We start from the raw sequence: 144179 nt of genomic DNA on the forward strand, positions 1-144179 counted from the left end.
TTGGCAGCTTCTGAAAAAACATAGGGACCTTTGTTACCTGTTGCATTACTGTTTTATTATTTTGCTGTAAACATTACTGACCCATGAAATGCAGATTCATGAATGCAACAATATTCATATATAAAGAAAAGTATTCTTGGAAATTGCATGAAGATGGCATAATTTTTGATAAAACTTGAACATTTTAATCTTGAATACTCTATAAGGTCTTGAATATTTTTTAAGCATTAATGATAAAATCTATTAAAACTCAGAGTTATCAGGTATTCATTGACTGGAAGTTACATTGGATTTTTTTATCATGATACTGTAAAAATTAAGCCCACAGAAGATATTACTAGCAGATATATAGCAAGCATGAAGGTGAAACCAAAATAACGTGTACAAGTCACTTCCTTTTTTGGACTTCCTCTTTTATGATATTTGACATAATTAACCTGTCATCTGGCAACTATCTGATCCTTTGTAATATAGTTCCACAACGCTAATTTGGAAAAATAAGCAGGTTGGTTTTGATTAAGGAGGTGCAAGTTGTTTGCTCAGTCATAGGATCTATCCCTTTCACCATAACCTCATTTTTCATTGACCCATGGCAAAGTCTTAAGCTAATTTGACCATCATTTATAGAGTAGGCCATCTATCTAATTATTAAGAATACCTTCTGAAATAGATGTCTTTTGTTGAGCAAATATATAAGGTATGAATATTCTCATGCTCTAGTCCTATTTTTAGAATACATTCTATGTATGGATTTGAAGATCCAGCCAGAGTATTATTCACTAGCCAGGAATTTCCACAAATCTTAACCTGAGATTATCCTTTCTTTCTTTTAAAGAGAGGAAATAATGAGGCTTTATTACCCCCCATAGCAGGATTTTCAAGATGGCAGAAAAGAGAAGATTGCTTTCTTGGCTCCTTGGTGGTGTGAAACCAGGAAAGCAGATAGGGAGCTTCTCAGCAAGATGGGTGAAAAAACAAAACAAAACAAACAAACAAACAAAAAAGAGGAGGGCTGACTTTACTGGGAATACTGGGCATTCAAAGCAGATTGGGGACTCAGAAGGTTAGATAAAATAAGGATGAAATCCCCAGTGCTACTGCCAGTGCCACTGCTGAAATTGCTAGCCTGAGCAGTCTCTCCACCAGCAAAGTGAAGGGATAAGAGAATTAACAACCCAGCTGAACTGAGCTGCACAATATCCTTTGGTAAGAAAGAGGCCACATCTCTCCTGGCAGCAGGTGGAGGACAGAGGAAGGAACTATTTCTCAGCTATGGTGTGGGGCCTGGTAGCTGGGGGAGCCAATTCCTGGCAAACCTGAATTTGGCTCAAAATACAGACCTGGCAAACACACACTGCATGACATTGAGTGGGCCTAAGTGATCAGGAGAAAATCACCTGTAGAGAGAGGTTTACCTAGGGAAATACTGGTCATGGAAACCCACTTGGCTCCCCTTTTCCCCTTCTTTTCTGCTGCTTACAGGACTAGCTGGAAATTCAAAAGGACAGGGGTGGGAATGATTGAGTTTGGAGGCTGAACATGAGAGACCAGGAAATACTGTGGGTCTGAGGGGACTAAGAATTGTGCCCTCTACCACATAAGTGGAACCCAGGGGAGATCCGTGGGATGCAGTCTTCCAGCATGGATCCACAACTGCTGGGCCCTGGTAATGTGCTGATTTAAAATCTTCAGACCAATCACCATTCAGCAAAGAACCTGGAGCCTACCTAAACCTCAACCCTGCCTCCAGGAGCTCTGCTGATGGGATTTCTTCTGACACTCCAACAACCCCACCCTGGGGATGGAGCTGCCATCACACTCCAACCCACCTCACCTAACACTGCTGAGAAGGGAAGCTGAGAATCTTTTGAACTCCAACGGAAACAATTCTTTAACTTTTCATTGAGTTTTTTTGTTTGTTTGTTTTAAATGTTTTTCTTTTTTCTTCTGTTTAATTGTGACCTAAATGGTTCATAGACATGTGTACAAAATCATATTTTTTTTCTCATGTCTAACATTTTTTGAAGGTAGCTATTTCTTGTGGATTAGAATTTGAGGACTAGGATGTTTGATTAGTATATTTTGGTTTTGTTTTGTATTTTTATTTTTTAATGATTTTATTATGTATAGTATTTTTCTCTCATTACCTGTTCTCTTTGATTATCTTTCTCTCTTTTCTTCTGTTAATAGCTAATCTCTCTTGTTCTCTCTTTCCCTCTACCTTTAATTTTTCACATCTATTTTCTGTCTTCATCCCTCATAATCATTGCATCCTCCATCATCTGTTCTCTCCCAGCAACTATTTGAAATCATAAACCCTCTTGCAAATTTATTATTTTCACTTCGGGCAATAACTATTCACATCATTTCTGTTTATTGTGACAATTAACATTGTAGATGTCATAGTAGGAACTATTTGGTTTAATGCTGTATATTTGCATTGATTATTGTTATTATTTGTCTCCTCCTAAAGAGTGAAGTACTAGAAACCTTCAGAGCCATGATAAGTCCACAGTGTAGAAACTCTACTGCCTCAGATCCATACTGTTAGATGGGTAGACACACAAACAAAAAACAAGGCAAGAGGTTGCCCCAAACAAAGCAAAATACTTCAATAACAGAATCCATTGTTACCACAGTGGAAGAAATGACACAGAACAAGTTTTGAATGTTCATATTTAAACTGATCTGCAAGGTAAAGGATGATGTAAGGAGTGAAATCAGAGAAAATACAAAGTAAAAGACCACTTCAATAAAGAGAAAGAGACTCTGAAAAAATCAAGCAGAAATCCTTGAGATGAAGGAATCAATAAGCCAAATTAAAAATTCAATGGAAAGCATCACCAACAGACTAAACCACTTGGAAGACAGTGTTTCAGTCAATGAAGACAAAATACCATAGCAGCCCACTGTAACCTGTGTTAATGTATCAATAAATGTCAAACCAGGCTTGATATGTTCTTAAGTGCTACTCAGCTTACCATAGCAAACTCACCATAAAGCTAGAGGAACCAAGGAAGGGGAAGCAGCATAACACTAGAAAAGCTGAGGGTGTGAGTCATTGGCTTATGCAACTAACTGTGCCTTCTGGTTCTGCTCATGACTGTTTCCATAGACACTATTCCCCTTCAACTCCTGATTTTTTTTTTGTGTGTGTGTGTGTGCAACTTTATAGTCAGAAGGTAATAATAAGATGAATAACACTTAATACTTAATAAGGCAATATTTAGTTCATGAAGGCAACTTGTCAATAAGTTGGAAGGAGCTAAGATTTTACCCTGGTTACCAAGGTTAGCAATTAGCTTGCCACAGATGCATACATGCTGGAAGAAGATATAAGACTCCTGGATATGAAACAAAGAACTTTATTACTCATGGCATAGCAGAAAGCTTAAACTTCATGCTTCTATCAATTCCCTTTGCTCCACAGTCTTATAGAAACAATGTGATGGTAGACCCAGATGGATAGTGAATCCACAGTGGGTTTGGATTTTACAGAAGTAAGCAAATTAATGCCCAGCTTACAGAAAGCAAGTACAATCCCTGAGGAAACACATAGCACTCCTGGACCATGGAAGGGAAATGTTATATGTGTCAGGGCACTCAGTGATAAATATCAGTTGGTGACTCTGGCTCACAGTGCCACCGTGCGACCTCTTATCTAGCTGGTAACCTTGGGATTTCTAGTTTTGTTTGAATCTTTGGGTCTACACTTATTGGAGGAACTGCCTGATAGGTGTCACCTTAATCTGTCCTATTCATTCATGACACCAGCAAGGTGCATTCATCTACTCCATTAAATGAGGAGTGGGGCAACATTCACAGGCTATGGTACGTATTTTGTGTGGGAGATGCAGGAACTCTGGCCATCCCTGCTGTCTCTGATAAACTTCATGGTAAGGTTAAGGGGGAGAGTTAATCAATTCATGGTCATAGCCATCTGGTGAGAGACGGCAGACCTAGCAGTCAGTTAATTTTAAGGCACTTGCGACTGTTTGGGAAAGCTGCACCAGGGTGTTGTCCTTCCAGAGGAAGATGACAAGATCATTAATATCCCTCCATCTCCCAGGGTATAATGAGGAACCTAGGTTCCAAATTGTACTTCCTCTCTCACTATAAAATCAGTGTGTCCCATTTCAGCAGCTATAACGTCAACTTTTCCCCAATTATCCTTTTCTTATACCCAGACTTCTTGTCTGGAAGAGTCAGGTATACGACATACAAGGGAATTTTTATACAACTTAACCAAAATTAAGCTCGACTTCCCTAGGTCTCCTTCTGGACAGGTTGTTGCCTAGAAAATGGGTCAAGCAGATTAGCCCGGGGTTTACTGTTAGGGAAGAGAAAGACAAAAGTATTTTCAAGATGGAATCCTGGAGTTTCCAAATAAATTTATGTTCAAAATAGATTCAGGTAGCCACTGAAAAGAAGGATCCCTTTCTAAGGACAACGACCTGTAATGACCAAACTGCACTACTAAGGTATATGAACCAGGAGAACAGAGCTAATAAAGGTAACGTTTGTGATAAAAGCTACATCATTGTGAGATGGCAAATGGTCTAAAAAGCCAAAGACATGACACAGATTTGTTTTGTGGGCTACAATGGAATCACTTGATCAGTAGCCTGAAAAAAATGTCAACATTGGTAAACCAGACCCAAGCGCATAGGAGAATCTCTGAGAATCAAAGGCCTCATTGAGCCAGAAGCTTGGTTTCATGTGGAGGAGTAGGGAAGTAAAGCAGTTGCTTTTTCATGTTAAACTAACGTGCTGCTGGGGCCAGGCAGGGTGCTTTCTTGAATACACCATTCCCACTTGACAAGCAATGCCTTTGAGGCCTTTCCACCTTGTTAGTATTTGAGCGTAAATTAACCCATCCAAATAGAATGTCAAGCCAGAGAATCACAAGGCTTCCACGGGCCAGGCATTAAGTTTTGACAAGAGCTCAGTAGTGAGCTAGTAGCTGCATTTCAAAAAGTGTGCACCTGGTGGACATGAGTCTCAGTCCTTTTTCTCTGGAAATAACAAAATACCCAAGGCTAGGTCTTTAGGTCTTTTTTTTTTTTTTTAATAAAAAACAAAGCCTGGTTTTGGCTTATGATTTTGAAGTCCAAAAGCATGGTGCTAGCATCTAGTTAGCTCCTAGTGAGAATCTTGTTCTTTGTCATAGCACAATGGAGAAGAAAAAAGAGGAGGAGGGGCACATGGGGAAGGAACACGTATGAGAGAGCGAGTGAGGGGAGGTGCCAAGCTCACTGTTTTAGTGACTTGCTCTTTTGATTACTAATCCGTTGGAACTATATGGAACTATACCTGTGGGTGGAGATATGACATCCTAATCAGAACTTTGGAAGTGAAGAATTCGGACTTGTCAAACAAAATGACATGATTTCTGTATGACCAACTCTGGATACCAGAGGGAAGGGATAATATTCATGTTAATTCCTGAAGCCCCACCCCCCATGGCAAGTGGCAACGAAACTTGTCCCTTTAGCATTTTTCTATCTGTACTCTTTCCAGATTGGGATAATTTCCTTCGGCTCTAATAGGGCAAAGAAGTATAAGCATATAACCCATCAAATAGTACAAGCCACAAAAACAATACCCTGAATTGAAAAAGGGCCAAACCAAACCAAACCCTACTGTTGAAATCTGGGAACGCTTCTTCCCTGGGTCTGTGTAGAGTGTTCCCTGACATATTCAGGAAGGAGACACCATGGTTAGGGTAGAATGAGATTGAGGGAATGAGGGAGGGAGGAAGGAAGGGAAAGGGAGAGAGACAGATAGATAGCCAGACACTGACTCTAGGCTCTAAGAGCAAGGTACTTCCGATTTTGAGTGATGGGTCATGGTTCAACTCGATGAACTGGTAATGCTTTTGTTCCATCTAAAACCCTACATAAGCTTTAGAGACACCTTGATTTTTCCTCCTTTCTTCCTGTTTGGATAAGAATGAACAATAAACGTGAAATTCACCAGCTCATTTCTGGCCTGCATCCTGGCCCTCAGTCTCAGTGAGGGTAAAGCAGTATAGAACCCTTGCTCCCTCATCTCACCCATCCTTTGGGATTCACTAACAGACAGGGAGAAAAGCAGCTCTTATCCATAACCGAGCCCACAAATATCCCTTGTCCTTTTCTGTTTCAGAAAACTATGTCTCTGTCAGCATTTCATCCTTGTCCCCAAAACTGTCAAGAACTTTAAAGAATCTGAGATTTTTACCCTTCAGGCAAACTAACACATTAGCTTACCATAGTTTCATAGATGCTGGCAAAAGACACACGATTCTTGAGTTAGAAACTAAGTTTTTTACTCATGGCAGAGGCGGGAGGCAAAGTTTCATATCTATATTGTTTTCCCCTGTCTCCAAAGTCCCACATGACCCATGTGGATGCTGCACACACACGGTATATCAACAGCTGAGGAGCCCTGCTGTTAGGAAAGCCCAGGCTCCTACAAGGGATGCTAGCAAACATGCACAATTTTGGCATTAGAAAGACACCTAGGTACCTTCCAAGATGACTTGCAATGCAAACATCCTTCAAAATATAGTCTAACCTGGCACAGTGGTACACACCTGCAATCCCAGCAACTTTGGGGGCTGAGGCAGGATGATGGAAAGTTCAAGGTTAATTTTAGCACTTAGTCATACCCTAAGCAACTGTCTTAAAATAAAAAATAAAAAAGGCTGAGGAAGTAGCTTAGTGGGAAAGTGCCCCTGAGTTCAATCTCTAGTACTAAATACATAAAGTATAAAAAACATAGACCTGAAAACAAGATATGCAGAAACATGAAATACCTGGAGACAGAAACACCTAATGTTCTGTGGTGAAGAATTTAGCCTCCATCCAAGGTCAGTGACAAGCCAAGCCACCAGCAGACTTCCAAATTAGAAATAGGCACTTGACAAAGAAGAAATGACTTTGTTCAAAATCCCGAAGAATTCTATTGTGATTCTTCCACATAGGCCTGTTATAAGCCCTGATGTAACCTGCCTTGGAACTTGGAGTAGGCCCCCAAATGCCACCTTCCTTCCCAAAGAGGGCTACCTCCTAATTCCTGAAACCTGTGAATATGTAACTTTACATGGCAAAGGACAATTAAGTTTTCAGATGGCATTGAGGTTGCTGATAGTCTGACAGTTACACCTGCATTTACTACTTTTTCACTGATGCTGTAATGTGAAAGAAAAAGCATGAGCTTTGGATGAGATAAGCAAGGATTTGGAAGGTGGAACAAATTGTTTAACTGACACTCCATTTACTTTGTGTATGTAACAAAGAGAAGGAGAGCTACAACACAGGACTTTGTGAGTTAAATGAAATAGTATTACCAGGGTAGATGCTCAAGACATGTTAATTTCCATCTTCCTACCCTTATATTTAGCAAGGGGGGGGACCAGATATTTTCTAAAATACATTTTAACTCAAATAACTTAAGATTTATTTTAGTTTGCTAAGACTGATGTGTAAGTCCCAGAAACTAATGGCATTTATAAGCAAAAGAAATTTATTGTCTTCCTTTCTTGGGGTAAAAGTCTGAGATCAAAATGGCAGCAGCAGGACTGGTTCCTTTTGAGGACTATGGGAGAGAAATATGGTTCATATCTCCCTCTTATCTCTGATTATTTGCTGGAAATCTCAGGTTCCATGGATTTTAAAGCATTACTCTGATCGTTGCTTCATCGCCACATGATATTTTCTCTATATGCATGTCTGTGTCCAAATTTCCTTTTTAAAATAAGGATACCAGTTATATTGGATTAGGGGCCCACCCTACTCCAGGATAGACTCATATAGTTAATTACATCTGGAAAAGCCCTATTTCCAAACAAGGTCACATTCTGAGGTACTGGACATTAGGACTCCAAGGTATGAATTTGGGGAGGACACAATCCAACCCATAATGATATTCTAAGCCATCTCCACTGTGACAGATTTTTGTAAAACTGAAGATTTAATGTTAATATTTGTTAATTTGATATCATTTTCTCCTACTAAAGAGTGCAGGTTTGTCAGATTGTCAGGTAATAATGTCTTGTATAATAACCTACATGAGATGTTTAATGAAAGCAATTACTGAAACATTTCTTTAGTTAAACATCATATAATTGTCTTCCTACAACATGGCAGCATAACCAGAGGAGGTCAAATCATTATCAATGAAAGAAACTCTATAATTCAGGGAGCTTCAGTACTCATTATTATCAGACTAAGTCAAACTGCATTGTTTGATTTTCACATTATAATATCATATTTTTTGTGGGCTCTGATTAATAGTGATAAATAATACATGTGCTGTGTATTGATTTCCATTAGTTAAGTGACTCTGTAGGCAGCCTTGCCTTAAAGTTAGTACTGAAGAGATTTTAGCTTCAGCAATAACTGTGCTATGGGGATTCCAATATAAGATTTAGGATCTATTTAATTATACGTCTCTCACTTTCTCTTCACTCTTCTTTTGCTGCAGTCATTTAATTTTTTAAAATATTGAGAATCTATTATGTATAAAACATAATACGGTACTAGGTGTTAGAAATATATTGAAAACTTCATAGTTTAGTAAGGAGGAAACACAGTGTGTCTTAGCCTACTTGGACTGCTATAACAAAAATATCATATCCTGGGTAGCTTGGAAATTTATTTCTCACAGTTATAGAGGCTGGGAAGTTCAAAACAAAGATGCAGTCAAATTCAATATCTGGTGAAGACATGCTTTCGGCTTCACCAATGGCCATCTTTTGTTGTGTCCCAACATAGCAAAGGAGTGAGGGAATTTTCTTGGGTCTCATTTACAAGAGAACTGATCCCATCCAAAAGGCTCCTCTGTCATGACATAATTATTTCCTAAAGTTCCCACTTCCTAATACTGTTACTTCAGGGGATAGGGTTTCAACATATGAATTATGGAGGGACACAAGTATACAAATGATAGCACAGTCATAAATAAATAATTATACAGCACTTCTGCTTCTGACCAAGATGAAGTAACATGAATTTACCCTTCTTCTAAAGCAACTAAAAATAAACATAATAATTCTTAAGACATTGGACATCTAGCAATAAAGGACAATGTTTTCTGAGACATAAGAAATAAATAATGTGAACTGTATATTTGTTTCAGAGTACTGCCTGGAGAGTTTCCAGGTCAGAGAGCAGAGAGGAGGAAACTCATCAAAGCCCAGTGAAGCCCCTGAGTTTAGGGGTCAGAGCTAGGATTCTGGGAGAGCAAGTGCTGGGATTCTCATGATGGACAGCAGGAAAGAAGAGCACTACATGGAAAAAAGGGTCCCAGAGAGCCAGAAAAGTCCCCCTCCAATCTTTATGGAGTACTAATCAGCACATGTGTGTGAGGGAACCATCCAAAGTCAAGTAAAAAACCACCTGAGGAGATTAGAAGAAATAATACCTGAACTCACATAAGGTTGAGAATGATTCATTTCTTCACCAGCCAGAGGAAGAAATCATATGATTCATGAAGCATCAGGAAGACTACTCAGTTAGTGAGTCAAAATTAGCCCTAAACTAAAGACTGGTCTGGTCCAGCTTCATAGAAATTAAAACTAGTACTTGAAAGACTCAAACTATTTCCAAGTACCATAACTGTATCCTAGAAAAAAAAGGTCAGGAATATTTACAGGAATACACACATATCATATTCAACAAGATGAAATTCCACAATGCCTGTCACCTAATTTAATATTGTCAGGCATATGAAGAAGCTGCAATGTATGACCCAGAATGAGAAAAATAATATAATATGACTTGTTGTAATATTAGTTATTATTGCTATGATCTGAATGTCTGTGCCCATCCCCCACATTCATATATTGAAACATAATCCCCCTGAGGAATTAAGGTGGGACCTTGGAAGGTAATTAGTGGTCTTCTAAAAGAGGTCAAAGACAGCTGTCTTTCCCCCTTCCACCATGTGAGGCAGCATCCATAAGGAACATCTCTTCATCAGACATCCAACCTGCTAAGCCATCTCTACACACATGAAGCATGCGGAAGCCATGAGGGCTTTGCTTAGGTTTCCAAGGATACCCCAGAAAGACTTGGGGCCTCAGCAGAGAACTAGCACAGAGGTCAGACCACGGCAGAGAGGCTCCTAGAGCAATTCCTAGTTGTGTTAGTCTTTCATCACTGTGACCAAAGTATCTTGATGAGAATGACTTAAAGTAGGAAAAGTTTAATTTTGGCTCAGAGTTTCAGAGGTCTCAGTTCTTAATTGGCCAAATCCATTGATCTGGGCCTCAGATAAGGTAGAACATTGTTGTAGAAGTGTGGCAGAGAAAAGCTGCTCTGCTCATGACAGCTGAGAAGCAGGGGGGGGGGGGCGGGGAAGGGGCCAGGGACAGATAGAATCAAGGGTCATATCCCCTGTGACCTTCCTCCTCTCCACACACCCTACCTGTGCACAGTAATCAGCCAATAATCCATTCAGTGACCTCTAATGAGGTCAGAACTCTAGTCATTACCTGCAGTCCCCACCTCCAAATCCTGCTGTATCGGAGACCATGCTTCCAACACATAAACTTTTTAGAGGATGCTCTGAATCCCAACCATAACAAGGGGAGAAGGTTACTCCTGAATCCCAGGCTAATAGAGCTGCTATGTGGGTCCAGCCTGGAAGAGCTGAAGGCAAATGACTCTAAATGCATGAGAGCTGAGTCCAGCAAAGCCTTGGGAGTGGGACTGCTTAGAACACTGGGAGCCAAATCCCTGTTGTGTCTGGAAAGCAGGCATCTGCTTAAAGATCATTCTCATGTCTTTAATATTGTTTGTCCTGTTGTGTTTTAGACTTGCTTGGGAACTGTTGTTATTTATTTTTTCCTATTTCAATCTTTTGGAATCTAAAAGTTTATGCTGTATGTGCACCACCATTGTATTTCAAGAGCACACAACATGTTCGATTGTATGGGTTCTCAGTTGGAGAACAACTTGCTTCAGGATGAAGTGCACCTTGAGTCTCACTGATTCAGATGATATTTAGATGAGACCCTGATAATACACTGTGGAGTGGCTGCTGAAATGAATTAAGACTTTGGGGGCTATTCTGATGGAGGACATGGATTTAGCAGTGGTGGCAGAGGTCCAGGGATGGGAGTAAGGAATGTCATGATCTAAATACTTGTGTCCCCTCAAAATTTGCATTTTGAAACCTAATCCCTAATGCAGTTGTATTAAGAGATAGTACCTTTGGAAGTGATTAGGACATAAGGGCAGAGTCCTCGTGAATGAGATCAGTGTCTTTATAAAATAGAACCAAAGGAGGCTGTCCCTTCCACCATGTGAGGACACAGCAAGAAGGTGCCATCTTGGAAAAAGCAGGCCCTCACCTGACACTGAATCTGTTCATGCCTTGATCTTGGACTTCCCAGTCTCTAAAACTGTGAGAAATTGATGTTGTTTATAAGCTACTCAGTTTATGGTATTTTTGTTATAGCAACTGGACGGAACTAATAGATACTCATAAGAAATTATAGGTTGGCAGAGGAAATGACCTTTAACTCTGCTTGGTGAGCATGGGTGAGGTAGGTATTCAAGGAAGAATTTCTGGAGTAGGTGGGAGCCAGTATTAAAATCAAAGAATGATTAAGTATTAAGTGAAGGAAGATAAGAGGAAAGAACATGTGCGACAGACACCACAGGATGTACCATAGCACAAAAACATGAACATATAGATTCTGTATGACTAAACAATATATCAATGGTTCAGTGTGAAATAAAGAGAAGAGAAAAATCAGTAAATTCTTATGAATCAAGACTCAGCGTGTGCCGTGTTGGCAAACACTTTCTGTGGATGTCCAGATAATAAATATTTTCGGCTTCACAGACCACTACCATCTTGTTGTACATTCTTTTTTGTGGCCCTTGGGCCACAAATTGCAGATCCCTGCTGTAGGTGATGGGGCATGATGGAATGTTTTTAGAAATGGAAGGACCATTTGGATTTGGATTTTAGATTGATCACTTTGCCAAATGTGTAGAGAATGCATTTGAGGGGTTATGACAGAGACTGTTCCGGGAACTATTGAGTGAAACCAGTTGAGAGATAATGGGGTTTTATGAACCTGAAACTCTGGAGAGAAGTCAAGGTTGGAATTATAGATTTGGAAGTTATTAGCATATATCTTAATTTAAACCTCATTCATGAATAAAATCATGTAAGAAGGGTATGCTAAGGGGGAAGAGTATTAAAAGACAAGGGTGTGCTAGGTACATTTACTTGTTAGCTTATTCATCTTTAATATGACTGTATAGATAAGTTTATTGGCCCCATTTTACAGATAATGAAACTACAGCTCTGAGAGATTAAGCAGCTTATCCAGAGCTACCAATTACAAAGAGAGAGTATCAGGAGGTAAAACTTGATTATTTGGTTGTAAAGATCTTGCTCTCCTCTCCGTAGCATACTGCTCTCAGCTATCTGTCTGTCACACATAGCTGTGTCCCTCAGTTGCCCCAGTTATAAGCTTTCCTCTGACTCAATGTATCTCATCTTCCATTCTCCAATAGTCCAGACACCCAAAGCCATCCCAGATGCTCACAAAGGAGGCTCTGTGTTGCTGCTAAATGCCTATCATATTCCATTTCCAGAGTACACCATCGCTCTTTGCAATCACGTTGGCCTCTAAGTGCTTGTGTTTAAACTGACCCAATTGCTCTGTTACTAATCCTCCAAAACTTAAAAATTCATGTAGTTCATACACACAAATTCAAATGATCCCTGAGACACTATCCTGTAGTGAGGAATTTCTAAAAGTCAGTCCTCACGCTGCAACTGTTCGCAAAGAGAAACTGGCCAATATTCATAATTCTTCAGACATATGGTAAGGCAGAGCATATTTTAAATATCAAGAACATTTACTCAAGACCTTCCCAAATGGTTTCAAAACTTTATTTGGGGTTTGGACATGCATCAAAATATGTATTTACCTGACAGATCTCGGCCTGCCCAAGCCTTGGCGGTGCATACGTTTTTCATGCTATGATATTGAATAGACATATTAATTAAATTTTACATCTAGTTTTGCACCAAAACTGGGAATGACTTTGATAGATATGCAGTACCTTGCTAAAGTAACTCTAACATAACTTCTCTTAACACAAATTTCCCCTTTTTATTTGTTCAGTACAAAAAAACAAACATGGAACATATGGAGGGATAACAGGGAGCGCTGAAAAGTTTGAAAAATATTTTGTGTAGGTTTAATTTTGGTTACACAGGACTTAATGTTTTGAAGGATTTAGTGCAAATTTTTCTTCATTCCTAGGGAATTGGCCAATATGAGAAAAGTAGAATTGTGTTTGTCCTTGAACAAACAGAGCTTTGGGAAGAAAGCAGTACTGTGGACTTGAGGTCCGTTTTACTAACGGGAAGTTGGAGGACAGAGAGGAATTTCCCAGAATTACCCCAGTGCTCTTGCAAAACTAGAGAAAATCCCCAATCTTGGCTTTCCCCAATATTTTACTCTACTTCTAGCTGATCTGTTTTTTTTTTTTCTTTTTTAAACTAGAAGTTGAATAAAGAGAAGTGCTTTGTGAGTTTGTTAGATCTGAGTCTCTCTAAAAATCAGGATCTTTAGCAACATCAATCATCAAATAATGGAATCAGAGAAATGTGATGGGAATATCATGTCAGTTTAACAATACATTATTTGTAATGCCATAGATTTCTTTAAAAGTGCTGAATTTCAATTTTCTGAATTCCTGACTTCCCCATTTCTTCCCCCACCTATATAATGTCTTTCATATCATCCCTGCATATCCACAAAGCTCTTTCCCTGTCCAAAGTATCTAAAATTTCACTTTTTTCAAGAAATCTACTTTGATGACAGGGCAGGAGGAGATATACAGAGATGGAAAGATGAATATATTCTTTTTCTCTAACAGTCACAAACATATGACCATTCTTTGACTTTAATTTAAATAAAATTAAATGTAAACTATCCTTCCACAAATACCTTATACCTGGTTATGCCTCTTTATACTTTTCTAGGAATGTGGCTTATTGGTAAATATTCCTATAAAATTAAACCCATAAACAAATTCATTCCTTTTCAATAAAGTATCTAAAAGTAGGTGATCTTTTCTTTTCTATAAAATTAAACTGTGTTTGATACCTGTGGATAAATACAACACACACACACACACACACACACACACACACACACTTATTATTTTCCTATTTTTAAATGTTGAATTTAAAAATTCCTTCTTTTAATAGCAAACATAATAGCATACTTTGTCTTTAGAACTGTGTGTTTCCATGAAACATGAGATCTCTTGTGAATTTATAAGCTTTGAGAAATATGAATATAATAAAAGGGGCCAGTGTCCCTGACATCTTGTGAACACCCACCACTTGTTTTTTAAATAGTAAATGCAAAACACATTCTAATTAATAGCTATAATCCCATTACTTGAACGATTTATCATGTTGACTCTATTGCAAATGTACCACCTTATAGATCAGAAATTTCTAGTGGAGTGAGGATTTTTTTCTCTACAAATAAAAGGAGATATAGCTGCATATAAATCTGGATGTGTGCATAATTGAAAAAAGCTATAGAACCAAAAATGGGGAGGGAATGAGCGATTCCTGGAATTGATGCCCATTGAATCTCTGCCCATTTCTAAAAAAGAACCTTGAAAAAAACATACCCTGGCAAAATATTGGTTTCCATTACTTTTCATTTTCTCTTGCCAGGATCAGAACCAGATGTTCTGTAATATAGCAAAGTCTGTTCTATTGGCATTTTTGGTTGTATTAACTTCAGGAACTACTGGAAATTTTATGTGAGAAGATTCACAGGTGATTATCATCCAAATTTCCTGAGACTTCAGAGGTTTCAATGGGGTTGGAGAAGAGAGGGCGTGCAGTGAAAGTGTCCAAATATCTTATATTCTATTCTTGATACACTCATATTCGTAATGAAACACATATGCTCATGTAACTTATCTTACAACATATGGGGCAATATAATTGAAGAAAGTCTATGCAATTATTTCACCCCTCCTAAAAATAAAATAGTTCTGTATTATTAATAAAAATGAGTCAGGGTGTAGGGTGTGTGCTTGAGATACAGATTTTAAATACAGCTTACCAAAATACCCTATCAGTTTGGAAATAAAAATGACACATTGTATAACCAGGTCGCAGTTTGGGTGGGCAACATTTTCTCATCCTTCCCCTCTTAGTCTAACCTGATCATAAATAAGCAATTTCAAAACTAACAACTCAAACATGTAGTACTGGAATTTGGGTGGGGACTCATGTTATGATGATCAGAAAAACTTATGCTCTGTGGGTTTAAAATAAAAGCTGCCCAGTTTCTATAGGTGTGAACCCTGCAAAGGGAAGAGTTGGTGGTTCTGATGCAGAAAGAGCAAATACTGGAAGAAATCACATGATGCTGACTTGGTACCCTTGGGGACAGATGGGTTTGACATTCAAAAGGTGGAACACTATTGTTGTGACCTTAGAGTTACCCATGGAGACTCAAGTGAGAATAATTAGTCTTCTTCCTGGTATATATATATCTAAGGCAAAAGGGACTGCTATGTGGATCTGAGTAGGTCATCACTGGGTGCCATGTCATGTGGCAAAGGTGTCAGATACCATGTGGCAGGGCAAAGCAATTGCAGCAAGCAGCAGATAATTTTAAGACTAATGTTCTCCACTTTTTACTGCATTATCCCCAAGATTAACAGAAAACTTGGAGAGAAAAAGGAGCAGATATTCTAGTTAATATGACACCTGGAGTATTAGATTAATTAATTGGAAAAAATAAAGTACTTCCAACTGTATTTACTACTTAAGTTTGTGACAAAATTTGTACTGATTATATTCACTAAAAAGTCCTCTTAGCATTCATACTTCAGAAGGGATATCTTAGGTTGAGGAAAACTCAATAGTGGGGGACAGTGTTGATCAAGAATTACACAGTGAGTTCCATGCCAGGAACAAGAATCCAGTTTCGATGTCTCATTCAGTGCTGTATTGATTAACCTAGACAGAACTTCCTAAAGTCTAGTAGCCTTCGTATTGCCCTTCGATGACTCTTGATGTCATTCATTTATAATTCAGTCAGAAACTATTCACTGAGCTACTATTATTTGTCAAGCATTCTCCTAAATGCCAGGGATAGGGAAGGGAAAAATATAATTCTTTATCATGGTAGAGCTTTGGATTTAATACAAATTTCCCCTTTAGAACTTTATTATTATTTTTTTTCTATTTGCAGACTCAGGTTTAGAGGAATAAGAAAAGAAAGTTAAAGTCATGTTGAAAGCTGTGGCAAGTAGAATATTTTGAAATCTCAAAAATCATACTTTACCATTGGGCATGGTCAATGAATGACCATTGTTTGATCAAACACTGTCTCCACATAGGACATTGTCAGTATAGTCACATCATGATTGCAAGTGGGGAGCAGATCATTTGCTAACTGACAGGGCGTTAGGTATATGTTGGCTCTAAGCATAACTGCAATATGGGCAAAGCTTACTTTCAGTACTCAACTTTTGTCTTCTAGAGGCTCTGATTTTTTTGTTTTGTTTTTTATTTTTGATTTTGTTTTTTTTTTCTGTAATAGTTGCCTCATTTATTCATCTTGATGATAAACTCTCACTCAATCATTTTGCTTTTCCTAGCTCTGAAATCTACATTCCCTTCCGAAGGAGATATAAATGTATGGTGAGAGTTTTAAGTGCTTTAACCCAAGTGCTTTGGCAGAAGTCCTAGTTGTAGGATGAGCAAACCTCAAACCCCAGTTGTACTAAAGCTGGAGTGGCAAGCATGATACTGAAAGAGATATCTCTTTCAGAACAGGGAAGCACTGAAATGGTGTTCCCAGCCTCTGTGAGCTCCTGAGTTTGGGACCACAATTACAGATGTCATTTTGGATATTATTATAGTGCTTTTTAATTATATTGATATTAAATTATGAAATGTAAATTTACTTTAGGAAATTGTGGATGTTTTAAGGTAGTCTGTGTGCATGTATGTGTGTGTGCTGCTGAGGATCAACTCAGGGTCTTTTACATGCTAGGTAAATATCCTACCGCTAAGCTATATCCACAGCCCTATGTCTTATTTTGTTACTTCTTGTTGGTAAACTAGTTGATATTGTCCACAGGTTTAGAAACTGTCAATAATACAGTCATGTAATTTTTGTGTTAGTCATGTAATTTTGCATAGTTTAAATATATAGGTCTCATACATTGCATTTTTCTAAAAATAGCAAAGTGTGGACATATTTTAATTCACCTCAACTTTAAACCTAGATACAGGTCTTCACAAATTCCACCTTAAAAAAAAGTGTAGATATAGGAATAAAAACTCACCCACCCAAAATAAAGTCATTAATACTGAAGAAAGACACAAACATATGCTAGAATAGTACAGATATACACCAAGTATAGGTAGATGAAATTTGATTTGGAAAAAAATTTTACCCAGGCTCTGCCACTGAATGGATCCTTCTTGGGAAAAAATGTAAAACAAAAGTACATTGTGTTTCTCACTAAATCAGAGGCCCACAGTCTATTCTAACTAAACTGTGCTCAAAAGGTGCTGCTTCGGGGAAAAGATGGAAGACTGTTCGTGTCTTGGTTTTGCAGTCTTAGCTATTCATGTCCACTCAGATTTAGCAAATTGCAGAAGCCAAGAAAGCAGTAAACTGGGGTTGGAGGGAAGCCTGCTTTGAAGCTTGGGAGGCATAGTTTCTTCAAGTAAAATATACTACTTCAAACAGAGATTTTTTTAAAAGCAGGGGAGGAGCAGGGCAGAGCAGTGCCCGTTTAGTAGTGTAGCCTTTCACATGCTGTACTGCTTATTAAACAATATATTAATGCCTGCCAAAAATAGAAATTATGTTGGTTCTTTGCTCTTCAACTAGAATTCCAACTTTTAAAAAAATGATAGGAGCATCCTGACAGTATCAGGTAACACAGACTCATATTAGTGAATATGAGTTCTGAAAATATCTTCCCTCATTTGACTAAAATCAAAGAATTTCCCTAAATAGATCTGCTCTAAAAGACAGAAAGTTGCAGAAAACATATTGTCACAATTGATAAAATTTAAGAAGATAAACTATTATCCTGTTCAACTATTAAGAGAAAAGAACTCAAGAAAAAAAGAAAAGAAAAAAGTTAATAGAATGGACTATAAAAATATAAAAATTAAAAAAAATACTTTGAGGAAGCAAATATGAATCTTCTGGTAGTAAAATACAGAAATAAGAAACCAGAAAATTTAGTCATTTGATGTATAGAATTTCAAATTGCCTTATAGTTTAGAGTGAAAAGACAAAGACATTAAAAACATGCACTAATAAAGTTAGATACAATAGCTAAGCTATGAGACCAACCTAGTGCCGTTCAACAGATGAATGGTTAAAGAAAATGTGATATATATACACAATAGAATATTATTCAGCCATAAAGAAGAATGGAATTATGGTATTTGCTGGTAAATGGATGGAACTGGAGATTATTATGCTAAGTGAAATAAGCCAACACCAAAAAATCAAAGGCCAAATATTTTCTCTGATTTAATGGATGCTAACACACAATAAGTGGGGGTGGGTAGGAAAAAATAGACAAAGGGGAATGAAGGGAAGGTAGTGGGAATGGGAATAGGAAAGACGGTAGAATGAATCACACCTAACTTTCATGTGTTCATATATGAATATGCCACTAGTGTAATTCCACATCGTGTTCCTATTTGGATCTAATTAGGATCCTAATTAGAATAAGTCATATATCATATAACATATATCAAAATACATTTTGCTGTCATGTATATCTAAAAGAGACAAATTTAAAAGTGAGATATTTGGATAATAAAAAATAAAAATTAAAATGTAAGTACAAAATGTACATCTGAAGATATAGCAAGGATACAAGTGTAAAAAATATTCTCAACCAAAAGATTCATATTAGCAAATGTACAGATACATAAGAATCTTCTTTAGTCAAGAACATTTTTTTAGTTATGTATAATATGAAATTAACGACATAAATAAACCAGAAAAAGGTAAAACAGAAAATGGGAAATTTAAGGACAGTAATAAGCAATTTAAAAAGTTAAACATAGGTTTATTTGAAATAATTAATTTATATATGATATTAAAATTATGTGTTACAGCTAGGCAGTGTGGCACACACATTTAATTTTAGCTACTTTGGAGGCTGAGGCAGGAGGATCACAAGCTAAAGGCCAGTCTTGGAAACTTAGAGAGTCCCTCTCTCAAAATAAAAATTAAAAATGGCTAAGATTATAATAAGCACCACTAGGTTCAATCCCCAGTATTGAAAAAAAATCAAATGCTACAAAATTATGTTGGAAAAAGAAATACGTAATTTTTAAAAATGACAATCTTATTATAATAGTGGTATACATAAAGAGAAATTCATGCCTTTGAGTCAGATTATGTTAAGTGAAATAAGCCAACACCAAAAAATCAAAGGCCAAATATTTTCTCTGATTTAATGGATGCTAACACACAATAAGTGGGAGTGGGTAGGAAAATGAAGTTATATTTTCTGTTTATGCTGAATGGAGAATTATAGTTAATACATTTTGAATAACAAAAATAAGCAATAATATACAAGGAATTTATACCTTCTAAGATAAGATAAACATAGAAAGATATAAGATAAATATAGGAAATATGTAATAAACATAGAAATAAATTAATCAGCAAAGAAAAATAAGAAATAAAATGTATAAGGTGATGTAACAAAGATAAATATGTCAGTAATAACAATAAATACAAGTGGATCATATTTTTATGAAACAAAAAATAATTTTCAGATTGTTGGCTTGACAAATAAGATAATATTGCATGAGTTTTGAAGATATATGTTTATTCCTAGTAAAATAGCAAGATTAAAAGTTAAAGATCAGCAAAATCTAACAAAAATATAAAATAAGAGGGAATCATAAAAAGTAATTCAAAGAAAACACTGGAACAAGGATCAGTTCATACTGATGAATGTGCACAGTGAAATAGAAATGCTAAATATATGACTATATTCAGTAAATATAGATAGGCATATGAAAAGAGTATAAAATTACTAGTAGGGTGTGGTGGCATGTACCTGTAATCCTAGCTACTCAGGAGCCTGAATCAGGAGGATTGCAATTTCGAGGCCAGTATGGGCATCTTAACAAGACCTCTATCTCAAAAAAATGTATATGAATAAATAATATACTAAAGATCATGAAAAGACTTCATTGGAAAACTGTGTTGTGTTTGGGAAGGAAGACTCAGTAAGATACAAAATATCAAATCTCTTAAAGTTAATTTACATATGCAATAAAATATCAAATTTAGGTTGGCAATTTTGAAACTTAAAATCTCTATCATTGACCAATAAGTAGAAAAGAATATTCTAAAAATTCTTAGAAAAGATGACTAATAAAACAAGATTGACTCTCTTAAATATTACAATATTCTACAAACATTTACATAAAAATTAGAATAACAATGAGACATATAGAGCAGAAAAATGAACAGAAATCCCATAAAAGTCACATCAGGAGTAGACTATATGTACAAAATATACATTAAATAAAGTAGCATTTTTAGCCAGTTTATAATGAATGGATTATGTGACTAAGGAATCTAAGATAATTCATTTACTATTAGAACAAAACATATATTAGACTCATGCCACAAAAACAAATCCCAGATTAATTATGATTAAATGATAAGGTGGAAAAACATATTAGATAAAAATGGATCTAATTACAGCAAGAGAAAGACTTTATTAAACATAAAAGCAATGAAATAAAATGAAAGGAAATGTTGCTAGGGAATGAAAAGACTGCTACTTGCTGTATCAAATATGAAAATGCATTTATTTCAAAATCATAAACAAAACAAACAGGCAAATGAAAAGAAGTGACATTTGTTGCATAAGATAACCAATGGGTTTCTGTCACCTAATATAAAGAAAATTATCAAAACTTAATATGAAACAGAAAAGAAGCTTCCACAGTAGGTAAAGAATGTTTAGAAATTATTCACAAAGAGTTAATACAAATAATAAAAGCATTTGAACTTACAGGTAATGAAGTAAATATTTTCAGATGATCAGGAAGACATCACTTTTGTCTATTCAACCAATAATTTTTTAAAAGTGAAAGTTTTCAGGATTGAAGATAGAGTATATGTTGTGGTAGACTACAGATATAATTGGCATGGCCATTCATAGGGTTGTTTTAGGTATATGAGTATATTCATGCCCATCAAATACCATTCCATTTGTAGGGTTAAATTTTAAGGAAATAATGAGAATTTTCCCTAAATATCAATGTAAAAAAAAAGTTAGAGTAGCAACAATATACTGGTTACCCAAATTATCATGAGCTCATAAGATGAATGTAATGCAATTATGAAAAATATTTACTAGTACATGACAATATTAATGAAAAAAATGAGGACACCAGGTGATCTGAATGTATTCTTAAATTGCATATATCATTCATGTTTAATTATATAATTATGTGCATATTCATTAAGTAACCTAAGACATTTTAAGCAGCTGCTACCAAGTAGGAGATGATTTAGGCACTGAAAATGCAGCAATAAACAAAACTAAACAAGACAAAAATCACTACCCTATGGAATATACGGACATAATGTAAGTTATAATATAGAAAGTGATAGAGGCAAATATGAAGTTATTTCTGCATGGTATGATTATGGATGGTTTTCAAAAATCTTTTTTTATATTTTCATTATCTCCCACAATCATGTATTACTTTTATGCTAAAAAACACATTTAAAAATGACTTCACAATTAAATTCCTTATTAAAAAATGTACTTCAACAGACACTTCTCAGAAGAGGATATACAATCAATCAACAAATATATGAAAAAGTGCTCATCATCTCTAGCAATCAGGGAAATGCAAATCAAAACCACTCTAAGATATCATCTCACTCCAGTCAGAATGGTAGTTATTATGAACACAAACTATAATAAGTGTTGGCGAGGATGTGGGGAAAAAGGCACACATACATTGCTGGTGGGACTGCAAATAGTGCAGCCAATATGGAAAGCAGTATGGAGATTCCTTGGAAAACTAGAAATGGAACCACATTTGACCCAGCAATTCCTCTCCTTGGACTATACCCAAAGGACTTAAAAACAGCAAACTACGGGCTGGAGATGTGGCTCAGCGGTAGCGCGCTCCCCTGGCATGCGTGCGGCCCGGGTTCGATCCTCAGCACCACATACCAACAAAGATGTTGTGTCCGCCGAGAACTAAAAACTAAATATTAAAAAATTCTCTCTCTCTCTCTCTCTCCTCTCTCACTCTCTCTTTAAAAAAAAAAAAAAAAAAAAAACAGCAAACTACAGGGACACAGCCAAATCAATGTTTATAGCAGCACAATTCACAATAGCTAAACTGTGGAGCCAACCTAGATGTCCTCCAGTGGATAAATGGATAAAAAACAATATGGCATATATACACAATGGAATTTTACTCAGCATTAAAAAGAACAAAATCATGGCATTTGCAGGTAAATGGATGGTGTTGGAGAAGATAATGCTAAGTGAAGTTAGCCAACCCCCCAAAACCAAATGCTTAATGTTTTTCTCTGATATAAGGAGGCTGACTCATAGTGGGATACAGAGGGAGAGCATGGAAGGAATAGATGAATTCTAGATAGGGAAGAGGGGTGGGAGGGAAAAGGAGGGGGTAGGCGATTAGCAAGGATGGTAGAATGTAATGGACATCATTATACAAAGTACATGTATGAAGACTTGAATTGGGTGTCAACATACTTTATATACAAACAGAAATATGAAAAATTGTGGTATATATGTGTATGAAGAGTTGTAATGCAAAAAAATGAATGTGAGATTTCTCAATAACTAAATTGTGGAACCAACCTAGATGCCCTTCAGTAGATGAATGGGTAAAAAATAATGTGGTATATATACACAATGGAATATTACTCAGCAATAAAAGAGAATAAAATCATGGCATTTTCAGGTAAATGGATGGAGTTGGAGAAGATAATGCTAAGTGAAATTAGCCAATCCCAAAAAAACAAATGCCAATGTTTTCTCTGATATAAGGAGGCTGATTTATAGTGGGGTAGGGAGGAGGAGCATGGGAGGAATAGATGAACTCTAGACAGGGCAGAGGGGTGGGAGGGGAAGCGAGGGGGCAGGGAGTTAGAAATGATGGTGGAATGAGATGGACATCATTATCCAAAGTACATGTATGAAGACATGAATTGTGTGAATATACTTTGTATACAACCAGAGATATGAAAAATTGTGCTCTATATGTGTAATATGAATTGTAATGTATTGCACTATCTTATATAACAAATTAGAATAAAAAATTTTAAAAAATAAAAAATGTACTTCAATATAACTTTTCAATATTGATACAGTATTAAATTAAACATTTTTTTTAGAAATATATACTTGCATTCATGATCCAAACTTCAAATCAGAAGCATTATTTTAATTCTGGTTGACTAATTAAAATTCCCAAAGGGGCATTTCTCTAGTCCACTGTTCCAAGAAATAACAACCCTATGTGCCCCAGTAGAATTTACCAGCATGCCAGGTGTTTCCTAGGTGGCCCTGATACCCTCACTCCAATAATCTATTTTCAATGATTTTATTTTGTTTGTATTGCATCCCTCTCCTCTTGCATTGAGCTTCTGTCTGACACTAGCAGAAACAAATTGCTAAACAACACAACAAAGGTTTTCCTCACAGCTGCTTCAGCCAGATGGTAGATTCGAGCTTCTGGAAACATATTAGAAAAGCCTATTCCCATACACAGTCTATCTCAGGCTCAGGCATCCCTCAGTCCCTTGCAAGACACAGGACTGTTAAGTTGGAGGCATTTTTCTATACGATTTCTATATTTGGGCTATTCAACCATCATAAACATAATTACAGGCTCTTTTTGGCTCTCACCATCATATGCACACTGTATAACATCACAAACTGAGTGCATTTATGAAGTGTTTTATCCTTTTCCATATCCAGACTCCTTGTATTTTATGATGATTTTTCAGAGAACCATTATCATCTGACAATCCTTTTCCTCAGTGAGATGCTCTCTTTTTGAGAAGGTATTATGAAGATACTGTTGAAAGTAGCTGATGTCTAAATGCTACTGCAAGTGGTCTTAGAAACAATCAAGGGATGTAAATAAGTTGTCCCTCTCTTTTGGACATGCATCTCTCGATGCGTGGACACCAAGAAAGAGAAGAATCTATTCACCTATATATAGGATGACTTCTATCACTATAATGCAGCAGTGGTAATACAAGATTTTTTAACATGTTTTTAGTTTAAATACATGTAATTTGTGTTCTTTTTTTGGTGGGGGGTGGGTTGAACTCAGGGGTACTTGACCACTGAGCCACATCCCCAGCCCTATTTTGCATTTTATTTAGAGACAGGGTCTCACTGAGTTGCTTAGCTCCTCATTTTTGCTGAGGCTGGCTTTGAACTCTCAATTCTCCTGCCTCAGCCTCCTGAACCTCTGGGATTATGAGCACTGTGTCGCCTTGCTAATTTGTATTCTTGAACTTGCAGTTGACCATACCTAAGCCAGTGAGCTGAAGCATTGCTGTATTTGTGTTGCACATCCAGAAAGCAAGCTCAGAAACTAAGTTCTTTACCTTCTGTGCAAGAATCTGAGTAAGCAACCATCTAAATTGTCACCCAAAAGAACAACTTCAATCATGTAATTTCATTGCACTGAGATTTTAATGACTCTCTACAGCCTACAGAATGAGGTATAAACTCTTTGGCCTATCATTTAAGAAGCTATAAATGGTGTGTAGCAAGTTTCCAGTTTTATTTATTTTTTGACACTGAGTCCAAAAATATGTGTAATGCACATTTGACAATGGCTTGATTATTTCAGAACTTGATATATACTTGATCAGATTATCATTCAAAGTCCCAGTTTCCTCTCCAAATTTTATTTTACATTATTCCCTCTTTTATTTTCCTCAAGATTCCGTAATAATGCTCATTATTTACTGAGGTTTTTCTTACTGAAGCCAGGAAGGATTGTTTTCCAGATAATTCTACATGGATGTTACATGGATTTGGTATTTAGAAACTACTAGCATAATTTGAACAAATCTCCTAACTCTCCACAAACCTCCATATCCTTATCTGTGAAATGGGCCATTTACCTTGCAATATTTTATTGACTTTTTCTGTCCAATAAGCACTTAGGGAAAATTACATAAATGACTACCCTAGATTGCCACAGTAAATCTGAGGCTTCCTGACTTTGAGGAATTAAAGCATTTTTCCGGGAGGGGGGTACCAGGGGTTGAACCCAGTGGTGCCTAACCACTGAGCCACATCCCCAGATCTTTTTAATATTTTATTTAGGGAAAGGGTCTTGCTAAATTGCTTAGGACCTTGCTAAATTACTGAGACTAGCTTTGAACTTGTGATCCTCCTGCCTCAGTCTCACAAACTCTTAGGAATGAAGGACATGGTTTTGAGAAAAAGGAAAAAGATGCTTCATTGCTTTGCTACCAAAGGAGAAACACAGGGGACTCCTGTCCCAGAGGCAGTGATTCTGCCCATCAGGGGGAATAGGGTGTTTTAAAGAGGTGAATCAAAGGCTACACTCCAGGTATTGTCTGTGCAGAGTTGTAATTCACTTGCTAATTTGGAGAAGAATACTTAGATCTTCTTTCTTCTGGTGCTATCCCTAAACCTGAATTATTTCTGTGGTTCATTTGTGCTCCAGGACAGATAAATCTGCCTAGGAAGGGGAAGAAAGGTAATCCTGTTTCCCAGAGATTAGGCCCTGGGGGAGATTAGGGAGGGGTAGGGAAAGGGAAAGAGAAAGAAACATGTCTTTTAAACTAAGTTGCAGTGTCAGAACAGCAAGAGCAATATTCAAAGCATAAAATGGACCACTTTAACAGTCACAGTCTTATAAATTTTCCAGTGGTATTTGATTGGTATTATATTTAATTTATGAATCAATTTGGAGAAAATTGAGATTTTCATATTAAAATTTTTGATATAAAAGAAAATAATACCTCTCATTTTATTCAGTTTTCCTTAATAGGGTTTCTAATCCCAACCATAGAGATCTAGTTCACTTTTTCTTGTGTAAAATTCATAGATATTTTATACATTGTTGCTATTGTGAATAACTTTCTGTTTGTCATTTCTTTGGATGATACTTGTCATAGGATAAAGATATGTAATAGTTAATATTCTGCTTTTCTCTTTCAGATGTTGGTGATCACATAATAAATGTGGAATGTTTAACATCTTTGTTATTATTCTTAGTAGATTTTCATGTCTTATACTAGTGGTCCACTCTCTAGAACTGTATTAAACACTAGAGGTGTCATTATCATCCTATTTCCTCTTTTAAAGGACATATACCTAAATTTTACATAAAGACCATAATTTCAGGGTTTTTAATTTTCATCTTAAAAGATATACACCAGGCTGGGGAGATGGCTCAAGCGGTAGCGCGCTTGCCTGGCATGCGTGAGGCCCGGGTTCGATCCTCAGCACCACATACCAACAAAGATGTTGTGTCCGCCGAGAACTGGAAAATAAATATTAAAAAAAATCTCTCTCTCTCTCTCTCTCTTTAAAAAAAAAAAAAAATATATATATATATATATATATATATATATATATATATATATATACCTACCTAGGTATGGTGGCACATGCTTGTAATCCCAGCAGTTCAGGAGGCTGAGGCAGGAGTATTTCAAGTTCAAAGCCAGCCTTAGCAAAAGCAAGACGCTAAGCAACTCAGTGAGACCTTGTCTCTAAATAAAATACAAAATAGAGCTTTAGATGTGGCTCAGAGGATGAGCATCTCTGAGTTCAATCCCTGGTACCCACCCCAAAAAAGAAAAACATATATAAAATGCTGAGGGCCATTGCCAAGTAGGAATGACGCATCGATATTTCCTTGCCAGCGTACCCCATGTTAAATGGACTTGCCTTGGAAATTTGCTGTGACCTTGCATGTGTGTTTGAGAAAGGTGACCCTGCTCAATGACCAGGGTGGATCCAGGATTAGGGTGTATCCTGCAGGTTTTAGGAAGTATCCGGGTTTAAGATAATTTGGGTTTAGGGCGTTCCCTGTTTAAGACAATAGGTGTTTTAGGGAAGTTGGAGGTTGAAGATTATTGCTGCTGGGATTAGGGTGTTCCTGCTGCTTGTTCCCGTTGAGTTCTTGTGAGATTCAAATGGGATTTGGAAAAAAGCCTCGTGGAGTAGGTGAATTGTGCGGGAGATTTTAGATTGCCCCTGAACCTGTGTGGAGGCCGGTGTGAGTTCGGGAATAAAGAATTGCTGTTTGAATCCACAAGTGTGTGGTGGCTTGTGATTCAGTGCCAAGCCAAGACTTTGGCAATAAAATATAAAATTTCTACAATAAACTTTATGTATGTTATTCCTTTTGAACCTAATATTCTACTATATGGATACAGCCTATTACTCTTTGGGGTTTTTCCCCCTTTGGCAGTGCTGGGGATGGAACAGGGTTCATGCAGAGTAGGCAGGCATTCTACCACTGAGCTATACTTCCACTCCCAATATACCACATTACTTTTATCCATTTATCAACTGATAGACAAAGATCGTTTTGAATTCCTGGCTATTCCAAATAATGCTGCTGTAAACACTTACATATAGGTATATATACATATATTCTTTTGAGTACATATCAAGAAGAAAAATGATTGAATTCCACAGTAAGTCTATGAATTCAGTTTGACCTGACCATAACCAACTTAAGTTGTAGCCTCATGACTGTCTCTGAGTAACCCTAGTAGATTTTCCCATAAGAGCTTCCCAGCATGCTCTAAATACATAAAGCCATTATAGTGGCTCTACAACTTGACCTTGGCACAGTTAGCACCAGGAACACACCTGTCCTTTATATTAGCTTGAGACAAAGCAGGTATATTGTGGTTGGGATGAAGTCACTTTTGTCCTATTATATAAGCCCCCCGCCCCCGCCCCCGCCCCCGCCTTGTTATCCAAATTATGGAGATTTATTTGTCTTCCTACTGCCCAAGAAATTATTTTCTTTGTAAGTCCTCACAAAATCCTGGATCTGCATGCCTCTTTGAGGCCAGTTCCCATAGATTGGAACCAGGTTTGTCCAGAACTATGAGGCTCATAATTCTTTTCTCCCAACACTTGCCATTATTTGTTTTGTTCATAATAAACATTTTTGTATGTATGAAATGGTATCTTATTGTGGTCTTGATTATATTCCCCTTGTGATTATTGATGAGCATCTTATCATATACTAGTTGACTATTTTCATTTCTCCTTTGGAGAACTATTATTCAAGTTCTGGAATCATGTGTTAGTCTTCCAATATTATTCTTTTCAAAGTTGTTTTTAGCAATTCTAAGTACTTTCTACATTCATATACATTTCAGAATTTGTCAACTTCTACAAATAAACCATCTGCTGTTTTTTAAAAATATATATTTATTTTAGTAGTAAATGGCCATTTATTTTAATTATTTATATGTGATTCTGAGAATTGAATTCAGGGCTTCACACATGCTAAGCAAGTGCTCTACCACTAAGCCACAATCCTAGCCCCTATGTGCTGGAATTTTGATTGAGATGATATTGAATCATTGATCCAATTTGACATTGTAACAATCTTGAATTTACCAACCCATGATACACTATATCTCTGTATTTATTTAGACATTCTCTCAAAAACAATTTATTTTAAGGTATAACTTGTGTATACTTCTGACAAACTTATGACTTATACCTGAATATTTCAAAAATTTTCATACTATCATAAATAATTACTATTTTAAATTTCAAGCTACAATTGTTTTTTTAAATTTTTCTTTGAGTTATAGATGGATAGCATGCCTTTATTTTATTGGTTTATTTTATGTCATGCTAAGGATCAAACCGAGTGCCTTACATGTGCTAGGCAAGTGCTCTGCCAGTGAGCTACAGCCCTTGCCCCTACAATTAGCTTTGATTTGTTACTATTTCATCCTAAAACTTTGCTTAAGCTCCTTATTAGTGTTAATAGATTTGGGTGGTTGTTGTTGTTGTTTGCAGATTTTGTAATAGCCTTTTCTTCTTCTTTTTGTTTTTCAATGAAATGTTTGTTCTTCTCTATGTAATGTGACCACCACCCCCCTGACTGCTTAAATGATTCTTTTTCTTTTTTATTCTTTTAAAGCAATTTGATAAAGGATGAAGGTATAACCTGGTATGTGTGTGCATGTGTGTGCATGCATGAGTATGTATATTTTAATATTTATTCTATTTTTGGTATCCTCTTGTATCTGTTGCTTATGATTATCATCGAATTTAGAATTTTTTGAAATATAGTTTTCAGTTATCTTTTCCTCTTCCCCACCACGTCCTTTCTTTCCTTCTAGGATTTCAATTGCTGATGCTAATTTTCTTGAGTTTTCTTGCTTTCTTGCTATTGGCCCACAGGTATCTGATTATGTTTTGAGATTCCTTTTGGCTATGTGCTTCTGTTGTTACATCTTCAAAAAGTTCACCAAGATGAACTGCTCTGTCTGTTTTGCTATTAATCCCATTCCACCTACACACTTTAAAAATTACGTATCTTCCATTTTATTCTTACATACTTATGCTTTCCTCTATGTTCTTGAATTTATGGACATATTAATAAGAGTTGTATTCATGCCTTATCTACTGCTTTCTTATCTGGACTTATTTCTATTCATGGAGATTTTTTTCCTGGCTATGGGTCATATATTTTTGCTTTTCTGCATATCTGATAATTTTGTTGTAAATAATACAGTACCAGGAGCTAGATATTATTGTATCCTTCAAAAGAGTAGTGGATTATATTCTAGCCCATGGAGTATTTTCAGATTGAAACATCAACTATTCCAGTCCTTTCTCAACCCTGGATGTTATTTAGTCTACTGAGTTATAGTAGTTATCTTTTAAGTCTTTTTGAAGTTCCTCCTTTCACATGCTCAGTTATTATTAAACAAAAGATTACAAGAGACGCCTATCTGCGTCTCTAGAGCTCTCTCTTTGTGCAGCTTTCTGCTCTCTGGTTTGTTCTACTCACCCAAACCAGGTCAGCCTCCCTGGACATTGACCTTCATCTTAACAACTCACAGACACCATCAGACTCTGGGGTTTTTCTCTTGTGTGCACTCTGGAATCTGCCTCCAGGAGTAAGTAGAAACAAGTGTTCATTTCCTTTATCTCAGCTACCATCATCCTGGACCACCTGATCTTCAATAGGCAAAACAATTCTATCAGGTGTTTTCCTGTCTTCTGGTCTAGGTGGGAAGGAGATTAAATCCTATATCCTCGATTCTAAGACTAGAAGTCATGTCTTCTTTCTGGGTGTACTTTCCTTCCTATTGAGCTGAGGTGTCATCACCCACCATTATAGTCACTTTTTATAAGATCTCTCAGTCAGTTATAATCATCTGGCACAACCTCAGCTTCGATCCCAGCAAAATTACCCTCTCTTTTATGTCTGTATCTAATTTTATTAATGTTAGTAAATAGACACACAATGTTGCACAACCTGGCAAACCAACTTCGCATTAAATTTGTAATCACAAATCTTAACTCTGCCCAACAATTTTACCAATTTCCTCAATTCTGTCTTGGTGAATAAGGCACCAAGATGACCATTTTATACATTCTCTTTTTTCTTTGGAAACTCTTCTGCCCTCCAGCATCCCTTCTCCACTAAGGTTAGCTGACATCCTCACCTGAACACATTATACGTCAGAAATGATCTGACAGAAAATCTACTTAGTTTTTTTTTCTCACTCAATTTAAAATTCAGCCTATATTTCCCTCCATATTATGAGTGATGATGGGGTTCTCATCTTTTCAAGGGTGATCTTTTCACTAGAGTCATCTGCTCTTGTCTTTTCAGCAACATTAAATATCTCCTCACTTTTCTGAATCTTACCAGTCCCTCCAGCTCAGTTCTTACCTATGAGAAGTCAACAAATCTACTTCTATCTCCCATCTTTTAAAAAAAAAAAAATCCTCTTGGCCCCATGAATCTTTTCACAATTATTTCTCTATCTTTTTCTTGCTCTTTTACACAGTAAGGTATCTTGAAGGTTTGATCTACTGCCACGTTCCACACAACTTAAACACTCACGGGTAACTCCAGGGGAATTGGGCTGCGTGAAATAACCACACAAGAGACAGAAATACCTTTTTCTTTGGGGGTTCTGTGACAGCTCCTCTGACCTTAAGGGTCCAAAGAAAGAGAGAGTGCTTGCCAGCATATGCTGATCCCTTTTATTGAGGAGAAGCCATTCAAATGAGGCAAGGGGTCAGGTTTCAAGGGGCTGAGTCTAGCTTCATGATGTCTGCTGTCAGCCGGTTGATATATTTTATCTTTATAAATCAGTAGCCATAGGTGTTTCATTATTACAACTGAAAATTAGCTAATGCTTTACCCCATTGTTATTTGCTATCACAGCTGTCCATTTATTTCCGTCACAGTAACAGTTTCCATATTCATCTTCATTCCACTCTTATCTCCTTCTTCTTCCCTGTATTGTATTTTCCTTAAGATCAGGGATATTGTTTTAGCAAAGTGCTTAGATATAACATGTACTCAGGAAATGTAAGTTAAATGATTGAATTAAAGATCTTGACATATAATCATGCCAGCTACAAATGCTTCACAAGATTATTGTAAAAAAAAAAAAAAAACTTTGTAAGCTATGAAGGGGGAGGGGAGACCAGAATTGTTATTGATCTACTGAGTGAAGAAAATTATTAAACACTGTCCCTATGTTTTCTTAATTACTTTTAGCTCTGCAGCTACCCTTATGTATTATCCCATTTATGTTAAGCATTTTTATCCCACAGTCAGATGAAACCAAGGCTTAGATGAGTCTGTTGCCTTGTGTACTTTCATACAGTATGTGACCAAACCTGGATTCAACTACAAGTCTAGGCTCTTTATTTTAACCACCGTAAGTCATAGTGCAAGTATTTCCTCTGTGTTCTTAATAAACTTCAATATTTTTAATATTCTAAATATTTGAGCAAATTATTATTTGCCCCAAATTATAAACAATTTAAATAGTGGTTTACATTTTCTTTTAAATCCTGCAGTTCAAGGACATTGTTGATGTATGGAAAATAATCTATAACATTTTATGATCTTAAGTGAACTGAAGGCAGAATTTTCCCGTTAACCTTTGTACAAAGTGCTTATACTATTTTTTAGTCTGGTGTTTGCCTAAGGGTAATGTTCTTGTTAAGAAACTGACCAAGTACAAAGGATTGATGTATTTTACTGTCGTATTTATTATGTTTCTCAGCACTGGAGATTATCTAAGTGAAATCACTTGAAAAATACACTTCAAAAGAAACTCCACACTTGGATATGCTTTACAGAAGATCAAGGAAAATAAGAGTTTGGTCTCTCATGGCATAAAGAAAATCAAGAAGTTGTTGGTTGTATGGTTAGCAGCATCTGGTAAAAAGTGAAGTATCTATTTCCATTAACTTAAAGAGAATAGGTGAACTTTTTTTAACCTTAGGAATCTGATAAATATCCAATGCACAAGACAATAAGACTACCTCCTAGTATGGTAACATCTTGTTTTTAACTGTGACCTGTGATTTAGGAAGACTTGAATCCATACTTTAACCTAACAATATTACTGTTAAAAACATTAGAATAACTTAAATCCTAAGAGGTTAAATATCCTATAATGCATTCCATTTCTAGTGGTTCATAATGGATTTTATTAAAACTCATACAAAATGTCTTTCTGATAACTTCAAAACTAATCAACTATTAAAAAAAAAGTCTCAAAAAGCAAACTCCAACTCTCCAAACTCACCCTTGCTTGCCCAACATGAAGACCTTCCCTGTATTTATCTCACTGTATGATTTTATCAGCAGGTTTATACACTTCCTGTTGTATTACTTCATTATAAGGGTGTATTAAGAGCAATAAAAGTATAAAAATATCAGAAAATTAAAGAAGTGTAGCTGAATGATGTAGTAAAAGTGTAGCTCAACTTTTAAAAGTTGAGTTGAAATGAATTCATCTCACAGAAATACTCTCATTCATCCCACAATTCAAGCAATTCCACAATTCTATTGAGAGATCTCTTTTCCTGGATGAACATCTTAAATCAATAGCAGTTGCTTATAATTAAATTCAATATTATTATGATAGAGATAATATCAAATATAAAAATGTTAGCTGCTATGTAATTTACAATTTTTACTGCGTCACTAGCTCAGTAGACTTTTTGTTGTTGTTGTTAGACTTTCTCGATAAAGGAAGCAATATGTTAAGAGTCACTTCTGATATAAGTTCCTTAATCTGCTTAATAACTCCAAAATGTTTTCCTTTCATTACAGCTGTGCTATCAGAACATGTTCTGGCCCAGAAATTAAACCCAAATCACATTTGCTGATGATGCAACCCTTCACAGAATTAGAAGATAATTGCTGATCCATAACAAAGCTGCAAAAAACTTGTCCTTCATCATACCATCATGTTCAAATTGCACATATACTAAAAGAATTGTCATGTTAGAAGTATGCATGTATTTGTCAAATCACAATAAAAAATACTTTCTAGCTTTATTTGTTCTGAGTTGATTTTCCCCATCATTAGCTAAATCCTCAATGTTCTGGGATATGATATCATGGCAGAGTGATATTTGAGCTACCTTACATGCTGCAGATCTGCCCAGCAATTCTGAATAAATACAGTTAATGCAGACTTTTACTAATGCTTTTACATTTATTTCTTTTTTACTTTCAGTCACCTAAAGTCCTTCTTTAAAAGTAGCTTGAGATATGCTATAAAATAGTGACAACTGCTTCTTCTGACTTTTTAAATCAATAGTCTTTTCTTTGAAGAATTCTTTTGGTTTTAGAATAATTTCTTTTTAAAATGTAAATACTGTTTATGTTAATATGGTTTTAGTAGCCAATGTGCCTATACAAATAACACACTAGGTTCTAGCACTTCAATATGTACTATGGCTATGAAGTTGAATTCAATGTGTGACTGTTGGTACTTTCAAGTGAAAAGAATATAAACTCTATTGGTCCTCATGCATTTGAAATCACTTCCATAATTTTCATTTAGTTTATCACTAGGTTTATTCCTACTCATACAAATGTGTTTTATTTTTTAACAAGAAATTTCCAGGGAGATCTATTTGCCATCTGAAAATTAGAGTTGAAAATAAATAATATAAACTATACATCCTTACTTTTGCAAATAAAACTGGACTATAAGTTGAAATACAGACTTGGCTAAAAATTAAGAGTGATTGCTAAAATAGCAAGTTATGAGAACAAATGAATACTCTGTTGTCTTTTTTATACTTCAGGGGTTATACTTTATAAAAACACACCTTAATGCAATAGTATTGTAATAGAGTGCTACTGTGCATGAACAATACACATCTGCAGAAAGTTGGTAACAATTTACACTAAATTTCAAGCTTATACTTTTTTGGGACATGTAGATAATTCTGGATTTCTAGGCATATGAAGCAGTGCTGTGTGATGGAAAGTCTCCTGTATCACCTCTGGAAGAGGTGGGTTTCAAAGTCTGTTTTTTAGCTTGCTTATTAACCTAACCATACCTGGTTAATCTCCTGACATCTTTGTTTCTTTAAATTTGAAAATTCTCTTATGTTTGATTTTCTGTCAGTCAGGTAAAAGGAACTCTGTGGTTCCTTCCAGCATTAAAAGTCTTGCTTTGGTTTTTATTTCTAGTGGGAAACACCTCCCTCTTATTTAGAGAGTTTCTGATAAGATGTTCGTTTTCCTAGTATTTATAAATTTCCTTTTTCCTTCCTATGTGCAAAATTGCTAACACTAAATTATCTTAACATGTTTCTTTTTCAATGGGCGATTCCCCTCACTTACCTTTCTTAAAAAACAAAATTTACACATCTGTTCTTCTATCGGGTATTTGATTTAAACTAATAGCTGTCAATTGTGCACAGACCTTAGAAGTGGCTGGAGAATTTTCTAAAATATTGGTGGCTAGGACTCATTCAAAGCCAGTTACTGTAGATTGGAGGTCAGACCTGGGTATGAGTATATTTTAAGCTCTATGAATGATTCTAATTTTAGCTGAGAATGAAAATGTTACCTTAACTTACTCTGGTCTCCTTAAAAAAAAAAAAAAAACAGATTACTCATCAACTGTTTTTTAAAATATACTCTTCTACTAACTTCTACTAATTTTTTAGCTAAATGTATAGAGCTTAAGTCATAAGTTTAAAGAAGCATGTTTAAAGAAAAAAAAGAAAAACCAAATATGTAAGGTATTTCAGCCATAGTAAATGCTTATGGAATAATATCCAGGATAAATAAATGAATATTAGAGAAAGATTATCCAAAGTTTTTCCTGAGATAAGTAAAAAACAATGTGTTTCTTGGGTATTGGATAAAATAACTAAAAGATTAGACAGAATCAATAAAAAGTAAAAATGGATTTCTAAAGGCTAGGGCTGGAGTTCAGTGGTAGAGTACTTGCCTAGCATATGCCAGGCCCTGGGTTAAATTCCCACCACCAAAAAAAAAAGGGGGGGGAGTGGGATTTCCTAAGGTGGGATTTCCTAACACTACTTCATTAAAGATCATAACAATTTTTATTTCAGAATTTCTTCTTTTCAAATTTTTTTCTAGGTGGCTTTTTCTTAAAATGTTATGACAGTGATTGTTAACACCTCCTTTTTTTCCTGTGCTTTATAACATGCAACATAACATAAATTCAAATGAAAAATAGGTCTTTCAGGCTGGGGCTGTAGCTCAGTGTAGAATGCTTCCCTAGCTTGCATGAGGCCCTAGAAGCATAAGGCCCCGAGTTCAATCCCCAGCATCACAAAAAAATAAAATAAAATAATACAATTTTTAGAAAACCAGGGGTTCTTTAGCAGTATATACAGAAAGGACAATGCCTGGCTCTTGAACAAAATCTCCATCAAGGTGATACATTCAAAGTAGATATGGCATCATTAGTGTCTGTAGGTATAGAAAGATCTTAAACTAAGTTCCTAAACTAAGATTCTGTCTTCAGTATTAGGTTAGTCAATCTGTTTCTTACTTTTAATTAACCCACAAAAGAACCTCAATATATAAATGTTTGGTGCTTGGCCATCTAGTGAATTGCTTCTGAACCAAGGATGCTTTTTTTCCCATTTTATACAATAACTTCTCAAACCGAAGACACTTAAATTTTCTTTCAATTTCTAAAGGACCCCTGACTACTTAGTCAAATGGAATTTTCATGTTAGAAAATCTAGATATTCTTATGGAAAGTTTGGCTTGGGTATGATTAGTACTTTGGGAATACACTATTGTGGAAAATACAGCAGTGCTAAGTGAGCGTGACTATAAATTCAGATCAATATGTAACGGTGATAGAAAATGCAGAGCATACCTAATCCAGCTAACTATGCCCCTGACAAATGCAGTGTGAGCACTGTGTCATTGGTGCCTTTCCTTTCTTTATTTGCATTATCCATCAGGACAGCCCATAAGGGAATGCCTGGGAACTGCAGAGCTCTCTGTAATAAGCCACAGCACTAATGAGGCATAACAAATTTAGCAAGTATCATGTATAATCTTGATCTCTCATTGACACTATTACCCATATAGATTACACGTTGCCATTTGTTATCTGCCTAATGCAGATGAAAACAGAAGGGTGTAGATGAGTTACTCTTTCTATAGTTAAACATTTTGTAACAAATTGTCATCCTCCAAGACAAAAACTCAATAGTCCTGCCCTGTGTTTTTGCTGCTGCTGCCTCTCAGCAGGGTTGCCTGGCTGTTTTTGCAGAAGGTCAGCCAGATTTTGTCTTTCTCACAGTTTCAGTTTCCCCTTGGGACTGAGGGTCTAATATATTTCTGTAACACACCAACTGAACCCAAGATAAACAAATGCCCAGAGAAACATGGCCCTAGTACACTCCTCTTTAGTTCAACGATTTAGAAATCAGATGTCTGCAGTTATCCTTTCTGTAGGAATTGTTGAGCCTTGGCCAAGAGGAGGAGGTTGTGTTGAGGCCATGTGTCTAATGATGAGTCTCTAAGATTAAAGAATTTGCAATAAAAGTTTACAAAGAACCTATGCATATGACTATTTCACTGGAGTTTTAAAGAGGCAGATTCATACCCTTCAGATGCCCTCTTGGGAGCAAAGGTTAGTTCAATTTTACAGATGAAAGCATTTTCTACACAGGAAAGTCATTACAGGAACAGAGGAGAAATGGGCACATCCTGATATTTATTTATTTATTTATTTATTTTTAATTAGTTACACATGACAGTACAATGATCTTGATATTTCATAAATTTGAATCAAATGGGGTATAATTTCTCATTTTTCTGATTGTACAGGTTGCAGAATCACATTGGTCATACAGTCATGTATATATATATACAGCAATAATAATGTCTATTTTATTGTGCTGCCGTTCCTATCCCCTCTTCCCCTCCCCTCCTCTCCCATACACCCTGATATTTAGCTTTGAAATTTTCTGTAAAAAAAAAAAAAGACAAGTAGACATACATACAAAATACACTTGAGAAAAAGGGATCATGAAAATATGCAATTCCTAACTTTCTTTTTGTCTAATGAAGTCTTTGAAATAAATTTTACATTTATCTCTACTAAGTTATTTACAAAGAAATCTGTACTAAATTGTACATGAAAGTCTAAATTTCAACTCAGGAATGACCAAATAGTAACTCATATTTTTATTCCCTCCACATTCTAAAATTTATAAATAAAAAAGTATTGTAATGAAATTCAGATTAGGTCTACTTGATCATATTAAGCAAACTGAAAGTGGTTAGACTAGGACAGGGTACCAAAGGAATGAAATGGATAGTATTAAACTTTCCCATGATGGGTAGTGTCTCTATACCTAAAAAAATACCTATAACACAAAACTTGCTATCTCATCACCTATTGAGCACTGATTTGCTTCAGTAAACATTTTTATTTGTGAGTCGTAGGTGTTTGGGAAAGGGTGAAAGGAAGAAAAGACAGATGGTTATAGGCATAATATTGCCCAGTTCTCCATTCTACCTAGTACTAGTCCCAATTTCACTGCTAAAATTTCCACTTTCATTATATTACTGGTACATGATCTCTGCATACTCGTTCCTTAACACACTCTTGGTATCATTTATTTATTTCTTCTCTATCACTTCTATGTTTACTTCTCTTTAAATTTACACTGTTGTTTATTGTGGCATTTTGTATCACAAATCTTTTTCTCCTCGCTTAACAATGTTATGGAGAAAAGCAAAGTATGTTGAAAATTACTTTTTATAAATATTCTTAGGTCTGAGTTGATAGATTAGTAGTATTACTAATTTTTCTGTGGTTCTGTAATGTAAATTGTTAAAAATTGAAACAGGTCAATTGAAATTAAGGTGGTTTGTCAAGTATTGGCATTACATATTATCATTACATACTGCCTGGAGAGAAATTTGAGAGCTGCCCTCCATATTTAGTGTTGAATAGTTAGAATGGTTTGATTTTAAGGTCAAAATTGTTATCAGGTTTAGTTTTATTGCAAAAGAATAAATAAAGAAAACAAAAATTTTTAGTGTCTTGAAATCAAATGGTGGATGGAGTTACTTTTACAGAAACAAAGATTAAACCATATGTAATTACTGCTACCTCCAAAGAAGGACTCCCTGTCCTTCAATCAATGAATTGGCCAATAATTTTTTTGGGGGGGGGCCTGCTATCTGTAAGGGTATGGAATAGTTATTGTAATGAATTCAGAGTAAGATAAAATGCATGTGCATCTAGTAGCAGAAGCTGGTGTAAGTGAAAATTTAAAAGTAAGTTTGAGAAAAAGATGAACTAACTGAAAAAAGGAAAAAAAAATACTCATACTGTTTCTCTTTTTCCTGAACTACAGTGTTTAGGGCTTAGGGTAGTTTGTTAAGAAGCACTTGTGTACGACATATGTGTGTATTCCTAGGGAGAAAGCAGATTAAATTAACAAAGTAAACAAATATATGCAAAATTTTGAAAGCCTCAAATAAAGTAAATTAAGTCAAGTCTGACCTTTATTTAAGGCTTATCACCTACTTCCTATTTGTTTTAATATGTCTATTAAGCAATAGTTCTTTGAATATTTTATCACTGAGACTTATCAGAATAATTTGTTCACTGCTTACCAACAGATAAACTTGAATATCTAATTGCTTTGCTATTAACAAAATATTATTATATTTTAATTGAGAAATATGCTTACTCCACCAATTTATGTGATAAGCTTTTAGTTTCAACATTTGTAGGTTTAACTTGGGGATTTAAAAAAACGAATTAATGGGAAATCAGTTTAAGTTGTTTCAATAAGCTTAAATTCTTTAAAAATTTTACATTCCAAATGTTTATCAGAACCCCCATTAAGACTTAATTAGATCTAGGAGCCTTCCATTCTATAAATTGAATGAATTTACTTTTCATGAAACTAATAGCCACATGATTTAAAATGTAGCAGTTTACTATAATTAAATATATTAATTCTTTTGAAATGAAAGTGCTTGTTTTTTTTAAGAGCACACTACTCTTTGGAAAAAAGTTTATTGGATTAGAAAAAGGGAAATGAAGGGAAGGGAGAGGGACTGGAATAGGAAAGACAGTAGAATTAATTGGACATAACTTTCATATTTTCATATATGAATACATGACCAATATAACTCCACATCATGTACAACTGCAAGAATGGACACTAATTAGAATGAGTTGTACTCCATGTATGTATGTCAAAATATACTCTGTCATGTATATCTAAAAATAATATATATATATATATATATAAAACTAATATATATATATCTTTTGAAATAGATATTTGCAGAGGTAATAGTAAAAATATTAATTAGTAACAGGCAATTCTCAGGTTTTAGATTTATATTCAGTGGAAATCAATTTCATGCTAATTCTTAATGATCTAAGCAATAACATGTAAATTAAGTCAAGTGTGACCTTTATTTCAGATATTCTCAAGAATTATTAAAACAAACTACTAGAGAATTTACTTAAACATAGATTTGAATTTTGCTGAAATTCTGATTTAAACATTCACAATAGTTCGAACACACTAAAACAATTGTCAGTTTATATTCTAAAAATGCATGATGAATTATTTTAGCTCAATTCCACAAGCAACCATTGGGTATGCACTACTTTATGAAGGTTTATAAGAGGGCTCATTTTAGAACTTTAAAAATATTTTACATTCCTTTGTATTAATTAGTGGAAAGGCTGTTTATTCATGTCTGGGAGTACAAGAACAACAGTGATATTGTTAAAAGTAATATCTCAATATAGTCAATAGATTTATAATTCCCAATTCACTTATTTTAAGCAGTATTCAGGTAAATAAAACTCTGGTATACTTATAAAATTTTGTCACTCTTTTGTGCTTTAGTGGGAGAAAGCATTTGACTTGGCATCAGAAATGCTGGAATCCTGACCAGATTCTATAACTGAGTCATTCTATAACTGCAGGATGTGCCCTTTGGCTGGTCTAAATCCCATTAAGTTCTATGGGGCTGGGGGAGAGAAGGTGATCAGGGCTGTGTCCAGGCCTGAGCATTCTCTACCATGCTGTTCTCTACAGACACACTGGATGCTGGATGATCCCGTGCTAGTGAGATATTCGTAAGTAGGATGATAGGTCTCTAGCATGTTTTCTATAGCAGGGTCCCACAAATATAAAGCTGAGATTGAAGGAGAAATTTTCAGTTTCTAGAAGCCTGACGTGATTCCACTCATGCTGTGACTTCTCCTGAATGTGGTCTATTCATGAGGCTGGTTTGGAAAGAATGCTAATATTATACCCTCCCCACCTCTAGTCTCTGGAAACTGATTTATCCATCTATCAGAACTGTCCTTCTGTATTCTTTAATGATAGAAGTCTTTCTTGGATTCACCCCACCTCCACTGTTTGTGTGTATGTATCTTTATCAGTCTGAAGTTGGTGTTACTGAAGTTTGTCAAAGCTGTGATTGTACAATGACCCTTGAATTTCTCTTTTACTTTCCATAAGCCTAGCATCTGGCCTGTTCCCCTTTGTAAAATTAAAATGATTGGAAGTTATGACTTCTGGGTTGTGCTTAAACTCTAATATTATACTGTTCTCCAAGTGAAAACCCCATATTTATGGAATAATAAGTATCATTTTTTATAATCTTAATTCAGACTTCAGGTTGTATCTCTCTTGAGATAGAAAATTCTAGACTGCTGTAGATTTCTAGAAAAGTCTGACTGTTCATAATATATCATGATAGGATCTCAGAGCACCTTGGACAGGTACCAAGTACTTCTCTTGTCAGGGAATGAAACAGACATTCTGACCTCTGCTTTCTCTCATAGTTCCTGTTATTAGATAGATATTCATTCTAGAGAAAAGAGTATCAGCTTCTAGGAACCTTTCAAAATGGAATAACTGTGTTATAAAATAGAGTTCTTTTTAGCATAGCAGGGGTTTCTGGCCTGATATACAAAAGACCCCCATGTCTTACTTGCACTCTGTGTTTTTCTCTGATCACTGGCCAGAGGAAATATTCTGAGGAAGAACAGGTACACTGTCATTGTAGACAAAGCTGAAACAGAACACAGAGAATTGGTTTGAGTCTAAAGGAAAAAAAAAAAAAGAAAAGCCTCCTGATATTTACACGGAAGAGATGTGGTACAGTAAGCTAGTTACATGGGTGTTGTTACACTGGAAGAGCAAAACATGGGAGATGAGGTAATCAACATAAGTACCCATTTCTAGGTGGAGAAAAAAGAAGAGATGGTGTTCCCAGAAGTTGGGAGTATGTCAATGCTCTGGCACAGAACCCTGAAGGAGGGCTGTTAGGAACAGGAACCTGGAAGTGGGGAGAAACCTCAGGAACTGAAAAGGTAGAATGGATCCAACCCCTCCTAGGGAACACCAGAAAAGAGAAAAAAGAGAGGTAAGAAATAAGGATGAAAGCTGTTCTCACAACTTCTCATTTCCACCAATGGCTTCCAGTAGCAAAACTTAGCAGAAGGTGAATCAGCAAAGGAATCTGTAGGTGCAATTTTCAAGTTTCAGACCCAGCATTACAGAGTATAGAAGGGTGAACAAGGGATCAAGGAAAATCAGATGAACAATGGCCACACCTCACTATTGGTTATAATTTTATACATTCTCTTTTTCTCTCTGATGGGGCAGGGGGAGATTGAAGTGTTCTTAAGAGAAAATGAAGGAAAGAATAAATAAATGTGATTGTGAAAGTCTTTGCACATGTTCATTCTGTATCTTAACAAGGGATTAAAGGGATTAAAGTGAAAGGCCAGGATTCTTTCCATGGACTTATTGGGGCTGACCCTGGAAGTTTATGTGAAATGATCCCAAGTACTTTTTTTGGCGGGGGGGGGGGGAGTGGGGGCAGTGTACTGGGAACTGAACTCAGGGGCACTCAACCACTGGAGTCACATCCCCAGCCCTTTTCTGTATTATACTTAGAGACAGGGTCTCAATGAGTTGCTTAGCACCTTGCCGTTGCTGAGACTGGCTCTGAACTCATGATCCTCCTTCCTCAACTTCCTGAGCCACTGGGATTACAGGTGTGTGCCACAACTCAGCTTCTTGTGAAGTGTCCACAACTGTCCATGACTATCTCCAAGCTGAGGGCTAGAAGATTGTGGTCAACATCTATTCACCAAATATATAACAGACAAGGCTGTAGTTGTCACTCTTACTTGACACTACAGTTTATATTTATAAAAGTAGTGTTGGCTAAGCTATGACTTGGGGTCACTCTAAATTCATTTTTAAAACTTGTCTTCTTTATAGTCATTCTTTATAATGAGTTTATACCTTATGAAAACAGATTAAAACTTGATGCTATTCTCAGAAGGTCTTGAATATAAATGCACACAAATCCCTATGTAAAGATACAGAGTGAGCTATGTAATCTGAATATAATACACAATTGAGAAAGGACCTTAAAATATGTTGATGATATAAATTTGTCTCCAAATATAGAGTATAATAAATGTAGTTTTGGAAGACTTAAGTGATGAGTCCCACAAATTTCTCTAAAATGAGAATAATAATAGTATATATCCCATTAAGTTGCAGTGAACTTTAAATAAGTTTATAAATAGAAAGTGTTTATTCCAAAGTCCTCATCCAGGTTGGAGGTTATCTCCAGTGCAGAAATCAGTGTGATGAAATAGGTATTTCTGGCTGTCATTAACTGCTTGTCCACAGCTGAGTCCACAGAGTTGCTTAAGAAGACCTGCAAAAGCTTCATTGATTTCAGACAGAATCTCTGGGACTATTAAATACTCACCTTGTTGTTCCCATCTTCCTGCCCTGGAATGAGGGATATAGGCTTTCTTCACTCTGCTTCTCATTATCTGAATGAGCAACGACTTCTGATTGGTCTGATCCTTGCCTGAGTCACATATGAGATGGGAAACATCACACTAATAAATGCCCTTATTAGGCCAATCCCCCACCCCTCATCTTTTTTTTTCTTTCCCAGTGAAAACTGTGTATATGTGTATGTGTGTGTTCTCCTTGATCTCCACCCATCACAGAATTCCTGAGCATCTCCACACAACATTTAGAATGTCTTTGTCCTTGTCTCTTGCAAAGTCACAAATAACAGAATTTCAAAGCAAGACTATACAGGGGTTTCTTAATATCCCCAATCTCTATCCAGTACATGTTTATACTAAAACAACTTGTAATTACAATCAATCCCCAGCCACTTTATTGTATCTTAACTAGTAGGAAAGGTTAAATTTTTATTTCAGGGGGAGAAAAAAGGTCAACAAAATTACTTCTGGAAAATATTGTGGACATTAAAGTTGACATTCCATCCTTATTCGTTGTGGTTGTGGTTGTTGAAGAGACTCATGTTTATAGGCCTTAGTTTCTTCATTTTTGTAACATTACTTTTGTATTAGATTTTGAATAAAAAGAAAACCACACAGTCTAGATAAAATCATCAAGTACTAATTTTATTCATAAGAATATATTCATGGAAGGAAAGTTGCTGCAATAGCCTCAGTTTAAGGACCATTTTGGAATTTCATTTCCTTCCCTGCTGCCCTGTTTGGATCTCTGGCCAGTTTCTCACTCTCTCCCCAGGTGGACCCTCCAGTGGACAGACATTTCCTGCCAGGACATTAGATGGACTTTGGTGTTCCTACCCCATGGTGACACTGACTCAGCCTGACCTTCTAGATTCCTGGCTGAGGTTCACTTGACCTCAAGAACCTACTTGCTCACTCCTGCCTTGAGCAATAACTTGGCTCCTAGATTCTCAACTTGCCCTGACTCACTTCTAGCTGCAAAATCCCTAGAGCTCTGCCAGGTTTCCAGGCACTGACCTTTGGCAGATCTGGGGTGTTTAACCATCAGCCTTTCCGACTTTGCTTTAAACTCCATCGGATGCCTGACTCCATCGGATTTCTCCAAAGATGTTTTAATCTAGTATACAAATGCCAAAGAATGGGACAAACACATTGATGCAAATGACCAATACTAGTTGTTGGCTGCCTGGTCAGGAAACAGACTTCACAAGTTGACTTTGCTGGATGACTTCTCTGAGGTCCAGGGCAACTCAAGAGATGTGTCATTTACCATGAGAAGTCATGCCTTTATTCTAATTCTATATGCACCTCTCTCTATTCTCTCATTGTTAGTTTTAACTTTCTTTAGATTTTCCTTATTTAGGCTAATTATCTCTTTTATTAGCCTTTTAAATAACTGTTATAATATTTACTCATCTGCTTTTTCTGTTTTTATTAATTTTATTAATTTAACCTTTCTCTCTTTGTAACTTAGTGACTTCCTATTTCTCTTAGTTACTAGGACAGTTATTTTATAACCAGACTACCCAGCTTGATTCCACTGGCTACTAGGTATATACCTATAATGAGTTATAAAATCCTTTATACCTCCCTCAATTTCTTCATCCAGAAAAAGGAAAAATAATAAACTTATCTCAAGTTGATGTTAACATTCATCAACACTTTGAAATTGGTCCACAACCAGAATTTACATCCTCAGTCATCACTTTATCATAATTTTTAATAAATATGTTGATAAGCACAATTCAATCTAATTGATTTTATAATTCTTTGTAATTTATATTCTGTACCTATAGAATTTATTTTGAGATGGCTTTATAGGTTGCAGCATTCATGAAGCTCATGAAGACCTGCTATACAGAGCTGTAGAAGAGCAGATAGGTTGGAACCTGGGATTAGCCCACAAAATACCTTTAATCACTTTCATTTTTCTGGACTATTTCGTGAGAGAAGAAAAAAATTACTCTTTTGGATTCCTGCATTTGGATAGCATCAAAAACATCTATTTAACCAGTAATCTTACTCTAAAACTTCCTATGCATGAACTACTCTGGAGTAAATGCAGTTTGAGTGAGGAACTCTTACCTTACAGTTCTCCTGAACCCCATCCTGCAAAATCAGCACTTTTGTAGATGATGATCTATCACCTTCTAACAGCTAATGTTTCCAATGTAAAGTATAATGCCAGTCTGATATTTTTTCCTTTGTAATTTCTTTATTTTGTCTAGAATCTTGTAATAATTTTCTCTTAGTGTTTAGACTCTAAAAATTTTACACTTGAATATATTTTTCCATCTAACCCTCCTGAAATACAAAGAGCCTTTCTATAAACATGTCACATGCATTTTATCTGCTTTGGGTAATTTTCTCTTATTGTTTTTTTTTTTTAACTATTGACTCTTTTTTATCTTTGTCTTAGAAATTCAATAATCATTACATTATATTTCCTGAAACTTTTATTTACCTAAGTTATTTTCTTCAGTGATGATTTCAATTTTTGAGACATTTCTTTTACTTATTTGAATCTTAAAATTGACCTTCTTCTACTTTAGTTTATCTGGCTGGCTTTTTAGCTTGAATATAATTATTTCTTTTTCCCTTTTTCCTGTATGAAATATGGTATGGTATATGATTAAAAAATGGTAAAATATATAGTAAAAATGTGTTATAGATGAGAGATTTCAGCAGAAAGAAACCATTTTATAAAAAGAAAGAGAAATAGACATGCTAGAAAGGAGAATACAATATCAAAGATAAAAAATTCTATCTGTGTAGATCAGCAGAATGGACACAGCAAAAAAAGAGAATAAATAGACTGAAAGTTAGGTTAATAGAAATTATTTACACTGAAATACAATGAAGACAAAGAAAATGTACCTAGTAGGGAAATAACTGTCAAATTATAACTTTAAACTTACACTATGATAAACAAAGTTTGTATCCATAAAGGACATACATCAGATAAAATTTTGATTCTAAAGAAAGGAACATAAAAACTCAGAAAGAAAAGATAAGCCAATAAACATATAATACCTTTTTAAAAACATTTCTGCATACATATGTATATATTTATACATGTAGTTACATATCTACATATTAACATTAAATGTTAATTAAATATTAATGCATGTATGTAATTAAATCTGCTTTAAAAACTACTGGTTACTTAAAGTAAAAAAAAATTAAAGTGTGAGTGTGAGTTTTAAGGTGAACAGAATTAAAATATCAAATCACAAATGATTGTAGTTATTTTAGGCTAAACATCTATTGGAAGATGCTACATGAATTCTAACATTGTTTTATTTGTTCTAAATGAAAAAAGGCAGATAAAGGGGGAGAAAAGAACAAATGACAAATAAAAAATTGAATGTCAAAATAATAAACCTAAATAAAGATATAGCAATAATCTTAGCAAATGTAAAGGAACTAAATATTTAAAAGAAAGAAATTATCTGAATGAGAAAGCAAGGCCAAACTATATCTGTTTGTGAGAAAATCACTTAACATAAAAACATAAACAGGTTAAAAGTGGAATGATGAAAAATTATTCAGCATTTAGAACTTGACCCACTTAAGTATCAGGGAAAATAAACTGTAAGATTGAGTGTAACCAAAGATGAAAAGAATTTCATAATGATAAAAGGGCAGTTAATTAAAGCACAATATTATAAAATAAATGTGTCCTAAAATAAAGATCCCAAATATTTAAGGAAATTATATATGGGGGGAAAAACTTAGGGAATGTAGATGAATTCTTAATCATAATTGAAAAGTTATCTGGCAACCTCTGTAATAGAAGAAGCAAATAAACAAGATTTAGTAAAGATACAAAATATTTAAATTACACTATCACCCAACATGACCTGATTGATATTTGTGAAATAATATACTCAACAAAAGCAGAATACAAATTTTCTAAAGTAAAAATGAAATACTGGCCCAGATAGATCCCATGCTGTGCTATAAAACAAGTTTCAAGACATTTCAAAAGACTAAAATTATACAGAGTACGTGTAAACTATAATATGTTAAATAAGAAACCAGTAACTATTAGATAAATAATGCCTAGTAAATAATCCGTGGGTCATAGAAAAAAATTTTAAGTTCGCTAGCAGAAAATGATCAAGAAAAATAAGGATATCAAAAATAAATTATAAAGCATTACCACATATCCTGAAGATGTTAAAATGATAATAATGGCATACTATGAACAACTTAAGGTGAATAAGTGCTATTGTTTAGGAAAAATAGACACATTCCTTGAAATACAAATCACAAAAGCTGATTAAGATGGAACAGAAAATCTAAACTGCACTGTATTATTGAAATAGAATGTGTATGAAATAATTTCCCACAAAGAAAATTCTAAGTTTATATGGTTTCCTTGGTTATTTTATTGTTTGAGAAGAAATTATACCAGTTGGAAACAAATTTCATTAGAAAATAGTGGAGGCAAGAACAATTCTAATACATTTTTGAAATCACAACAATCAAAAACCCTACTTGAAAAATCAGACAATAATTTGATTAAAAAAGAAAATTATAGACCAATATCTCCCATGAACAAAGATGAAAATAATTAACAAAATTTTAGCAAATTTAATCTATCATCATAAATGTATGTATATAGATAGATAAATTGAAGTTTTTACATGTATACATGTAGTTACATATCTACATATAAACATTAAATGTTAATTAAACATTAATGTATGTATGTAATTAAATCTGCTTTAAAAACCACTGGTTTAACATTTGAAAACCAATGTATTTAATTATGTAAAAAACTTAAAAAATAATATTCCATATGATTATTTGATAAAAATATAAGAAAAAAAATTACAAAGTTAAATATCTGTTCATAGATTTCTCAGCAAATTTCACTGTATTTAGAATAGGTAATTCAGTAACAAAATGGCAAAACCCTCAATTAAAAATCAGTAGACTTATTCACTTTGGAAAAGAATGTGTGCCAATAGATAATAAGCACATGAATAGATGGTATACATCTTTAATCATCACAATGAACATTAAAGGTACTGTGTAATACCTACTCACACTCCTATCATAATAGCAAGTCATCAGATCAAAAATAGTGACATACTAAATTTTGCTGAGGATATATCTTATGGTTCGATCTAGAATATTCCCTAAAGCTCACGTGTTGAATTTCAGTGCGGCAATGTCCAGAGACATAACTTTTGAGAAGTGATTGGATCATGAGGGCCCTGACCTCAGCCGTGGATTAACCCACTGGGAGAAGGTAGAAAGTATAGGCAAGAGGACACCTTTGGAGGAAGCAGGTCACTAAGGACATGCCCTTGGGGGCTATATTTTGCCCATGGTCCCTTTTATCTCTGATTCCAGTCTCCATCATCAGAACAGCTTTCCTCTGCTACACCATTCTACCAGGGTATTTCTGCCTCAGATCCAGCTGATCATGGACTGAAACTTCTGAAATTGTAAGCAAAAGTAAAACTTAATTTCTCAAAGTTATTTTTCGTAGGTATTTGTCACAGAAACAAAAGCCAACTAATACAATATATAACAACAAGAACCTTAATCCAGTGATAGTGGAAATGTAAAATAGCATTACCACTTTGGAAAATTGTCGTTTTCTTAAAAAGATAAGCATATTTATCTTTATTTAGCAAATTTACTCCTAAGAATAAATTCAAGGGAAATGAAATATTTTTTCACAATAAATTTTGTGCACAGAAGTTTACATCAGTTTTATTCTTTAGAGCCCACAAAGTAGAAACAATCTTCATTTCCATTGATAAATTGATAAATGAATTATTAAAAATCGTGATACTCAATGATATAAACTATCTGACATGTGCATAAATATTGATAAAACTAAAATCATTCAGTGATAGAAATTAAACCAGAATATGCATCCCATATTACTGCATTTATATGAAATTCTAAAATAAGCAAAGCTGTTCAATAATGATATAAATCATAATGTTTGTTTTTTTCATAGGAAATTGATGCAAAGGAATAAGATTTTCTGTGATAATGGAAATATTGTCTATGTTAGATATATATCTTAGGTTGTTTTCTGCTGCTATAACAGAACACCACACCTGGTCATTTACAACGAACAGAAATTTATTTTTCACCATTTTGGAGGCTGAAAAGTCCAAGATTAAGGAGGCCAGCATATTGCTAGGAAATTCTTGCTATGACATCCCTGGTGTTAAGGAAGAGACAGACAGAAAAGGAGAAGAGAATAGCCAAGACTAGTCTTTTATGAACACAGAGCAGTAGTAATGGCTTTAATCCTTTCACAAGGGTGGAGACGCCATGGCCTAATCACCTCTTAAAGGTCCCACCTCTTAATGCTAGTGCTTTGGGGTTTAGTTTTCAACGCATGCTATTGCGGGGGCATGTTCAGACCAGAGCAATATGTATATTAATGAAAAAAGATTTAAAAAATGAATATTCACTATATGTAATCCACACATCAACTTAAAAAATGGCAACACGGATTATCTACAATATCATAGGCACTGTTCTGAGTGCTGCTGGATAAATACTGTTACGAACAACAAATCCTTTGTTTTAATAAACAAACCAATGAAAACATTCCTGCTGGATTTAAGAAATGAAATAAGTGGGGGTAGTATTTATTTTGTTAAAATGGACACTTGGGGAATATTATATGGAACAGTAACATTTGAAATGAATCCTGAATGACAAGAAGTAATCAAGAGGATGTGCTAGATGAAGCACATTCTGTGTAGCAGTGTTGAAATGCTTGGGGTATTTCAGATACAAGAAAGAGATCAACAACACATTGAAACAAAGCAAGAGTGGCATGAAATTGTAGAGATTTAGGCAAGTACAGATCAGCTGGACCTTTCAGGCCATGATAAAAAGTGTAGATTTTAATCAACACAGCACTGCTGCTTCTGTGATGGTGAACACCAGATTACTTTGTCACTTTAAACACTTGCATAACCAAGCAACACATATGAAACGATTTTTTTCAGCATTGGGTAATAGGCCTTACAGGACTATGCTTTCTGAAAACTGGAAAAAAGAAGTGAGCCCTATGATTTTCCCAGCCTATTATCTAAAACGTTTTCCAATGCAAGAAACTGAAACTAAAACAGATCTTGTCAGTCTTATCACAAAAGAGATAGAAATTGGAATTTGGGAAGACCAAAGTGGGTAGAATATGTCTGGCACAAAATATCTAAAAGGAGAGGGTTATATTAAAAGAAACCACCATAGATTAGCAGAGAGACTGCTTCTGATCTTTGTGTACTCATCTCTGCATGGTGATGAGTCTTAGGTCAAGAAAAAAACCACTAGAGTGGTAGTCCAAACAACTTCTGGAACTCACAAGGGGACGGGAAGAATTTGTGCCAGCTTGGAAATAACTCAATGTAGACTGGAGGCAAAGTCTTCTGAAGGATAACAACCTAGTCAAAGTTCCTAAATTAGTCTAACAGTAAGACTGCTCTGGAATTACTTTAACAAAGTCAGAAAGCAAGTCTCAAAATCATCAAACTTATTCCAAGTAAATTAAATGAATTCTATGAAAAGTTCCAATCTATGTAAAAAAAATCTGATATGCATTAAATAAAATGCATCATTTAGCACATAAATTAATTAATAAAATGAATAAATTAATAAAAAATTATTAAACATGCAGAGACCAGAAATTGTAAACTCAGAAAAGACAGAAACAAAGAGATTTATGAAAAATTACATTGAAACACTTATCAATGTACTTAATGCACTCAAGAGAGTAGAGAAAAATAAATGAATTTGATGAGGGAAATGTAAAATATGTTACAAAAAATGGAATTTCTTAAATTAAAATAATGTATTGAGAGAATTAATAGTGGATTGGGTATTGCAGAAATTATCTATGAATTTGAAAACATAAGAATGAAAACTTGCCAAAAAGAACAGAGAGATAAAATACTCAGTAAATGAAAAGGTCATCAGTGACCTATAGAATAATGACAGAAGGGTGGGGCAGAGAAAAACTTCTCAGTTCAGGACAGTTGGGAAGCAGAAAGCTTGAGTGTAAGAAGCAAGGGATAAAAACATCCAAGGACACTTGCTCAGTGACCAGCTTCCTCCAACCATGCCCTCCCTGCCTACAGCTACACTAATCCATTCAAATTATCAATCCAACAAATGGATCAAGCCATTGATTAGGTTATAATTCATCATCTAATCATTTCACCTCTGAAAATTCCTGCATTGTCTTACAAATGAGCTTTTGGGAGACACTTTATATTCAAACCATTAATGGGGGGAGACCTCATATCCAAACCATAACACTCAGATAAAAAAAAATCAATTAAAAGAAGCACAATAAAATGGCTGAAAATCAGAGACTGAGTAAATCAACAAGATGAAACCTTTAAGCAACCAAATGAAATAAAGTGACATACTACATACAAATAAACAAAGTTAAGAATGACAGATCTCTTGTCAGATTTTATGAAAGTTAGAAGGAAGCAACATTTTTAAAGATTTGAAAAAAAAATTTAATCTACTGCTCTCTATCTACTGAAATATCTGTCATAAATTAAAAGAACATAGTGGCTTCTAGTACAAAGAAACTGAGATAGTTTATTGCCAGCAGATTATAATTAGAAATATATTAAAGTAAGTTCTTTATGCAAAATAAAAATAATAACAGATAAAAATTTTATTTCACAAAGAAATTAAAGACACCTTAATAGAAAATATGGAGGAAAAATATGAAGCAAGATCCCCCTCTTTGATAATTTATTGTTTAAAACAAAATTAATAGCAGCATGTGTGGGAATGATAACAGTTTCAATCCGCACCCCGACACACACAGACACACAACCAAAAGGGAGAAAATAAAAGTATACATGAAATTATATATATTTGAAAGTAGATTTATAATAAAAATATTAATTCTAAACCTTCCAGCAATAATTAAAGAATAAATAAAATAAATAATTTATGTAGTAAATCAAAGCTAGACATAAAAATGGGATCAGTAAAAATATTCTTTTCAATTGAAGTCAGAAAAAGAGGAAAAGGGGAATGAAGAACAGATGGTACAAGTAGAAAACAACAAGATGATATATTTATACCCAGGAATATAATGAAACAAATCATATTTAGTAATTATACTACTAAAACTATAGATGGTCAGTTTGGATTTTTAAAAAAGGACCCAAATATATGAAAACATTGATAGACAAGAAGTAATAATATGAAAAAATATATACTATGCTAACGATAATCAAAACAAAGTCAAAGTGGCTATATTACTAACAATGTATATTGAAAGACAAAGGTTATTTCCAGGAATAAACAGGAATATTCTATTAGGTTTAAGAAGTCATTCTTTAAGAGCAAAAAAAAGAGATCCTAAATATGTATCTACCAAAATACAGATTTCGACATATAGAAAATTAAAACTAATAGAATTAGAAGAAAACTAACTCTAATTTAGAATTTGAAAATTATTCTTTCAACATGTGATAGAACAATTATACAGAATATCAATAATAAAAAGATGATCTGAGTAATACTTTAAGCTCCTCTAAAATAACTTATTTTTATTGAACAATCCATCCAAAAACAACAGAATACACATTTCTTTCAATTGCATGTTCACTATTCCCTAAAATAGACAACAACATGGTAAATATAACATGTCCTAATACATTTAAAAGCATATTCAATGAGCACAACAGAATTAAACTAGAAAAAGCAATAAGAAGTTATCTCTAAAGTCTCTAAATATTTGGAATTTTACAAAAGTCTTAAAAAATAACTCAAAAATGAAATTAGAAATATTGTACTAAATAAAAATTAAAGCAAAATAACCTTTTTATATTTAGCATAGGAGGGTTTTATAACATTAAATGCATATATTTGAAAATTAGTTATACAAATTAGGATCAAGAAAGACAGAAACAAATTAAAAATAAAGTAAGAAGAATTAAGGAAATAATATAGGTAAGAACAAACATCAAGGAAATATAAAATGGAAAAACTAAGGAAATCAAATAAATCATTTAAAACAAAAAAATCCATGGATGCAACTCTAGCCCTACTGATTTGGACATCATGGAGGGATCACATGGTGGAAGAGGCCTGTTCATCTCATGGTGTCTGTGAAGGAGCGAGATGAGATAGAGAGAGAGAGAGAGAGAGAGAGAGAGAGAGAGAGAGAGAGAGAGAGATCTCAGCATTCCCTTCAAGGGCATTATCCCATGACCTAACTTTCCCCACAATGGCCCCACCTCTTATTAAGGGTTCCACCATCCCCTCGATAGTGCCACAAGCTGGCAGCTAAGCCTTCAACACATGGGCCTTTGAGAATGTTCAAGATTCAAACAATAGCAAAAGCGTGGAGACATAAATTACCAGTAACAGAAATGTAAGAGGGGACAGGACTGTAGAGCCTACAGATACTACAAGATAATAAACATTATGAATAATGTCTTGCCATTAAGTTAGAAAACTTAAGGCAGACACCTGGAAACACATAACAACCCAAGCTCACTTAAGAAGAATCAGATCGCCTAAACAGTCCTGCATCTCTTGAATTTGTAATTAGAAAGCGCACAAAATATTACAGGTTCAGAGGTGTTTACTGTTAAATTCTACCAGATGTTTAAGGAAGAGGCAAGACCAATTGTATGCAAATTTTTCAAAAAATACAGGAGCAGAAATCATGGCACATATATTTTATGATGCCAGAATTACCCTAATACAATAACCAGGATGAAAAAATAATAGGAAAATAGCTTTATAGAATAGACACAAAATCTGTTAACACTTTGTCCAACTAAATGTAGCAATATATATTAATGGATTATAAAACATGATTAAGTTGAGTTTGACTCAAGAATGGAAGATTGATTTAGCATTTGGAAATCACTCAATATACCTCACCTATTATCAAACTAAAACAAAACAAAAACATGTAAATAAATAAAAATTAAGAAAGAAAAGAAACCCCACAAAAGTTGCAGAAAATACATTAGATAAATCACAGTATCCAGTCCCATTAGATATTCTCTGTATAGTAGAAATAGAAGAAAATTTTCTTGACCTGAGAAAGGGCATCTAAGGAAACATAAGTGATCATTGTTTCAGTCTGCTTTTTCATTTTCACTACTGGGATTAAAAGACCTGACCAGAACAATGGTAGAGAAGGAAAAGTTTATTTCAGGGCTCACAGTTTCAGAGGTCTCAGTCCAAAGATAGCTGGCTTCATTCCCCTGGGGGGCTCAAGGTGAGGCTGAACATCATGGCAGAAGAGTGTGGCAAAAGAAGCAGATCACTTGCCAGATACAAATATAGAAGCTAAAGACACAATCCCAATGCCCCACCTTCTCCAGCCATACCCCACATGCCTTCAGTTACCACTCAATTAATCCCATAAGGTGATTAATTCACTGATTGGATTAAGGCTCTCAGAACCCAATCATTTCTTCTCTGAACCTTCTTCAATTGTCTCACACATGAGCTTTTGGAGGACACTTCACATCCAAACTATAACAATCCTGCTTTTTTAGGAAAGATTTAATATTATTCCCTTAAAATAGAAAACAATGACAAGAAAAAAAATTACCACCTAGAAGAGGCTTAGAAATGAGAAAATAGCTTTATTTTTAAATCCAGCAAGTTTGTGACTCATTTATATTGTATTGAACAGTGGTGGTATTTTTTGTATTGTTTTTGTTTAACTCGTTTCTTTCCTTTAATTTTATCAGCTACAAAAACTGGAAGGCATCTTCAAACTTCTACCTAGAAATCTCTTTAATGAAATATCCTCCAGCTCAGTGGATACACTTTTGTTTTTCCCATTACTGCAATAAGAATGTTGCTAAACTTCTGCTGCCACATATCAGGTATCTTTCCACTAGCTTCCAATAGGCTTTGCTTACTTTCCTTTAAACACTCAACTACCAGCCACCGTTAAGACCCTTCTAGCATCTGAGTGCATTTCAGTCCCAAAGCCAATGCTGCAGACTTCGGTTATCATAACAAAAGCAGCCCAGTTTTAGATACCAAATTCTTTAAATTAGGTACTGCTGTGTAGCAAACTACCCAAGCTTAGTGGTATAAAACAGTTACTTATCATCATTATCATCATCATTATTTTATGTCTTAAGGTTAACTGAAGTAAGCTGTGTACGTCTCGATAATATCTTGCATGTGATAGAAATCAGATAGTGGTAAGAGTCAAGGACTCCTTCAGGCATGTCTTACCATTGATGTCAGCTGGGACCTCAGTTGGGTCTATTAAAATAACTACATGTGACCTCATGATGTGACTTGGCCTTCATAGCAAAGGACAGTTTACAAGAAGAAGGGTTCCTTGAGAGAGACCAAGTCTGCATGGTCTTTTCTGGAGTAACATGGACAATGCTGCAGATCACTTTTTCTTGCATTCCATTCTTCAGAAGCAACTCTCCAAGCCACCCATATTCAACAGGGGAGGAGTGAGACTCCACCTTTTTATAGAAGAAATATGAAGGAGTTAGAAGATGCGTTTTAAAACAACTACTCTCCAGCATGAATTTGAAAAGAACCAAATTGAAACAGTACTTGGAATCTAAACATCCAGCATCCTTTCTAGCTAGTTCCTGAGCACTCCACTGAATGTACTGCTTCAAACCTGGGATCTCAAAGGGCGGAGGATACCTGCAATGAATGAAATCTGTAAAGACTCCCTCAAGGCGCTAGTTCCTGTCTCTGCTCCAGTGGAAAGCTCTGGGTACTATCTGGCTCCCTACGTCCTGCATTTTCCACCTGTGTCCAAGGCTACTTACTACTTTTTTTTTTCCAATCCTCACTGCCGTAAGTCCTCACAACCAGAAGATCCCCTTGGGCCTTGGATATGAGATAGCCAAGCATCCCCAGTGCTGAGCTGTACATCACGTTAGCTTTCTTTCTGGATTGGCTCTGATCCTGAATATTTATTTCTCCTTGTTTGCAGGTGTCTAGGGCCAGCATTGGGCCTGGGCTACAGAAATCAGGTCCTTGTCTTCCTTGCCTGCTTTCCTGCCTGCCAGCCTCAAGTGTTTTAAAGACAAAAGTTTCCACCTGAGCCCTGTTCTTCATGGCTGGGGGACTCCTTTCAGTACTGCCAACATTCTCTCATCCCACCTTCTACCAACCTGCCAGGGTATTGCTCACCTCTGGCCCTTTTATATGCCAGCCACCTGCCTACCTGGACCTCCAGCTTCAACCTGTTGCCAAAGCCCCTGGACAGCAGATTCTGCCACCTTTTTGGACTTCCCAGCTGCTCGGACCTTCTCCAAAAGACTGTTTATTCTCCAGGTCTGGCCCTCTCCCACTGTATCTAGTTCCTATTTCTGACACGTACCAAAAAGCATTTGACTTTCTCTCTGGCTGCCACTTCCTCCTTTTCACTCCTATGATCCATGCCCAGTGAGACCCATGGAATCAATTATTAAAAAAAAAAAAGTTCACTATGCTAGGAAGTGTTAACTTTGCTGCTTCAGTTAAAAACTGACATGGTAATTGGCTGGATTTTGCCATTACACAATGTAGACATATTTAGAAACATCATGTTATGCATGATAAATATGCACAATTTTTATTTGTCAACTACAAATTTCATTGATTAATTTAAAAATTTGTTTGGCTTCTAACTCCTTTAACTTCTGTATTGCTTAAACTCTAAGAAACCCATTTGCTCCAGCCTTCCTGGTGTTCCTCTCCTTTGGCTTTTCTCTTGGCTACCAAGACCTGCTAACTCCATGCATATGGCCCAGAGCCCTGGATTTCAAATCCTGGCTTCTCTCACAATTTTGCAGTTATCTGCCCCTCAACACTCAGACTTCATCTTGCACACTCAGCTTTCTGGCCCTGCCTAACCAGCTTCACAAGCTGCCACCTACATCTGGTTGGGTTTTCTTTTTACATCTGGAGAAGAGGGGAACAAGATAAATTAATCTGCTTCTGTAGTATAAACTCCCTTTATGCTCTTTATACATAATGCAAAATTTTAAATGCATAGCAGACAATAAACCATTTGCTAGATTTTTCTTGACCTCCACTCCGCTTAATGGAAGCTCAAGAATTTGATTCTAAAATTTTGAGATTTTTTTTCCCTAAGCCTACTTAAAACTGGCATAAATTTTTGATGGGGAGAATAATATGGTTAGCATGTTTATAAATTAACAGTCAAGGAGATGTACAAACCCAGAATTATTCCCACAGGAAGCAAGTTGCTGGCTCTGACAACCCTTCTCTTTCTTAGCGTGCCAGAAACAGATGTTGACAGTTCCCTCATTTGGGGAATATATCCAGAAGGATGAATATTACCCTTGAGAAACACAATATACTGTACATGACTTCTTATAAGCAAAGAAGTAGTTTATTTAAGCTTAGAGAAAGTACATACTGACAACCTGTACAAAGAAAGGAAAGAATGCCATAAAGCAATATAAAAGCTTAGCCAGGCCTCAGCTTCATGGAAGTTTTCTAGGCTAGTTGAAAGGGGCAATTGATATAGTGCTTAGAGGGCTGTAGATGGACTCAGACCTGAGACCAAAGTCCTTTCCACACAAAGCCAGCAGTCTCTGAAAAGTGAAAAATATCAGTCACCCAGCTGGCTATTTTGCCCACATTTTACAAAGAAGTCCAACTTCTTTTAACACATAAAAATGATAATTAATCCATTTTCACTAAAATCTAAAGGTATCTACAAGGAGCCTCTCATCTACTCGACACTGTATGTGCTATGTTTGCATATGTGCATAAAAATGGTATCTGACAGTTTCTATTTTCAAAGACTTCAAAATAAAAATTGTTAGATTCTGAAAATAAGAAGTCTGGTGAAAAGAAATGAAACTAGTTTGGCTAATGTGTCTACTGGTACATAGAAAACAGCTTACATTTTAATTATAAGGCATTCTTAGAATAGATATCTTTTTTTTTTCTTTCGTTAGTACAACATCCTGATTTTGTTGGGGGGTCCCATAACTGACATGTAGCTCATAGAAATGTGTGTATGTATTGTTGAATGAATGGAGCCAGATATTGGGAAAGAAATGGGAATAGTTTGGAGATTCCAATAGATGGGAACAGAGTTGAAGCTGTCAGAGCCCAGTGGTATGCAGCAATCAGAGCTGGGATGACACCCTTTGAACAAAAATGTCATGCTGACCTGTTGGAGAAGATGGCAGGATATAAACCCCGCAAGTGGTATCTGGCAGCCACTATCAAAAGGACAGAGTCAATATATAATCAGGATGACCTGAAACCGCCAATCACACACCACTGTCTTCAGGGACACAAGATTCCAGCATTTTTAAATATGCAAGATTTCCCTTCTTTCTCATCAAGCAGGAGATTTTTGGGCATCCTGGTGCCAGCTGGCCACTCATATACCCAGTTCAGGGACACTGAGCTGCTGGTCTGTGTGGCTTTGATGCCTGTGGACAAAGCCCTACCTGGTATTTGGTCTTGACATTTGAGAGTCATTATGACATGAGTCATATTTGTTTAAAATATATCATATGTTGAAAGATCAAGACCCTTTTGTGACTAGAAGTTTTGATAACTTTATTGCTTTACAGAGAATGGACTGAATACGTTCTGCCTAATATTCTCAGCTGCCAATGTTCAGGGTCACCAGAGAGTCAATTTTGTTGATTGTGCTGTTAAAATATGAGCATAAAGGAAAGCCATATCTTATAAAATTCTGCATAAAATTTATACCAGTAATCATTTTCATGAATCTCTTGTGAGAAAATAATAGTGCAGCAAACTTTTATGCAAGGTTTGTGAAGACATGACAACAGAAAAAAAATTACATAAAATATAAGTGACTATATAAATGAGAGAAAAAAAATTTTTAAAGGATTTTAATTTCAGAAAGAATCTCATAATATAATGTTAAGTGATAAAATCAGATCATAAAGTTGTGTTCATTCAATGAATATTTACTGAGTGCCAACCATGTGACATCATTCTAAGTCTAGAAGTATTATGGGGTGTGGGGGAAAGTTCTTCCCACATGGAACTAACATTCCGATGGTTTACAAATGTTCTTTTGACTATGTAAACAAGTAAACAAGAAACAGATAAACCAAGTAAGCATAGATAAGAAAACAGAAGGGGACTGGAGTAGACACTCCATGAACATTCCTCTCAGATTCTTTTCCATTTTTGGGCACACTATCCCTATTTGTTTTCCTTTCAAAAGCAGCACTTGTATCTCTGTTGAAATGCTCCTTTCTGTCTGAATAAGAGCCTGTCTTTCCAGAAGTGTCTGGAAGGTACTTACCCCAGGGGTAGTTTTCACCTGCAAGTGAAGGAGGCATGGTGTGAATACTCATCTCCCTTGCCCATATTGGTATGTCCCTCTGTCCCCTGTGAATTAAGCTAGAGTTACCTCTGTTCACTATCATACCTTTGGTTTGGGGGAGCCAAAGTGACACTAATATAGAAATAAGGATGGCGCACTATTAGCATAGCTTCCATTTATGGAGTTCCTGTTATGTTTCAGCTTTTATTTATTTACTTTTGCTGTGCTGGGAATCAAACTCAGGGCCTTATGCAAGCTAAGCAAACACTCTACTGCTGAGCTATACCCCCATCTCCTATGTTTCTTTAACATGAATCATCCCTTAATTTTCATAGCAATATTTGAGATAAGCACTATTAACTTTATAGTATAGATTAATATGAGGCTATGGATTTCTTTTTTATTCCTTATTCTTCTAAGTCTTTTCAAAATTTCTACCAAGATATGTATAACTTTTATAAACATAGGGCCCAGAAGCACGTGTGTTTGGGATGCTGACTTTAGTAGTCACTGCAAAGATGCATTCTGGTAGCTTTAGAGCATTCATAGCTACCAGAATTATATTTGAATGTCATTCTTATGTGTGTGTGTGGTGCTGGGGATTGAACCCAGGGCCTTGTGCATGCGGGGCAAGCCCTCTACCAACTGAGCTGTATCCCCAGCTCTTGAATGTCATTCTTTCTCAATCAACAAAGGACAAAATGATTACACTGACACCAAGGATATCTCTTAATCTCCATCAATAAATTTGCTATGAAAGGGAGCAAAAGCATTCAACTAGATTTCGGCTATTGCCTCTGATACTTGTATCATTCTCTGGACTTTTTGTTCAACATAATTTAATCCTCCTAAGCCACCTCAATTTTAAAATACTATCCTTTTACTTATATTTCTTATTTCTCTTCCAATGTCTAAATTCAGGTATAATAATTAATGTCTCTGTACTCCATGCCACATTTCTATTAGGTTTAAAGTTTTCTAAGATTATGGCATTTTTATGAGAAGTTTATGGACCCGACCTTCCCTTGTCACAGTTTACTACAAAGCCAGAAGGAGAAAAGGCCTACACCTGAAGTGGAACAACTTCCACGTTCATGTACACAGCTTTTCTGCACTAACTTAAGAAGATAGTCAACTCAGAAAGTGGCTCTCTATAATATTTCAGTCAGGAGCGGTGAACTTATACCGGAAGCAGCTCTCTACTCCCTTCTTGTTAGTGCCATAACCAGAAGTTCAGAAAACTAACTTTAAACAGCTTAGGCAAAAGGAACAATTAAAGCCTGGTGAAATGTAAGGCAATTTTAAATTACCAAGCCAGAGGAACGGAAGGGATGCATTGGCCTCACAAAGGCACCTTGAGCAAAGGGAAATCTATAGTATTTTGCAGCATTTCTAAGAGGACAGGTTGTTGGTATGTGCTATTTTCTTTGAACATATCTCTTTCTTTATTTTTTAAAGTGTACATATTATAGACCATGTATAGCTTGGCCTTACTTTATTATCCATCAAGACATTTTCTTTTAATTTTAGAATTTACACCATTTATATTAAACCCAGTAGCAATTTTTTTGTTGATTTTAATCTTCCATCCTGATATTTATTTTCTCTTTTCCCATCTGTTTGTTTGGTTTTTTTTGCATATAGCCCTTCATTTGAAAATTAGTGTTAGTGTTCCACTAATGTGTGTTATATTATTTGCAATATCATTTTGTTTTATTTTCCATGATTTCTTAAGCATTTATAATCTGTATCTTCAACTTATCACCACTTACCTTTGAAGAATATTATGCCGTCATAGATAATATGATAACCTCAAGTATTTTTGTCTTCTTCCTCTTCGGGGCTACTGCAGTCCTATAGTTTATATCTATGAGGGTTACAATCCCTCAAATGCATTACTATTACTTTATATCATTTTGTCATCTTATTTTAAAGTAATTTAAATTGAGAAAAATCTCTTTATATTTACCAATATATTTATCAATTCCAGTCTTCTTCATATCTTTCTGTTGATTTAAAATTCCATCTGGTTTCATTTTCCTCCAGCATAAAGAATTTCCTTTAACATTTCTTTTAGCGTAGAACTGCTGGCAATGGATTCTCGCAACTTTTTTTGAGAGAAAAATCCATATATTTTATTTTCACTTTTGAAAGTTTTTTTTTTTACTGAATATATAATTTCAGGTTGATGTTTATTTCTTTCTACATGCTATAATTGTCATTCATGGTTCTCTGGCTTGCTTTGTTTTCAAGATTACATCAATAATTCTTGGTTGCTCTGTATGTATGTACCTTTTTTTCCTCTGAAGCGTACTTCTCATTATCATTAGTTTACACAAATTTGATTCTGACATAACTTGGGATGTTTTTCTTCATGTTTATCCTGATTGATATTTGCTGGATGTCTAGAATCTGTGTAGAGTTCTCATCAAAATTGGAAGCTTTCCAGTTATTATTTCTTCAAATATTTTATAGGCTCTACTATTCCTTTTGAAAATACAGTTACATGTATCGTAGGCTATTTACTATTATCCCACAGTGCTCTCTGAGTGTGATGCACCTCTCCCCCACCACTTGGACAGTTTCAAATGCTATTGTTCAAGTTCTTTGTTCTTTTCCTCTTCAGTGTTCAATTAGCTAATTCCATTCAGCAGGTCTTTAACTCCCAATATTGTATATTTCAACTCCAAAATTTGCACTTGGCAATTGTTTTTGCTTTACTTTAACCTCTTCTATTTTTAATCCAAATTCTTAAACATATTTATATTGCTATTTTAAAATTCATGTCTCCTGATCCCATTATTTTTGCCTCATCTCTGACATTTCTGTATCTATTTCTGTTGATTGATTTTTGTTTGTTAAGAGCCACATTTCCCTACTTCCTCATATGTCTAGAAATTTTACAATTTTGTGTAGTGGGTGAATTTTTTTTTCTTTAAAAGATATGGGAGTTTATCTTGGCAAAATATATTTAGATCAGCTTAATCATCTGAAGCTTGTGTGTAAACTTTGCTAGGATGAGGCCAGAGTAGTCTTTACTGTGAGGATAGTTCAGCCATATGATTGAAGAGTGACATTCTTGTGTCTGCCAAAGTCCTTAAATGGTCTCTTCACTTTGGCTTGTCAGGAGGTCAAGTTGTCATTCTTTGCTTAGGTTCTACCTCCTTTTATCATGTACTTTGTTTAGAAGTTTCTTCCAAACAACATTGATCACTTTATTTGTCTGCCTGCTCTCAAGAATCTTGTTTTGTCTTTTCCCTAGTTTCTGCAAAGTGATATTTTTTGAATACTCCTCAATTTTCTAGCTATATTGGATGAGAAGATGTCTGGTATCAGTTTCTCCAATGTAGTTCGAAGCAAAAGTCTCACTATAAGGTTTTTAAGCAAGGAAAGAATATGACTAAAGTACAATAGCATTATTCAGAAAGGTCAGTATAGAAGAGATTTAGGTTGAAAGGGGTTAGAATGAGGAAGGAACGATAATTAAGAAATACTATTAAAGGAAAAAGATACTAAAGCAACAAAAACCAACAAGTTGAAAATAAGGAGTTCAAAGTCAGAAATGCTCCAGGTAATTCTTCAACTAATTCCTCTATTAATAGACATTTACTAATTGCCTTCTATATAAAATGCATTTGCTTATTTATGTATTCAATAGTCACCGTCTCTTAGGCCAGCACTTTTCAATAGAACCTTCTTCAGTGATGAGAGAGGAGTCACTATTCACAAATGGATAGTGCCACTGAGGACTTTTGTTTTGAATTTTATTTAAGTTTAATAAAGTAAGACTTAAATTCAATCACACTGTCATTGCAACCACATTGGACATTGCAGTTCTTCAGTTACACACACACACACACACACACACACAGTTAAATCTATTAGTACTAAATGCAGATCTTCTTATGTTACTATGAGAACCCAACAAAGTGCACCTTACCCTTTAGAGGTTATGAAGGGAAGGGAGAAACATGTGGAAGTTATTTACGTTTTAGCTGAGTTCTGAAGGAAGGCAATAAATATGTAAGAATAGGGAAAGACATTGGTCTTTTCAGAATTAGTCTTTTTCAGACCAGAGCATGAGTAATTTATAGAGAAGTAATAAAATAGAAAATTGTAAGTACATAGGAAGAATATTACCAATATTGGTTATGCTAGAATGTTTGTATTTTTTGAAGGATGCTATTAATCAAAGTAAGTCAACTTTTAAAAATACTTTATATTTAGCTTTGTAGATAGGGATATTCAAGAGACTATCAAAAGAATCTCTGGAGCTCAGAAGAGACTTGAGTAGAGAATATCTTAAAGAGAATGGGTATAAAAGGGAAAAAATGAGGCCAGAACAATCTCTCTGAGTTGATTTTACTATCAAATGACCTAAGAAATTATTTTCTTGGACAAGAATCTTTGAAAGACCTAGACCTCATGTGCTACAGCTCAGAAAATCTAAGAAGTATAAACCAAAGTAACCTAATAGATGCCAGACTTCTTCAGGTAGGGGTCTTGGCTCCTGGGGAAGAGGGTAGGGGGGCCCCCCTTTCTGACATTTGAGTCCTTCTGTCAGTGCTCACTACTCTCTGGGTGCAGGTCATCAGGACTGGCATGTGGACTTGTGAACACTTCATGTCTTTCTTCAAATAACAAATGGTTAGTGCAACTGAGGACTTTTGTTTTTAAGGAGATCCTAAAACTCCATATTATTTGAATTTCAGTGACACATAACAGAAAACTAATTTGATGTAGACTGACAGGTAACATCTTCCCCATAAACTGTGGCAGGGGCGATGTGCTTCAAGTGGGAACTCAGATTCAAAGTCCTTAGTCCAAAGGTGGATTCTCCCCATCTTTGACACTTTTATACTAGTTCACTTTCATTGGGTTTATAAAGTAACTTTATATAGGTCATCCAGGAGAAGTGAGTTTTCAGAGTGTTGTCTTAGAGGCTAAAAATAAAATTAGATTAGCAGTAATTAGTGAAGTGGGTGTAATTTCATACCTTTGGCTGTAATCATTTCCCAAAGAGGGTTTCTCTTGCTTTGACTTTCCAATGGGTTATATTCCCTTGTTGAAAGAAAATATGCATTCTGTACCCCCTGCAAGAGCAATTTTAAGGAAAATACAGTAAACATGAACTAATGTAATGATGGGCTGCATAGAATGATGTTTTCATGAAATAAACCACTAAAAATACTCCTCACAGTAACAATGCGAAAGTAGTAATATTGTAGTTCTAAACAATTCCAAGCTATTATTTTATTTTGCAAGATGCTGTTGGCAGAATCTAGTCTCAATAATTACTTTTTTAAGAAGAAAGAAAAACAATTTAATGCTCTCCAATGCAGACTCTAAAAATATCAGAGAACCAAGTATACAGGGATCAGGCTATTAATAGCTTGAAATACTGTCAGTTGGTGGGATGGGACACATTTTTTTAAGAATGTGAGCCAAAATCTAGATTTTACTGCTGAGATATGTACTTTGAATCTGTAGCACGTTTTAAAGGTGAGAAAAGGCTTTAAGTGATTAAAACCCCTTGTTTCTCAACACTCCACAGGAGACATTAATTCTTCTAAGAGATGCTCCAAATACTCAGAAATCCTCAGATGCGAGTTGATTCTATAATAATTAACTTAAAATGAGACATGCCATGCAGCACTTTTACACTATGGTAAGAATTGTATGCAAATTAAATTATGATTTTACAATTACAAAGACTTATGTGTCCTTAGCACCTGTTTGTCTCAATGTGACAGGGAATGGGATAAAAGCTCTGCAATTATGCCACACTCCTGAGATAGCCTACCTTCAGCTGCTGCAGACACTGATTCAGCAGCACGTCTATATGTTATTTAGATTCACCATGCATTCTGAGTAACTATGTAACATTGTTTTTTATTGTACAATCAAAAAACTCCAAACCCTACAAATTTGACATTATTTGTAAGACTTTAGAAGGTCTTTATTTATGTCTCTAAGGAGAAGACAGTTGTTTTGGTCAGCTTTCTTCGCTGCTGTGACTAAAGGACACGACCAAAACAATTGTAGAGGAGGAAAAGTTTATTTAGAGACTTACGGTTTCAGAGGTCCCAATCCATTGACAGCAGGCTCCATTCCTAGAGGCTCAAGGTGAGGTAGATCAGCATGTTGGAAGAGTGTGGCAGAGGGAAACAGCTCAGAGGTGCTCAGGAAACAGAGAGAGAGAGACTCCACCCTCCAGATACAAAATATACACCCTATAGCCACGCCCCTCCATGAACCACTTTGTGGGGCCACACCCCACCTGCCTCCAGTTACCACTCAGTTAATCACATCAGGGATTAATTCACTGATTAGATTAAAGCTAGAACCCAATTATTTCTCCTCCAAACCTTCTTGTATTGTCTCACATGTGAGATTTTGGGGGACACCTCACAGCCAAATAATAACAACAGGTGACAATGGAAGAGTAGGAGAGAGTCATGTGGAAGCTCTAGAAAGGGAGGCCACTTAGCAAATCTGTGCATGGGTGATGTGAGGAAAAGGTATTGAAGTATGTAATAACTCAGCAAGTAGCTATAAAACAATCCCATAGCAACTGCAAATCCATGTGTTCATTTCCTTTAACTTCTGAGAGCATGTATTTTTTTGTTCTCTTTTATTGAGATGTGGCTTATGTATTGAGATACAATAAGGTATAAGCATCTTAATTGAACAGTTTAATGAAGTTTTTACAGATGTATGTATTTATATACTACCACTCAAGTCAAGATATCGAACATGCCCGGAATCTTACATAACTTCCACAGGCCACTTCTCAGTCAACTCCATTATTCTGATATGTAGGACCCTGAATTTGTTTAATCTGCTTTTGAATTTAAATACATGACATAATGCATGATATTTTGTTTAGTAGTATGGGTTTTTTCACATAATATAAAGTCTATGTTATTTACCTTGTGGTGTATATTCATTATTTTTCACTGTTGTATAGTTTTACATTGTATAAATGTTATTTTAATGGATATTAGCATCATTGCTAGAATTTTTTTATTGTTACTAATGTTGCTATAAACTTTTTTCTCAATACATTTTGCTAAACATAAGCACTGATTTTGGGGGTATATACCTACTATAAAATGACTGGGATATAGAGTACCATGTATCTAATTTTAGTAGTTACTGGCAATCACTTTTTTACATGTCTATACCAATTTTGTATACTATATTCTTCCAAAGTGGCTTATACTCCCTCTGGTAATGGGTAAGGATCCCATTTGTTTCACATTGTCTCACCAATATTGTTGCTGTTAGTTTTAATTCTTAAATCTTAAACCTGTCTGAAGTGAAGTGTATCTTACTATAATTTTAATTTTCATTCCTCTGCTTTTAATAATGCTGAATATTTTTACAAGTGCTTATTGTCTATTTACGTATCTTCTTTTACAAAAGTCCCTGTAAAAATGAACAACACTAAGAAAACAATATGATAACATATCTCTCATAAAATGGTGACAGTCACTTTATTAAAGACAATGTTGAGAGAGTGAAAGTTGAATAAGAGAAGGACTGCATGTATTTAAATTTGCTTAGGGCTAAACACTTTTTTTTCATTTTTCATGAATGCTGAAGACAAGTTCTGAGTGTTACTTTGCCAGGGCTACCCAAGTACGGTGCTTGCTGTAGGGTGTGTGCTGAGCAAGTGAACGAATGCATGAGTGTTAGAGTGAATGGAAAAGGCTGGGCCCTATTTAAGGGTACGAAAATTAACACTCTCTGATGCACTGTTTTTTCCAAGTGCTACAATTTGAGGGTTTCCTCCAAAAACTTCCTGTGCTGGAAGCCCCTGTACCCAGTGTGTCCTTTAACAGGTGAGGCCTAGTGGAAAGCGTTTACATCCTGAGAGCACTGTTCTTATGAAAGTATTATTGCAGGTCTCCTGGGACTGAATTTGTTCCTATGAGAAAGTGTTCCTATAAAGTAAGTTTGGCTGTCTTGGCTCAGTCTCTTGCTTTTTGTCACACCATGTGACCTCTCCTTCTTGCCCTTGCTCCCACCATAATGTCATCGGCTATATTGTGATGTAGCATAAGCCCCCCCCCCCCCCCCCCCCCCGGTACAGCTAAAAAGATAAAGACACCTGATCTTGGATTTTTAGCTTGAAAACTGTGAGCAAAAAAAAATCTGTTATGTATACAAAGGATCCAACATTAAGTATTCTGTTACAGCAATGCAAACTGGGTTAATGAAACTAAGCCCTGTCCTGGAGTTGCAGAATGGCAGACCAGGCGTGGATCGTGAGCAAAGACCACAGCCACATGGAGCTCTTTATGCCTGCGTGAGTCTGAGACCCTGTAAGCCAGCACCAAGACAAAACAAGGTGTGTTGACCTATCCCACCATGGCAGCTTGGGCCAGGCCTGGTGTGGACAGTTACTGCACACAGTGCTGCACCCCCAAATCCTGAGCACACATGAGCTGCTAACCTCAACCTCTTACTTCCCAACAGAAGTAAGGCAAACCTGAATGGGCTGGTAGGGCTACTTTTCGAAACCCTGATTAGAATAAATTTGTGTCAATAGCTTGGACCCAATTGCTGTATAAACCCCTAGACTAAGATACTCAGGCATTAATCCTTATTAGGTCCCCTCTTACCCTGTATAAGCTATCATTTTTTTTTCCTTCATGCTTGAATAAATCCTACTGTTTTTCATTTGGCTCTTCCTCATCTGTGAGTTTTGTTCTTTGGATTCATGAGACAAGAGCACAGAACCTAGAAAGAAGAAATTGGTGGTGAGATGCTGGGGTCTGTTGCAACACGGGAGAGCGTAGCCTACCTTCCATTAAGAGCTGCCTCACACCACTTGATGGTAATGGAAAAGAATCAGACTTTGACAGCTGTAACCATCAGAAGTGACTCCAGCAGGTGTCCCCTGCCTTGATTAACTGCTCACACTACAACAGGCTTTCTTGGTTGCAGAGGTCTGCAGCTGACACAGACCCCGACCTGCTTGTAGAAGTGGAGAAACCTCAGTTTCATTAACACAGTAAGATTAAGAGAAAGTTCAATCTTAGGCTGAATATGACTCGATACCAATTGGATAGCCAGCCCAAATGAAAACCAGTCACTAAAGCGGATGTACAAAGTCTTGTTGAGTGATGTTTATCTTACCAGTCGTCTTTTATTGATGCCATGGGTCGGAATAGAAACCCAATCAAAGATATACCTCAGCCTCAGCCCTATGGCAGAGAGTGGAAACCTTCCTGGTCTACTGCAAAAGAACACTAATGAAGAATGGATAATAATGCTTGGCCAGTGCCACAAATGGACCACAAATAAATAACTTCCCATTTGGGGTTTCAGTTTCACCAGTTGTAAAAGAAAAAGATCATCTATAGGCTCTCTGGCCCTACTTGCTCGGACACTCTGTCACTGGAGAACCAGGGAAAACAGCTCTCTTGGGGAGGCACAGTTCTTCTCATCCCAGAGGTCAACGTGACCGGAGCAATGTACCCTGCTCAGGTCCCAGAAGGCTCACATTCCCTCTATACTTGATCCAAACAGGCTTTTAAGTCGTCCCAGCACCTAATCCTGTCTTCTGTAGACTGAAATGAAAAAGCTTCCAGGCTTCTTTGGAAAGAGAGCCCAGACCCGAAACAACAATGCTCCTTGGATACAAGTAACATTTTATTCTAGAAATAGAAAATGTCCTCTAGCTTAGTTATAATTTCTACAATCTGTTCTGCCAATTTTTTTTTTGGTTTATAGAACTGCTATTTAGAGTTCTTTTGGCCAAAATGAAAATCTAGCTTATTTCTAATATCCTGATAATTTTCATAGGGTGTCCATTTAAGAATCGATGCAAGGGTCACCCTAGAAGTCTTGTGGTAAAGACTTTAACCCTAATGATTTATTTTTGAAAAAAAAACTGTCTATGGACTGTCTTAAATTTAAAAGAAAATATTCAAAAAACATCATATTCATTAACTCATTATTTTCCTTTTTTTTAATTGAAAACAAGTCTTTATTTTCATCTTCAAAAGCAGTTATCCTAAAACATTTGATGTTTAATAGAACATGTTGATTATCTTGCTTCTTAAAAAATAACTTTTCTAATATCAATCACCAAATTTAATAGCAAAAGAAATCCACTGGCCTGCATGATACACCAATTTGGTTTCCTGGCAAGAAAACACAAAATTCATATGAATGACATGTCAGTAACCAATCAAAAACAAGATATTAAATGCTGCACTATGGAAAAAGCATGTGTGTAACTGATTTAAGATCTAGCTGAGAGAATGAAAGTAGCTTCATTATGAAAGGGAAGTGGAGAAGTTGATTCCCTGTTCTTAAAATGAAAAAAGCAGTAACAAGTTCTGCTATGCTCTGCAAATAGTCTCATATAAAAACAACAACAACAACAACAACTTTGTACCTGTTTGTGTAAGCCACATGGGAGAGATGCAACCATCAAATACACCAGTATTACAATAAGATCTTTAATCCCAGATAATGATAATAATGATAGGTATGAACCAGGAACTGAATCAAGCAATTTTAATGCTTTACTGTTAAATATAAACAATCTTGTAATAAGCTGAGGACTATATTTCAGGTTATGTGTTCTAAATCGAAAGCTCCCAAAAGCTTCAATGTCAAAAACTTCTGAAGTGCCATTAGTGAACTCCACAAGTGGGAAAATCCCCAAACTGACCTCATGTGACACATCAGTGTCAAAATACAGGCACACTAAAAATACTGCATAAGGTTTTACTTTCAGTTTTTATGGGATAAAGTGTATATGAAATATAAATGAATACCATTTTTAGCCTGAGGTCCCATCCCCAATATATCTCATAACACATATGCAAATATTCCAAAATACAAAAAAATCAGAAATACTTATTTTTTATTTTATTTTTTGCAATAGTATTGTTTGTTTTATTTAATTGCAAATTTAAACTGCATGGTACATTTTTGTGAAGTGTTCTAGGAACTTTATGTTTACTTATAACATTGTTACTATAGGGAGATGTGTTCTGAGTTTCAACTAGTCAATTGATAAGTATTCCTTTAAAATACAATACTATTGCAAAACTAGTAATTATGAGACAACAAAGAATACGTGGTACTAAAGAATATATACATTAAATGTGTGTTTAAGAGAAAGAATATTTTACTACAAGAGAAATGACACTCTTTGGAGCTTCTGATGGGTAAGTTTCAAGAACTTTGTAAGTTAATGACATCTCACTTCGTAAACCCAATCCATGTACATTATTCATAACTTTTTCGAACCTATATCAAGCCTAGTTAGGGTTGTAAAAGTGACTGTGCAGTACAAGTAAGAAGAGACAAAAGGGGATTGTTGTCATTGCTCAATTCAATGGTAGACAAAGGATGAGAGTGAGCAGCAAGGAAATAGAGTAGAGAGTGGTGTCTGTCACACGGCATTCAATTGCCTTTTCCCAGAAAAGACAACCCTGGTTTTCCTCTGGGAATCCTCTTTGCCTCTACTCTAAGCCCACATCACTCACATTTGCCTTCTGGGGACCTGCCTGGATGAGTAAGTCAACTAACAGAGGAGCAGCAAAAGTGGCCAAGTCAAAGTGGGACAGTTCAGACCCCAGCCCAGCACAAAAATGTGTCAGCAGTAAGATCGTGATTCTGGAGCTGCTGCCTACATCATGTAACAGAGGAGGAGAGCCTCAGAAAACCAGAATCACAAAGAGGAGAGTAGGACCTAAGCAAGCTGAGATACAGTGAGGATCATGACTTGATGACAGCAAGATTCTGCATCCAGCTGCGCCTAGAAGATTGTCCTAACCACAGACTTTCTGCTGTAGTTTGGATCTTGAATGTCCCCCAAGGCCTCTGTGTTAAAGGCTTGGTCCCCAGCCTCTGGTGCTATTGGGAGGTGATAGAACCTTTCAGAGATGGGGCCTGGTAGAAGGAAGTTAGGTCACTGGGGGTGTGCCTTCAAAGGGTTCACTGAGACCCTGGTTTCTTCCTGTCTCTCTCTTTGCTTCTTCTGTTAAGATGAGATTAAAACATGTTTCTTCCACCAGTCACTCCCACTATGATTCACAATGCTACATACATCAGGACCAAAGCAACAGGGCCAAGTGAACACAGACTGAAACCTCTGAAACTGTGAGCCAGTTTTGCCTCCTTTTAACCTAATCATCGGGTATTTTCCCACAGCAATGGAAAGCTGACTAACACACTTTCCATTATGTCAGTTCGTAAATTAATTTGATCTTAATCCATTTCAGGTTAGACTGTGACAGGAGCACCTGAACAATGCCAGCTGATTCAAGAGAAAACTCTCTCAAAATTCACTGGCTTTACTGTAAACATTTCCTTGTCATTTTTATCTCAGTCTGGTGCCAGTTGGGGGAAGACTCCACTCCACTCCACTGTGTCCTCTAGAGGTGTGGTTTCTTATGTCTTCTGGAGATCCTTTCCCAGCTCCCTTTAATTTTCTCCGCTTCTGTACTAGACAAATAAAGAGAGAAAGGTTTGACTGTGGGCATCTTTATGGACCAGACCTGGGAGTATTGCCTATCATTCTCTCTCATTTTGAGTGTCCAGAACACAGTATCACCAAATTGTAGAAAAGTCTAGAAGCCATAATCTTCAGTTGTGTGCTAGGACTTGGAGAAAAAGTAAAAAAAAAAAAAAAAAAAACTGATATTTATGGCAATAACAATCTCTGTCACAATCTGCCCTTCTGGTCACTAAATACTTTTTTGCTTCTTTCCACTCATGCACTAAATACAGCCCTGCCCCTGAGATAGGAGAGAGCCCCTCTTTTAGTCTAGGACTTGTTGGTGACAGTGAGTTTCCTCTGTCAAGCCTGAATATGTCTTGCTACTTTGAAAACTAAAAAGGCAGGTGATCGAGATTTTCCTCCTCCATATAAACCCAGTGTACACTGAAAAGGCAGATTGGAAAACAACAATGAAGAGAGTGAAACAGAGCACAAGAATGAGAAACACTTGTAATCCTCCTGGGCACATAGTTGAAGGTTCCAGCCTTAAAGAAAGAGAAATGTCTTTGCTAAGACTTGTCTTATTCTCTAAGATGAACTTCCTTGTCAGTTTTTGTTTTCCCCCATGGCCGCTGGATCTACCTTCCATGAAGTTGTTACCTGTCTGTCATCCTCCATGGTCACATCTAGAGACGATTTTGAGTAGTGTACCATGGGGACCATCGACCAGTCAGAATCTCACCAGAAAATAGAGAACCTGCTCAAATCAGGATAACTTATGAGGAATTTACTTCTAAAAGAACAGAGGTGTGGGAAGGGAAAGGACAAGGTGACCCCAGGAAATGTAGCGATCAGGGCATTTTGTACCCCCTAGGTCCTATGGTATGGAAGAAGGTGATTACCAGAATCCGGAAAAAGAGTTTTATAGAAAAGGTCATTCTGAATGACGTGGTAGCCTTTGAAACAGACACACATCCAGTCTTGGACAACCTCACAGGTAGAAAACTAGGGAACAAGCATCTGACCTCTCCTTCTTCCCTCAGGCCACCCTCGGGTGGGAGGTATTAAATCTGTGCTTTAAAAAGCAAAAAAGAGGCAGAGTATGAAGATGAAGTTTTTAGTGATCTTAGTTTAATTCTGAAAATTTTTATAGATTAATTTTAGAATAAAGAGATTAGGTCAATATAAAATGTAAAGAAACACGAGTTAAAAGGGAAAAACACATGAAATATTCCAGAATTGACTAAGTGATGAAAATACACTCTGATGTTAGGTGTTCAAAGAGAGAAGCCGGGATTTTATAGGTAAGGTGTCTTTTTGAGAATCATTGAATGGACCACCAACTAATTGTTTTAATCATGCTTCTCTTTTGTTAACTACACATAGTTCAGGTCACGTCTAACCTCTCACAAAAAAAGACACAGATTATGATTCATCTACTTCCAATTAGCATATTTATTTCTGCTAGCTGAAACACTTCTGACACGCTGTGAAAAGAAAATTCTTGAAAACTCTTTGCACATAGCAAGTCTGTCCACATGGAAACACATTTGTGTACTTATATTTTTATGTGTTTTTCAATTTAAAGTGCTTTACACATATAATTTCAATTAATTTTCCCAGCTCCGTAATGTTGTTAGTGTTATTTCCATTTGTACCAAAATGAAAGTGAGGCTTAGTGGATAAATTACCAACCCAAGGAATCAGAGAGGAGCGGGTTGCAGACCCAGGCCCCCTATGCATTTTATTTCATGATATCAAGCTTCACTTATAAGCAGAGTAGACCTCAGTCCCATTATCCAGAATGCATGATACCTTGTAAGGTCCAAATGTGTCCCTAGGATTAGGACATCAGGCTGCCTCAGACTATGCTATTAGTATTAGACTTGCTCAAATTCACTTTCTTAGTTCTTATCTTTGTGGATGGTGCTAGACATGCTTCTAGGTCTTCCTATCAACCGGAATAGAAACAAATCACATTGTAACTCCTTTAGTGCCATGCACATGGTATTCTTTCAGTATAAGGTATTAAATTGAACTTAACATTCCCACCAAAAGTTAGCATAGGGCAAAACATTTCTGCAAAGAGCATCTCTCCTCCCCACCCATATGCTTACCCTAAACATTGAACACCTCAGAAATTTTTAGGCTATTTTTGGTATTAAAGATAGTCCAAAATTTTGGGCTATATATTCAACATTCTGCAAAATCCCATTCAAACCTCTCTTTTCAATTTTAATTTTGATCATCTCTAGTAACATCTTCTACTCTAGCCAATTGACTTCCAATCATGCCATATATATCCTTGACTCTCAGATTTTGCTCTTTGCATATATTCTGGAGGAATAGACTCCACCTCTAAATTCTACCAGGATGATTTCATCTTTCTGGACTAGTCAGAGTTCAGACCTGGAAACAGAAATCACCCCAGGTTCTTTGAGCAAAAATTGTTTCAATGTAGGAAAATAGTTGGAAGAACAAGAAGATTAGGAGATTGTCATTCATCTCATTGATTTTTAAGGGCACACCACCACATTGCAATCCAGCAGTGAGGAAATTGCTACTAGAATAGTTCCCTTACAGTCACCAAACTGGTGACTACACACCCAAATGCAAATTTCAGCCACCCAAAATTCATACCTCTCTAAGGTTGCTTGGTAGCAGCAGGAGTATAATCTCCTTCCTATTTTGGATTTACTAATCTCATGAGTGCACCCAAATTGGCAGAGTATAATTTGAATCCACAATTCTAGTTGAAAAGATACTTTAAAAATTCTTCCTATCTTGTCAAATAGAAATAGTTTGGTAAAAGTGGAGGTTGAGTGTACTGATCCCAACCATCTGTCATAGTTTTTCTGTTGTTTAGTTGGTGGTTAAGTGCCTTTGATCTGTTATAGGTCTTACCTTTTATTTATAAGAATGTAAACTATATATATATTTTTTTTTCTAATGCGTACTCCTAGTGCTTACTACGTGTTCCACATACTTTGCAAATATTTACTGACTTAATTTTAATAATAGTAAAAAGTGGTAGGTATTTTGATTATCTCTTTAATAAAGATGATAAACCTGAGGTTTGGAGGGGTTAACCAACTCCCCAAGGTCACATAGCTGAAAACTTTAGGGGTAACAATGTGGTCATGAGCAATCTCTCTCAAAATTCCTTCTTCTCATCCATGTTTTTGTTTCCTACAGTGCCTAGCCCAAGAGTGAACTGAATAATTGTGTTAGTCTTGAACATGCAGAAATGATATAAAGCTGTTTTAATTAATTCAATAAATAAATGGCATAACCTTGCAGATCAGTTATGTGCCCATGGATTTGAGATAACAGCTCACTTTCACTTAATTCTTTATGTTTAAAATATTTTAATAACAAGAGTTAAGCACTGCAAGTTGAGAAAATATCCAAGCAATATAAAAATTCATAACTTAAGGTCCCGCTCCTCTGAAGCCTACATTACAGAGGTAACTACTGTGCACAATTTGTAGCCAACTTTCAAACCTTCTTATTTGAATCTCACACACACAGAGACACACACAGACACACACACAGACACACACACACACACACCCCTACACATGAACAGTACTTTTCCCCTAAAATGGGATCATATTATAAATATAATATTGACAACTGGTGTTTTCACTTATTATATATGACTTCTGTTTCCGTATAGATTCTAAGAGCAGTATAGTATTCCATTTTATGTGGTACTTTTTATTCCATTTCTCACTTTTGTGTCATAATTTACAGTTTGCAAACCATCTTCATATTCATAATCTGATGGCCAAGAAACCTTGGATAAACAGATCTATTTAATACAAATGAGATCAACAGTCATTTTTCACATTAGTACTCTATGTGAATATGACCTAAAAGTACTGAGGGGCCTTACTAGTGTGGTCTGAATTGGTTGGCATTTAAAAATGTTTTAGTAGTGACTCAATCAGTGAGACAGCAAATGGAAACCAGGATTCAATTTGGTTCTACTTCCGCTGGGATCCCAGTGAGTTCCTGAGCACCAGCGCTGAAGGGTAGGCTGAATTAAGCAGCCCACGTTTGACCAGAGGACTGAATTTCCCCTGCTGACTTCATCTGGGCTCTGACACTTTCCCTGATTTCATAGGGATCTCCTTGGGGACTGGGAGTGAGTTGAAAAGCCAGCTCAGTGTTCACTGAAAGTAAATCTACTTTATGAGACAGCCCTATGGGGGAGGGGAATGTTATTTTAACACCTCTCCTCCAGTTCCAGCAGAGTGGACTGCCCAAGGTCCCAGCTTCTTTTTGTGCTATTTAAGCAGCAAACATATTTTACACTGGGAAGACACATCTCCTCTAGGAAATAATTCTCATGTTGCTGTATCCTTTACCATAGGTAGTTAAGGCCCCTCTATTGTTCAGATACCAGTATAGAGTTGTCTGCTCAGTATCCTAATGTTTAATTTCAGTTTTCACAATTAACATAGGCAAAGCCCCAAAGGTTTTTGTCACCTTTTAAACACACACATAAGGTTCCTAAAGGAGCTCTTTTTATCCCCTCTACCTTTCTCCCGTAGATTCAACCACAAGCATGAGTGACACACAACTCACGAGCAAGCATGAGGGATCCCACCCTCCCCAGCCTCTGGGTCTCAAGGGAGCCATGAGATCGGTAATCCAAAAGTTCTGTGTCTGCTCCCTGGCATGTACTACTTCTAGCCACCATGCCCTTTGTAGTAAATGCCCACACCCAGATGTTTGGAGAGCCCATACAGCCACATATCAAATAGACACACAAGCTGTGGTGATGCCATCTGCCACCACCATAGTTCCTCATGCCTCTCTCTCTGGCTCTTACCTGCTCACATGATGTCTGCTTGAAACTACTCGGTGGTCACCCTGCTGAAGGTAGGAAGAGTGAGAACTGTCCCTGCCACATGCATGTGATATCCTGACAACCAACCCTGTCCAGAAATGTGTGGATAGAATTGTTCTCAACAACTTTGTACCTGGGACAGAGGGGATTGCAGGAAAAATAACCTTTCTCTTTTCTTACCTCATCTTTTTTTCCTTCTTTCTAGGTCTTCAATGCAAAGGACTAGAAATGCAAACAGTAAAATATCATGCGCTCCATTCTCTTGTTCTATCACCTCCCTCTGGCCTGTCACCTAAAATTAACATTAAATGGAAAAAAACCTCCTATTTCCCCCTTTTAGCAAATAACAAGAAACCCCATGCTTTCTTCATACCTTCATTCATCTATTTAAGTAACAAGGCAACAAGTGTACCTAAGTTGTGATAGTGCAAGATGTGGTCCTCCTGACTTAGATTTGAAACAATTTGAAATTGTTCTGTTCCCTAGCCTTGTATGCTTCTAAGTTCAGACTGCAGCTTAGCCAAGACACCCTTTATACCAGTTTTTCAGAACACTTAATTTTCATTAAAGAAAACAGAGTCTGAACTAATAAGATGTGCTTTAGCACAGATATTTGTTAGAAGAATTGAAGGGGAAGCAGAAAACCCACCGTGGCCAAAGGTCATCTGAGACAGTTTCAAAACATCCCCTTCACAGTGGAAGGAAGGGCCAGGCAACTGAAATGGTTGGAGATCCCAAGAAGAGGGGTGGGGAAGAAAAGAAGATAAACTGTGGGTGAGTGACAGCTTTAACTATGGCCTTCCAATTCCCCAAATTGTGTGTGTTCTTGCACATTGTCTAAGTTGGAGATGGCAGAACCGTGTAGGAAGCACTCTTCTTTCTAGTAACATTACCATGTCTCAGGGTGACAGGGCATGCATCACCTCACTTTGACTAAGTGAGGAGAAAGGAAAGCTGCCTGGTGAATATTGTATTACACGCAGCAGTGAGAATGGCCTATGCAGAAAGGTAGCGAGTGTGATAGATGGCTAAAGCACCAGTGGCATTTTGCCAGCTCGCAGTAAGTATCTGGCACATCTGCAGCATCACCAAGTGGTCTCTGATTTAGCAAAAGCATCATAAAGATATTCGGTGTCATAAAAGTAACACTTTATTTAACCTTCCTGTACAAACTTTAGGAGCATTAATCTGTCACAGTAGGCTCTATCTTGTACATGTAAATGGATGAGACTCTGTAATCAAATCCTAAATGTGTATTTGTAGCAATATGGCTTTTCAGAAGAATGTATGATGGGAAGCAACAGACGGAGCAGGGGACAATTAAAGAGAGAGCACCATGCTCGGTGAGACCTGTTACTCCCTGAATGGAATTTCCTAGGACTGCACTGATTTCTGAATTTTCATGTTTATTTACCAGCCAGCACAACTTTATTGGGACCCCACAAGGCCTCTCCTACTCTATCACCTGCAATGGAGACTCATTTAAGCTAGAGAGAAACCTTGCAAAGATGTGATTCAAGGAGCATTCTAATTTCCTTTCAACACCAGCTCCAATTATGGGTTGCAGGTCTGTGTTCAAAATAGTTTGAGCCTGAGAACAGTCCTAAAGAGAAAACGATTTGTGATTCTTCAACTTGAAAAGGGCAGGCAGCAGCTTCAGGTCTTGGGATTTTTGCTCAGTGCTGTTCCCACCCAGAATGTCCCTGAGAGGCATTTGCAGATGCTGCCAGGACCACTGGATATTTGCCAACCTGTTTGGAGCTTAGGATTTATGGAGACTTAAATTTCAGTGACCAGAAACAAATTCCTCTTGACCAAACCCCCAAACCTTCAATTGCTTCTGTATAAAATCTTGATTGTTGAGGGTTGGGGTGGAGGAAGAAGGAAGAGATTTAGATTTGATGTCAGATCAGAAGAACAAGGATGCATTAAATGGTATTGATGTGAATAATATCAACACATTTTCTCCTTAAAAATCTTTGCAAGATTTGCATACGTGTTTATTGTGCAAAGCATATGCATCTTGCCTGGAATGTATTTCATTGTGTAGCATATGGTTCCTTTCAGCAGAGGATCTTAAATGACTTTAACAGAAAGAGCCCCTCCTTCCATTCACTCCCAGAGAGTAAGGTGCTATTTAAAAGGCAATAACTTCTTCCTAAGGGCTCCACTTAGACCCTTAGTAAATGCTGGTATGGTACACGCCCATTGCTTTTTTCCCATCACTTTCTCTTGGAAGAGTGGGCTGGGCTTAACTGCCCTAGGCAATCCAGGCCCTGCAAATACATAATGGAAAGTAGGAGTATCTCTTGCTCACAGTCTAGATGTGGGGTTCCAAAGGGAAATCCAAAGGAAATGTAACCTCAGGCAGCACTGTCTAGTAGACCTATAATGTGAGGCACAGATGCACACCTCATGCACAATTTCTGCTAGCTACATTAAAAGAAGTAGAAACAGGTAAAGTTATGTTTTATGTAATCTGCTCCATTAAAGGTATTACATAGTGATTACTTCAATATGAAATCAATATAAAAATTGTTAATGAGCTTTTTTTTGTAATTTTTAAAATTTTGACACCAAGTCTTCAAAATATCCAGCATTACTTTATTCTTATAGCACATCTCAATTTGGACTAGACACAATTTAAATTCTCTGTAGCCACATGTGACCAGTGGCTACCATATTGTGTAGAACAATTCTAGAGTGGGTGCCAGTAATGTGACAGAGAATCATATGCTGGTAAATATTGTTTTATAAGACAAAAAATAGTGTCAGGACTGAGATGAGAATGAGGATAATCATAATGTATGTTTAATTTTATTTTTCACTATCTACCATTTTTAGCACTTATTTTTCTATTGCACTTGTTTTTGTGGGCTGTTTAAGTATTCTACATATATTTGTTTGATTCTTTAAAAACATGCCCTAAAAACTAGATATTATTGTTCTTATTTCTAGCTGGAGAAACTGAGGCATGGACATATATACTGAGAAAGGGTGGAAGAACCTCATGGATAACATCGTGAGGCAACAGTGGAAACGGGAACGTCTGAATTCGGAGAGTAGGACAAGACTGTTTTCATGAGCTCCTAGTTGGTTGAAGGGTTAGGGCCATTACATCAGCCCATCTATACGAAATGGTTCCTGAGCCACCATAAACTTAATGCATTTCCCTAGGCATCTAGCTATAAGAGGCAAGTTGGGAGAGAAATTAAAGATAAAACTGTATGGAGAGTAAGTTCACATAAATGGGAAGAAAAATATATTTGGAGAGAACATCTCCATGCTTAGTCTTGAACAAAAATATTCTTTGTCAACCTGTGCCATGGCCACCAGGGAGCAATTTTTCTACCTTGATGTACATTATGACCCCTGGAATTGTGCCCTGGGCACTTGTTCAGGCTGTCCTGGTCTAGGAAAATAGGAATTAGCAAAGCAAATAAGACATAGACCCCAAGTGATCACATTTAGGGAGAAGATGGAATCTGTGCTACATGATTCTAATACAGTGGGATAGAAGTGCACTTGTCCCTTGGTATCCATGGGGGATTCATTCTAGGACCTCCAGCAGATAACAAAATCCGTGGATACTCAAGTCCCTTAAATAAAATGGCTTCATATTTGCACATATTTGGGGGGCTATCAGGGATTGAATTTAGAGGTACTCAAACACTGAACCACATCCCCAGGCCTCTTTTATATTTTATTTAGAGACAGGGTCTCACTGAGTTACTTAGTGCCTCACTTTTGCTGAGGCTGCCTTGGAACTTGTGATCGTCCTGCCTCAGACTCCTGAGCCACTGGGATTACAGGCGTGCACCACCACAACCAGCCATATTTGCATATGGTTTACACTCATCATCTCATATGCTTTGAATCATCTCTCCATTACTTAGAGTCCAATGTTAATAATAGTGTTTATACTGTATTGTTTGGGGAGTAATAGCTGAAAAAGTCTGTACATGTTCAATCTAGACACAATTTTCTTTTCAAAGTATTTCCAATCTGTAGTTGGTTGTATCCTTGGTTGTGGAACCTGAGGATTTGGAAGTTGACTATGTATGTAAGACCAATAATGAGAAGAGAAAACTAGATCAGAGAGAAAGCTGGAGGAAGGGTGAGGCAAAGTGGAGGTAACAAAGAACAGGAATTTAAGGAGGGTTAAGGATTCTCCCAGAGGCAAAGTGGGAGAGGCATCCAGAGATCCAGTCCTCTGTATTCATCTTATAAATTGGTCTGACAGCACACCAGCACTTCTTAACTGAGTAACACGAACATGCAGTCAGTCAAAAACTGAGTCATTTGGCATTAACAACACATTCACACCAAAGTGTGGCCTGACTCATATCCCTCTTGCACACCCAAATCTGATGTATACTCACTCTAAGAAGCAATGAGGATCTGCAAAGTTTTATTTATTTTACTTTATTTTTTCCACCTTCTTCTTCTCTTGGCAGAGCTCTTTCTCCACGCCCAGTGTTTTGTACAATCTGCACGTGGGAAGAACTGAAAAGGTCCTATGACATAAGCCTGGCCCACAGGCTGGAAGGGGGATCTGTTGGCAAATTGCGGGCTGTGGACCCTGCAAAATTAATAGAGATGGTGTCTTTGTTTTTACAATGCCATTTAGGGTTAGGACATGACTATCCCAGAGTACGCCTTTAAGATTGTTCATTTGAAATTCCATGAAGAAGGAAGAGAAACAGAATAAAGGAAAGGGAAAACAGCATGCCATTTTTAAACATATGACTCTTAGTACCTCTTTTTCTTTCCAGAAAGTACTGAGTGCTGATGACAATTTGGAAGACTCTGAGGCCTTACGGTATTTTGGAGACTATTTCGCAAAGCAAGCTTTAGTCATGTAAAATGGGTAAACATGATGTGAAATGTATTAACACATTTGGTGAATTCTGCAAATATATTTTTACACAATTAGCTTAATTATTTAGATACATATTAAACCTTGCTCGCCTCAAGCAATTTAACATGGAATGTAATTTCACATATTATCACAAGAAAAACACATTTATAGAAAATCTGTGTCTCTCCTTTCATAATAACACTTCAACCCATCATTACTTGAGATATAAATAGATAGTTTATATTTCAAGAATGATGAATATAGTATTATTTCCAGAGCAAGTGTCTCCTGACCTAGCAAGTAAGTGGTCCCTTAAATCCTGATCTGTTCATTTGTTGTCTTGGAGGAGAACGTGGTGATGCTCCATCAGTGATGTTCTAATGCTACACAAAAAGGGTATCTCCACCTCACTCAGAGGTGAAAAGAATTATTTTAATTTGCTTTGAAAGTAGAAAACACCCAAAATGAATCCAAAAAGAGTTGCGAAGGAGATAGGGATGATTGTGGTTGTGCACATTCCCAAGTTTGTATATAGTTATTCCTTATACTTTGAAAATCCTGCTCAACAACCCATCAATATTTTTCATCCCACCAATATTTTTGATGGGTGGTGTGTAAAATATTTTAAAGTCCCTTGTTTTAGTCATTTTTCCAACAGAAAAAAGAACAAAGCAAGCAACCAAACAAAAACAAAAGGAGCACTAATGATTAGAAACAGTGTATGTTTTGTGGTGATTGAAAGATTCTTAAAGAGATTCCACATACATTATCTTATTATGAAACAACTCAGTGATGTAGGCAGTGTTTAGGATTGGCAATTTGCATTTGGAAAAACTCCATTTTATGAAGAGAGAAAATAAATCATAGAGAGATGTAACTTGCCATAGTCACTTAAACTGTGACCACATAGACTGAAGTATTTTTATCAAATATGTTTTGGCATTTTACTATATGACAAGCAATAGCATTTTGAAGTGAAGGGGAATATATATATATATATATATATATATATATATATATATATATATACACACACACACACACACACACACACACACACACATACACACACACACACACACACACACACCTCTTCCAAAAATGATCTTTTTAATCCCCACTTATGTAGATTTTTATCTCAAAAGCAATCATTTTTCTATATTATGTAACTTAAGAGCTTCTGGGGATAGTAATCTGAGGAAATTCTCTGCCTGAGGGGAGGATGGTCAGAGGGCACAGCAGAATGGCAGGGTTTCCAGCTGAGACCACTGTGAACCTAAATAGCACCCTGCTACTCTGGAAAGGTTTTCTTTTGGTGTAGAAACCAAACACAGGAGAAGAAAGACGCCTTGACTCCATTCGGGTTACTTTTCATTTAGAACAAAGCTGAGGGGGGTGAGAACAATGTCTCTCCGGCTGCTCTGGGTCTGCAGCCAGTAATGGCCCAAGGAGGCAAGCAGGACACTCTTAGAGAGACTCTGAAGGAAGCCAGCTGCCAGGATGAAGGAATTCACCTCACAGAACATGCGGCTCAGGTTGGTGCTCCTGTCAGTTGAAATCCTTTTCTATGCAATAGCAGAGCCTTGAGAGGGGGCTCCAGCTGCCAGTCTGACTGAGGGCTGATGCCTCAATTAGAAAAGCTTCTATTCTCTAAAGTTCTGCAGGGTGGGGGGACGGTGAAGGAGCAAGCTGCAGATCTTCATCTACCTAGAAAAAGGGAGCCCAGAATTTTCTGGGGGACGAGGAGTTGTAGTACTTCTCTGATTGCCCCTCTCCCCTTTATTAGATCATATATATAAAAAATTAATTCTATTCTTTTAATTGTACATACTTACGGGATATGGTGTGATAATTTGATACATATATGCAATGTGTCAACATCAAATCGGGGTAGTTAGCATTTCCTTCTTCTTAAATAACATTTTAAAAGATTTTCTTATTGAAACCTAACAATTGTGCGTATTTATGAAGTAGGGTGATATTTCAATACGTGTACACAGTGCACACCATTCTAAAAATCTGGGGGTCTATGGCTTGAGCTCTTTGGAACACTGCTAAAGCCCTATTTTTAAGTCCCATTTATCTGAACCAAAAAGATCCGTAATCAGTGAATGAGCCTACCTCACAGCCCAGGAACATCTCTCACTGTGGATTAATCACTCTTTTTTCCTCATCCAGGTGCAATATCCCAAGAGAAGTATTTTTTTTATATGCCATTTTCTGACAAATGAACAATGTGTATGCAGTGGAGATTGTAATTCCCCCTAGACAATCTGTCTGCTGTCTTGTAGTTAGATGGGGCCATGCAAGTGATCTGATGAAGTGTGTATGGAAATGATATGTCACATCTGGGATGCATGTGGACTGCTGCAGGGGATTCCCAGTTCCCCCTCTTCCCCTGCAGTGTTACCTGAGGAGAGCCTGTGTTCCAGAGCTGTAGTTAAAACATGGTTGAGCCTCACAGGCTGGTTCCCTCCATGACCATGTGGAGTCGAGCCTCTCACAAGCTCACACTAAGTGTGTCCCATTAAGTATGAGTAAATCTATGCAGTGACAAGTCTCTACGATTTACCACTGTTTGTTACTCAGATAGCCTGGCTCTCCTAAATCATGTAATAGGAGGGCTAAAACTTTGGTAATATTCTAAAGTAATTAAATTACACTACGAAGACACACATTGGGAGCCTATAAAAATATATCTATGGTTACATATTTGAAGGTTGGCCTTTTCAGTTATAGCTCCTATTATAGGACTTATTCATAGAGACACAAGACTAAATTAAATTCTCATTAGAAGTGCCTTTGAGAAAACTCACACCATCTAATTGGTGGCCATGTTTGGTAAAATCACCTACAAAACCTACCACAGAACTGTCATCTATTCTCTCCAATTCCACTGACATTAGGCTGAAGCCATCTTGTCTCATTTAGGCCAGAGCATCTATTCCAGCTGCCTTCTAATCCATTGGCCTCATTTCAGCCCAAGTTATTTTCACTTGCTTGTTATAACTCTAATATGTTTCTATGGCTCTCTCTATAAAGTACAAAAATACTGGAGATGGCCCCAAAGGCCCTATGTGTTCAGATGATGGGAAAGAAAGGCATGGAAGGTCATCCCACCTAACTTACCCCAAAGTTCCAAATGGGCTCCCAGGGGAAAAAAAAAATTGTCTATGACTCAATCAGTTACTAAGGGTCTTAACTCTGAATTCCAAATACACTGTTCTGCAAAAAGCTATTAGTTTCTACCAACATCCATTCCAAATGTCCAGTCCAAAACTGAGACTGGAGGAAGTGGGAGGAGATAAAGATATGGTCATAATGAAATACGTTAGCATTCATTTAAGTCTCAGGCCTTCGTGAAGATTAGCCATCTTTTGTCAAATTTATTTTCTAAAATTTCACTCAGATCTTCTAACCTCTTAATATGCTCTACTAATTCTTACATATTATTCAAGGCTCTGCGTGATCTGACTGAGACATTTCTCATTGCCTCCAAAGGCTCCATGCACTTTTATAACTTCATGCTTATGTAAATATGTATTTGGAGGTGGAGGAAGCTAGAGACCATTCCCCCTTTTTATTTTCTACTACCTTCATCACTCTCAAGGTATAATTCTAATGTTGTTTTCTTTAGAGAATGTCCCTGACTCTCTCAAATAGAGTTAATGGAGTTCTCGTAGCAATTGGTTGATGGTTCAGCACCAGGATTAAACCATACCATAATAAAATTCACATCATTATTATCATATGTTATATCTTTCATTATATGTATATCATGTCATTTTATGTTTCTTTCTTTCTAGATTGTAAGTTGCATGAGGATAGGAACACCATATTATCTAACTTAGTACTTATCTCTTTGCTTAAACTTGTAGAATAGCTCTGACATTGAATACACATGAGAAACTTTTAAAAAAGTTCTTTTACCTAAATGCATTTTGAATATTGTCATATTAACTATTGGGATATATTATATACATATATATGTGTATGTATGTGTATATATATGTATGTACATATACTTAAAAATACATATATTCTTTCAAAAAATTATTCTGAGTCACTACATCAAATAACATTTTAGTAGATACCACTTATAAATGTTTTTTTCCTAAAAAAAATAGATGTGAGTACTTCATTAAAAATGCTGTTTTTGAGATCATTGAATGCCAGGAAGAATCAATCCAAAGACAAAGTGCTGCTGGGTACCAATCTGTGCAATAAAAATGATGCATCTGCCATCTAGTGGTCAGCATGTGTAAATGCACCTGGACTCCAGAAGTCCCCAGGGCCATCCAACAGTGAACAGAGTAAAACTCATGCCTCATACGCATTCACCTTTTAGTATGTTCCAGGTGCTACATTAAGTACTTTACATGGATTATATTATTTAGTATTCAAGACAATCAGGAAGTAGGCCCTGTCTTTAAACCCATTCTAGAGATGAAAAGTTTAAGGCACCTTCAGAGATCACATCCTTAAAAACTGCACTGCAATAAATGCTGGTCAAATGAGCTACACTCTGTGCAGAAAAACAAATTATGTGTTAATAAATGTGCCAATTATTAGAATATTCTTGTCATTTAGAGTTGGAAAAACACATTCACAAAAGATTTTTTAATCTTTCAACAACCCAATTATGATTATTTTTGTATTACAGATGAAGAAACCATATCTCAAGAGAAATGAAATAATCACTGAAAGTCTCAAAGCCAGTAGTAGTTTATAGAATTAGATTTATACTTGAGATTTTGTTTAAATTTCATATTTTATCTACTGCATTGTATTTCAAGTACAGCAATGACAAGATATCACAAGAGATTTTTCTAAGCATGATTTTTTAAAGAAAGTAAGTTTTCATTCTTCAAATATTTGATGTCCCACTTTCCTTGAAGACTGAGTAAATTGGGGACTTGAAGAAGAGCCTATGACTACCAGACCACAAACTGCCTCAACTTGCCAACTCTTGTGTCTCTCAGAGGATCTTCTGTGCTAAATGCTCCACCAGCCAGGACATTCCATCTACCCCCCAAAAATCAAATAGCCAGCCTCAGATTCTAGACCCAGAGTGGAGAAAAAGCCTCATTTTTTAAGCATAGCTGATTTAATGAGTTTAAAATACAATACATTAGCTGTTCTGTTTACCATCAAGTCATTGGATGCCTTTTTCTAACATCCCAGGTCTCTTAGAAATCCAACTGTAATCTGCTAGAATCAATCAGTGGAGAAGATGTAAATTGTTCCTTTTTCTATTGATGCTCAGATCAGGACTCTATGTAACTTTATAATGCAAATCTCAGCTTCTAGTTATAGGATATGTTCTTTCCCTTCATTGAAATGCTCTGTTTGCTTTGGACACAGTTCCAGCTTTCCTAACTTATCTATTCAATACACCATTTTATTCTTTCTTTTCAAATATGTATTAATATCTGAGTCTGTAGGCCCTAACCTATATAAGTTAAATTGGTATTCAAGAATGTTATAGATTATGCTAAGTCACAGGAAGAAAATGATGGCTAATGTGATGAAAGGCAACAATGCTAGGGAGAAATTGTATTTCTGGACGTTGGAGAAGAGCAGAGGGGAAGAGAAAAAGGGAAGTTGCAATTGGTGGGATCAGCTGCCTGAGCCCCTCTCACTCTCATTTCCATGGACCACTGTCATTTTACCCATGCCTGTTAATCCCCTTCCACCTTCCCATCCTCCCATCCAACCCCCTGAGCTCAGCACTTGAGTTCTATCAGCACACACCTTTGCAAAGAATAGCCCTTTCCTACCCCTCGTGTTTTGTGACAAATAAGTTCCTTACTCTCTACTTTCTAAGGTGCTCACATTTATATCTTTGACTGCCTCAGCGTGGCAGGGTGGGTCAGAGAAAAGCATCAGGCAGGTTGTTGTGGTGAGAGAAAAGAAACAAAGAAACCAATGATTCTGGATAGACACTGGATGTGAATCTAGAAGGCTCAGGGTAGGTGTGAGCTGTATGATCACACATTTGCAAGCAAAGTACTATGAAGAGTAAGGATCTCAACTGATAAGAAACCATGTTCTCTTAGCACATGGATGAGTTTGAATTATTTGCATTTTGTGACATCAGATGAAAATTAAGCCATTAAATATTTTGCTGCCTACAGAAAACATCCTTTATCACGGCAGAGATAAGTGTGTGGGTTGTTTTTTAGTGAGGTGCTTAGAGCCTCAATTACCATTCCTTGATAGAGAATGGATTGTGTGAAGAAGGATTCAAGTGTCTCTATAAAAGTAGAATTTTTTCTTAATCCATGATTTTGTGCTCTGTGTGTTTTCAAGTCTTTTTCTAATCCCCCCCAAAATATGCAAACAAACAATTTAAAAGACACAAAATACACGATTTTCTTTATTGTTCTTAAGCTACCAGAATCAGAAAAATCCTTCACAGAAGAGACAAGCTAGATTATATTCAGCCTCACGCACCATCAACACAGTTGTCAGCCATGTAGCGTGTTCATTACAGTGACCGTGTAAGAAGCAAAGTGAACACAGCTGGATTTTCAGATCCCAGGTTGAGTCTGCAGGGCTGACTGTTAGAAACATCATCTTTTCACTTATACACTGAGAAAATTTGATCTGGAAGTCATTGAAGGAGGATATGGAAGCCCCATGATGTCACTTTTACTGAGTGACTTTTCTATTTCTGAGTAGTTCAATACAAACCACTCAGATAGAAACACAAGCAAAATGATTATTAAAATAATATTTATACAATACAACTGTATAATGTTGGGAATTTTAAAAGATATATTGCTTTCAGATAATTCATCGTCCTTAATTATTTTTCAAAATAATTAATTCCACACTTTAAAATTTTTATATATTCTTTCCTCTTCATTAGCACTAAAAAAAAAAGGCCAATGTTTTCCTTTTATGAAAAACCACTGTAGCTAAACAAGGCTCACCATGAAAGAAATGCAATTAATAGTTACAATAACAGCAGTAAAAGAATTACTCTAATTGCTTGTCTTTCATGGATCTTTGGTTAAGGATTACATTGTATTGTGTTTGTTTTTAAATGCCATATTTAGAATTATTTTGTTTGTGATCTTAAACCAGTGGACCTTTGTTTCTGTTCCAGAAGTTGTTGAAATGCAAGCTAAGCTACTCCATATGCTTTTTTACCTGTTTAACCAAACTATTCTACAGAAAAGAGTTCCATCCATTCCTCTCTGCCCATTTAATCAATTGATTCTACTTGTAAAGGATATGAAAGTGAGAATCGGGGGCTAGTTTCCTGGAAAAAGAATGAATATAATATCTGCATATACGTGTCTTTCTGTCACTCCCACATCCTTCTCTCTCTCTCTCCTGTAATATAATGTTATAAACAGCTGGAATTGACCTGGCAACATTACAAAACACATTTGTGATACTCTGGACTCTCAGATCAAAGTAGAGCGTCTCTGGATTGTTTCTTGGATTCTCTAAATGTTTCAAGACTCCATGGGATGCTATACCTTGTTCATCTCGTCTAACTTCTAGTTCTCCACAATGGAAACATCCTTGGGGAACATATCCTAAAGGAGCCAGGCTTATTTCTCATACAGCAGGCCAACTAACTAAAGCTTTTGCCTTGAGCTGCTACATCCAATGCAGCCATTTTCATTTTATTAAAAGGGTAAATTTCTTTAACATATTTCCAATCTTCTGGCCCAGTCTATTATTTTTTTTTTCTTCCTGGAGCTCCTGTATTTGTGAAAATCATTATGAACCTTAATTAGGACATTAAAATTCTCCACAATGATTCTCTTTTGTCCCTGGAACCAAAGAGCTCTCTCTTGTCACTTCCCCCACACTGTCCTTTAAAATACTTAAAGGGAAAAAAAAATCGCATGCTCAGCTTATGCAATGTTCTTTAATCTTTGCTGAATCATTATAAAAGGAGCCAATCTTCATATACTGTAAGCTGTAAAATAGCTACAATATCTGGTAGGTACACCTGCATCAGTTGCCTACTTTAGAAATTTGAAGTGAAGATGTTTTAAACTTCAGCTATACATTGCCAAACAACAACCACAAACCCACAGACTCAGAAAAGAAATCCATTGCATTCAACAAAATAGGATGCTCAAGTACCTCTTGATTTTAATCAAGCCTTGCCAGTCTGTTCTGTCAATGTTATTTTATTGCTTGGGGCCAGTAAGTCACTTATCCTTGTTTCTCAGTTCTCTCAGTCTCAGTCCTTCTCTCACTCAAATCCAGCTAATAAAACTCCAGATCACAGGTTCTGCCACCCCACCAATTATGAATTTTCTGGAATCTGTGTCCCAAGTGGTCACAAAATGGTCCAGATGATGCTCCAGTCAAGAATTTCAGGAAAATTCACATATGCATTCTGGTCTTCAGGTAGGTAGACATTCTCTGCCCTTTGTCTATTTCATGAACAGGTCAGTTGTGCCACACCATGTGTCCCAAGTGAGAAGTCTCATGTGTGAGCTGGGCAGATGCACCTGCTCAGTGACCTTCTGGGTCTCTGGAACCATCATTAGAAGAGGCAGAGAAGTGTTTTACCACATGGCACTGCTTGCTGCCCTTTCTGCCTGTTCTTCTCTTCCTTGTGCCCATGTCTTGGATTTGAACCTTCCGGTAAACCATCAGCACTCACTCCTTGCCTCAGGTCCTAAGGAGCCAAGGCAAAAGTAAATCCAATAACAGCAATAAGGTGAATTTTTCTGTGTCAATTTGAGAGTCTGTGAAAATTACTGATAAATTTTAGCTTTAATGTCAGAATCTCTGATGGTACATTACTCTAAAATTATGATTTTTCAAAGTCTGACTTAGTACTTTCCCTGATTCTAGAGGGTCCTAAAGTAAGGTATTTGGTACCCAACTTAATATTTAGTGTTTATATCTGGAATACTAGAGAATCTATGTTTTTGTTTATAACTTTGAACAAATAATTTATTTAAAATATTCATTTTTAAGATGATAGCACCCAGAAAATTGTAACTTTCTAGTGGAGAACACTGGCAGACACCAGCAGAATCAACTGAGGAAAATTACTGTTATCAACATTGAAAGAATCTAACATCATGTCCCTCCCAATGTGGAGAAGAACAACACGTCATTATTGTGATATTCTTGACAAAAAGACCTTACCAGAATGTAATTGTGTCAAAGACAAGCCCAAATGGAGGGACATATTCTATTTTTTTTCTTTTTCTTTTTTTTTTTTTTTTTTTTTTTTGGTACTAGGGATTGAACCCAGTGAACTTAACCACTGTACCACATCTCCAGCCCTTTATATTTTGAGACATGGTCTCATTAAGTTGCTGAGGCTGGCTTTGAACTTGTGATCCTCCTGCCTCAGACTCCCAAGCCACTGGGATTATTGGAATGTGCCACTGGTCCAGGCTCAGGAAACAGACAAGCCCAATCCTAAAAGGTAACTGATCTATACTTTTCAAAAATATCAAGCCATTGAACTGGGGTTGTAGCTCAGTGGTAAGAGTGCTAGTCTCGCATGTGCAAGGCACTGGGTCCGATCCTCAGCACCACATAAAAATAAGATATTGTGTCCATCTACAACTAAAAAAATATTTTTAAAAAAACATATCAAGCCAAGAAAATTTTTAAAAGGCTGAGGAGCCATCCCTTATTTAAGGAAGCTAAAAAGATATTACAACTGGATGTAACAGGTGCTCTTTAACTAGATCCTGGAGCAGGGTAAAGTACCAGGAAGGATAACACTAGAACAGCTGATGAAATTTTAATGTGAACTGTAAATTCCATGGTATAACTGTAGTGACATTAAATGATATCCAAAGAGGAAATGGTTGGGGAAAGCAGAAATTAAGAGTGGAAAAAATTGAAGAGGAGAGTGTGTGTTTTTATCTAGATTGACACCAAATATATAACAAACCAAAATTTTCAGAGGCTTAAAAAAACAGTAATTTGTTTACTGCTCATGTAATGTTTCATCATATGGCTGGTTCTGATTGATTGACAGCTCTCCTCTGTGGTGATCCAGTCACCTGACTCTTCTGTGGTTCCACTATCCCCAGCATCTCACAGTTTCCTATTTGAGCAAAGGGTTGGTGGAAATTGATAAGTCACAACTGCTTGTTACTGCATCAATTGCCTAATAACTCCTATGTAATTTCTAATCTCATTGTATTTACAATAATTACCATGGTTATTACACCTAGGTAAAAGTAGATCATGGGAAATACTCTTACTGGCTGAGAAGCTGTCTCCTCCCAGTCACAAAATTCTACAGAAGTTTGAACACTGATTTTTTTTTTTTTTGGTGGAGAGGGTAGCAGAGGGAAATAGTTTCCTGTGTTGTATCATTTGCATTAGATTAGCTATCATTTATTGAAAACTTACCATGTATCACACGGAATGCTAAAAGGTTTACATGTCATTCACACAAATTTCTATAAAATGAGAATCATTATCTCCATTCTACAAATAAAAGCCAAGACCTTTGAAATTAAAAGCAACTTGCTCACAGGCATAGGACTCGTGGATGGTATCTAGAGCTGGCCTTTCTCCCAAGTGCCTGTAGTGGTTACACACATGAATTTAGGGTAGACAATCTATTGTTAAAATCTTGGCTCTGAATTTTTAGTTCTATGACCTTTGGAAAATTACTTCATCTTTCTAAACTTCAATTTTCCAATCTATAAATGGGAATAATGCTGACCTCACAGTGGTTTTTTTTCCCCAAAGAATAATGCTTATAAAGATGCTTATGAAGTTATTTTTTTGGTATTTCACTAAGTACAGAAGATACAAATATTAGACAATTCCTGAGTCCCAATCCCACCATTTATTAGCCCTGACATTCTGAATCTCTCTTACCCTCAAGTTCTTCATCTGCCAAAATCAGAATTATTAAGTGATAGCTCAGTACATGTCACATAGTAAGTATTTAATAAGTGTTTTCATTAGTCCCTATTTCTGCTGTAAAAAATCACCACTGATCTAGTAGCTTGAAAACAATACAAATTTATTCTCTTATTGTTCTGGAGGCTAAAATTTCAAGATCAACATCTCCACAAAAGTCACTATCAGCAGTGATTCTTCTGGAGGTTTAGCAGGACTCTGGTTCCTTTCCCTCTCCAGGCTCCAGAGGCTGCCTGCATTCCTTGGTTTGTGGTCCCTTCCTCCATCTTCAGTGTACTTTTCTCCTTTCTGAGCTCTGCTTGTGTTCCTACTTCTCTCTCTGACTCTCCTGCCTTCCTCTTCCAAGGACCACTGTGAGACATTAGCCCCCCAAGACCATCCAGCAATCTCCCTATCCCAGGTTTTTAAACTTAAATCTCATCTGCAAAGTGTCCTGTGCCAGGTCAGGTGACATCTTCACAGGTTCTGTGGATCTGGATGCAGACAACTTTGAGGGGCATTCATAGCAGCATCCGTACAATCAGAAGTTATTCCAAATTGCATGAGATAACACATATGTGTAACTCGTAAGTACAATACCTGGTGTTTTGTAAGAACTTGATGTGGCTTAGATCCTTCCTCTCTCAGAAAGTCTTTAATAACCTGTTACTTAAAGTGGCCATATTGTTTCTCCCAGATAGCATAAGAAGAAGGGAGGAATCATCCCTCCAATTCAATTCAAGAGAATTAAAAGCTAACAAAGAAAACAAACAAACAAACATAGCTGATGTCTGTGTTTGTATAAAGACTCTGGAGGAAATCGAGATTTTTTTTTTAAAATGTGTTTACTTGTTTTTTAAGAACTCTGCATATCCGGGTAGGCTTTAATTTCATTAGCAGAGAAAGCCTGGCTCAAAACTATTTTCTTATAGTTTAGCTAGAACTATTGTCTCCATGGCTTTTTCTGTTGAGCAAGGTGTTAGGAGACCAGGGGCCTCCACAGGCTTTGGAAAGACCTCACCCTGGGGCTTCCAATGGGAGAACCCCATTCCCCGTCACACACAGCAGGCCCTGTCATTTTTAGAAATGTTCATGTACATGGGAGTAAACTAGCCTAAAGAATAATAATTTAAAAAAAAAAGTCAAATTTCTTAACTGAACCTGCAAATGGTCTGACTTTTAGTTACTTTAAGGTATATTTTATGACATTAGAAATATGAGAACATGTGTTATCTGGCCTAGGGGAAAAAGCAGCACCCCTAAATTCTAATCATTTCTTTTACCAATCCAAAGGAAATCTCTTAAGGCTTTAAAAGGTTGGGTTAACAACATTGAAAATATTTTTATTTTTCACACTCCTCTGCTTTTCTTGGTTCCATCTGGGACCAGAAGCCAGCATGCTGAAATACCAGGAGAAAGGCAGTCCTCAAACATGCCCAGCCTGACGAGAGGCAGGAAATAGCAAGAAGCTCAGAAGGGCAGATTTCCTTCTCTCCCACAAGTTCCAGGCTAATTTAATATGTTAACAAGTTTATGTAGGTATTACTCAAGGTGATGTAGGAGGACCCAAGTTTTGAAGCTTGTTATGGTTTTCATGTCTCAAGGATGAATATTCATTCTTGTTGTCATTGTGTCATTTATTGTTAATGCGAATAATATCATTTGAACTTATGGAACTACTTTCCTGTGGGAATTCTGACATCTTTAAACAACATGACTGTGGCAATTATTTGCTCTCAAAAGGTCGCATGACGAGATCAGTGTGGAGATGGAAAGTTATGATTTTTTTAAAAGATGAGCACAATGTTGGTTTCAGTTCACTGACAAATTCAGCTAAGTCTTTATTTAGTTATATGAATAAATGCAAGAAAAAAGTAGGAGGAGTACCAATTGTTTTAAGAAAACCAAACTGGTTTAGCAAAGCAAGTAAAAAAAAAAAGTTCAATATTTTCTGAACATAAGTAAACTCACCAACTCCAAGTTCTCCAAATATGGCTTCAGAACTTTAGAGGAGCAAGAGCCAACTCTCATGAGTCAACAAAATAAAAATACCTTGAGGGAATGATTTAATAGATACTTCCCATTCCTCGTTGTAATAGAATAGGCCTAATTTATTTAAAAAAATCTTATAAGACATCGTGAAATTGGGCTTTGTTTGACTTTCAGACCTTTTCATGGACTCCTTTTGAAAAGCATGTGACGCTCTAGAGAGAAGAATAATTTGCAGCAGCAGCTCTGAGTCATAAGGAACTTAAAATTCATGGTGCTCAATGAGACTAAACTTTCACGCTTTTTCAAAACAGTCCAGAAACACAATGAATTTGATTCATACTTAGCACACATTCATGTAAAATTTGCTTTAGAGACTTTTTTAGATGATTAGCATGCTGACAAGAGGGTTTGCATCTATCATGTGTCATATACAGCATCTCAGCTGGTTCCTGTCACCATTCAATGTCTATGGAGGCCATCAGTCCTAGATACCAGAAACTAGACTCTGCTAGATCAGGACAATGGCATCCTACCACTTTTGATGAAATGATTGATTTGTTGATTTCATCATCAAACATTTATTTACTTTCTACCATAAGCCATGGACTATACTATCCTTAAGATACCCAGTGATCTCTGTCTTTATGGAGCTTATAGTGTCATGAACACATACAGATATCAAATGGGTTAGTAAACAAATGTGAAATTACAAGTTTAGAAAAGTGGTGAAAAAGAAAGTCAGACGGGAGGGGTCAGGAAACTGAGTTATAGTTAATGTGTAAATTGAATCCATTTAAGAATGGAAGAAAAGCATTCAAAGAAGAACATGCCATCTTCATATTATTGGTTAGATCAGCAGTTGGCTCTATGAGCAGAGGAATAGAGTGTGTTATCTATTTAATGACCTGAACCTATTTGGCTTCTCAGAGAACATGACCTGGGATCCTTAACTCAGCCTTTGGATGATATGCTCTCTTTTTTCTTTCTCTCCACCACTTCTGTTCTGGGGAAAAGTCAAGCTAAGTGTTCTAACCAGCATTAGGAGTCATTCCTCACTGTTCTAAACATAAGGCCTCTCAAGCCCAGGTTTTTAGGGATCCATTTTGACCCAATTTTTTCTATGTATCCCCATAATTTCAAAAAGTATAGGTATCCCTTTCCTACTAAGGCTATGACAAAAAATCAAGAAGTCCGGGAAACTTAGGGGTCATGGAGTTCTCATGCCCAGCACCCCTTTTGTTCACCCTAAGCTCCATGTTCCAGATCATTTATGGTTCAGCTCTCTTCTCACTGAGATTTTTTTAGCTAAACCCAGGCAGGATAGTAGTAGTAAAGGAATCAACAATGGGTCTCCAGGAAGAGTGGGACTATGTCTCAAAGCAGCAAGCATGTGGGGTCCACATGTAGGACAAAAAGAAAGTAGATGGAATTCTGTTGAGAAGGAGATTTTGTTGATAGCCAGATGATACAATGGAATTGAACTTCTAGTTCTCTTTCTAATTTATTACTCTTTGTAAACCTGCTTCAGCTACCTAGACCAGGATTTTAAGAAAGAAAATACTTTATGCAACTTTGGAATTTAATTTTAAATATTATTAAACTAATAATTAAAAATAACATTGGCAATCAACTGAAAAATTTCACCTGCCATACTAATTTAAGGTAGGGCCAAATTTTACTTGCAAGGAAATAAGTTGAATTAGGATTACTATATAATATTAAGGAACCACCTGTCTTGTTCAGACATGGGAAATAAGCAATTCTAACCTAATTACAATGTGTCTCTAAAAAGTTAGCACCACAGTAGAAGGGAAGAAAAATCTTTAAGAAATCGTGCTTGTCCAATTTTCTGATCTCAGTCAAGTTCCTTTCACATTGGCCACACCCAAAAAGTACTAAATTGTTTCTCAAAAGAGGGTAGCCAAGCTAGTTAGTGATCTCACTCATCCACCAGAGCTGGCGAAATTCTTTCCTTTGTATATAGTTCCTTTGTGAAAAACATTTATAGTTGTGCATTTTAAGGTTTAGAAATAGCCAGCTGTTACTGCATTTTTAGCAGAGCTCTTATAAATATTTATGTTTTGATATATCAGCTTTAGGTCCTCAATTTTTGGTACACGGGCTTTATCAGTGCAAAAGGTATGTCGTTTTAGATGATTGATCATTCTGTAACCATAGGAAAAGGATACAGACTCTTATCCTTCATAGGCATCAAGCCCAAATTTCCCTGTAAGAAATAGTTTAATCTTATGATCTTCTAGTTCCATTACATATTTTGTGATTAAGGGTTGTTATATTTATCTATGTTTTGTGGGCAGAGAGTTAAGGCTGTGTCAATAAAGGTAAAACATTTACTGTATTTAACAAACGTCTCTGCTCAGAAGTAGACATACTGAGATAAATAATGCACAGGCCCTGCCCTTAAGACACTCATGACTAGTGAGAAGAGAGGCAAGGAAACTCAGATGCTGCGAATGCAATGGAGGGTGACCGAGAAAGTTTCCCAGACCACATGGTCTTGGCTAGAGTTCCAATATATGAATGGGGATTTAGCAGGCAAAACAAAAAGGAAAGACGTTCCAAGGAGAAAAAATAGCATCATAAAGTAATGAAAGAACATGACATATTAAGGGAAATGAAAGATTCCTGTGGAAATGAAAGATGGTGCTCACATTGGGGAAATAACTAGAGAAATAGGCAGGCCGTAGAATTTGCATGACGAAGCTAAGGAGCTTAGGAATTTTCTTGAAGCCCCTGGAAAGTCACACATAGCAGGACCTCTTGGGAGAAATATGGAAAGATTTCTACTTTAGAAAGATGTCTGGTCCCAACATGGAGGAAAGGTTGGGGAAGGCGAATCAGACACAATGCTTTCAGAAATACATTGCACTAGTGCTGGAAGGAAGTGATTCAGGATGGGACCAAGGCTGAGGAAGGAGGAATGTGTTGTGGGTCTGTGAGATCTAATGAGTGCCTGGATGTGAGTTGGAGGGAACCCAGGAAGGAATTGGAAGAATCCAGGGCACTTCCTGGAAGGCTGGGAGTGGCTGGGATGTAGAAGAGAGTGGGATAATTTGTCAGTGAGTGCAATCTATATTATGACCAAAGTGGGTAATTAGAGTAGTGTCCAAACTCCTCTTTGCAAGTTTATAGTAAGAGCTAACAGGCATTGTGGGCCAGCTGTGTGCCAGCATGGTTTCAGGGTGTTTTGTGGTGTGGGTAAGCACAGAGCACTGACTCAGGACCCACTCTGTCTGTATTTAAATCCTACTGACTCTATGTCCTTGGACAAATTGCTTAACTCATCTATACCACAGTTTCCTCATCCATAAAGTGGGGATGAGAATAATATAACCAGTCTCATAATGTGATTGTGAGTAGTATATAATTTAATATAAACAATCTACTTAGATAGGTAACAGGAATGTTGAAAATTTTCATTGAATGTGATCATTATTATTCATACATGTATTAACTCATTTAAATCTTATAAATTCTATAGAGATAAATTTTGTCATATCTACTTTTCAGAAAGGAAATTCAGGCACAGAGAAATTTTAGTGCTAGGATCAGCCAGGCTCAGAAGCTTTTACTCTTAACCACTATAGTTTTCCATGTGGTATTTTGGAGGCCAAATTCAAAGGTATTGACTAGCAGGGACTGTTTCAGGTGGAGGTAGGTAGAGGTATGAGTTGTGCACGTAAAGAAATGCCATTCTAATGAAAGAAATACCTGAATGTGGCAGCTTTGAAAGTGCTGACAGCCATAATGGGCGTGTCACTCTCCTGGCCCCATGGCAAGCACTCAATTCTTCCTAGTAGGGGGACAAGCATCTCCCACACTGATCTTCAACTCTTTAACTCATTCCTGTCCCCCACATCTTGTTTCATACTTCCTAGACAGAAGAAATGCCCATCACACACCAGAAACAGCTTAATTCATCCCACTGTCTGTGCTATTTTCTCTCTTAAATAAGTAATCACCTTTGGTAAATTTGGAGTTTTCAAACTATTTTTATGGCAAGAGGCAGTTTAGTGTAGTGGTTAAGAATGTTAGCAAAACGAGAAAAGCCTGTTTGGCTTTGCCAACAGCTAGCCAAATTTAGAAAATAGAAGAATTAGATGCTTAGTTAAATTTGAATTTTAGATCAATAATGGATCGATTTTTGTAGTTATTTATTAGTGTGTTTACTATATTTCTTAGAACATATTTATACCAAAAATATTCATTGTTTATTTGAAATTCAAATTTAAATTTATAATGGATATGAAAACCCTGTTTGAAATTTAACTTCATGGTACCTCTACTTTCTCATCTATAAAATAGGATAATAAAAGATAGTAATAGAGACCACAATTGGTAGTTTTTATTTGCCACAAAAATAACATTTATATATAACATATAAATTTTTGTTATGTATATCTTTGTTATAAAGATTAAATGGGATAATCTTTTTTAAGTACAAAGGGAACGTTCAATATGTATGTATTATTATTGTTGTTACATTGGGATTGTAGGACCTTGGCAAAGTCTGAGGGAATTTTTAACATGGACTGTTTCCAATAACGTCTTTAAAAGCTTTAGAATTGGGAGTGAAGTGTGGTCTCCCCGAGATACCTTTGTGCATCTGAAAAATGGAAATATAAATCCAACTTGATTTTTCTGTTCTTCAGGAGAAACTGGATAAATAGCTCTTATTTCCCAGCATAATTTTCATATTTTCTCTGAACTCTTTTGCCCATAAGCTACCTGCCAAGCTAACTTTATAAAGAAGTAGAGGTTCCAGACACTGAGGCCTTCATCATTAAAAAATAAAGTGGAAGCAAGATGAGGCAGTGCTCATTAATCTCCCCTTATTTCCTTGGGAAGAATTTGGCAAAAACAGAATCTACAAACTCAGCCAGCCATCTTTGAAGGCTATTTGCCCTGGGCCAATTATATATTACATGATAAGTATACCCAATAATTAACTAATGAATTGGTTTCTTTGGGAAGTGATCAGACGTGTCAGGGATTGAAGAATATTTAGATTGCCTCTATGAGTCTTGCTGAAGGAACATCTGGCTCTTTTTTCTTCAATCAACGTGCACCCTGAAGGGTCCCAAATTCAAAAATGATTATATTTCATGTCATTTATGTGCCTTACAGTTTGACAAATTTAACTTGTAAGAATAAGTGATTCCGTGTTCAATTTACGTTGATCCCATTTTCATCCAAACATCCAAAGAGAGAGAACCATTATAGATTGATAAAAGCTGCTGATTGATCTATTGATTTCCAGACCTTAAATCTCCTAGGGAAGTCTTTGTAAAGTTCGTGTTCATAAAATTCTTGTTCTGCCACAAAAGCTCCCAGTGGATTGTGTTTCTCAACTACAAGGAAAATCATCAGGGACAAACCCAGAAAATGTTTCTTTAGTATACACTAGGCAGGAGGGCCTTCCAAATTCAGTCTCAATCTGGTTTCTTCAAAGGTTTATTTTTATTTCATTTTTGAAAACTTTTAATTTGAAGAGGGGGGAAAAAACCCTTTAAAGCATAACAACCCGCAGTGATGTAAGTGCCTTTCTGTCTCATATATAATCATGTCTGTTTGGACGTGCTGGGTGTCATGTCCAGGGCTATGGTGCCACATTGAGAACAATATTGAACTAAATAGTTTTGACAGAACAGCCAGACCTTTTCTTGGGGCTCCTGCTATATTGCATATCTGCTTCTTTGTACACAACGGGGTGAGCGAGTGATGGAAAGCAGAGAGTTCAATTGTGGCTAGAGTCCGCAAAAGAGCCACCAATGGAACCTCTTTATTGATTTGCACTATCGCCAGGGAACAGAGTACAGATGACTGTATTTTCCAGGTTATCAGGTGTAGGAAAAAGCAAAATCCCTTTTCTAAAATGTGTACTCGGATGCAATAAATGCTGTGAGTTCTAGCCACGCAGATTAATGTCTGCCTATGTGGGTTAGGCTGAAAGAACTTCGTTAATCTCTGCCCCTCTTTTCCATTGCTCTATGGAGAGTACTTTATGAGTATGGGGTTGTGTGAGTGAACTCTGGATTCATTTGTCTCTAGACAGAGTGTTTTCCGTATTTATTGACAGGAAGCTCATCTTTCTGATTGCGTAATTTACTGAGATAATTTAGTGAGGTTTTAACTCAATAATATAAAGTGTTAGTGCCACAGTGCTTCCAGACCCCCACTCCAATCCTAGAGGGTACCTCAACTTGTATTTCTTTGTGCCCCAAGGTAGGCATAGAAGCTTCATTGTCAAAAATAGCTGAATTATGTGAAGAAAAAGAGGGGCTCAGAGAAGGGAGCGGCAAAATCTGCCCAAACTGATAGATATGTTCCAGGAGACAGAGAAAGAGGGTTCTGGGGTCTTCTTGAGTGATGGAAGAACTGATATCAGGTTTCAAATTAGCACCGAGATAGATAATAACAAACACCTAGTAGGGCAGCAGGTGGATGCAGATGCTAGGAACAATGTTCTCTTGAGTCTCTCTGGGCAATTGCAGTGCCCATACTTGATATAGCAGCATGGATCTGCCTATGTTGTATTGGCCACACCGGCTCGCTCAGGGACCACACAGCTCATCCAGTGGCCACACAGGCTTGCTGAATGGCCACATGGATTTATCCTATTATGACAATGCATTGCATACTGAATCCCATTACACTGATAGTACTAATTACCTTCCTCCAAAGTTTTATTTTGATTCTGTCACCATTTTCAGAATTCTTATCACTAGGAGAATCAAAATTTCTTCATCCTGGATTTAAAGGTTTCCAAGCACATTAGAGTAGCTAAAACTTTTAAATTAGAGGTTGCATATTGGTGGCTCCTGGCGAAGTTCAGCCAGTCCATAGGATCTGTTTAATTAGCATGGTGCTATTTGAATTGGAATAGCATTTTATTTAAGTCAGAAGATTTCTTATAAAAATCTGGATTTCTGGCTTCTTTTGAAAACACATCAGATAATCTTGCATTATTATGCCTACTTCCCACTTTATCCATGTTCCAGAGCTGGGTAGCAAAGTTGACTTGCTTATTAAGATTCCTTCTACTCTCTTGTCCTCCTACCCAGATCTGCTTGCTTGTTAGCATTTAGCACATGGTCCTTGTAGGCATATTTGCTTACCATTTCCCTAACATAAACAGTTGTGTTAGTTGGAGATAAAGGTAAAGTTCAAGGATGGAAATGTGAAAAATTGGACTTTGAAGCAAAGGCCAGCACAAGATAAGCTTGTCCTTTCTGATTGGGTCTAGAATCATTGAGAATTGAAGTGGAAGGAGATATAGAACCCTGTTAATACATGAGTCTACTGCTACTCGACAAATTACCCCAACATTGGGTGGTTAAAATCAACAATTAGTTTTTATCTCCCACAGTTTCTATGCTTCTGGAATATTGGTCAGCTTTGGCTTGGAGTTTCTCACAAGGTTGTAGCCAAACAATAGCTGGGGATGGAGACATCTCAAAGTCTCCCTCACTCACACATCTGGAACACAGGGCTATTCTCTAGACTGAGGTGGCGAGGGCTCCTGGGGAATGGATCTATCTCTATGTGATTTTTTCAAATGGTCTCCCCACCACAGTGGTCAGGACTCCAAAGCCAAGTGCCCAGAGGGAGAGAGGCATGTGGAAGTTGCATCCTTTTAATAACAGCCTCAGAAATCCCAAAACTTTGTTTCTGTTCTATTCTGTGGCTTGCAGTAGTCACAAACCCTGTCCCAGATATGAGGGAAGGGAACAGAGATCCTGCCTCTTGCTGGGAAGGGCGGGCAACACCCAGGTGGTAAACAGAGCATATGGGATGGGAGCTGTATATGAGTGAGTCCATCTTTGAAACCTGTCATTTGTTGCACACAAACAAAATTGAGAAATAAGACCAGGAACCCAGAAAATCTGAATGATAGAAAAGCAAATAAGAACTCTGTTTTTCCAAGAAGAATAGGAAATAGTAGAGTATGGCCTGAGAAAGAAATACCTGCTGTATTACTTGTTTTGTTTTTTTCTGCACCTGATCATGGTCTAAAATTTACCCGGAGCATCCCCAGGCCACTCGGCACTACAGGGTTCTGAAACCCTTTCACACTCCCAACCTGGACAGAATTGTTTACTATTAATCAGCTCTCCACTTCAACTGAACATGTGACCTTACTATCATCTCCTGTGAGTAACCGGTCCCTCAGGCTTGACCTGGCTCCTCTGATCTGGGTAGCTCTGCTCCTTTTATTCAATCTGTGCTCCTTTCTGCCTTTAGAGGCCAGATAGGTAGTGGAATCAGGACCACATTCCCCTTCAGGCAGCCTTTTCTGCTGCTGTCAGCACACACCCTTCAGGAACCATTGACTATTAGTTTTCTCAAGCATTCTACTTGGCTTTTGCTATTTATATGCTTTTATTTTTTAACTGAAAAGTTCTTCAAAATCATTATTCCTTTTTTTTCTCCATTTAAACAGAATACTTGACTTAGAAAGAACTTCCACTTTGTTTCTCCTGGGGAAACAGAAGCCAAGACAGGAACCTAAGAGCTCACAGAGCTAGAGGCAGGCACAGTGGACCAGCTGGCTCCTCCTGGCTTGAGGGTTGGACCTCTTTTTGCTACTGATGGGCAATCCACAAGCATGGACAAGCCTAACCAATAGAATGCCTTGTGTGGCCAGCATGCAGTGTTCTGTTTTTAAGCCTGAAAGTAGGGCACATACTCTAGTTCTTTGCAGATGCCACTAATCTCTACGGAATTGCTTCACATATTTTACCACCTGCCTGATCTCCAAAGTATTTGGAGTTATGTACTGTCTCTCTTCATCCCTGCTACAATTTCCTACAGGGAAGAATTTTACTCAGCAGTCATAGCTGTCCTCATTGATCTATATGCCAATTTACATGCATTAGCGCATTGAATTTCCACAACATCTCTATGGTATGCCCCATTTACAGATTGGAAAACTGAGACATGGAGAGATTGACCACATCCTAACATGAAATAAAAAGTCTAAGAGATGGATTTTGATCCTAAGGACCTTGAAAACAGAGCTCAAAATCTCAACCATTCTGCAGAGGAGAAGTTTAGAGTGATAAAATGCAGCAATAATAAACTTAGGTAGGTCTGACTTTTAAAAGCAGTCATGTTTTCAGATTTGTAAAATCTATCTATAGGTTTAAATTTGGAACAGTAGCATTAATATGGTTCCTGGTCAAAATGAAACACCATCTATGCATCAAGAAAGGGGGATTTCACTACCTCAAAAGTGCCTACAATTTCCACACACACAACACAAAAAAGTTAAGCATTTTATCCAAATCACTATCTTAATCTTTATTTTAGTTTCCACATGCTTCTGTGGCTAGTGTAAAGATGAATGGAATTCAAAAGTGGCCATTAAGATTACTACTTCATGATGGAAACTAGAGTCTACTGTATAAATCTAAATCCTCCCATAAATTTTAAAAAGAATTTACTGCTCAAAAATAAAAATATAAATCATTCTCGTTTTCTAAATCATTGCTTGCTGATGATCATATCCAGCATGGTGAGAGATCACTATATTATTCTGGATATAGTACTATGTTTAAATTTTCCAAGTAGTCTCAACTGCCCACGGGATTTACTACTTCATGTACTTGCCAAGATGGAAGGTATTTCTGCATAATTCCTGTAGCTGAATATTACTGATGCTCTAAATGCATGGAACATTTAATATATGTAGTGGGTCTAGCAATATCAGTTATTGAAATGAATTATGATTTTTTTTACAACAAACTACTGAAAGCCCAATTAGAAAACTGAAGACTTTCTCAAGGACTGTCTCCTTAATCTCTCTTACTTAGGATGCTGTGGCAGCTGCTGCGATGCACAGTAGGTCAGATTGTGGCAGGTCTTAAAAACCAGGCTAACACATTTGAACTTTTACAGAAAATGGAGGGTCATTCAAGGTATTTTGAAAAAAAAAAATAAGTGGCATAATCAAAGAAGTATTTGGGGCAGGTTAATCTGGCCGTGGTGTGTAGAATATTCTCCAACACGTGGTGACAAGAAAATGGATATGTGGACAGAAAACAGTGAATTAACTGGTGTCAGCATCCAAAGTACAAACCAAGTTCAACAGCTGTCAATCCAGACCAACACTTGGGCCCGATATGCTGCATGCTCAGATTGCTTCAAGTCATAAACTTTAATGCTCTGGATCATTACTAACTGATGGACTTTGCAGACTGCTTTTGGAGGTCTGGGGGGAAATAGGGGAGGAAGGGAATCTGGGGAAGCTATGATGCAGAGAGAGAAAACACCCTATATGTCTCAGGAATTGACTCAGAAGAAAACCACTGAGCCTCAATAAGTCCACCTTCATTGATGGCATTACTGTGGGTCCTTGGATGTTTTTTGCATCCTGTTTCCTTGAACTGCTCCATTTCTTTCTGATTCCAACCTTTTCTTGTGCCTTCTGCAGGAGATGCCCAGCCATCTAGGCAGTTTTGATTGTGTTATACACTGGTATAGCCTCGGGATGTTTTTAATCTACCTACAGTTGAGTGGTAGACTTTTCTCAAAATAATCCATCACCTGTATTGCAAGATATGAGTAGCCATTGTTTGCCGTGCCAATTCACAACTGTTAACAAATGACTTCTATCTAAGACATTTTTTCTGTTTAATAATGCTTTATCAATTATTAAAGCTTTTATAATATTTATTAGTATTTATTTCAATAATAATATTACTATTTCAGAAAATTCAACAGAACTGGAAATTGTTCCCACCCTAAAAATTCCTAATTTTTTTATGACATGGAGACCGAACTGCCTTATATCAGGAATGAGAAGGACAGCTCTTTACTTCCTTCCTTCCTTCCTTCCTTCCTTCCTTCCTTCCTCCCTCCCTCCCTCCCTTCCCTTCTCCCTTCCTTATTTCCTTCTTCCCTCCCTTCTTTCCTTCCTTCCTTTCTTTCTTTTTTCCTTCCTTCCTTCCTTTCTTTCCTTCTTTCTTTCTTTCCTAAAGATTGAACCCAGGGTCTTGTACATGCTAGGCAAGTGCTGCACCACTGAGCTAAATCCCCAGTCATTTTTAGTTTTTATTTGTTTAATTTTGGAACAGAATCTTATTAAGTTTCCCATCAAACTTGTGATCTTCCTGCCCTAGCCTTCTGCCCAGTTTCACTTTGCTTTCTCTGAACTTCCCCTTTCTTGTTTATTAATTTGAGCAGAACTTCATTGGAAAGACAGCTATTGTGCAATGTGTTTAGGATGTAGAAATAAAACAAAACAAAACAAAACAAAAACAACAAAGTACCTCCCCCAGGGGTTTATGGTACAGAGGGGAGGTAGATCGCCAACAGATAAACAATGAATACAGAATTAGAAATTACCAGATAAATACCATGCAGGTAAAAAAAAAGATTTTAATGAGAGAGAGAGACAGACAGACAGACAGACACTAGTCAGAGAAACTAGTCAGAGAAAATCTCTCTGAAATAATATGAATCTGTGAGGTGAATAGAAAACCTGCATCTTGGGAGCAAATCTTTACCCCTCTCACATCAGATAGAGCACTAATCTCTACTGTATATAAAGAACTCAAAAAGTCAAACACCAAAAAAACAAATAACCTAATCAATAAATAGGCCAAGGACCTGAACAGATACTTCTCAGTGGATGATATACAATCAATCAACAAATATATGAAAAAATGTTCATCATTGCTAGCAATTAGAGAAATGCAAATCAAAACTACTCTAAGATATTGCTCACTCCAGTCAGAATGGCAACTATTATGAAGACAAACAAGAATAAGTGTTGGTGAGGATGTAGGGAGAAAGGCAAAGCCTTAATACAGTCAATATGGAAAGCAGTATGGAGATTTCTTGGAAAATTGAGAATGGAACCACCATTTGACCCAGCTATCCCTCTCCTTGGTCTCTACCTATAGGACTTAAAAACAGCAGGAACACAGCCACATCAATGTTTATAGCAGCACAATTCACAATAGCTAAACTGTGGAAACAACCTAGATGCTCTTCAATAGATGAATGGATAAAAAAATGTGGCATATACACACAATGGAATATTACTTAGCAATAAAGGAGAATAAAATCATGGCATTTGCAGGTAAATGGATAGAGTTAGAGAAGATAATGCTAAGTGAAGTTAGCCAATCACACCCCCAAAAATGCCAAATATTTTCTTTGAAATAAGGAGGCTGATTCATAGTGGGATAGGGAGAGGAAGAATGGGAGGAATAGATGAACTCTTGAGAGGAGAGAGGAGTTGGAGGGGAAGGGAGGGGGGCAGGGGGTTAGAAATGATGGTGGAATGTGATGATCATTATTATCCAAAGTACAGGTATGAAGACACGAATTGGTGTGAATATACTTTGTATAGAACCAGAGATATGAAGAATTGTATTCTATATGTTTAATGAGAATTGTAATCATTCCACTGTCATATATAAATAAAAAAAGAAATATGTTAACACTAAAATGCAAATAACTAATAGTAATTCATTGGTAAAGGGTTTGAGATAAAGGGAAGGCATTACTGACAGAAGAAATAGAAGGTACAAAAGTCCTGAGAAGGGAGAAAGGAGGCTGTTAAGTGCGAGGCACTGACTTAGTCTCTCTCTTTACCCTTCATTATTTGGTTTTCATTGTTACCTCATGTTTATCACACTTTTTAAGTCATATTTTTTCTTTATAAATATTTAACTATGATATAACACTTTCAGAGAATTGGGACCAGAATTCTCACCTCTGTTTGCTATTAAAATATCAGGCAACACTTGTTGGAGGTCTCTGTGTGACCTAAGCCCTTAGGTGTCACTAAGAAACAAGGTACTCCTGTGATTTTGAGTATTCTAACCTCATGGAAAAAGACAGAAGTCCACCCATTAAATACCACAGAGATCTACTGATATGCCTGATGAATATAGGTCTCCATAGAAGAGTGTTTCAAGGAACAACAATGAGGCTGTGAGATAAAAGCCACCAAAGTGAGAAGAGGGGTACATTGGACATCTAAAGATAGGATATGAATGCTAGAGAAAATTTAGGTTTATGTGAAGTATGAGTCTCTATGAAAATTATTTCTAAAACCAATGTTAGTCATGCCTCTCTGTCCTGGGAATCCATATGGTGTTGGCCTCAGAGACTGCTAGTTGTCTACCTAATACCCATTATCTTCTGCCTTTATATAAAAAGCCCAATTTGGGAGCAGTGTTATGCCCAGCTAAAGGACTACATTTCCCAGCCTCCTTTGCAGCTAGCATGACCATGTAACCATGAAAGTGTTGAATGACTCATTAAAGGGAACTGATTCACCAAGGCAGCCTGCCTTTTCACCTGTTCCTCAACTTCCTTTCTGCTGCCTGGCATACGGCTACAATTGATGGACCTTTAGCAGCTATATTAGGTCATAAAATTGACCTTAGAATGAAAATCCTATGTTAAGAGTGGAACAGAAAGCTCTAGCTTTGGAACTTGATGACAATAAAACCTCTGTACCAGCTTGAGTTGAGCTGTTTATCTTGACAAGTCTATGATAAGAATAAAACATACATTTCTAGCTATGGAAAGGTAGTCTGGTGCTTCTTTTTTGTTTTGTACTGAAGGGTAGTTTCTGAAATATACATTTTGTTTCTTATTGTGGGTAACAATAATTTATTATTTATCATAATTCTGCAGGTTAGGAGTTTGAACAGGACACAGGTGGGCAGTTCTTTGGCGTCACCTGATTATCAGCTGATGTCACTAGTGTAGCTGCAATCATCTAAGAGCTTGATTTGGGGTTAGACATCCAAGAAAAACTTTCTTTTGTCAATGTGTGTTTCCATGTGGCCTCTAATCATGTAGTATTTTTACTTGGACTTCTTTCCAGTATGTTAGGTGGATCCCAAGAAAAACAGCAGAGAGTTGCTAGGTCTCTTAAACCTTATTATGGTTGGGACATGCAGTGTCCCCCAAAATTTCATGTATGAGACAATGCAGAAACATTCTGAGGTACCATAATTCAATTATTAGAACTATAACTCAATCAATGGATTAATACACTTAAATGGATTAATTGAGTGATAAGTGCAGACAGGTAAGCTGTACCTGGAGTAGGTCAGTAGGCATATGCCTTTGGAATTTATAATTTGTCCCTGATAGGTGAAGCTTTCTCTTTCTCTCTGCTTTCTGGCTGTCTTGAACTGAGCAGCTTTCCTTCACCATACCCTTTTGCCATGACATTCTGCTTCATCTAGGGCCCAGAGCTATGAAATCAGCTGACCATGGACTGAAACTCTGAAACCAGAAGCTGAAATGAACTTTTCCTCCTCTAAGTTGTTCTTGTCACGTATATTTGTTATAGTGATGCAAAGCTGCTTAAAACAAACCTGTTTGAGAAGTCCCAGAACATCAATCCCTTTGTCTTCTATTAGTCAAAACAAGTCATGAGTCAGGCCCAGATTTAAGAAGAAGGGAAATAGAATTCATCTCTATGTTAGAAGCAGCACACATACAAGAATGAATGGATGGCCATATTTGAGGATTATCTACCAAATTTGTTAAGGTGAAAGAACACTATATCACCAGCCATTTGAACTTCTCTGCTATAAAACCTCCCATGGAGAGCTAGGTAGAAAAATTGAGAACATATCAAGAGGACACTACAGGGTTGGTGATAACAAAACTGTGAGATATGACACAGAGGCTCTTAAGAAAAGATGGTCACCAGTGGGGTGATCAAGGATGTTTCAGGTGGCATCGGTATGGAACATGAGATAGAAGTGGATGATGAGAATAACAGACAGAGCAAAATAATTCCAAAGTCACAGAGATTGACTCAAATAGTATAAGAGAGAATCTTTCTCTGTTCTTCCCCTTACCCCATCTCTGGCCTCAGCAAAGACTCCTGTAGAGACTTAAGGATTTTCTCCTTTATTTGGAAAATGGGACATCTGAACAGGTGCACTTAGTGGTATAAGCTGTGAAGTGACCTTCCTAGAATGCAGAATCTGAAGACATCCAAGGTTATTTAAGTTGCATAAGGATATAGTATTTGAATTTTCTTCCTTCTTAATTTACAGGTAAATTTATTTATATTTTTCCTATGTGTAGGAAAAATGTCTCTGTGCTAAGGGTGATTAGTATCAGAAAGATAATGTACAAAATTTTAATAGTAATTATTTCTGTTATTGTCTCTAAGTTATGAAATGGCTGGGTGAATTTATCTACTCTTTGCTTGTTTACAGATTGTTTTTGTTCTAAAATGAATATGTATTATTTGCATTATGTTTATTTTTTATTACTAAAGATATGTAATGAACTATTTCAAATTTCCCTGAAGGGAAATATGAAGTGACTTCTAAGTGGCCTTTAATTGATCAGATTTATAGCAAATTAGTTATCATCCTTGTCTGGAAAGTCCCCATTCTTGCCTCAGATCTACTCAGTGCAATGGAAACACTCTTGCACAAAGATCCACAATCCCATGATATACATCCTAGGTGTTTCAGTGCCAGAGATTAAAGAAATTTCAAAGAAACGAGGAGAAGGTTGAATTATTGAAATGCTAATGAAGACATGCCCTGAGAGAAAATTGCAGGGAGTCTTCACAGTTTTTAAGGCTTCATCTAAAAGACCTTCACAGAATAAACATGGTGTTCAATTTATGTTTCTCCAAAGGGCTGCTGGAACCTGAACTGGTGATCCCAGGGAGTATTTTAAAAACACAAGTTGGAACACTAACCATTAAAATTTCCATTCAGTATCCACCTGATCCATCTGTTCAAAATGAGAAGTTGTATTTAATATCAAAGCAAATAATTGACTTAATCAATCTACCAATACATATGGTGCCAAGTAGAGTGGGTTGGGCTGGCCAAAAGGAAGGTATTGCTGAGATGTGCTACAACACGTTGACACTCAAAGATGGCATTCTACTTTTCTGATGATAGTGGTTTTAAAAGATTTCCTCCTCCCAAGGAGGTTAAGCTTTGTATGTTTACTATCCATCTCTTAAATGTCTCTGTGGTGAAGGCGATTATATATATCTCCTCTCTTAAAAATGCCTTCAGAGAACAAACAGACATAAATAGCCTAAATGAATGACTGTAAAGTCACCTCTAGATATATTTTAACATTTTATGTGTGCATGCATGTACATACAGATGGAAGGAAGGATGAATGAATGAACAGGTAGATAAATATAAATATAGATATTCTATATGCAATGTGCATAATGTATACTGGCTTTTAAGAAACACATTTATCAGACAAAAAAAAAACAACCACCATAAGCTTAATTAAAATGTCTCCTTATAGATTAAAATTATGCATATTTTTCATGTTCTTTTATTAGTTTGACCTCTAAAATTGTTCGAATGCCATAATGTAACAATCAGAGAAAACTTCCAACCTTTTGTGTGACTTTGTGTCACTCCTGGAACACCAGAGAAGAGAGATCAAATGCTTTGACCCTCATTACTGATAGTTTTCATGTATAATTAAATGATTTTTTAAGAAAAAAGTCATCCTGATTAGAAATGTGAACATGGTAGCTAAGCTCACATGCAGTGAGCTTGAGGACTCATGTCACACACCCATATCTGCTCTACAGACTATGGAAAATTTTATGATGGTGAATATTTGAGTACTTTTAAAGGAAAAAAAGTTAGAAATTATAATGAAATAAGAATCTCATTAGCCACTTAAGGGGAAATAAAATGGCAGGGCACCAATCTTCCTTACAGTTTTCTCTTTCGTTCTTATATGTCTGGCCATACAAGATGGAATTGTGAACCAGTCTATCACTTATGTAGTGTTGAGCTAACATCTTCTCAAATTTTTAGACCCAAGAGCATCCCAAAGGTATAACTTAAACAACACTGGTTTCTTTACAACATTCCTTACCCAACACAAACTCAAAAAACTTATTTTCATTCTTAATGAATGAGAAATTTCTATGATTTATTTTTAGTTCTATCATGGTTAGATAATTTTGATAAACACATAGCTATTAGATACCAATAACAGAAAATGAACAAAAACTGTTGATAAGATTCTTTGATCTAAATTTAGAGAGCCAATATAAATTTTCAGGACAACCAAAGTTTAATGATAGGTGACCATAGATTTATCAATAAGGTTCCAAAGACTTGCTATTTTGTGTTTTAAGGCATTAGATTTCAGAGGAGAGAAGACAAATGTCATTTCAGCATAATGAAAATATGAAGCAATAGGATTCCAAGCCCTATCCAAGAATCACACTAATATAATGCAGAGGCAATTCCTCTAGCTCTCCATTCATTCGCTCATTCACCCATCCATCAAGTAAAATATGTATTAATATTTGAGCTGAGTAGGGATTATGGAGAACCCAGTTAAGGATATTATGTTAAGAAAATGTAGCCACTAGTCTACAGTTGTTCATTATTAGTGCAGGCAACTATGTAATAAGTACTGTCAGGTATATATTTGTTTATGCTATGACAGTCAGAAAAGAGAAGAGTTTAACTTTGGAAGAACTGAGAACAGACTTAAGATAGTGATATTTAAAATGGGACTTAGAGGATGAGTAGAAGTTTATCAAAGAAGGGTACAAGAAGGTCACATTCCAGGGAGAGAGACAGCAGGAGCATAGTTTGAAAGAGAATAGAATGCAGAGACCTACTTAACAAAAATATGTCTAGAAAGAAAGGTAAATGGCATGGGATTAGAAAGAAACTCTTAATGTTTTTGGAATCAGCAGCATTGAATATTCTAAAAGATGATCCAATATGTAGGTTGGTGCTTTATTGTAAAGATTATTAAACATGAAGAGTTTTTCACTCCTTTTGAGTTAAAGAGATATGCTGAGAAGATCAATATCTTCTCAGTACTTCTTAAGTCAAGTCATCAGAGCCTGGGTCCTTAGAGACTCCAGGTCCACCACCTCTGACCCCAAACAGTTTCCTCCATTTTCCTTCATTTTTTGAAATGCACTTTCAAAATACTACCACCTCTATACATGTCATGAGATAGAAAAGGCTGAGAGTCACTGGCATATTAAGCTAAAGAATATGCATTCAAGGGCAGTTGGGAACCCCTGGGAAAATGTTAAACTGGAAAGTGATGGCAGGGGAAGTCTTCAGAGATCAGAAGCAGATCTCAGAAGCTACTGTAATGGTCAAGAAAAGAGGGAGATGATCTCAGCCATCTCTCAGAGTTACCCTTGAGTGCTCTTTGTATCATTCCATGGAATAGCCCCCAAGTGTGGCAAAGCTTAGTTTAGAAACACAAAGACCCTGTGATAGCAGAGGAGGACCACAGAGCACACTTGTGTAAAGAGGCCTTGAGTTGGGAAAAAAGACAAGATTGCTATGGTTTCAATGTCTTCTCCCAAACTCACATTGAAATTTAATTGTCATTGTAAGACTGTTGAGAGGTGACCATTAAACGGAAGTAGGAACATAAAGGGACCACCTCAGGAATGATTTGAGGCTGTTCTCCTGGGAGTGGGTTTTCCTGGTATTGTGGAACTGGCTCCTGACAAAGAACGAGTTCAGTCCAGCTTTTCTCTCTACCTTACACATGCACTTCCTTACCTCATGATGTCCTATACCATGTTGTGACACCGTTCCATAAGACTTCCCAGTCTCCAGAAATGTAAGAAATAAATTTCTGTTCTTTATAAATTATCCAGTGTCAGGTGGTCCGTTATAGCAGCAGAAAACAGACTAAGACAAATATTTCAGTCTAAGAATCACGCTCCAATTTCCAAAAATACTGAGCTAATAGAGGGAAGCCAACTCTCTCCAACTTTTTGGTGTTAGATCACATTTCCAAAAGTCAGCTTCCTAAGAACTAAGAGCCCCACAAGCATATGGCTCAGCCTGTTGTGCAGCTCATTTTCCACTAGAAGAAACTGTTTTGAGAGAGACTAGAATGTAAACTCCATGACAGTAGGAAGTTTGTCTGGTTCACTGGTTGCCATTACTTAGACCAGTGCCTGGAACTTTTAGGCATTAAATAAATAGAGAGATACATTGAATGAGAGAAAGACACTGTGTTCTTAGGTGTGGATATGTGGATATCCCTTGATGAAGTTCCTGGAAAATGTGCTTATTTTTTTTTTTACAGAAAAATTATAAACTCAACAGATAGGCAACACACACACACACACACACACACACATACACACATACATACATGTGTATATAGAGACAGATATTTTTATTTAATTATTTAATTTACTTAGGCTAAGACAGACAAAGAATGAAATGAACAATAGAACTTAATCCCACTTCAAAGTCTGCTCAGCATGGCTGCATCTGAAGAAATACCTGGGAATGAAAAGAACAGCTAAGGAGTGACAAAACAACAGGCAAAGATTATGAAGTTCAGGAGGCATTAACACCAGCAGTGTCTTTGGCAGAAACAAAGACACACAACAGATTTTCAAGGTAGATTGTAAGTCATTGGCGTCCTCAAGTTAGGAGACCACTTGAGGATGGGGAGGGAGAAGGTAGAAATCCAGGAAAAACAATGCAATAATGGGTAAGAACTCAGAAAATTGTTGTTATCCTTCATGCTCATGAGTGTTCTCTAAGACTTCTGGCATGTTTCAGGGAAACCAGGGTTACACGTGCATTCACAGTGATCTGAATCTGCTATATACTCCAGCTGTACCAACACAAGAGCCAGTGAAATGGACCATACTATGGAAAATATAGTGTGTGATTTACTTCTGTCAACTTATAAATCTGAGACAGATTTCTGCAGCTGCATTGGACAAGCAGAGATCCACTGAGCTCATTAAGATACCGGTGACCTATCATGTGGACTGTTTTATAAGGTCTGCAACTCTATCCTCAATTCGAAGTTCAGAATCTTCTGGAAATCCAACAATTTTTAATTTAAAAAAAAACAACTTAATGACTGAACAAATAGGAGTCTAACTTCAATTTTCATCTCATTTACTGCGAATAGTCATATATTTTACTGCTTAAATTGAATGATTGGGTGCTCCCCCTGATATTGCTGAAGGTGTTATAAAATGTATAGTACACACACTAAGGTTTTTTCCTAAAATCCCAGCTGAACAGGTTCAATGCAATTACTCACATAGCATCAGAGGCTTTAGATAAGATATATATATATACCTTTCATAGTCTTGTTTTGGCATTAAAATATTTTGCAGTGTTATTCTTTTTTTTTTTTTTGAAACTTTTTGAAAACAGACATTTTTATCTTTTAAGCTTGCTCATAATTACACATATCCATGCCATCCAAAATCAGTAAATGACAATAGTAATAACCAACACCTAGTGCTTACTATGTATTAGACCCTGTGCTAAAAGCTTTGCTTTTGTTTTCTCTTGGTAACATTGTAACTAGGCCTAAGCCCTCGCTGCTTAACAGAAACATCAGCAACACATGCTTACACTGTTCTTTGTTCCTGGATGAGAACTGTCACTGGATCTTCTCTAAACCTTTGCCTCAGATTGCTGAATATCATCAACAGTGCCTTAGGAGGGTTGAAGCTGACTCTGGGATTTCTGCAACTCTTACAGAACCTTTGTCCTTTCCCTTCATAACACTCACCACATTTCTGATTGTACTTTTGTTTCCCTATTTAATATAATTCTTTCCACCATATTAAATCCCCATGAGGTGAGGGCTATGTCTATTTTAATCACTATGGTATTTGGTGCAGTTTCAGCTAATCTTTGCTAATAACACAACACCTCAAAGTTGAGTTGCTAAAAATATGTTATTTTTACCATTCTGTGGGTTTCTGGAAAGCTCCTCTGTTGGCTTCTCTTTAGATTACTTATTCAGCCAGATGGTCATCTTGACTGGACTGTCCAAGGTAGCCCCTTGTACATATCTGGGATTCATTGCCTCTGAGATACTTTTTACCTGTAGGATGTTGATGGCCCAAAGGCTTCTTGAACTATCTCTGTCCATTTTAATTGAAGTCAGTGCAGTCCCTTTAAATTCTTTATGGGATATCTATGGATCAGATTAAAGTTTACTCTTAGACAACAGCCCTGTTCACTAATCTTTGTCAAGACAGACCTCTTTTTAAGGCAGATAGTTGTCAAATTTGGGTGATGTATCTGGATTTATGGAATATCTTTTGCTTAGGTAAGAGGTCTGCATACCACTACCTTAAATCATTTTGAAGTCATATCACAAGTTATTACGCCACATCCTTTACTTGATCTTGTCATGGAGGCTATATTTTATTGAATACATCCTGGATTCAATTTTCTTTGGTAATCTTTTCCAACTCAGCACTTCCTGGGCCTTCAATATTTTCTCTAAATTCTACTTGCAAACTGAAAAGCCCTTTCTTTAGTTGATCTCTTCTTGCACCTTATTATGCACAGCTATAAAAAGCCAATTCACACATGTAACATTCTTCCTGGAAATCTCCTAGAGAGATTCATAAGTTCATTATGAGGAAATTTTACTTTACCAGTTTTAACAGCTAACATTTTGCTGATTGTTAGGCTACTATGTAACAAGGGTGGTCCCTTGTCCACCCTCCAAAGGCAGTTTCCTTATTAATCCCCCAGCATCACCTCTCCTCCCTGCCTGTCTGTCCTCTAATCATTTTCCATCCCCAAAGCCAATACTGCATGTTTTAGATTTTTACGACCCCACCTCCATGTATCCATTTCTGTTTTACTTAACTACCTATGTAACAAATCATACCCAAGAGGGCAAGGACAGAATCTCTAAGACATCTTGAAGCCCAGGCTCTGGAAGTTGTGGTGTTACTTCTGTCGTATTCTGTCAAAGAGAGTCCATATTTAAGGGAGTGAAGAAACAGGTTTAATTCTAGATGAAAAAAAAAAGTCACAATGCAAAGGCATATGTTTGCTGGAAATGGAGGGATTTGTGGCCATTAAACAACCTATCAAAGTAAGTCATTACTGAATGAAAGAATGTTTATTTTATTTGGGGTATGAACTTGACTTTAATTTCTGACCACTACTTCTAGAATCTGTCTATCACTTCATGGTCAAATATTAGTGTTCAGCTCTGATATCAGATTCAGAACTTGAGATTTTCCCAAATGATTTTATTCTTGTATCTCCCCTCTTGTTTAATCCCTGTTGACAATGGAGTCTTAGATAGCTCACTCCCATTTGCCTCTATGTCATCTAGCTCAATCTAAAGAATCAATAGACCTATTTTTGAATCTTGGATTTATCATTTAGTTACTGTGTGACATGTTATTTAAATTATTTGAAATATATGCTTTATCATATATTATATTTAAGTATTTGATGATGTGACTATAACATATGAATTTTCTTTGTATATATCAGTAGGTAAATGAGTATGTTTTCTTTCTTCTTCTGTGTCAACAGATAGTAAACTATAGCTAATATGAACCAGACTTGGACTTCATTAGAATTATGGATATATGGACAATGGTTGGTCATTGAAAGTTTGCAAACTAGAGAGTTATAAAAATACAAGAGATTGAAGAATTGTCAGCTATGTATGATCTCTAATATATATATATTTTACTGAACTTGTAAAGAAGTAAATTATATCATCTTTATACAAGGTTTGCTTACCCAATTAACCCCTAAAGGTATGTTTAAGACACAAGAAAACTGGGGCATTGAACAATAATTAGAACAATTAGAACGACAACCAGAAAATTGTGAATTTTTATATTTGATATATTTAAAGCAGTATTGAAATAGTCACCAAGGGAAATCTTTGTCAGAGTTTCCCACATATTTTTATTTTAAATTTTGTGCTATTTTTATTTTTAAATATGTAGTACAGAAGGTGCTATTCTCTTTCTGGTGCTTTGTGCTTTGGATCAAGCCTATCCCTTGTGTACCAGATAAAATCTGAGCCTCAGAGGAGTGTTACTAGAAATGAGCTAGAAGCTAAACTTGAAACACATTTCATAATAAGAATAAATGATAGGCCTTGGTTGCTGGTGGATTGTAGAGACTGATGGCCAAGGAAAAGTCAAAGACCTCACTATAATCATCATTCAACATGTATGTCACATCACCAAAATCATGTGTAGGTCAAATGAATTAAATAGTTTGAATTATCTTTAAATAGTCTATCTTAAAATATGTTATATATTGAGTTTCCTTTCCTTTAAATCCTTCAAATTTTCAGTATAATTTTAAACACTCTTTCTATTTCATCATCTGATTTTAAAATAAAATGTAATAATAATAATAATAATAATAATAATGAAGTACTATCATGAATGCTGCAATTTCCCCAATCTACCACATTTCTTCATCTTTCCTCTGTCCCCAATTTCCAGGAGGCCAAGCAATACTGAGTAGCTGGGGACAGGCATTGGGTTCCGCCAGACTAGGATTAGGAAAGCCATGTAGAATGGAGAGTGCAATAACAGAATTAAGGAACAATGAGGGCAAAGCTTGGGGAAACAACAAAGTCTGAAGTGAGCACATAGGGACACTGGGTCCTGAGGGTTGCCTTAGGAATGACACTGAGATCACAGTGTTTGTAGTCAGATAGAAACATGATCGAAACAAAAGCATGTGGAGAAGCAAGTTCAGCCTGGGCTATTTTAGGTTAATATAAGTTACTCCCTTTTATAGCAAAGGAGCAGCGCATGGTGGATTAGACCTTCGAAAACCTCACAGTGACCCAGAATAGAAATTCAGCAACACCTTTTTCTCCTGCCATGTTTGATGTTGTGTGGCTATAGGCTTTGGGCACTTGCTAAAATTTCTGTATCATACTTTAAGATGCTCAGGTTAATACTGCTCAGATATCCCTGAGTTCAGGTCATAATTAAAATCCTTTTCATACTTATTTGACTAGCTTAGACATATGTTCATCAAGACAGTAAGAAGAAGCTGGTCCTCTAGAGAGTCATGAATTTAACTATATTGCAGAAGTAAGATTAAAGTTTTAAAATTTGCAATGAAACTCTTAAGAAAATTCTATAAAACAAAAAGTGATCCACTATGATGTGGATGCATCTATAATTCTATAGATAAGATATTCAGTTTGACTTTCTAAAAAGTATTTTGTTCGAGTGTAATATGACAGTTTGGTTCCCCGTTTCAGCTGAATATGTTCAATCAATAGTAGCGTACTCTCCTTAGAGTAATATCATCAAAGTGCTGTTTTTTCTTTTACACATTTTTGAGCCTAGGAAACCTTTTGACAATGTTTTTAGTGCCCCAGAACTCCAATACCTGTGAGACCTGAAGGTAATGGAGCAAATACAAATGAAACATGTCCTCTGTGACCACACTTTTCTTTCAAAACCCCCCAGAGAGTTAAAACACAGTTTGAAAACCAGTAGACTAAGACAATGAATTAAGACATCTTTTCTTTTCTCTTGAGATGTGGGTTTAACTGTAGTATAGGAATCCCACGGAGACAGCATCAACTGGTCTTTAGATGTTTCCTGCAAGTTTTCTATTTATCCAAAGGGCAGATGAGTTTATTGAAAAGGCAGGAAGTCACAGAATCCAAACTCTGTCAAGATGCTTATTCTTCTGTGCCTTTCTCTAGTAAATTTACCAGTATAAAATAAAAGTACTATGTGAGCTAAAGCCTTATAATAGATATGTACACATTTGTCCCCCAAATGACAAACTTTTATGTTATCTGTCTTTAAAAAAAAACATCATTATTCCACTCTCCTTCTAATAGTTCATTTAAAATATAACTTTTGGGTTGTAGGTAGTATTCTAAGACATATCAGAAATAATTTAAGTAACAGACAAATTTCTTCTCTGGCATGAAGCTCAGCCTTAGATTCCAACAATAATTCAGCAGCAAGAATCCAGTATAAGAGTTATTATGTGGGCCACAGAAACCTCCTCTCAGTAATTGCTATCCCTTCTTCCTCTGGGCCTTGAATAGAAGAGTATAAGAAGGTCCTATATTTTGCAATTTAAGGCAATCAATGTGAATATTACCTATTTAACTATAAATTTAAAACACTAGTAGACATTGTTTTCCTAGGGCTTCATATCTAGATATATTAGCTCTTTTTAATTGATCTTATGAAATGCAACAAAAGCTATTATACTTGCTTTTTTTTTAAAAAAAAAAAGGAAAAGAAAATCCTCTCGTGAACATGTAATAGTGAGTTCTAGAAAGCCAGATAATTTCTTTGCTTAATAATAGTTTTCTTTCCTCTTGGCTGCAGATTCTCATAACTAGCACCATGCCAAACATTCGAAGATTGGATTATGGCCTGTCGTACTTGATTATTTTTGTCAGCATGCTGACCCAGGGTGCCCTTTTCTTGTGTTGTTCCTTCTGTTTCCATTTTTCATGTCATCCAGCTTTTCATCTTGTCAATCAGCTTTTGACTTCCTGATTAAAGTGTCTGTCACAGGAGCAGCCTGGGCTCCAGTCAGTTGTTTAATTTGTTCCTCATGGCATCCAATTGAGTTATTCATCTGGCCCAGCTGTTCCCAAGTGCTTCCAGCATCACTTTTTCATGTGTTTGGGTTTAACCTCTATATCTATGTACAACAGTGTGAATTGTTCCATTCATACTGTTGACTGTGGATTGCTTTGCCTTCCTAATGCCTTGACGCTACTAGGCTGGCTGCTACACTGTGGCCAAACCAACTGAGAAAAGCAATATTTCAATCTGATGTTATGGTAACGATCAGAACTAAACAGACTAGTTTTCAAGAATTATAGCAGGCCCCCTTTTTAACAATTAGAACGATGTAATGGAAACTCTGGACTGTTCGAATTCAGATCCACCCAAAAATAATGCTGATGGTGCTTGGCAGAGGAAAGGAAACATCCGTCTGCCAACATTGTGGATATTGCCGTGAGTACTGCAGGATCTATTTGTTGCATTAGGTGACATGAGATACTCTCTTGGCCTGAATTGATGCAGATATCCAACTGGAAAAAATGAAATGAAGTAAATCTGCTGAGTTTGCAATGCTAAAACTTGTCTTCTAGTGGTAAGATGATTTATTTTATGCAACATTCAAGAAGCCACATAATGCAACAGGAAACTGGAGGAAAAGAAAACTAGGGTACATTTCCCTGATCTTCCCTTTTAGCCACTCAAACCTAATCAATTCAAAATTTTAGTAGATTGTTTATGAGTAAGCCGTTCCTTCCTGCTATTCCTATCATGTTTCTCCTGTACCTCCTATAAACTTGAAATGGTAATTCTACTACAATGGCCATGAAAATAACCAGAGACCATGTGCCTAGGACTCAAAAGAATGTAGAATGAGTCTAATGAAAATCAGGCAGCAAGCTTAACATGACTTCACAACCTACCTCCCATTTTGATTTGAGTCCATGAAAATATTTGCACAGTATTCAATTGCTGCTATAATAATACACACTCATTCCTTAGACTAATAATGCCGGGCATCTTAAAAATGATTTTGAAATCATAAAGAGAATAAAAAATTGGCAGCATGATTTCTGGGAAAGGTTACTAAGGAAAGGAAATAAAATGGTTTTGCTGATATGACATTCTAGAATATATTTAAAATTTTCTCTGTAAAATACCTTAAATGTGCTAATTCATATACTATTGACTTTTCTTTACAAAAGTTTAGTAGAGTTTATTTTTTTAACTAGGAGAACAATTATGAGTAAATTTTTTACTTTGGTAAAAATTTCCAAAAATGTTTAGAGGTCATCATTCATGGAGAATAATATAATTTGAAGTGTACATTCCTAGTTTTATTTTGGTCAAATAATCCTATAGCCACCCCCACCTTCTGTGAAGGTTCTCCATTAAGTGTCTCTCAGGAAAATAGTTTTTTCAGTCTCTTTTCAGGTAGATTTCCCTTATTGTCTTGGGAAGATTCCATTTTCTAATTTTCCACAAATTAATGTCTCTGGAGGAATATGTCCCACGAGTCTTTTCATTATTACTTTCAGTGAGTTCATACAGTGAATTAGCACTCTATAGTCATGCCACACTTCTTTTATTGTGTCTTTATGAGCTGCAGAAGCCAAAAAGTTACAAATTACATTTGCCAGACTCCTTTGCAGCTAGGGCCCTAGATATACTTTAGGTTTATATATCAGATACATTAGTGAAATATTTAAAAATCAAAGTTGGGCAAAGATTGTTATTTTACAATTGTTATTGACTATTGGCAAGTACAACCCTGGAAGTACTGTTGTAGTAGTGTTAGCAGATTCCCTTAGTGTCAAGAGGGTCGGTGAAGATAATCATTATTTGCTGAGGAGAGAAAGATTGTGAAGCCATTAACTGTGAATGCAACTTTCTGAGCTGAATCACACCTAAACATGTATTCCAGGACCTGTGGTTTAGGTAGTGGCTTCCTGGTTCCACAGCTATCCAACTGTGGAACTCTGTGAGTTATTGGTCCAGGAGTTGTTTCTAAGTTTCTGTCTCAGAACCAAGCACTTCTAGTCCTTTCAATGGAGGACAAACTCCTAATTCCCTTTAATAAATACCCTGCTGATTTACAAAGAATAATTTTTAGCTAAAAATTTACCCTGATTGATGGTTTCTTTCCACTTTTTTAGCTGTCCCTTGCTTCATTATCAGTGGCACAGTTACAAAGAGTGGAAGATTTGGAGTCATTATATGATACATTTGTGAACTTCTCAGATAAATTTATAAACTTGTAAGAGCTCAACTTCCTATTCTAACAAAACGAGCAAAAATATCTAAATGCATAGTGGACATAAGGATAAAATGAGATAGGATATGTCTAGTGCCTATAACACTGATGCAAATGCCCCCAAATTGTCAGCACTGTTCTTCATTTGAGCAGTCATTTCCTGACATAGTATTTCCTATGAAGGTAATCAAGTATCCTATTTAGTGTGGGAAACAAAGGCTTTGATACAACATGCTATACTCCTCTAAAAGTCCATTTTTATGTCTATCTGGATCTAACAAACTAACTATTCATGAATACCAGTACCAAGTTTCTGAGTTTTACAAAGGCAATCCAAACCACCAAGTTTCTCAGGTTGCTGTACTAAACTTTTCAGAAACCTAAATATATATATATATATATATATATATATATATATATATATGTGTAAGATAATCAGGTACTACATATATGCATGTTTAACATCATGAAAAATATGAGGTGACCTTCAATCTAAGAAAGGCCAGATTAAAGATTGTAACAGCACTGTAGTCCTACCTCCTTACCTAGCCCTGGTCCATTTTTCAATCAGTTACACAATGAAACAGCATTCACATTCTTTTAGAAAAAGTAACTTTGAATTTTCATCTTTTGTTTCCTTTCAGAAGGACTCCATACTAGCTGCAAGATGCACTAAATTATTCTAGGATCCTTCTCAATCTTTTCACATAGGAATAGTGAGAAAAAAATACATAGATGCATTCATAAGAAAGAATCAGAAATTCTTAGATGCTAGAACTAAAATTGGAGCAGAAATCTAGCAGGTTCATGTGTTAGAAGACATTGTTGTTACCTAGAAATTGGCTTAATAAGTAGAGGATAAAGTTTAAAACTCAATAATTATTACAGAAAGAGGTGAAGCTTTGGGCATATTTGAGTAGGAATGTAGAAATGACAATACAATAAGCCAGGACCATTGAGAGTTTAACCCTCAGTGAAAGAAATGCTGGAAATTCACAGCTATTTACCCATGAACATAGTGAGGAAGCTTGCCTCTGTCTGGAGATCTGGGCTAAGTAAAACATTGTTATGGAAAATTGACACCATGAATGATGAGCAAATGGGGAATGATTCTGCATGTTTTGAAGGTGAAGAAGAGCAATCAAACTAGGAAATATGTACCAAAAATAGACCCCAGTAATCTTGCATATTTATATGTATCAGAAATCATAATAAATGTTCTTTTAAATCACAGGGATATTAACAAGTTACAAGAATAGTGTTCAATTTTAATATGCCTCTCATTAATAAATCAGGAAGTTAAGAAATTAATAAGAATACAAAATGTGGGCTGGGGATGTGGCTCAAGTGGTGGCAAGCTCGCCTGGCAAGCACTTGGCACTGGGTTCTATCCTTAGCACCACATAAAAAAGATGTTGTGTCCCCCGAAAACTAAAAAATAAATATCAAAAAATTCTCTCTCTCTCTCTCTGTCTCAAAAAAAAATACAAAATGCAAGCAACTCACAAATTCTAATCTAAAGAACAGGTATAGAGACCTAACACAAAATTAGAGAATGCAATTTAAAATATATTTAAAACTATATTATATGCTTTGTTTCCAGTTACTCATGGAGTTATATGAAAACTCGACATGAAGATACAGAAAACACATTATTTCATGAAATAACAAATCAATAAACTATTGACCCCATTCTTTTAGTGCAATTAAAATGGTTGAGAATCAACATTAAAAAATAAATAAGAGGCGATATTACTGCTAACCTTTCAGGAAAAAAGAAAGATTAAAAAGGAATATCATAAGCAACCATATAAAAAAAACCTAGATAATCCAAATGAGATGAAAAAGTCCTAAGGAAAAAAAATAGAGACCAGTTTGTGAAAGAATTAAAATCTAAATAGAATTATAATGGGTTAAGAGACTAGGGACAGTAAAAGTAAACAAAAAGTTCCCCCAGAAAAAAGTCCAAGACCAGATTGCTTCATTGATAGATTCTAACAAATATTTAAAGTATTACCACTGAATCATGACAAATTCTTACAAAAAAAAAAAAAACAGAAGAGTAAGTAACACTCCCAAAACATTCTGAGATCAGTATCAAACTTATTTTTTTAAAAAAAGACAAATGCAATATAAGAAAATCTCAGACCAATATATTTTAAAATTTTAGATGAGAAAGTCCTAAGGAAAATACTAGGAAACTGAATCTAGCCACATATAAAAAGGGATTTATTTCAGGAATGCAAGATTAGTTCAACATATAAAAATCCATGCAATTCATCATCATCATTATCATCATCATCATCATCTTCATCCTCATATAATAAAGGGAGAGATGCCTCTACATGATTATCTCAAGAGATGCAGAAAAGATCTGACAAGATCTAACAGTGATGAAAGTGATAAAAACATTTTTAAAAATTTAGGAGTAGAATGAAATGTTCTCTGTGTGATAAAGGGACACTTATAAATCTACATAAACCTAAAATTAATAATGAAAACTTTCCCCTTAAGATCAGGAACAAGAATATCTACCCTTATCACTTGTATTCAACATTATACTGGAGAATCAAGCCTGTGGAATTAAGTAAGAAAAAGAAATAAGAGGATTCTAAATGAGAAAAGAATTAAAACTATTTCTATCTGTGGACAATGTATTCTTGTATAGAGAAAATTCTAAGGAATCCAATTTAAAAAGTTAGAACTAATAAACAAGTTCAGCAAGGTTGCAGGACATAGGATCAGTACATATAAACTAATTTTATATTTATACACTAGCAATGAGCAAATTAAAAATGAAACTTTAAAAATTCTATTATATGGCACACACCTTTAAATCCAGAGACTTGGGAGGGGGCTAAGGCAGGAAGATTTCAGGTTCAGTAACTTGCAAGACCCTCAGCAACTTATGAATCCTATCTCAAAAAAAAAAATAAAAATAAAAATAAAAAAGGACTGATAATATAATTATATAATTCCATGGTAAAGTATCCCTGGATTTAATCCTCAGTACCAAAAATAATTTTGTAAGATAAATAAGTAAAAACTCCACTATAATTGTATCAAAAAATAATAAGATGCTTAGATATAAATTTAGAAAAAAAAGTATAAGTCTTTACTTTAAAAACTGAGAAAACAAATGTTGGAAGTAAAGATCTACATGAATAGAAATACATTCCATTTTAATGGATCAGCATACTTATTACTAAGATGACAATACTCTCCCAAGCAGCCCCCTGATCTAAGGCATTCCTTATTAGAATCTCAGTTGCTTTTGTTGTTGTTTACAGAACTTGATGTGGTGATCTTGAAATTCATATGGTCATGCAAGAGAGCCAAGATGACCAAAATAATTTTGAAAATGATCCACTCTTCCTGATTTCAAAATTTACTACAAAGCTACAATAATCAATGTGGTATTGGCAATGTTGCATTAGCATAGACATTTAAATTAGTGGGCAAAAAAGTGAATAGTATAGAAATAAATTCTTAACATATGCAGTCAACTGATTTTGGGGCATCAAAATGACTCAAGTGGGGAAAGGATATCTTTTAACAAATGGTACAGAACAGGTATCCACTGGCAAAAGAACAAAGTCAAATTCCCACCTCATACCATGAACCAAAAGGGATCAGATCTCTAAATGTTAAGATCTAAAATATAAAATCTAAAAATAAAACATAGTCATAAATTTTCTTGACATTGAATTAAGCAAATTATTTCTTACATATGACCCCTGTAGCAAAAAAAAAAAAAACCCAAAGGGGAAAAAAATAGATTAATTGGAAGTTATCAAAATTACCAAACTGTGTGCTTCAAAAAATAACATTAAATAAATAAATAAAATAAAAAAGACAAATGCAGCGGAAGAACCAAATGAAAGATTAAACAATGACATAGAATATTTGAAAATCATAACCCAATAACAGATATAATTTGAACTGAACAAAATATTTGAATAACTACTTTTCCAAAGAAGATATACAAATGACATATAAGCACATGAAAATATACTAAACATCATTACTCATTGGAGGAATACAAATTAAAACCAGAATAAAATACCACATTACACCCACTAGGCTGACTGTAATAAAAAAATGAAGAATAAAAAATATTCCCAGGGATGTGGAGAAATTGAAAACCTCACATATTGCTGGTGGGAATGAATTACTGGTAAAGCCATTTTGAAAAAACAATTTGGCAGTTTCTTAAAATGATAAGCATGGAATTACCATATGCCAGAGATACCACTCTTCAATACCCCAAAATTGGAAACATTTTTTTCAATCAAACGTATGTTCTTTAATGTTTATAGTAGCTTTATGTAAGATAGCCTCAAAGTGAAAACAATACAAATATCTATCAATAAATATATAATTAAATGTTTTATATCCATACAATGGAATATTATTCAGCTATAAAAAGGAATGAAGTACAGTTAAATGCTACAGTATAGATGGACCTTGAAAGTACTAAGTGGAAGAAGATAGACACAAAAGGCCGTATAATGAATGACCCCATTCATATGAAACATGCAAAACAGTCAAGTCGTCAAGAGACAGAAAGTAGGTTCATGACTTCCCAGGGCTAGTAGAAGGAGGAAATAGAGAGTGACTACTAATGAGTACAGGGCTTATTTTGAAGGGGATGACAATATCCTGGGTTTGGATATTGATGATTTCTACCACCTTGTGCATATAGTTCAAGTGAACCCAAATATACATTTTAAGAGTGCATATTGTAGATGTGAATCATAGAGTAATTTCAAAAATCAGAAAAATATCTGAAGAAACTATACAATGTTAGAAAATTTAAAACACTTTAAAATAATTTACAGATCAAAGTAAAATAATTATAGAAATTGGAACATACTTAGAATTAAGCAACAATATTTTCACTCGAAGAACACAGCTCAAGTGTATTTTCAGGAAACTGCTTAAACTTCAAGGTAAACATTAGAAAATCCTGAAATTTAGTGAACTATGCATTTAAATAAAGAAACAAACAAATTAAAACATTACAAACCCAAAGAGAGTAAATGGGGAAAAAATGGTAAGGATGAAAAAAAAATAAAATAGAAAACAAAAGTAAAATAAATAAAATACAAAACTACAAATACTAAATAAAATATTTCAAAGCTGCTTAGGAATAATTTTAAAAAATTAAGAAATCTTTTGCAAGATTTAATTTTTAAAATGTAAGTATCAGTCCTAATAAAAGTAAAAAAAAAAAAGTATCAGTTCTAATAGAAAAGATAATCTTAAAATGTTTGAAATTTCTTATTTTTTTTAAACACCAAGAGCATACCATGAATGTCCTTATGGAGTAAATCTGATACGAAATTTAGGTTGGCAAAACTTGGGTAACCCTACAATTAGGAAATAAATTAAATCACTGGAGGTTTTTTTTTTTTAATCTACTTATAGAAACAGACAAAAATGAGATTTTACCTTATAGCCACAATGGAATAACTCCAACTAGCTGTTCCAGCCTAGAAAAAACTTCTTTCCTACGTTGTGCAATAGGCAGTGCAGGATTGTGTTCCATAAGAGAAAGGCAACAAAGCCAGTCCCGCAGGTTGCCTGGAGATAGTCTCTGAACTACAATGCATGAAGGAGAGATCCAAGCTGAGAGAAGCAGGCATGGGGAGCTGGGCTGACAGCAGTCTGAGATTGAGGAGGCTGAATGGCTGGAGTTGGGAGGCAAACATCTTCAGAACACTGCATAGGGGTCTCCTTGAGACTTCACTGAGTGCTGAGCTGTGAAGGCGTATGTGAACTCCACCATCAGAAAAGCCATTACTACTTAAAAGTAAGCATGAAAAAAAAAATCTGGTTGGTGTCGGCCATAATGTTAGCAGTCGTCTAAAGGAAATCTAAAGTGGAGGATATTCTACATCCATCCTAACAAAACTTCATAAAACAGGCTTTGAAAGAATCAAATCGATACCTAAGAAATGTAACTGCCTTAGTCTTCTCTCTCTCTCTCTCTCTCTCTCTCACACACACACACACACACACACACACACACACACAATCAACTACTTGGGCAGCTGAGGCAGGAGGAGAATCCCAAGTTCAAGGCTGGTTTGGGCAATTTAGACTCGTCTCAAAATAAAATTTTTTAAAAAGTAGGGTGGGCTGGGATATAAGTTAGTGGTAGAACAATTGCCTAGCATGAATGAGACCCTGGATTCAATCTCCAGTATTGAAAAACAAACAAACAAAAAATATGTGTGTGTGTGTGTGTGTGTGCATATGTGTGTGTGTATGTGTATTTTGTTCGTACACGTACATAAGTATGTACAAAAAATATTCATATATATGCATATATATGTGTGTATTTGTGTATAATGACTCTTAAAAGTGCATTCATTAAATTCAAAGAAAACATGAACATAATAAGATTAGAAATTACAATGAAAGAACAACAACTTATTTAGGAATTGAGAAGAAAATATCCAGAATGAGAATTCACTACAAGTGCTTAAGAAGCGAAAAACGATCAATGAACTTGAAGATATAACAAAAGAAACCATCAGAAAGAACCTGGGGAAGGGAGCATAGGAAAGGTGAAGACAAAAATGAAAAAAGAACAGAGCCTCAGAACTGTGAGACAATGTCAAATGATTTAAAATATGTGTAATTGGGGTCAAGAAAAGGGGCAGGGGCCCATTAGAATTAATGTCCAAAATAATGTTCCAATTTGATGAAAATTATAATCATCATATGCAAGAAGCTCAGAAAACACCAACGGGGATAAATCCAAAGAAAATAATTGAATGCATAACCTAAGGGTATTAAAAGCAGTCAGACAAAAAAGATATGATAACTATAGGGTATCAAAGAAAAGAATCACCACTGACTTCTTGTCAGAAACAATGGAAACAAAAGTACATTTTAAAAAGATGATGACAAAAAAAAAACATCTCTCAAGGCAGAATTCTACCCCCAGAAAATTATATTTTTCAAAATGAAGGCAAAATATCTGCTCCCACTCCCCAGAAAAACAATAGATGATAAAATCCATTGCCAACAGACTCGCAGTGAAGTTAGAGAATGACAACGAATAGAAAAGCAGAATTACACATAGCAGGAAAGATCTCCGAAAATAGTCACTATAAAGTACATATACGATGCTTGTCTCTCATTCTCTACATTTCTTAATAAATAATTATTTAAAGCAGAAAAATAGCAATGCGGCATGGGGTTTATAACATGTGGAGAATTAAAACCTATAACAATAGCACAAAGGAAGTAAGAGGAGAGACAGACTTTCACTATTTTAAGGTCCTATAATCATGTAGTGTAATGTTGAAGATAGATCGTGGTAAGTTAAAGAACAACCACAGGGGAAAATAAAGAGGTATAACTAATATGGAATAGTAAAGATGAAATGGAATATTAAATTGGTACTCAATAAATCCGAAGAAAGCAAAAGAAAAGAAAAAGGAACATGGACCAAATGAGACAAATAGAAAGCTCCTACCTAGATTGAAGATTTACAATATCCAAAATCAAATTAAATTGAAATGGTGGAACCAGGAGTTGGCAAACTTTTTCTTCAAAGGACTCAAGAGTAAATAGACTTTACAAGCCAGACAATCTCTGTCAAGTGCTGGAATCAGCAATTGAAATGTGAAAACAGCCCTGGACACAATCTAAATGAAGGGACATAGTTGCTTTCCAATAATATTTTATTTACAGAAATGGGGAATCAACCCATGGGCAACGGTTTGATGATGTCTAATCTGAATGCTATTCAATAGAAATATTATGTGCACCATACATAAAATTTAAAATATCATAATACCTATATTACAAAATAAAAAAAAGTTAAAGTAATTTTAATATTTTATTTACCCTAATATATACAAAATACCATCATTTCAAAATGCAATCAATGTATAAGTAATTAATAAGGTATTGTGTATTCTTTGTACTAAATCTTTTACATCTGGTATTCATCTTACACTTAAGAAGGGTCTTGCAATAATGGGTTCAGAGTGAGGTCTATAGTTTGAATATGAAGAGTTCCCCAAAGGCCCGGATGCCAAAAGCTTGATCCTCAGCTTGGTGGTATGGGAGGTGGTTGAGCCTTTGAGAAACAGTCGCTAGTGGGAGGGCTTTAGGTCATTGTGGATGCACCTATAAAGGAGATTGTGAGACCTCTGTTCCTCTCACTTCCCTTTGCTCCCTAGCCGTGAGGAGAGTGGTTTTCCTCTGTCATGTGCCTGAGGTAGGTGCCTTGTGTGTGCCTCAATACAGGTCTAAAAGCAACAGGCCAATTATGGGCTTTTCCTCTAAAACTGGGAACCAATAACTCTTTCTATTTATAACTTTATTATCTAAAATATTTGCTACAGTGACAGAAATCTGACTAACTGGCGAGTGCCTCCTTGCTGCATCCCAGTGCTGCTTCTGAGTCATTGACTGTGCATTCCTAGGGTGGGCATGATGATTCACAGGTATTTCTGGCCTGCCATTTGCATAGATAAAGCAAGCTTTCCATAGAAATCATATAGTGAAGAAATATGGAGATGCAGACAGTCAGAATTCAAGGGGCACGTGGAGCAATACTAAGACCCAAGGTGAATGGATGGGATACCACTGTGTCTGCGATACCTGGTGAACACAATGTAGCCAAGTTCCCTGGAGGTCCTTCCGAGATGTATGTTCCAGAGGCTGGGGGTGAGGAATAGTGGAGAGGCTCTACAAAGATTCATGGTTTGTTATAGCAATGATATTTACGGAGCCATGGTCTGGGGCATGCGAGGCAAACCTTCTAAAGTTATAAAAGTCACTGTACCATTTACGTCTGATCACTAAGAGGGAGCACAACACTTTGTAGGTTTGTTTGATTAGATACAGAAAATTCCACACTTGAGACTATTAATCTGATTTACTTCTTGGTTGATTCATAATGCTCCTAACTTTCAGTAGAGCCTAAAACAAAAGAAACTGCAGGAGGTATAATCTATGGTCAAGATCCCTTGCCACATAAGCCATAGTATTTGGGGTATCATAAGATGTCAGACATACCTGTGGTAGATAAGGATTTGGCTTTAATAGGAAAGCCAGTTCAGAGAACCAGTCACTGTTTTACAGCTTTTCCTAGTATGTTTCCAGGCAATAACAGACACCCAAGACCAAGTGTATATAACCATACTGTTCATCATGGGCTGGGCATCATCAGATCCATAAGGCCATATTAGGCAGGGACCATAGCAATTTGTGCTGAAATTGATTTAGAATTTGGACCAAGGCAGGTGATTATTTGGCATTGGTTTATAAACCACTCAGCACACTCACTCCCTGAGTGAGATAACCCCAAGTTTCCATGACATACTGGCCTCCAAAGAGACCAAACTCCAGTTACCCAGAGAAGGGCTCTGTTTATTGTTTGCTTTTCCTTACTGTGTCTCATTTCCTCCTTTCTCCACCCATCATTCTGGCATTACTTTCCAAATAAACAAATAGATCTTAGAATCATATCTTAGACTCTTCTTCTGGGGAGCCCCAAACTAAGACAGCACAAGTCATTAGTATCATTTTATCAATACAGTGGTCCATCATAATAGTCTATATAATGGCAAGATGTAAAAGACTGTTAAAATTTTATTGTAAAAGTACAATATGATTAATATAGTGCTTGGTAGAGACTAAATGTATTTTCATCTCTCCCAAACTATTTTATTATTTATATTTGCATACTATTTGGCTCCTCTTTCTTGATTAGTGTTAAAAAATCACCCATTCATCAGATCAATTGGTGCACTCAAGGTTATAGAGGCTGGATAAAACCTATTTTAGTAAAGATACTACCTCTGGCACAGCAACCAAGATTGTAGCTGCACTTAACTTGAAGTTTATGGCTGTATATTTTCATCTATAATAATTCACCTGGATTTTTCCAGACCCATACTGGTAAATTAAAGGAGGAAATGATGGATATCCCCCACACCTCCTTCAAGTCCTTTTTAGAGTGTCAATAATTTTTATCATTCCACCCAGGATGTGATAATGCTTCCAATTTATCACCTCGGCTAAAGGGAACAGGAATGTTTGTGAGTTTCCTCTTGGCCTTACCTACCATAATGACTGCTTCTCCACAGGCCAGGGAATGATGTTAAGGTTCTGTAGACAGCCTTAGTGTTTCTCCCTGTCATGCACTTGGAGAGGGGGGAAATGATCATAAAAGGTGTCCATGGACACACTGGACCAATATGTGGTGAACTTGGGCCAGGATCTCGTTAATTACTTATCTTCTGCATCTGCCCTATCTTATCAGTAACACCTGGATAATATTTGGGGTCCTATGCTATTGGCATGAGCTTATACATGTGTGAAAGACTATAATTTTCTATTGCAGTGATATCCACCAGCTATCGGACCATCAGTATTTTATTTTATGTTAAAGTTTATATAAATTAAGCCAGTCTCTCATTATGTTGCCATCTATCTGTTCCTTGGGACCAACAGGGTATGATAGCCATTACCTCAAATTCCAGAGTATCTAAATTATAACAACATCTTTGTTGTCTTTTTAACTTTCTAAGTGTTACAATAATTATGTCCTCTTGCCTCTAAAAGTTAAGTGCCACCACTTGCTCATGGCCTCTGCAGCTACACATTGATCTTATTCCCTTGAAAATCAGAAGTGGAATTCTAGAGCAGCATTTATGTTTAACTCTGGCCTCAGAGGACAGTCACACCTGATCCTGTTGGCAATGTTTGTGTCATTCTCACTAGCAGATGAAGGATTTTCCTGGCCCTTCCTAGGGAACATCTTGCTGGGAGTATTCTCAATTATTAGGACACATCTCAGAAGTGTTCTTATCAAACAGCAATTTTTTTTTATCAATTCACATTTCTCCATTAGTTACAATAAAATCGAAAGCAGGGTCACCAAGAGATATTTGTACATCGACATTCATAGAAGCATTGTTTACATTAGCTATAATGTGGAAGCAACCCAGTGTCCATTGTTGGATGAGTAAAATATGGTGTATCCATGCAGTGAAATATTATTCTGCTTTATTTTTTTAAAGAGAGAGACAGAGAGAGGGAGAGAGAGAGAGAGAATTTTAATATTTATTTTTTAGTTTTCGGCGGACACAACATCTTTGTTTGTATGTGGTGCTGAGGATCGAACCCAGGCCGCACGCATGCCAGACGAGCGCGCTACCGCTTGAGCCACATCTCCAGCCCCATTATTCTGCTTTATAAAGGAAAGAAATTCACAATATGTTACAACACATACATATCCTTGATGACAGTATGCTAAGTGAAATAAACCAGTCCTAAAAAAAGATAAATACCATGTGATTCCACTTATATGAGTTACTTAGAGTAGACAAAAACAAGAGATAAGAAATAGAATAATGGTTTGTTGCCAGGGTTAGAGGAAAGGAAAATGGTAAATTACCGTTTAATGGATATAGAATTTCACTTTTACAAAATGAAAAGAGCCGTGTAGATGGACAGTGGCTACGGCTGCACAGCAGCAAGAGTATACTTGATACTACTGAGCCACACACTCAGAAATGGTTAAGATGGAGAATTTTATCTTGTGTTTATTTCCCACAACAACAACAAAAAAATGGAAATATATGTTTGCTTAGATTTAACCTAAGGAACATTAGCTTTAGTAGACCTGGACAGGGTCCTAGAACTTTTTAAAAAGTTCCTTGAGTGATGTTGGAACATAGTCAGCTTTGGGAACCACAGACTGGGAAATATTGTTATATCATGGCTTTTTGTTCTATAATTAGAAGTTAAGAAAGTTACTCATAAACTTTTTCCCTAAGTTATAGCACAATGGTATGTCCTTTATTTCCATTGAAACAACAAAGAACTCTGTGATTTGCTGTAAAATCATTGCTGAATACATTGTTGGTTGTGTTATTCATTATAATTTATAAACCATATCCTGTATGAAATTACATTCATACATTAGTGCCAAGAAAAAATCTGTCTTTCTGAATAACTTGATATTCTTTCTTTTATCAGTTAATAATTATTATATAAGTAATTATGTATAATTTTTGCTTGGGCTGCCAAAAAACTCAGAATTAAATTAAACACTTCTGTTTTTTAAAAAAATTCATTATTTCTATTCTAAATAGCTTTGCTGTAGTTGAATCTCTTAATAAAATCCATCTCAAATATTTTGTAAGCCTAGCTTTGTTATGAACAAATGATAAAGATAATTGATGATGATGATGATGATAGATGCCATTTGAGGAGCTTTTACTACGTGGCTGCAAAAACTTCATGTTTTTTTCTTAATTAATCCTCAGGTCAACCTCATAGGGTAAGAATTATTGTCACTTTACAAAAAGCATATTACCAATATAGCTTTTCTTCACTGATGAAGAAAATCATAATTATAAAAACAGGTGAACTTGCAAAAGTAGATAATATATTACTTCCCCATGAATCCACCCAGAAACTACCACTCATTTACAATGCATAATTTTTATGGCTCCAATCTCAGTTGTATACTCTTTCAACAAAGGAAAAGGTTAACAACTTCCCAGATTCCCTCCAGTTAAATGTGACCTAAGTCATGAAATCTATTAGATTGGCTCTGGCTAATATAGTGGCAATATGGCTGAGATGGAAGGAAACTATTTTCCCATTGCTCTATTCCTCCTAGTGGAAACCAAAAACATAGGCAGAGTATAGTTGGAGGGACTTTGAAGTCTCAGAGGTAATAAATATGAGGATAATCCCTAATTTTTAAAGGATATAAACATTTTCAGTCATCATACCTCTTTCATCCCTTCCCCACCCCATCTTATTCTTCTTTAAATAACAGAAATGGACTGTGAATAACATATAAAATTATTATATTTATAGATGAAAAGTATTGTATAATATAAACCTAATTAACTCAAGGTAGGGACCCACTCAAGAGTTCAGAATGTGGCCTAAAATATGATTCTTTATGGTCCAAATATTTGTTAATTGAAATAATTAACAATAATACTCCTTGGAATTCTTAAATCACTATGTCACAGAGGTTCTCACCCCTTTTAGTTTGTGTTGTTTGTACTAAAGGTCAGAAAAATAGCAAGTTGCATTAAAGGACATTGCAGAGGAATCTTCAAGTTTTACTTGTTGGTGCATCCATGCCGTAACACCACCCTGCCTTGAAGAGTAAATGTGCTCTGAGGAGTGCCAGAGTGGGACCAAGGGAAGCCTGAAGGCCTGGGTCTGCACATGTTGGGCAGAGGTGACCTTCCAATTCTCCCAGACTTACTGGAAGTAGCCAAGAAGTCCTGTACTATGTTTAATTACTTCTGCTTGGTAATGAGATAAGTATGTAACCAGAGTCTTCAGAATACTGGAGAGGGCCAAGAAATTATAAAATGTCCTGGGAGATCAGCAGATGGAGCCTTCTCTAATCAGGTGGTGTTACTACAGAGCACATCTGGGGGATCCAAGGGCCACAGAAGTGTTTCTGTCTGGCCTGGGTTGTTCTTGGGTCCCTTGCACTATGCAGCAGTGTGTGAGAAACTTTGTTACCTACTTCAAACAAGTTTACCCTTTGCTTTGTGTGTTGGTGCCTTCTTATCAACCACAGAATCATTGCACTTTGACAAACATTTGTACATATACGTTCCCTAACTACTGAAATTACCCAGCTAAGAGCACTTTTGAGAAGTCCTCACAGCAAATGAATTATTGTAAATAACTTTTAGATGATCTTATATCAAGTGACATGGAATGCATTGAAATGCCTCCTTGTTTTTTCCTTTCAGAATGAGTCAAAGAGTGCAATTAAACCAAAAAGAAGCAGCTCTTGGCTTTTTTTTTTTTTTTGTTATACAAAGACATAAAACCTTCATTTGATTTATTTATTTTTATGTGGTGCTGAGGATTGAACCCAGTGCCTCACACATGCTAGGCAAGCGCTCTACCACTAAGCTACAGCCACAGCCCCACCTCTTAGCTTTTTAGCATCTCCTTGGAGTAAGGGTTCATTTCTCTTACTCCATTCATTTATTCACTCAATTACTAATATTTACTATTGGTCTACCCTGTATCTAATTGCCATTTATCTTCCTGCATTCTTTAAGAGGCCAAGATCATGTGGGCTGAACATGCTACTCCCTTTTACTTAAAGTGTCTTTCTTATACTCTTCTTTTTCCAGTGAATTCCTCCTCACCCTTTAAGGGCCATCTAAAACCTCCTTCTGAGAAGGCTTCCTGAAAAACTCCCCTGAGCAGTCAGGCTGCCTGGCTGCTGTGCTCTGAGAGCAACTCTTGGTACAAACACCATCATACCTGCTGTTCTCATTTTACTGTGGAGGCCCAAGAGGACAAGCATAGTGACATCTTTGTGTCATTCATTGTACTTGGTACAGCTGTAGTAAACATATAACTCAATATTATTTCTTTTTCAAGGAATATATAAAGCAATGTATAAAGTAATTTTAAGTAATATATAAACCAGGATCAGTTGATAATGTCTATCATTGGATTTTATGTGGAATTTTTGACAGTCCTCTAAATTACCTTATTTTCATCAAGTCCCTCTTTGTACAATTAACTGGTAATATTTAATGCTTCTCCATTTAGTGAGACATCATAACACTTTAAAACTTGTACAATGGATCCCTAGAATTGTCCTACTGTAGCTATTAGACCCAGTGTCACCTTTCAGTGGTCTCTGTGGCCTTAGGGAAATGAATGCTGGATGGAAAGATTTGGAACAAGGAATAGTAATAATAGAATCTGCATGTAGTGCTTCAAATTTATTATGGGTTCAACTTCCTTACTGACTGCTTATTAAGCAAGAGCTGTTTTGGTGGAATTATAGGGTGACAAGATAATCTAAAAGAATTTGAAGAGTGAGTGAGAAATGAGGAAATCATGGCGTTATGTACAGACAACTCTTTGACAAATTGATTCTGAGATTAGGAGGAGAAACAAGTGGAAATAGGAATAAGAGTCAGACTCAGTTTAAGAAGCCAGTAGGGGAAACAAGTGGAAAAATGCTCAATGCAGTATCATTTGTAGTAGCAAAAAGAAGGTAGGGGAGATACATTAGCGTATTCATATAATTAAATCACATTTAAGAGATAGCTAGAATTACTAGAACTTCATGTATCAACATGAATAGACCTCACAACATGATATTGGATATAAGACCAGAATGACACATACAGCATATTATTCAAGAAAATGTTTTAAAATCACAGAAGAGTACTAGTTGAAAAGGGGACAGAATTGAGGCTGAAAAGGGGAACAAAGTTTACTTTGTTTATGTTTATATATTTTATCTATAAAGTAGAAATCTGAGACAAAAAATGGAAGATACTAATATTCACTAATTCTTGGAGGTGGGTAAATGAACATTTCTAATATTTTCTCTGGGATGCACTTCAATTTTGGGCAAAGAAAGTTAAAAGTCAATGGAAAATTTCCCATTGAAAGAGATATTTAATCAACTGAAGTGAGCAATATTAAATTCAGAGTTGCTTAAAAGCAAGAAAAGAATATCATCCAGAAAAATAAAGTGTGATTAACCTTAAAGGAAGATTATGAACAATGGGGAATATATGAACAGGGTATTTGGTTTAAAATTTGAGGCACTTCCCACCTGCTAGGGAAAAGCAAGAAGTAGGAAAGCAACACTGATAACCAAAGAGAGTGTTTAAAAAAATAATTTCAGGAAGTAAGTGCAAGTTGACTAAAAAAATCTTGTCAGACTGCTAAATAATAATTCCCTTTTGGTGATGCTGAATTTTTAGTGAAATCGCTCTGTCCTATTGTATCCATTTCTCCAGCAATGTCCAGCTGTCAGCATGTAGGTCCTAAGACAGCAGCCTCATCCTTCTAAAAGGTTTACTAGGTATGTACAAGATAAAGAGGGGCAAGTAGACTCATAGTTAGTGACGATGACTATTTCATACTGTATAAAGGAATCTAACCTACATAAGAGAAATGACATGATAGAGAGAACTTATGATGTAGGGGAAAGCAGAAGATTTGTGAAATTGAGATCTCATTGAAGTCACTGAGTAATGCTGTGGCAATATCTGAACTAATTGTCTAAACTAGTGATTTAAGAAATAAACGGGAGGCTGGGGATATAGTCCAGGGGTGAAATGCATGCTTTGCACTCCATAGAGCCCAGGCCCTGGGTTCATTCCTCAGCATCAAAGGGGGAGGTCATGAAGATTAGAAATTCAAGGGTTTAAGAGACTGTTGGGTCAAAGGGGCCATTCATGCAGGCATCTAAATCACCCTAGTCAAATTCAGGGTTGAGTTACTCTTCTATTGTGGAGATTATACATCCTTTCTGCCTCTATATCTAATTCACCTATTGATACATCTGTTTTCTGTTCTTCTTACTATTCTTAGAAATTTTTGATTTAATCAATTAGCATCCAGTATGATGTTCCCTGTTGTGAATCCCACAACAAACAATGACCTAAGTCACTGGCCAATCTTCAGAGGTTGTCTTTGAGTGGGCCCTGACCTCATATTTCCAGAGTAGATTATACAAAGTATGAGAACCTATGCAAAGTCTTTAGAGAGAAGCTCTGCATGCAACAAATGCAGTAAGCATTGTGTGTGTGTGTGTTTATGAGTGTGTGAGAATCAAATATATTTCATTACTTCTCCTTATATATTCCTGCTTATATATTTAATGCATCCAAGTAAAATTCAATGAAAGTGTTTTTTAACTTTCCCCAAAACTACTCACCAATATCTTTATACAAGAAAAGCCAGAAAGAGAAGTAGCAGTGGGCACTTGGAGACTGCAAGGAATTACCAGACAGCAATCACACAAAGCAAGCACACCTTCCTTTCAGAGGTGTCCAGGATTCAGGGACTGTGGAACCATTGAGTAGTAGAGGGGTAGGGCCTGGTAGAACAAGGCAGCTATGTGTAGTTGGCCAGAGTTGTGGTTAAATGCCCAGTGGCACTTATTCCAGGCATGGAGGCACCTACCTATATGCATGACTGATTTAACTAATATAAAAAGTTCTTTCTTATTTTTGCACCTTGAGGACCATGAAAAAAAGAGGTAAAAGAAATCCAAAATAAATGAATAAAATCAGTATTATTATTATTATATTTTTGCTGGAAAATACGAGTGAACTATACAGTAAACCCTCACAATATTTCCATCTGCTGGGTGGATGAATCAAGAATAGTTTTATATTTATAATTACAGAGGGAATGTGTGAAAGACCCTTATTCCTTTTTTCCCTTCTCTTAAAAAGTGGTGAATAGGGCCTTTAATACTCAATCTTAAATGAATGTTGTATGTTTTGGCATAATGTCAAAGTGTTAACAGAACTTGTACTATGGTCTTCTAAAGGGAAAAAACAAATAGTTTAACACTGAGGTATTTTGAAGCAGGTGCTCTGGACAATTAAAGAACTTTGTGGCTTTTGAAGGCACCCTTCCAAGAACTAGAAATCTGAAAAATGAATACCACACTGTCACTTTGATAAAATATCTGGTTTTTGCTTCTATTAGGGAAAGAAACCAGAACTCAAACAGCACAGAGAAAAGTTATGCTTAATAAGGTGTCATGTAGAAGACGTTTTTAAAATATGCCAATGAGACAAGAAAAAGGTAATGAATACTGCAAAGTTATTTAGATCCAACAATAAAACACCAATTGTCAATTTTTAACTTATGGTACTATGCATAGAGATGTATAAAAGTTACAAATTTTATTGTAGATGAGGCTATGATTGAAGCTGGAATTTTGTAATATAAAGCAGGGGTGAAACAGTTACAACAGAACAAATAACAAGTAACATAGGATTCAAGGAAAATAGAAAAAGGGAATGAAAAAAGATTGGGTGTGCGAAGGGGAACCAAGGAAACTATAGGACCAAATATAAGTGAAAGAAATTGGAAAGATGAATCATTTGGATCACCTAGCAAAATCCAGATTCCAGACTTATATGAAGTAGTCTTCATAGAAGTAGTCCTATATTAGCGATAAATAATGCTTTCAAGTATCCCTGAGATGTTAGGGAACTCACTCAATACTGTAGAACATCAATCAGCCTTATTATCCATAAGATGAAACTATAACCATTACTCTGTATTGCATGTGATTTTAGTGAGGCTCGAATGAGAAAATGGTTGATAAAGCACCACATCGATATCAAGAGAATATTTTTTTGAAGGTGCATCATAGATTCATGTGAAGGGAAAGAAACATACAGCATCAAATCCTCCTGATCTATGACCCAAGGACAAGGAAATCATAAAAGTCAAGCAAACAATACACAGTTCCCTCTTAGGCAGAGCTCTGAGCTATGACTCATTCTTGGAATGAGGGAAATGATGATCTCAGGCTGTACATACTTCCATATGCATTTGGAAGATGACACCTTTGGTACTGGTGATTCATACCAAGTAAATTGCCTTGCTATGGTCTAAGTAGGTCTTGTTCCTATGGGTACACTGATTATACTTAACTGGATGGATAATTGTACAAATATCTATTTCCATTGCAGAATAGAAAAAGTCTTTCAAAGAGGTCATCAAATTTATCCTGGGTAACTACCATAACCAAAAAGGATATTTTAAAAAATAAAACTAGAAACGTCAGTATCTGTGTTCTTGATTAAAAATTGGGATGATACTAAATTCATTGCTAAAATTCATCTGGAAGTTAGAATTTAAATGTATTTTTCCAGACATGTGCACCTTATTATTTTTTAATTATTTTTCAATTTTCAAAAAAACTTCCTCCAGGTTTATTTCATTTTGTGTCTTATTCTCTATGCCTCAATTTGGCATTTGCATATTTGTCTCCCTCATCATATAATTACATTATGCAACATTTATAAGTTTAACTTTTCTCTAGGAAATTCAAAGTAGCTAATGGGTTTGCATAATTTATCTTCCACACCATTGAACTGAGAAATAAGAAAGCACCAGAGTCCCTATTTTACTGATCACTGGTCAGCTTACTTTTTTTTTTTTTTTCCATTCATGGTCAAGGCTCCAGGTTACCCAGGATCTTATTTCCCAGGACAGTGATTCTTAAGCCTGGCCTCATTTAATTATCTGAATTGATTTTGAAAAGTTATTGATAAGCCATGCCTATCCCCTACCTCAGATCAGTGGATTCAGAACCTCTGATGGTGAGATCTGAGTATCAACATGCCTTATAAATTCCTTATACCTTCCTAAAGCACAGCCAAAGTTCAGAACCATTGCAGTAAAGCAGTTCCTTTAAAATATGAATGTAGATAGAAACCATAAGAGGAAATACCTATTCTGATCTAGAAGGTCTGGGTGGCCCCCCTAAGATTCTGCATTTCTTAAAACCTACCATGTGAGGCTAATGCCTCAGAACCATAGAAAGCAGATTTAGCTGAGTGATAATTTTCTCAATTCTTCTGACAATTTGGATCACTTTAATGCCTAGGACAGGGAAGTCAGGTCCTCCTGCACAATGGACTCCTTAAGACATTAGAGATACATTCTTAAAAAATGAGTTGAAAAAGGCTGCTTTGTCTGTGGATGGGAAGAGAAGTACAAGATGGCCTTTCATACATTCGCAGCACATCCTGATGGTTTTTACCCTTATAACATTCACAAATAATTTTGCTAACCTGGAATTTTCTATATTCTCAGGGCATCAATATTTTCTTCATCTCTTATGACACTTGGAACCCCCTATTTACTCAAATTCTCTTCTCTTCTCAAATCCCCACAATGTAGACTCTGTCCATCTCCAAGATCAAGACAACCTCTTTGGGTAAATCCACAAACACATTCCCTCCACCTTAATGGGTTTCTTTTCATACTGTGGACTATTTCACACATAAAAGTTCTCCTTCCTGACTTTCCATGCTGCTGAAATCCACTCTTACCTCTGAGCTTCCTCTTTTTTCCTGTCTGCCCTGTATTTCTCTTTCTCTTCTTCTATCTCTTAAGTGTTGAGAATCCTCATGGTCTTGCTTAATCTTTACCTTTCTTGAGGCATCTTGCCTAATCCCATGGCTTCCTTCAATGTGTTGGTGACTGACAAATCCACATCTCCAGTCTAGAGTAAGTTGTAGACTCATATATTTCAAATGATTATTACATTTCTTGGCCTGAATATGAAACCCTTCAGAACTCAATCTCAAACTATCAATATCTCTAGCACATTTTTTAATGGATCCTCTATGGATAACACTGGAATCATCAAAAATAAAAAAATAAGTGAAAAACAAGAGAGAGGTAGTGAACTCTGGGTAAGGAGAGCTAACCACTTAGCTCCATTATAAATTTCCCAAAGTCCAAATTCTGTCCTTCATATGCTTCATTTAATCAAGAAATGTCCACAAAAACATATCAACAAACTACCATATCAAATATGTCAGCCAAGTAATTTTAGTAAGTAGCAACTATAATAAATAGCAACTCTATTGGGCTCATTAATAAGACGAATACATGCTCTCCCTTTAGAAATACCTACACAGAAAATCAAATTATAACCAAATGTTTGCTTAGTAAGCATGGAATCATTGTAGAGGAGTTGGTAGATTCCTATAATCAGGCTCACATTCAGGACTTCATTTACTCTGCAAGTAGTAATTGAGCACAATGACTAAATCCTTTCTATGGATTATAATTCTCAAAGTTTGTCATCTGATAACCCTTTGCCCAAAAAGAGGTTCAGACTGATCTTCATGACACTTCTTTTTCTTCCTTTCCATCATTGATCAATTCCTGTCCACCAAACTGCTTGGTAATTGATGGAGTCACCAATATGTTGTAACCTGCTTTGCATCTATCCTATCCTCAATGTTGTGGAAGACATCCCTATTCTTTAAAATAACTCTAGTTACTTACTCTCTTTATTATTCATTATATATTGTAGCTTACAGAGTAGAACTTCATCTGTAAATCCTGGTATTCCTCATTGCCCTCCACCCATGTATTACCTACAAGGACCATCAATTACCTATTTCAAATCCTGGGTTATAGTGAATTCTTTTCCTCTCTCATTTTTCCAGATATTTAAAAAAAAAAAACATCTAGAGTTACAAACTTATTCCTCCACCTCTTTCACTAGGATTGCTGCTACAGCACCTATATGGCCCCCTACCTTAACTATGGGAGTCCTTCAACCCCCCCCCCCTAACACTTCAAAAGCTTAGAAGTAGGAACTGCTGTGGTTGGAACCATCACCACACATCACAAGAGCTAAGCCTGGAGCTGCTGGATCTAAGAAATGGTTCTCACCCAGTGATATTTCCCCCAGAACATCTGGACATGTCTGGAGACATTTGTGGGAGTTGCATATCCTAGAGTGCAGAAGACTATCTTCATGTCAAAGAATTATCTGGCCTATGAGTCAATAATGCTGAAGTTGAGAAACTCTGATTAAATTTATCCTAAGCAGAATGACACAGGGCCACCACACCAATGCTGCTCACCACTGTCTTCATAATATATGTCCCCAAGTCGTTGTACATCTCTAACACCAGTTGGTATGAGCTGCCCTCCTTTTTATTCTCCTTACGTATTTCATTCTGAGAGAGGTGGGTCTGAGTAACTCAATACATTCCTACATATTTTTAAGCATGAAGAGTACTTTTATATTTTTTTACTCTTTATAAAAAGTAGGTCTTTAATACATTTTGATTCCCGAGAGGATTACAATTTTGAGGACCATACTCTCCCTGTATGGAAGAGTAACCAGTGAATATACAACCTAGACAAAAAAAAAAAAAAAAAAAAAAAAAAGTGCTCCCTGATCAATGATCAGTGATCACTAAAAGATTCACTTTTCAATTTAACTTTC

The sequence above is a fragment of the Urocitellus parryii genome, chromosome 5 (genome assembly GCF_045843805.1).
Source record: "Urocitellus parryii isolate mUroPar1 chromosome 5, mUroPar1.hap1, whole genome shotgun sequence".
NCBI classification, from domain to species: Eukaryota; Metazoa; Chordata; class Mammalia; order Rodentia; family Sciuridae; genus Urocitellus; species Urocitellus parryii.